Source organism: Stegostoma tigrinum, chromosome 26 (genome assembly GCF_030684315.1).
Source record: "Stegostoma tigrinum isolate sSteTig4 chromosome 26, sSteTig4.hap1, whole genome shotgun sequence".
Lineage (NCBI taxonomy): Eukaryota > Metazoa > Chordata > Chondrichthyes > Orectolobiformes > Stegostomatidae > Stegostoma > Stegostoma tigrinum.
The window spans coordinates 31,868,763-32,012,941 of NC_081379.1; the positions used below are offsets into that span (position 1 = coordinate 31,868,763).

At 40.0% G+C, this 144,179-nt stretch overlaps 1 protein-coding gene across 6 annotated transcripts; it reads right to left on the reverse strand.

Moving 5' to 3' along the window:
• Nucleotides 1–11,538: 11,538 nt before the first annotated feature.
• On the reverse strand, nucleotides 11,539–84,497 carry tbx5b (T-box transcription factor 5b). 6 transcript variants are annotated; one of them, XM_048555750.1, is made up of 9 exons: nucleotides 84,388–84,497; nucleotides 28,679–28,927; nucleotides 28,259–28,353; nucleotides 26,801–26,920; nucleotides 26,070–26,217; nucleotides 23,742–23,894; nucleotides 20,033–20,124; nucleotides 18,727–18,950; nucleotides 11,539–13,836 (listed from the first exon to the last, which is right to left on the reverse strand). In XM_048555750.1, the coding sequence occupies exons 2-9, from the start codon at nucleotides 28,826–28,828 to the stop codon at nucleotides 13,247–13,249; spliced, it is 1,572 nt and encodes a 523-aa protein (XP_048411707.1). In that variant the 5' UTR covers nucleotides 28,829–28,927; nucleotides 84,388–84,497; the 3' UTR covers nucleotides 11,539–13,246. The 6 variants fall into 6 exon arrangements, with proteins under 6 accessions (XP_048411707.1, XP_048411705.1, XP_048411706.1 ...); XM_048555748.2 differs by lacking the exon at nucleotides 84,388–84,497 and adding an exon at nucleotides 55,013–55,123; XM_048555749.1 differs by lacking the exon at nucleotides 84,388–84,497 and adding an exon at nucleotides 33,589–33,678.
• Nucleotides 84,498–144,179: the final 59,682 nt, after the last annotated feature.

Here is a 144,179-nt window from a genome sequence, read left to right on the forward strand (position 1 = left end):
TTGCACAGAACTTGAACGTGTAATGTTTCCTTTAATACCACTAGAAGCCAAAGAGGTTGACTTAAGATGTTAATCTAATTTTGATTCAAATGTCTCATGTCTGAGGTATTTTGTCAGCCCACTGGTGGAAGAAACTACTGTGATAGTTTTTATTTTTACTAGAAAATTCCACTATGAAAGTTCAATCTGCCAGACTTCTTAAAGGCTTCTGTTTGAGATCAAAGCAACACTCTTCTCGAGAAGACCCGTGAGAAGCTGTCTGCGTTTCAGGCAGGTACTCAACTTTAAGAAAGCTGATCATATACCGATAACACAAACAGAAAGCATCTGCAGAGGTTTTAACCACCATCTAAATAAAGACCTGCACTTCACCCACTAGCTTTGCTTGTTTGTCAAACAGTCTGCACCATCCATATCACTGTGAACAATGTCCACCAATCTGTCACATAAGGAGTTGACCTGCAGCCCAGTGAGAATTAAATATATGAAATAATACAGAGGTAAAACTCAAAAGTATACAACTTACCAGAGCTGTCAACTAAACTCATAGAACATTGGAGCACACAAAGCTGCCTTACTTAATACTCACTCATTGCAATACAATAGTTACTGTATCAATGTTTTGTCAGTAAACACTCACATTTGAACATGAAGGAAACATAATTAAATATGCCTCTTAGAGTCCATTCAGGATATATTGGACGATATGAGAGATTTATGATGCAACAGAGATTCAAAATAAGTACCCACTTAACAAAACACTGTTAGCAACTAAAATGCGTTAATGAGTAACATTCTAAAATATGTAGACTATGACAGAAGAATTATTTCCTTGTGTTGATAATTCAAGCAAAGGATGTGAAACAAGGGATCGCCAAGGAAACTCCTTGCACACCGTCCAGCAAAGCTAATTCTTGAGAGACTTTAGGCGTAAGTGGAATATTTCACTTCTTTGTGATTATTTCCTCAGTTGCGTTGAGCCCAGCAGCATTTAAAAATCTGCTGAATAAACAGTGCAGGAGCACACTGCTTTAGTGTACAGCCCTCTGAGCAAGCATAAAAAGAGCTCGAGCCATAAATAGAGTGCAGCTATTAATATCGCCACACTGCAATTATTTTCCACTTAATTTCATTCAATCCATTTGTTAAAATTCAAACGCAAATTCTGCCCAGTAACTAAAGCATAGTTCTGATTCTCCGGCTTTTGGACAATGGTATAAAAGGTGCACTGTCAGTTCAGCCCATAGAAATCAAACAAAATGAAACTCAGGGGAAATTATATAATGGTCAGTTGATCCAACATTATCTACTTTTTGCTTACCCAAAAAGACAAAATTACTACTGAAGTTTAAATCTTACCAGCTTAGATTATATTGGATAGATATTCACATGAAGTTTAGATTAATATTGTGCAAGAATGATATTAATATTCATGTTTAATACTACATGGATTGAACTGTATCTTTTTGAAGCAGGGAAGTTGCTACTCATTACAGATTTCTCAGGTTTGGGTAGGAGTTGCAGGAAGAACATTCAGAAGATTGGCTGGAGGCACTTATTGACAACAGCTGCATGTATAATACTCAGTGAGGCACAGTGCTAGCAGAATAACTGCTCTAAAAACATATTTTGTTTTTAAAGTATTTATGGTGCTGTAGAATGTTGACTTTCTACACTTTTCACTGTATTCCTACACTTCAGTACACATGACAATAAATCTAGTCCTAATTCTAAACATGAAACCTTGTAAATGAAAAGTACAATGCGGGCTGCTTTCTTTAATGAGTTTAACAGTAGGAGGCAAGTTCACTTGTTATATTTTTAACAAAAATAAGATATTTTAATCAGATACACTTGCTGCAAGGCAGATGTCTTCCACCTTACCAACATAATAATTTACAAAGAATTTTTAACACCTTACATAAATAGAGTGCATTTATAGAATAATGAAGAAATCTTGTTATATTCATTAATTGTCAAAGGAAGCAATTTTTTTCCTCTATTGTAGAAAGCACAATTTACAGATAAAGCACTAAATATTTCTCAAATTGGTGTTTGAACTCATGGTGATAAATGTTGAATCTGTGTTGTACAATAATGTAATGCCAGAATTGCTTTATAATTGATTATTCAATGTTATATAGTAAACTCCAAATGAATGCAAGAAACTGTTTAAACCTATGAGATCTTGTATCATAGTCAATAATCAGCTCTGGGGAAATATGGAAGCCAAAAGAATTTACACCTCTCAAAGGAAATCGGTCCCAAAGGTTCTAAAGAACCAAGTTTTGTTGGTTTGATGCATCTGTTTTATTTGAAAATAAAATGCATCAGTCTTTCCCAGTGTTTTATAAGTGTGTTGTCTTCTTGCTCCCAGATGTTCAAAAGAATCGTACTTCATGACTCAAAAAGCTGGAGATTTATTGAGCATATTTCTTACAGTCCTCCATGTGGCTGATGGAGTGATAGATTGTTACTCAGCACCTGACTGCAGCAACATATGGTGCCTCAGATGTACATTGATTTACCAATTAGTTCCTATTTCTTCAGAAATAGCGTAAAATAAAATCATCTGGTTCACTAATATCCTTGAGGGAAGGAACTCTGCCAAAGTTACCTGGTATGGCAACAATGAGGCTAATTCTTAAAGCACTTTAAAATGGCCCAGCAGACTTTAAGTTGCATCCATATCATGAGAGCATTTCAAAGGAATGAAACCAGATGGATAACTCAGCATCATCATAGGCATTGGAAATGTCAAAGGCAAATGCAACCCAATCAAGTCTGCAAAATACTTTTTGCCAATGTCTGTAGTCTAGTGTCAAAACTGGGGGAGCTATTTTGCAGACCAATCAGCCAACAGCCTGATATAATATTGTCGAATCATACCTTACAGTCACTACGTCCACATCCCTGGATACTTGCTGTCCAACTGGCAGAATGGACTTAGCAGACGTAATGGCATAACATATATAATTGGGAGAGAATTACTCTACAAGTCCTCAGCATTGAATCTGGAAATTCTCATATTATCAATTAAAACATGGGTAAATAATTATGTGAATATAAAAATATAGCTAACAGGGTGGATGTGTTATCTTTAGGCCAGTCAGATCTTCCAACTTTGGTAAAAGCTTTCAGTGACATGAACTTTGTTGGTAATTAGTGACTAGTCATGCTTATGCAAACAATGTGTATTATCCTTTAAAGTTAGATTTTCTAATTGCACGCTTAAGGGATATATTCTGTTCAATGTTTTGATTCCTTGGTAAAAAGACTTGAATATAATATATTCCATAGCAGATTGCATTCCAAACTTGTTTATAGCCAATGAATTACATTGAAATTGTAGTCACTATTGTGATGTACAAAATATTGGACATAGCAAGTTTCTCTGAATAACAATTAACCAAGCAACCAGATCTAGGCATTAACTGAAGGATGAATATTTAGAGCAAACTCCTCAAAGGGCAAACAATGTAACAGTTTAAACCACAAGGCAGATTTTCTTTATACCACTAGCATAAAGTTCACAAACGTGAAGGGGAATTGAGGTTAAGCAAGGAAAACAGAATTATTACACGTAATTAAATCTGTGGTTCACATACGGTTGAAGCTTTGTCTGGCGCTTCCTATCTCCCGAAGCCTTCTTTCTGACAAAGACACACTACATTTCAGAAAGAGTCCACTTGACTATTTGAACCCCCCTCTTCAGTGTCATCCTTCACCATTACCACCTGCTGCCGTAGGCCTCCTTAAAGTATAATATGTGCTTCCCCCTCATTTGGTTCTATAATCACATACTGTACACATACATCTCTTTCCTCATTGAAGCCTGTGGTTGATGAATAGTTTTAACTTAACATTTTCCTAAGCTGATATGCTTTCTTTATTAATGGTTTCATCACTCCTAATATGTCTGTTTGATTGGCTTCCAGAATCAGAGTTATACAGTGAACAAACAAACTATTTGTGCAACTTGTCTGCACTGACCAGATATCCTAAACTGATGATCCCATTTGACAGCATTCTGCCCATGCGCCTCAAAACCCTTTCAATTCATGTATCCATCTTGACGCCTTTTAAATGTTGTAATTGTACCTGCCCTCACCACCTCTTCTGATAGCTCATTCCATACACACACTATCATGTGCATGAAAAAGTTGCAGTTCATGTCCCTTTTAAATCTTTCCCATTTCACCTTAAACATATGCCATCTAGTTCTGGGAAAAGGGCCTCGTCTATTCATGCTATCCATGTCCCTAATGATTTTATAAATCTTTATAAGGTCAGCCCTCAGCCTCCAAAGTTCCAGGGTAAGAAGCCCCAGTCTTCAATCTCTCCCTATAGCTCAAACCCTCCAATTCTGGCAACATCCTCATGCAGTTATACATCATAACCTGTTTTTATTGAAACTTTCAATCTAGATTTCATCTCATGTGCTTCAGTGGCTACATACACAGCATTGAAAAAATTGAAGCTAGTTATTCTTTATAACGAAATTCCCATGGGAAATTGAGCTAAAAATCATCAAGCTTTCAGTGTATTTTACTTGGTATTTCAAAATTTAATATGGGACATTTGTGTTAAAAAAAAACTTAGATCAGGAAACGTCACTTGTCCACATCTAAAGGAGTAGGCCATTCAGATCCTTGAGTCTATTCAATAATTTAATGAAGTTATTGCTAATCTGTGGCCGAATTCCATATACTGCTTTTGGCAAATATCCCTTAATATTTATTTTATCTGTCTCAGATTTTAAGATCAACAACTGACCCAGACTCACTGCTGTTTGTAGAAGAGGGTTCCAAAACTCTCCCACCCTTTGTGCATAGAAGGACTCCCTAACATACCTTCTGAATGAACCGATCCTAATTATCAGATGATATCCCTGAGTTCCAGAATCCCCATCTAGTGGAAATTGTTTAGCGACCCTAACTTATCTTGTTAGTACTTTTCATGCCCTCAGGATATTTCCAACTAACGAAGAGCATAAACATGTAAGAAATAGGAGCAGAAAAAGCAAATTAGCCCTTCAAATCTACTGCAACTTCAATATAATACGAGTTGATCCTCTACCTCAGATTTAGTTGACAGCTGTGAAGATGTAAATAGCTTGTGAAGCCTTGGGTGTTTTTGAAAGTTGGAACAATAAAAGTAGCCTGAATGGGAGGGCTCAAGCTCCCACAGAAACGGGATTTTTTTGTTTTAGCTTTATGTAGTTGCTAGGGCCTTGAAGCTGATTGTAAAACTCTTATTCCTCTCTGTGTTAGCGCCAGAAGCTGGAGTTCTCTTCATGCTGTTAGAATTGCATGTGAGCCAATCCCATTTTACTGAATTTGCCTTCGCCAAGGGTGTGTTTATGGGACGTTACCATATTGGAACAGTGAGTTAGTAGTAGTTAAAATATTATTGTTTTCCTAAGCATTTCAATAAAGTTACAATTAAGCCAATTCTTTTCTTTAATTTTATTTTGTCTATTTTTTAACTGGAGTGTAAAAATAAAGTTTGTTTTACTTAAAGTCAAGTGATTTGATGAATCGAATTGCACCTGGAATGCAATGCCTTACACTTTCCTTTAAGATAACAAAACATTCAGGTCTTGGCTATCTTCTTAGTACATTCTGAGGGGGTTTCATCTGGTTCATAACACTGCACATTATCCATATCACTTGACGATATAAGAGATGAAAAACCTATTAATATCTAGCATGATTACATTCAACAATGAGGCTCACAGCCCTCCAGGCAGACAACTCCAAAGTTCCATCTCAGTCCTGAATGGGTGACATCTTACGCTGAGGTTGTCAAAATCTGTTCTATACTCCACAGCCTGGAGAAATAACAGTGTTAACCCTGTTTGGCCTTTTCAGAATCTTATGCATTTCAATCAGTTCACTTCTTGGTCTTCTAACTACCCTGTGGAGCAATTTGAAAATGCTCTACTTTCTCCTAATCTGCTTCCTTTCCAGTTTCTACAAACTGTCACAATCTGGTAATTTTACCAACCTAACAAATTATTCCACAGCTAGACAAAAGCTGTTCTCCTGGATGGAAAGCGTTATCCTTCTGCCAGGCTAAGATTGAAACTTGATTTTTCTAAACCGCCAATATCCATCTGATTATTTGTTTTTCTTCGTGCTGTAAACTCAGCATTATAAATACTTCATCAATTAAATCATAGGTTTATTATGTCTAGATAGAATTGTTGTAGGAAGATTTTTTTTTCCATTTTCTATTAAAATGAACCACAGATTTCTCCTTTAGATCACTGTCATAGTCATAGTCACAGAGTCATGCACCACCTAATGACATCAACTGGTTTTAAACATTGAGTATAGACACAGGTTCAACTTTGGCTGTAGTGTTTCGACAGTTAAATGAAAGTGGAGCAGAGTGCAGATCTGAGAGTTTAATAAGTTAGTGAGTCATTTATATTCATTTCAAGTGCTAATTCTTTTCATAGAATCCAGTGCCACTTGCTTGCAATTGATATTTAATTTAAATTTACTGTTGTAATTCTCTTCCAGTATTGGCCAGGTATAAACAAATTCTGTAGGTGAACATCATAGACTAGTTATTTAAATACCTGGCCTAAAGTTGTTCTCTAGCTGCCAAAAAGTTGGGTCATTAGAAGCTCAGCGGTACTAACAGGAGAGATTAAATACATTGGTACAGAGCACAGTGGAACAGGGAATAAATCTGTGAGTTTAGTGAATAAGGGAATTAGGTGAGGAAAGAAGGAAGATGCTTTTTTTTAACATTTCCTATTTGTACCTGCCTCCAAAATAACACAATTTGAAAAGTTGTGGGAGCTGGAGGAGATGCCAATGTCAAGGTGAACTGCTTTATCACTTTGTAGAAAGAATGCTTTAGTTTCATAAAGCAATACGTTCTGGGACAAGGAATAACAAGTTATAATCAACTTAATATTGGGTAATGAGACAGGCTTAATTAATAACCTCAAAGATACATGGATAAGCACTTGAAATGCCATAATATTCAAAACTAGGGCCAAGTGCTGGAAGGTGGGATTAATGTAGATAGGTTGACAGTCTCGATTGGCTGAAGGGCCTCTTCTATACTTTGTGACTCTATCACTCTGCGCCACTGTGTGGGCATGAAAGCTGAGCTGATCCAAGTGAACCTGGAAATTGGCTAGAAGCAGCCTCAGATATTTATTGCAATATTTCAGCATATTCTAAATAAGTATAAACCTATTGTGACGAAAAATTCCATGGAGAAGGCCCACCAACTTTAGTTAACTGAAGAACTTAAAGAAAGCATCAAAGTTAAGGACAAATCATCGCATAATTGTGCACAGCTAAATGACATGTCAGATGCTTGGTCATAATATAAAGGATGATTAAGAATGACTAAAATATCAGGCAGGAGAAAACTATTAGAGTGAAAGAGAAGGGTAGCTATAAATGTAAAAGTGAATGGTGAGATTTTCTTCAGGAATCTGCAAAGGAAACAATTAAGAAAAGTAAGTGCTGATCTCTCAGAACTGAGAACAGGGAATTAAAAGCTGATAAAGGATTCTATTGGTATATTATACTTGGTTTTCAAAAAAAAATTGACAAGGTGCCACATGAAAGACTATTGTGCAAGATAGAAGCTCATGGTTCTGGATGTGAGTTTGCTCGCTGAGCTGGAAGGTTAGTTTTCAGACATTTCGTCACCATTCTAGGTAACATCATCAGTGTGCCTCCGGTGAAGGGCTGGTGTTATGTCCTGCTTTCTATTCATAAACAGCAGCTAATGAACTTAAAAGACCCTATATAGACAACAAGCAAAACGAACGTCATTCACAAAATACCTTGCAAGAACTGTGACAAACACTGCATTGGACAAACAGGCAACAAGCTATCCGAGCCAGGATACACGAACATCAACTAGCCACAAAAAGACATGATCCACTATCACTAGTATCCTTACATACAGATGAGGAAGGACATCACTTTGATTGGGACAACACCTCCATCTTAGTACAAGCCAAACAGAGTCACGCATGAGAATTCCTAGAAGCATGGCATTCCAACCGGAACTGCATCAACAAACACATTGATTTCGAGCCCATCAACCATCCACTGAGAAAAAGAACAGGAAATGACATCACCAATGCAGGAAATGACATCTCCAACCCAAGAAAACCTAAACCGATAAATAGAAAGCAGGACATAACACCAGCGCTTCACCGGAGGCTCACTGATGATGTTACCAAGAATGGTGACGAAACGTCTGAAAACTAACCTTCCAGCTCAGTTAGCAAACTCACATCCAGAACCTCAACCTGAGCTACAAATCTTCTCAAAACTCGCTAGAAGCTCATGGTGTTGAGGTAACGTACTAGTATCAATAGAAGATGGACAGGCTGGCAGAAAATATAGTTTGCAAAAACAGATCATTTTCTGATTAATAAAGTGTGAAAGTAGGATCTTGCATGGGTCTGTGCTGTGAGCTCAACAGATTACAATTCATATCAAAGTCATGGATGATGGGAGTAATCTATGGTAGCCAAATTTATAGATGACACAAAGATGAGTAGGAAGGTCTATTATGAAAAGGGCATAATGAGGTTGCAGATCAATATAGATAGATTGCATAAAGTAGACAAAAATTTGGAAGTTGGAGTATGATGTGGAAAATGTGAAATATATCATTTTGACAAGAAGAATTAAAATTAGACTGTGACTTAAATGAAGAACTACAATGGGATTTATGTATTCTGATACATGAATCACTAAAAGTTCGTATGCAGGTACAGCAAGTAATTAAGAAAATTAAGAGAATGCTATTTTTTATTGTGAGAAAAATTGTACATTGAAGTAAAGATGTTATCCTTTGGTTATACAGAGTATAATTGAGATCTCATGTTGAATACTGTGCACAATTTTAGTCTCCTTCTTTAAGAATCTGCCCTCCCCCCAATGCATCCCAAAGCCAGCCCAGCTTGTACCCACCTCCCTAACCTGTTCTTCCTCTCGCCTATCCCTTCCTCCCACCTCAAGCCGCACCTCCATTTCCTAACTACTAAAATCATCCCACCTCCTTAACCTGTCTGTCCTCCCTGGACTGACCTATCCCCTCCCTACCTCCCCACCTATACTCTCCTCTCCACCTATCTTCTTTTCTCTCCATCTTCGGTCCGCCTCCCCTCTCTCCCTATTTATTCCAGAACCCTCTCCCCATCCCCCTCTCTGATGAAGGGTCTAGGCCCGAAACGTCAGCCTTTGTTCTCCTGAGATGCTGCTTGGCCTGCTGTGTTCATCCAGCTTCACACTTTAGAATTGGAAAGGATGTTTTCTATTGTGGGTGAGTCCAGAAATACAGGGCACTGTTTCAAAATTTCACTTTTTTAAGACATAGATGAGAAGAATCAATTTTCTGTTGTAGTTCTCTAAGCTTGGAACTCTTTGCCTTTTAAGGAAAGTAAAGGCAGGCATCCTTAAATATTTTAAGGCAGCGATATATTGATTCTCTTGCCAAACAAGTCTCTTCACTCAGTTTCAAAGGTGACCACAACAATTCCAAAGTTGCATCTTCAAAAGTCACATTCTACACCCTGTGCATTCCACTCGTGGAAGAAGAACCAGACTTCTTCAGAGAGTTTTTGAATTATTTTTGCCTTCCCCATCCCCTCAATTTTGTTTACCAGTGGCTCTTGTACAACACAATTTTGGTAAATGACTTTTGTCCTTCTGGATAACATGACCAACACAATGCAGTTGGCTTTCCAGGAAGATCACCTTGACAGTTTTGAGCACTTCAACATTTGTGATGCAGTCCTACCAGCAGATCATGGGGATTGTGCAGAGGCAGCACTGATGGAAATAGACAGCATACAAAACAGAGGCACATGATCAATGATTTCTTGCCACACAGAAGACCAATGAGGACTACAACTTCAGTACATTTTGTGTTTGAGTCTAAAATTCTGGTTGAATAGCCTGCTGCTAAATATCACATATGAATAATAGTTACTTGGTAAAGAAGTGGAGGCTGCACATGATTCTGGGAAGAGGGATTTAAACAGCATGTCTGACATCTTTGGAGTTTAAGTTAAATAATTTTTTGTCAGGAGTGTTTAATCAAGTGTCACACTTCATCCAACATTTGGTTAAAAAAAGTCCTTTAGTTTTCACATTTCTACCACTTACTTGTGAAGAATGTAGTCATTTCAAAAATGTAGATTTTCATGACAGGCTTTGCATCAATGTTTTGTTTGAAACGCTATACTCAAATATCTCATGAGCAGCAGAGAATTTTTGCTGCCACATAGCAGAGCGTACACATCTTCTTAAAGACATATATTTTACAAAGTATTGAATGAGTATCCAGTTCTTTATTAATGTTATATTATGGCAAGTTAATGTTGATGCTTACATTTTGCTATTTTAAGAGTAGGGCCATAGAGGGCAGAAGGGTACTGAGTGTACTGGCTACATCTGCTATTTTTAATGCAGATAAATGTATATTATAAAAATAGTACAATAAAGTTTTAAAAATGTTGTATTTTGCAAATAATACAATTTTAAAATCAGTTATAGCTCTCTAACTTATGTTTGGTGAATGATTAAGTCTTAAACTTTTAATCTATGGAAAATCAAAACCTAAACACAGTGATTAAAAACATCTTGTGTCTTTGTGGCAGAAGACTAAGGTTAGCTTAAGTATGAATATTAAATTGTCACTTTTGGCAGGTCTGAAATACTCTGTAAAGATTGCTTAGGCGTGTCTACAGTTCCCGTTGTGGATTTGAGTTCTGTCAGCAACTAGCAATGTAATTTGTGCCCAATATTATTTACATTATACAGGCAGTCAAAGTTAGTGGAATGGCTGACAAGTAGTGCAATAACTATTCTATACTTCAACTAATCAATTTGAAACAACAGTTAATTACAAATTTCAGTCAAGCACAGCAATACTATTTCATATTATGGTATAGTAGCCTGTGAGAATAGAATTTCGACTGTTAGCTATGCTTTTAAGATTGTAGCAAATATTTTATGTATTTATTAACTGGATGTTTGTGACTGATTATTTTAGAAGGACCACTCTTGTATTTATTTTAAACAAGGATTATTTATTATTAGTGTGTTTTTTTTCCCATTGTAGTGCTTTTCATATCAAAGTACAGTTCAAAACTGATACAGCCTAAAAAAAATTATTGATATAATTGCCCTTCACTGAGAACAGTCACATTACACATGTAGCCACAGAAGGCAATAGCACACAATAAATGTAGTGATGTAAGTAGATCATTGCTGGGTCTGTGGTGTTCAATTTTGAAGCTGGTTTAATGCATCATGATATAAGGTTTTGGTGATAACTGCGCTTATAGGATTTACTGAGAACCTTAAATACAGAGACATTTGCAAACAATGTACTTAATGACCTGTTATCTTTAAAAGTCACTACTAATTGATGTAGCATCATTCAAATTGAACCCACAAGCACGAAGGCAAATATTTATATTTGCACATTAATAACATTTAATGAAATGGAAGTGATTTCACTATATTTTCTGTACATGTTTGAAATCATGAGACTTGAATTTTACAATATTTTACAGGAATGAATGTTTGACTTAGTTAACCCATTCATGACAAATCCCTATTTTAATGGATAGATTTAGAACACGGTGTCAGAGAAAAGGTAAATCGCTCAAAAATAGTATCTGAAGTTATTTCTTGTCAGTATATACACTGTGTTTTATTTACAACGAAACTTAATTGATTCATCTCTTTTATACACCAAAGGACTTCCAACCACACTTCTATAACAACTTTTCTCTAAGAATAAATCATTCTTAATACTCCAAAAACAAGGACTTTTTAGGTTGTCCAACAATAAATACTATTCACCAGAAGAACACTGATAATTAATACAAGCAATTTCTGCACTTTGTTTATGTTGAATAAACAACTACTTATTGCTTGATACATAATTTAAAATATTATTCTTTGCGTTAGGATGTAAACACTTATATTGACCAAATGTGGAGACAGAAGCTTGATGCTACACATCACATGATCAAAATAGCTAAAATTGGGTACCTGTATAAAACATTTACTGTATGTGAAACAAAGACTGTCTATGGGCTCTCCATTATGTACATCCATTAATTTGCATGTACTGATGTTGAGTTGTTACATTGTTATATACATCCAGAAATCGGGTTATCTGTTAATGGACTGCACATTCCCCTATGCTCTCCAACCTGTTCAATGAACAAAGCAAGTACCATCACCTTAAATTTCTTCTGAAGTACAGGGTACATGCCTCCTTATTGAAACAATAATGTGTTCTCAACATCATTCAGATTTTTGGATGTAAATGATATCTTTTTGGATTCTGAAGTTTATTTCAATTCTCAACCAATGAATGAGAAAGGATAGGTGAGGTAAGTGGTGGATCTTCTACATTATTGAAATTAAATGCTCATTTCAGATCATTTGCTCCTGTTTGTGTGCTTGATATTACTTTATATAAAAATAAATTTAATCAAATATTAGTCACGTAATATTCCTACTTTTGCTTTTAGTCACCTAGTATTGATAAATATTAACTTGATGGTACAGGAGACATTGATTCACCTCCCTCCAGCGCCTTAGTTGTGTGCATAGATCTCTTCAGGATTGTTTTGTCAGGCAGCTATCTTGGAAATTTTAAAGCTCTGCATGTAGCAAAAGGTTATTTAACAAAGAGTAATGTTCTAAGCAGTAGTACCATGAACAGTTTTTGATGTATCTCACCATGGACCCCATTAGCAACATTTTGAAATAGTTATTAAATAAATGTCATGATAACTACCCAAAAAACTCCACATTCATTCCTCTTCACCTTTACAGCATGTATTTATGCTGAGAACAAAATGGAAATAGAAGATTGGCACAAAATGGGGAACTTTATGATGGACTGCATACATATTACTGATGTTTCTGATTGTCCAACAACAAACATGCAACATTCTGATGAATATAGACCATACAATGCAGAGAAACATCCACCAGATGGAACCCTTCACTTTTGTTTTACGTTAATAACCAATTTCAATTTCATTCAGATAAGTAGTATGATGGAGTGGGGATTGAAAGAATATATCAAATATAATGTCATTATATGAAGTTTTATCACTTGAAAAGTACTGTCAGGTTTGGTTGTTTTAAATATTGCTTGAAACAATGTCCTACATAACGCAAACATTCATGTATGTCAGATTAATGGAGATTTCTTTGAATTAGCTGTTCTCAGTCCATTCAGGCACTATACCCACTCCAGGTACTGAATGGTATTGATGGGGTGAGAGGGTTCTTGACATGCCATGTGGATACAAGTAGTCAGCAGGTTGAAGATTGCTTGCAGACTGGATCCCAGCTTGAGGGCCGCATGGCCGAACTATGGGCTGATGCGAAACTGAGCTCTGATGTTGAAACATGTTGTGAGTGTCCCCTATCTGTGGAGATGTATGGTTGGTGACTCCAGAGATGCGAGGCATTAACGGGCCTGATGTGAAATGTGCTGAAAAGTGTTGGTAGGGCAATCTGTCCATGGGTTGCATTGTTGTAACTGTGCAGCTGCTGTATGAGGGAACAGTGGCCCAAGTGTTACAATTAATATCATCAAGCCTGGCACTGGGATCTGTGTCTGCTGCTGAGCCAGCATACATGCATGCTTGTCGCTGTGCTGAGTCAGTCCTATAAGAGGGCGTAAGACTTTGCTGTTGGGAGTAACTTGAGGACCTGTAGAATGGGTCATCCTCTGGAGGCGAGCTTTCAATATATGACTTCTTGTATGGATGTTCTGTCGAGTTGCAATCTTCGTCTACTGCTTCCAAAAATAAATCAGAACAGAATAAGATTTCAATTAATAAGCAATCACAGTAGAAAACAGCACAAACATTACTTAGTTATGAGAAACATTAATTTTGTTAAATCAATAAATTTGTAAACAAAAAAGAATTAGGAGCGGGATTAGGCCACTTACCCCGTTGAGCCATCATAGTTGATCTGATTGCTCCACTTTCAATCCCTTGCTTATCAGAAATCAGTTTACTGCTGCTTAAAAATATTCAAAGACACTGCTTCTGTTGCCTTTTGACGAAGAGTGTTTCAAAGATTCACAACCTACTAACAAAATAATTCTCCTTATCTCAGTCTTAAAAAAAGAGCCTTTATTTTTAGCAGTGACCCCTAGTTCTAGATTGTCCCACAAGAGCAGGCATCTTTTTTACAGACAGCCTCTCAAGATCCCACAGGATCTTATGTGTTTCAATCAAGTCACCAGTTACTCTTGTAAACTCCAGCGAATGCAAGCCTAGCCTGTCCAAGCTTTACTCATAAGACACAAACCAATTCCAGACATTAGTTTAGTAAACCTTCAGTGAGCTGCTTCCAATGCATTGGCGTCTTTCTTTAACGAAAAAGACCAGACTGTACATAGAATTTTTGAACATGTTTTTAGAACATTAGAACATTACAGCACAGTACAGGCCATTTGGCCCTCGATGTTGTGCCGACCTGTCATACCGATCTCAAGCCCATCTAACCTACACTATTCCATGTACGTCCATATGCTTATCCAATGACGACTTAAATGTACCTAAAGTTGGCAAATCAACTACCATTGCAGGCAAAGCATTCCATTCCCTTACTACTCTCTGAGTAAAGAAACTACCTCTGACATCTGTCCTATATTTTTCACCCCTCAATTTAAAGCTACGCCCCCTCGTGCTCGCCGTCACCATCCTAGGAAAAAGGCTCTCTCTATCCACCCTATCTAACCCTCTGATTATTTTATATGTTTCAATTAAGTCACCTCTCAACCTTCTTCTCTCTAATGAAAACAGCCTCAAGTCCCTCAGCCTTTCCTCGTAAGACCTTCCCTCTATACCAGGCAACATCCTAGTAAATCTCCTCTGCACCCTTTCCAAAGCTTCCACATCCCTCTTATAATGCGGTGACCAGAACGGTATGCAATACTCCCAATGCGGCCGCACCAGAGTTTTGTACAGCTGCAGCATAACCCCTTGGTTCCGGAACTCGATCCCTCTATTAATAAAAGCTAAAACACTGTATGCCTTCTTAACAGCCCTGTCAACCTGGGTGGCAACTTTCAAGGATCTATGTACATGGACACCAAGATCTCTCTGCTCATCTACACTGCCAAGAATCTTACCATTAGCCCAGTACTTTGGCTTCCGGTTACTCCTACCAAAGTGCATCACCTCACACTTGTCTGCATTAAACCTCATTTGCCACCTCTCAGCCCAGCTCTACAGCTTATCTATGTCTCTCTGCAACCTACAGCATCCTTCATCACTATCCAACACTCCACTGACCTTAGTGTCAAAATTCCATTAGGCATTCCTTATTACTTGCTTTATCTGGATGCCAACCTTTTCTGATCTGTCCTAATAAACAGTTAACCAGTAATGTCATGGATGTACATCGCAAAATCACATAAGACTTAAAGACCCACTTCTGAGTTAGAAGATAATGTGTTCAAGCCCACTCCAGAGATCTGATCATAAACTTTTGTATCTTTGCAGGACAGATGAAAACAATTTGAAGCAAATGAAGGCAACAGCAAACTAAATGACTTTATTCTGCTCTATACGCATAAATATGAATAGTCAAAAAATTATTACAGTTCTTCCTCCTTTAAGAATGTGTTACATGTTTAAAACTCAATGCAATATGTATATATATCACCTATTTTCCATCTATTCCTAAATCTAATATACTACTAGTTTCCTATAACTAAGAAGTTACCATATTTCTTAACTCAAAAATTCAGAACTTGAGAAAGGTCTTTAAACTCATCTTGGCCTGAGACTGAAAAGTTTTCTTTAACCAGGATTAGTTTTCCCATGGACCTTAGATTGAAATTTCCCCTCTATCAGACTGACTGAGCTGAATTAGAATTAACTTCAGGCAAACTAGTCTAAAAGTTACAATTCAAATACAAATGCAGCCAGACCAGGACAACATCCAGGTTTGGGTTGACAAGTGGCAAAGAATATTCAAGCCATAAATGTGCCTGGCAAGGACCATCTCCAACAACAGAGGATGTAACCATTATATTTAATGATGTTACCATGCCATCACTGAATTTCCACTATCAACATCCTGTGGATTACCATTGACCAGATGGTTCACCTCTAAAACTACTGCGTATACACGAGCATGTCAGAAGCTAGGAATCTTGCAGCATTTAACTCACCTCCTGATTTATATGGCTCAAGTCAGGAATTTGATGGAATGCCCCTGCTTACCTAGAAGAGTGCAGCTCCAACAAAACCCAAGAAACTTGAAACCACCTTGGACAAAGTGACCTGCTGGATTAGCACCACATCCACAAATATTTATTCCCTTCACCACCAATACTCAAAAGCAGCAGTGTGCATCATCTACAAATTGCACCAAGTACCCTTTGACAGCACCTTCCAAATCCTCTCTGTGATCTGGTAGACAAAAGCAGTGGTTATATGGTATATCTGCCAATCCACCATCTGCCAATTCCCCTCCAAGCCAATCACCATTCTGTCTTTGAAACACATTGCTGTTCTTTAGTGTCCCTGGGTCAAAGTCCTTGAACTCCCTCCCTATTGGCATTATGTGTTTACCCTGCATCAAACCACAACAATTCAAAGGCACCCTCTCAAGGGAAACCGGGGATGGCCAATAAATGCTGACCCAGCCAGTGATCCCCATGTCTATAAATGCATTTTTAAAAATGTGAGAATTAATAGTCATGTTCCAACTATCCAATTCATCAGACTCAATTTATTCTTCCCAGCTCCCTTCATCATGATCCTCTGTTGGTGAAGCTTTGTCTACATGTTGACACCAAGCTAAGAATTTTGGTCTTTTGTTTTAGAAAGGTCTATACTAGAATAAAATATTTCACTGGTCGTTCTCATTGTGTTTCATATTGTTTTAGTTTGTCCTGTAAAGATATTACAAAGGTCCACAGTGATAGTTCCACACAGTATGGAGTGAGAGTTGCACTCACATTCTCTACAATCTCTAAAAATTAAGCTGTTAAACCAATGCCACACAATCAGGTGGATAGAATAGACACCACAGCACTTTTCAAAATAAAAGGCAGGAAAGTTCACCCCAATAAATAGTGCTATACAGACTCAACAGGCCAGGCAGTATCTGTGGAGACAGAGTTGATATTTTGAATCTAACATGACTCTTGAACATTGGAAGTTCTGAAGAAGAGTCATAACAGACTTGAAATGTTAATTGTTTCTTTCGCCACAAATGCCATTAGACCTGTTGAGTTTCCCAAGGACTTTCCGTTGTTGTTACAGAATTCCAGCATCCACAGTTTTTCTTTTCCATTTCACTTCTCTCCAGAGTCCAAAACAACATTTACCCCTTTACATTAATATTATTCAAAAATAATTTGATCATAAGAACAGGACTTGGCCATTCAACCCCTTGAGCCTCAGACCAAAGCTAATCTGTCTCTTAACTCCATGTACCTCCCTTTGTCCCAAATCGTTTAATACCTTTGCTCAACAAAAGTTTATCTGTCTCAGCCTCAAAATTACCAACTGGCCCAGCGTCCACTGTCATAACATGTCTCCTGAATGGTCTGGCCCAAATTCTCAGTCTATGCCTCTATTTCTAGAATCTCCAACCAGTGGATACAGTATATTTTTATCTACCTATACCTCTCATTATTTTATAAACTTCTAACAGGGGGCCTCTCAACCACTTATGTGCCAGTAAAAAATTTCCAGACTATCCAGCTTTTCTTGATAAATCAAACCTTCCATACCCAGCAACATCCTAGTAAATCTCTTCCTACTCCTTTCCAGCTTGATAATATCTTTCCTATAACCGTGCGATCAGAACTGGAGAGCACACAGAAGCAATCTCTTGCTTTCAGCTTCCATGCAATGAATTATGACTAAATTGCACTTCAGATGTAAAACGAAGCATTGACAAGGTCAGCCTGCGTGAGGTGAATCTAGAGCTGGGAAGATCGCAGGCCTTCCTCATGTCACAGCATTCCAGCTTGCCAGTGAAGCTCAAAGAGTTGTTTATTTGTTTGACACGCAAGAGGATCAGATAGCTCATTGCTCAGGGAAGCCACCCACAGAAGAGACAGTTTAGGTCTCTCAGTGGGAAGTCTTGAGGCAGAAGACAACCTGTCAGTTTATTCTTGAAATCTGTTGTTTCCTCTGTAATGAGATGCAGAGCTCGGTACCATCACCAGGACCGGAAAGTAGTTCATTTCTGAGATAATGGGAACTGCAGATGCTGGAGAATCCAAGATAACAAAAACTGGATGAACACAGCAGGCCAAGCAGCATCTCGGGAGCACAAAAGCTCCAGCCTGTCTCTGCCTCCCTAACCGGTTCTTCCTCTCACCCATCCCTTCCTCCCACCCCAAGCCGCACCCCCATCTACCTACTAACCTCATCCCACCTCCTTGACCTGTCCGTCTTCCCTGGACTGACCTATCCCCTCCTTACCTCCCCACCTATACTGTCCCCTCCGTCTATCTTCTTTTCTCTCCATCTTCGGTCCGCCTCCCCCTCTCTCCCTATTTATTCCAGAACCCTCTCCCCATCCCCCTCTCTGATGAAGTAGTTCATTTCTGACGCTCTTGATGAGGTAACATTTGCGGGGGACACTGAGAGGAAATTCACATTGAGAGCAACAGAAGCTCTGAGGGAAATTGCGCGCTGATTCTCACCTTTCCTTTTGCTGCAGTGGTAGAGAGGGCTCTGCTCCTGGCAGACTGAGTACGGGTTGGGAGGCAGCAGCTCTTGTGACGAACTTGAAACCCCGTTCTCACATTGGTACTGAGAGTTCAGGTTGTTTGACACAGGCAACACTCGCACTTCTCCACTGAAATGATTCGCAGTAGAACCCACACGTTGTCTGACCGTGCTCCTCGGGACCACAGGGTATTCCTTACTGTAACCATATTACAAAATACAAATATCTTGAATCCACGGGGAAAGAAATATAACACGTCCGCTGGTACTTATAGCTCAACCGTAACGTGGTCTAAATATTGCATCCGTTGTTTTGAAAGATTCTCTGAAAAATCACAACTAATCTTTTGTTTTTAAAAGAAGCAATTTAGAAGAGGTAGTTATGCCTGTTCCCGGGTTCCTTTTACCCGCCTATTTTAATTTGCAAATGTTATAGGAAAAAGCGAGGGGGTGTGAAACTAATTGGATTACACACTCGCTGGGTTAGAATTTGTATGATCGGCCGAATGGACTCTGGGCGCCAAGATTCCTGTTGTTTCAAATAAAGATCTTGTGGTTTTCAGCCAATGCAACGAATTGCATCAGAAGCCGATTTGGCTTAGGGCTCACAGACAATGACATCGAACGGCCGATCTGTATCTTTGAATGACAATAGCCAGGATTTGGGACTGCGCTTCCGAAAGTCTGGCCTCCATAATGCAGACTGAAGGCCAAGATTGGCTACAGTTGCAAAACACCTTCACGCAAGAGTCTCATATTTCACATGATTGTACCAAGGCACGATATTGGACTGGAAAGAGCATTCGACTTTTCCAAATTTCGTTTTGACTGTTAGTTTCTTACACAAGAAACGATTAAAAGGTCGGTGTGCGATTCAAAGAAAATCACATTTTAATCTTTACTTAAATCGCCACATTACAACAGTGAGCACTTTTCATTGCTTGTGAAACGATTCGGGATATTTAGAGTTCGTTCAAGATGCTACAGAAATGCAAATCTCTATTTTTCATTCTTCACCAGGCTAGCGCCTATCTAATTATATTGACAGGGTCGCAATGCGGTAATGAACGTTGTCCTGCATCTAACAACCAACAATTGGATTTGTCCATATACAAACGCCAAACGTCAGAGCATTTAAATGCAGCAAGCATGTGCAGCATTGTAATGAAAGTGATGGAATTAACGAAACTGATGCAAATTCATTGATATCGCATCCCAGGCAAAATTGTTTTAGCTCGACTTCTCAATACCACTTCACTTACGTGTATATGTGTGTCTTACCTTTGCATGCGGGACATTCTGTGCAGCTCCATGTCATCACTTCCTCGAAATCCCTTTGCAAAAGGGTTATTCTCGATTTTGAGCTGTGTAATCTAAATTAGAAATTAAATTAGTTTTGAATATTTTGTGTCACATGGAAGTAAAATGCACTTTGTACGAAAGCGGGTGTTTTCTCCCTACGTTCTTAATGTTGAACCAGATACCAATATTTAGAGGACTGTTTCAGTGCAGACTGAGTGCTCGACTTTTCAGCAGCATAGTTGTCAGCCTGGCTCAAAGATCTATCACAAAGATGGACAGAACGAACGCGCACACTTTTACAAATATATATATACACTCGTTCATATTAAAATCACAGTATTGACGAAACTCAGCACGTCTGGTAGCATCTGTTTATAGGCGGAATCACTTTTCAAATCCGTTATGCTCCTTCTGGCTTGAAGAAATCTGATTAGATTTTGATTTTATTGTATGTGTACTCAAGTACAAGAATATAGTGGAAAATGTATAATGTATAACACAAGCTGCCAACAAGGCAGAAAGAAAGAACAAAGCTAAAAGTTAAACATTGCACTAATTAACGTATGACATGCGAAATGCAGAAAGAAGTCCAGGACTAGACTCAAAACTGTAACAATTTTCCACTTTCCACTAATGCTGCCAGGGCTACTGAGTTTTTCCAGCTTTTAAAAAAAAATTTGACCTTCAACTTCCACAGTATTTTGCTTTTAGATATACATTTGTTTATCCCACATACCGTACAAGCAGAAATGGCCAAAGCTCATTTGTTTGAATTGGTTGGAGGCTGGGTTGAGTTTGCAGTATTGGCTCTATCAAGTGAGGGGGCAGACCCAAACACAGGTCTGAGCGAGCTACTGCTAATATAACTACCGCCCTGGTCAGCACTCCATTCAGTTAGTCCTTTCCGATTGAAAATCAGGCCATATAAAACCTGTTGTTTTACACTCTTTAGGAGTATCATATTGACGATAAATGAATAAAGCTGCAACTACTAAAAAAAAATTCTTGGGATAGTCATTATTTAAGTTGGGGTGAGACAATGGCCTAGTGCTATTATCGCTGCACTGTTAATCCAGAGACCCAGATAATAGTGTAGGTTAGATGAGCTTGAGATCGGTATGACAGGTCGGCACAACATCGAGGGCCGAAGGGCCTGTACTGTGCTGTAATGTTCTATGTTCTTGGTTCTATAATATTGTGGGGACCTGGGTCCGAATCCCGCCATGGCAGATGATGGGATTTGAATTCAGTAAAATATCTGGAATTAAGAGTCTAATGATGACCATGAATCCATTGTCGATTCTCAGTTTAAAAAAAAAATCTGGTTCACTAATATCCTTTTGGGAAGGAAACTGCCATCCTTACCTGGTTTGATCTGGCCTACATGAGATTCCAGACCCATAGCAATGTAGCTGACTTTGAACTGCGCTCTGGGATGGGCAATCAATGCTGCCTAGGCCGGGGACGCCTTCATCCAGTGAATGAATAAAAGAAAGTTGACAAACTGCTAGGTTAAGTGTAAGGGCACTATTTCACGCAACTGAAGTGCACATGGTGTGTGAATTGACACGTCTGTGCGCCTTATGAAGACTCATGTTTAGTTCTAGCATTAAGTCTTCCCTTATTTAAGGCATACACCATTTGCAACTTTTGTGGACGTTTCAGGAAAGTCAACTGTTTTATTCGTTTCTGACTGGATCGAATGGTGGCTAATATTTTCAACAGCTACCGATTCTCCATATTCAACTTGCATATTAGTCCTTTTTATTGACTTCCAAAACTCCGAATTTTCTGATTAAAGTGAATTTAAGTCAAACGAGTGTCCATGTACAGAAATAATTAGACACACCGCGAAGTCGGTGTCTAGACAAAAACTGAAGTTGCTGGAAATGCTCAATAAGCCTGGCAGTATCTGTGAAGACATATCAGAAATAACTTTTAGGGTCCAGTGGCACTTCCTCAGAACTTTTTTTCCAGCAACTTCTGTTTTTGCTTCTGATTTCGAGCATCCGTGGTTTTTACTAGGAGTATAAAAGCACTTTAAGTAAACTGAAGGACAATCTGTGGGGATTATATTGTGATCCAAAAAGCTAATTTACATTTTATGTAAAAAGACTTCACACTCCAAACTAATGTCTAACAGCGAGCAATCGGTTTGGATTTCAAGTCTAAAAACATAGACGCTATTTGTATTTTAGAAAAATTGTATATCGGAAAGGGCGATTTCTGGAGCAACGTGAACAGAATATTTATCACGGTTGTTTTCTTGCTAATTTCACCGAACATCTTTCATTCAGCATTTCAAAGTATCAAAGAAACGCAACTGGAGACAAAACCTAATATTTGAAATATTAGTTTGTAATTTTAAGATAGTTAACAAGTTACAAATGTAATATGCTCAATGTTGTTACATTCTGTGCGATCGTTTTCCAAATAATTGTAATTGATGCGGGATGGGTGCTACCTGCTGTTTACCTGAATGCTTGGGGACGACAGTTTCACACTAAGGCGAAGGTTTGTTGATTCACTTTGACTCATTTGCTAGGGAAACTGAGCGAGCAGAAATCCTTGAATGGTTAAAACAAATTTGGGTTACAGATGGCTTGATTTTTAGAGCTGGAATGTTTCTTCACTGAGTTAATTCCGTTCTGTGATTATTCTAACATTCTCCGGGAATGCTCAAGTTTCCACCTCGTTTCCAGATCTTTGTGAATGAGTACACTTTGGAGAAACGAATATTTGCAATAAGAGTTCACCCGAAACTAAAATACATGGTTCTATGGAACAATTCTCTAGTCCTTCGTTACAAAACCTTGGGACTTCAGGATCGCACAATTTATTTTTTTCATTAAAATTGTACATTTCAGTTCTGTTTCACCATTGTTCAGCTATGAAGGTAAACAGCTTCCGATACAGAGCCTCTGGCCGAATTTTTACCGGAAGACGCGCTTTCTGCACTTTCTAACTACCGACGAATCCGTAACTGCGATTGATTAGGGTCCTCTAACAGAAACGGTTAAGGTCTCTCAAACGACACAAACTCTAAGTGATGGTTGATCTAGAAAACTGTAACTCTCAACTAATTATGGCGTTATTTCAACAGAGGTGGGAATTAACAATTTGACCAGACACTTCACATATGACGCATAATGTGTTCCCTTAAAGTGCCCCACTTCATCTTACAGGAGGAGCGTGAAATATCTTGATAGGCCAAATAAAGCGTAAAGGCTGGACGTTGTGAAAATAAGAGCAGAAATTAGTCAACATACATAACAGGACCACTAGCATCAGAAAAGAGGCGAGACTGTTGAAGTTTTGGGACTAGTTCGTTATGAGTCTGAAACTTCTTTTTGTTCTTTGTAGGCTTTCTATTCCGGTGTCAATCTATTTTATTTTTTCCAGATGCTGCGGGCAATATTGCTTTATACTGTGCAGCAACATGCAATCGTGATCTTTTAACCATCGACTAGGTAGCTGATCCTGACTCAAATTAACAGTTCAAGTCCAGTCCTAAAGCTATACGTTAGAGTTAACGGTGAGGCCCAAAAAGACCCGCAAGTTCCTAATGAGAGACAGCTCTAATTCAGTCCCTCATAGCCTTGTTCTTAGTAAGAACAGCATCTCAAATAGCAGAGATATGACTGGGGGAGTAGGCCCAGTGCAGATCCAGCACGTTGGAGAATCTTACCTTGTGGTTCTGGTAGGACGTGACCGCAATAAAGGCGGTTTCCGAAAAAGCGTGCGTACAGAAAGCGGTGTTCTTGGAACCGAAACCGTTATTTTCGTCAGCCTTTACAATGTGCAGCCTGGGCTGGTATTTGTGCATCGAGTTTAGAATAATCTACGAAAAAAATCGGAAACAAAAGCAGTCATTTTTATTTTAATATCAGCCACTGCATCAAACTGGCTCACATTGGCTTCAGTGGCTTAGCCAAAACTATTATTATGGGAGGAAGACTATTTACGTAAACGGGACGTTCGTGTTTGGAAGCTCATTGAGAGGGAAGAGGGAAGAGGGGGTCATGAACAGGTCCTGAAAATGGACACGGGCTTTTTGCAATGGCCAAACTGAACTTCCACTTGAAAGCCAAAAAGATATTTGACAGGTACCTCCTTTTTAACCCCCTCCCCAGCTCTCTGTTGCCAGTTATAGATTTTGTTGAGGAGGATGCTTAGAGATTTTTTCAAGGCGGCGGTGACATGTTTATTTCAGTGAACGGCGCTCTCGCCATCGTAACCGGTATTTGATTGGAGAACAGGACGGGGGGGGGGGGGTGCGAGTGTATAATTTTAGTTGCAAGCCTGTGATGGCTTTCTGAAGACTTTCTTTCTCCGGTTATTCCAAGATAGTAAAGATTGTTGGTGAAGGGAGGTGGGGGGCGGGGGGACGGTTAGAGTTTGGGAGGGAACCTGGCGACACAAAGACGCTGCCTATCCCGCCATTGCGGACCCTACCAGTCATCTCCAATCGGGGTTGCTCTCATCCCCCAGGCTTAGTTAAATTGCTTTGACAGCCCCATAAGCCCAATACATCAGTGGTGAACGATCTAATGATTTTTAATTTCATTACATCCCGCTTAATTGAGAGGCGACCAGTGCTGGTTTCATCTAGCAATTTGTTGAATGAATTTCTCATTGTTGCCCCCTCCATCCGTTTGTTTAGAGATTTTGTGTGTGTGTCTGTGTGTGTGTGTGTTCGCCGCCTTTTCACAGTAGGGAAGGCTGGCCTTCACAGAGCTTCCTTCCTCCGCAATGCAGTTTCCAAGGCTACCGTTGTCAAACGTAGCGCATCGTGTCTAGCATGGCTCCCTATTCTGGTTCGAAACATTAGCGAAACCCATCAATGTCAACCTGGATCCTACTGGCGCAGTGCTTCGGGTTTAGAAGTGCACACTTAGCTCTAAATAACCCAATATCCTCCCGTTGCGTTTGCTGGCCAGCTAATGCTGCCTTCTAGACAATGTTTGCTTTTTCCTGCAACTAGGTGGATCAATGGTTAGCACTGATGCCTCCCAGCGCCAGGGAACCGGGTTCTATTCCACCCTCGGGAGACTGTGTGAAATGAACACAATCTCTTCATGTCTGTGCGGGTTTCTACGGGTGCTCCGTTTTCCTCCCACCGTCCCAAGATGTGCAGGTGAGATGCTAAATTGCCCTTTGTGTTCAGTGATTTGCAGATGAGGTGGGTGCGCCATGGGAAATGCAGGGTTACAGGGTTGGGTCTGGGGGAGGACACTTGCGGACCCGATGGGCCGAATGACATGTTTGCAAACTGTACGGATGAAGTGGAGGAATCCTGTAACACAAAGGTACGGGAATTCTGTCAGATTTCAGTCGGTTGCCAAGATTCAAAATGCAGAAGAGCAGTTGGGTGTCTGTAATGCAGCGACACTCGTATAGTGCCTTGTACCGCATTCCAAAGCCTGGCTAAATCAATCTACCTTCTACAATCATGCTCTTATTGTTTAGGTAATAACAATCCTCCACATTCCACAGTGCACAGCACCACAATGAGGCAGGATGCCGTCAATTTCAGGTGTAGAGAAGGGGTCGATTGTCAGACGTGTTTGCAAACCCTCGTTTGCCTGAAAGAGTCTCGGACACCATCCCCCACCACACTCCTTCCATCCCCCACCACCCTCGACGATTCACGGCTGCAACTGAAATCGAACCTCTGTCAAAGTTCATTCTGTATAATTGGTCCAACATCAACTTCTATTCCACTTTAGGCTACATTGTTAATGCAAAGAATAACGACCTGTTTATCTCAACTCTCCAACGAACCCTTAGAAGACCATCGCGCCAGTTACATTTATCAATGGAAAACGCAGACGCATTTGTTTGTTTTAAATAATTGGGGATGATTTTAAAATTTAGGACATGCAAGGTTTAATCATACTTTGTATTGTTTATTTTCTCCTAAGACAGCTCGATTTAAACGTTCTGAAGGCTACAGAAGGCTTTAGAAATTGGCGGCAAGAAAGTGAATTGAAAACGCAAGTAACGACACACTTACGTGCCCGAAAGGGTCGAGGTGGTTATTGGTGAGCTTGAGTTTTTGGAAGGAGACTAGTTGTCTCATCCAATGGGCCCCGGTGGCGGGTGAATCTGGGTGAACGTATAACCTGCCTGGCATCGCAGGTTCTGCTTTCCCAGTCACTGACCTTGGGAAAATAAAGCAACGGAAACGGCTCAGATTATTCAAAGTCAAACTCCAACACTTTGCCATCACTCTAGAACACAAACTGAGAGCTTCCCTCGTGAATCAGTTACGTAAATAGCAATACCATTAACAGAATAGGTCTCACTCTCTATGCACTTTCCACAGTTTGAATCCAAACTCGGAACCTATTTTACTCAATGCCCGCTACTAATTGAAATATTTCAGATACCCAACATATTAACTGCGAGGTGGGGTGGGGGGGGGGGGGGGAATCTTGGCGTTCTGTAAAACTTCAGTTTTTATATCTCTTCAAAACAAATTTTTGCGCAATATCGCATTGAAGAATACAATCGACGCGTGCCGAGTTGGACAGGCCAGTCACTTAGCAACACAAAATCTTCTTTATACATCATACATCCGAGAGGGTGGTGCTTTACCCTCCGTATTTCACCGGTAGCGATATTGAGCAATGGCTGAATGCCTGATAACGAGACAATCTGAACCAATTCAGGCCAACTGCCATTCACTGCTTCCTGTTTGTCCTGAAAGTGGTGAACCGCACGCAAATAAAGCAGAGCGCCTACCATTTGTTATCAGCGAACTTGTAACGGTGGTCGTCTGCTGGCACAATATCCATCAGAAGGATGTATTTCGTCTTCGGATTTAACCCGGTCACCTTCACTTTGTAACTAGGAAACATGCGCCTGAAGAGAGAAGGGGTAACTAATTCAGTATTGTACATGAATATCAAGCGTGCAAAGTGCTCCTTCTGAAAGGTATCAATTCACGCACTTTCAAAGACAATGGTGCCAGAGACTAGCTGACTCGCTACACTTCGTACTTACTGACAAATGGTTTGGTTTTAAACGCACACTGTAACATTGGGAAGACAAATTAAAGAAAAGAAATTGATCGATCTTAAGGAAACATCACGCGACCCGAATAAACACAGGGTTATAACAGACGCAGTCAAACACGCGGCGTTAATATATCGAGGTAACACACAAACATGGCTTCGACCATGGCCTAATTTGTAACATGCATACAAAACCTAATGTTTCGCCTCCTTGCTTCGACAATTGACTTTTGGTTCCAAACACTAGACCTGTTTATAAAATATTTCAGGAAAATCATCTGAATACAATTTAAGTCGGTAAAAAGTCACACTAGGAGTGAATTAAAGAGCTTTTAAATGGAAACACAGTATTCATTGTCTCGCTGAATTATGAAAGAACAGCTTGAATATATGTAGATCGTTATAAATATTTATCACTCGTTCAGCGTAAATGGGATGAAAATGAAAGCCCACAAGGGAACGTAGCTGCTTGCAAACCACAGGATGAAACTACAGAGAAGTCTTATAAGAAATGTCACAATATTCTGTCTTGGTGTACATTTCTATTTGGAATATTACCGTGCAAATTATCTTAAATAGCATAAACGCTAAATAATGTGACGTGTCACATCTAAATATGATATCGAATTAAATGCAAACAGATAATGGCAATGGGTAGATGGTTTCGTGTAAATAAGTTTTTTTTATTATTTCAGGAATTTGTGTCCATTAAATATATGTTTGTGCAATGTCGTAAACTATTTCCTGATAACCCTTTGCACCTTGGTTTCCACAGTCTAAAGACAGGCACTGTTGGGACAAAATCTGCGTTTTCGTTGCAATTTCTGGAAGCTGCTATTTACATTTAGTAAAGTGCCTGGCTGTTCCATCGTGGCTGACAGGCTTTGCTCTTAGCAGTCACTTTAAATATTTCATATTAAAAATTGATCACTCTGAATCTGTTTAATGTTGAGCATTCCTGTTATTATCTATTATTTTCCCCTCTTCAGAAACACTTAGAGATTTCCCTTTGGGACCAAGCGAATTTTGAATGGACGCAGGTAGTTATATCACGATGAGGTCTAGATAGAGGAATATTTACATAATCAGTTTTAACCCAAGGTTGCGTGGTAAAAGCGATCACAATCGTTGTAAACAGTACCGACTATGACTACAGCACTGTTCTATTGTTCTGATAGGTCCTTACCTTCCTGCTTTAGTAATTATCATCTCAGTCCCGACTTCGTGAAATTTTAACCATAACTCGCGTTCATGCAAATACACTTTGATTCCTTCCATGCCCTACAATAAATGGAGATATCAGTTAATACGTAACTTCTTTTTTAAATCATACATTACAGTCAAATAAATGCAATCCGATGTGCTGAAGCAAAGATTTGTAATGGTACGTGTCTGGTCAGAGGTATTGGAAATAATAGTCCATAATTCTGCAACACGTAACAAGATCAACTAATCAGACCTCTCCGTACACCAGCAGCAATAAAGGTGTCAGAGATACGTTCCTCGACATTTACATGCAACGCCTGGTTGTTATTCATGTTTAGCACTAACATGCACTTACTGTACTCTACTGAATATGGTTTTGTCAGGGGCATCGAAGACCAACCTGTTGAGTGTATGTAGCTTGTTGTGGGGAGGGGGATTTTCTGGCGGCTCCAAGTTGGCTGTCCTGCTTACTTTCAGATAAATGCTCATTGGGCTCAGACTCGCTATGTGGTGCTGCTGGCAGCCCGAAGCCTTCCTCCGTCTCCGCCATATTTCGCCACACAATTCTTGCAATAGAGGCACCGTAATCCAAGCACTGTGAGCTAAATGTTGTCAACGTATTGCGAGCATCACACAGCAGAGTTCCCTCCTGGCAAATATACAAAAACAAAACACTCATAGAGGGCTCCAAAAGAATAGAGAGGGCTGAAATGCTCCCAACGAGAACACGTTTCCCAACCAGAGCTACTAAGCGAGAATGCAGGCCTTTTATATTAAGTTATGGAAAATTGAAGGGGGATAAAAAGAGATAGTGTCAATCTTAGCTGACTCCAAAAGATAAATGAGGTATTCACGAAATTCGTCTGGACTTCTGGAAAGAGTAATAAAGATAAGATTCCAGGCAGCTTTTGAGCAACCGTTTGATTAGAGTGTAAGCAGCAATTACATTTCCTCTACTTTATAGACCCGTGTTTTGTGCGGTATACCAACTTCTTCCATTAGTTTTATTGCCTTGTTAAAGTGTCGGTAGCTTTCTCGACATTAGCCCGAGCTTGAGGCCGTGCTAGTACAATGACTATTGTTTCCTTAGCATGAGTGAGTACGTTTAAACCACTCACGGTGCATACACTCCAAGTGAGGAAACAACCGAGCATGTGATTGTCGTAATAAAACGAGCAGTTTGCAGAATCGTGTGTTTGACCTCCTGAAAATCAAAATAATCGAAACTATGCTTTTCGAAATAACATGCAGTTTTAGGATCTGAAAGGCCAAACGTGGCTGAATTTAACGACACCCTCTCCTGCGCCCCCACCCCACCATATAAGGTTGCACTGATATTTTCGGTGTACACAATAATTTAATCCTTATTCTGGTCTACAATTTAAATTCAGTTCTTACATCAGTTAAACGCTGTTAGATACTTTAATTTGGGAATTTTAGCTGAATTGCCCATTTCTCAGTACCTCTTTGCCCTAAATGCTTTGGTCAAAATATAGTATGGTCGAAAGGTTACTCACTATAATAGAGTACAACAATAATAATCGGGTTTATAGCGCAAATGAATCGTAGAACACAGACAATTTGATTTCCAGTTATTTCAGTAATTACTATAAAGGTTTTTCAATAAACTCTAAGAATAAAAACAATTTAGATATACAATAACATATAATGTTCGCTGATCAGCGCCAACTAAACTAGGCCTCTGTGATAAACATGCGAAGAATCAGTGATGAGGAGGATTACAACGTGAAGTTATATGGGTCAGATTTACACTGAATATGAGACATCTATTGTGTTCATAGTAGTGTTCATAAAATTATATGCCCGTGGCTCACAGCGCTATTTAATGAAGAATTGTTTATATAGAGGTAAAGTACCTGAAACACAGTGGCTGTAAACGCGTTTACATAACAGTACATGTTTTAAATATCCCTTAGTTGATAAATTATGAATGATGCTTAATTTTGAATGTTAAATTTATGTTTTATGTTTAAATATGAGGGACCATGATGCTAAAGAGTCTTCAAACTGAGCACGTAATTAGGAATGCACGTGAAACATTGGAAATACTGTTATAAATAATTCACAGCAATCGTGAAAAAGGCGTGTGTTTCCGTAATCGACTGCATTAACTTGCTAAAACGTAACCATACTGAAAGGAAGGTGTTATTGATTCTTGGCATGTTTGAAAAAAAAACAATGCAATAGATATTTGAGAACTTATATATTTCTTTTATAAAATGTTGGACTTTTTAAAAGCTTTTTTTAAAATTAAGCTTAGAATTTGGTCTATGTAAATAAAAATGTTTTTATATTTAAAAAATGATGAGCAACGCTGCTCTGTAGGAAGGTTGACACCGGGCTGTCACACAATTCTGCAATTTCGCTAAGTTAATAACATGGATTTATCCTTTAGAAGATATGATAAATTGTCCCAATATCTAAAGAACACTGGTCACTGGTCGATGATTTAGTTCGCGCTCCAGAAGAAGCAGTCACTGAATCCGGGAAATAACAGTTTGCAAAGTCTCTCAGTTATAGAAGGTGGAGGAAAATTATTTCTGACGATATTAATCTGACATTTAAAGAACGATAGTCATCAGGAATCTTCAGTGCTGACTAGAGGTTTACACGAAAGAGTTGGAATTTTACGTTTAACGTTCACAATTCAAGTTGCATTAGAAAACTGAAGTCAGGTATTAAACAGAGATACAATCTCAGCATTGACCTTTCTGTGTGAATCAGTATCTCTCTGTAAAGATAGGCCGCAACGCCGCGTGTGTAAATATACACTGCTCGCTGGTCAGTGTCCAGCGTTAGCGTTCTAGTTTATTTTTCTATAGACGCTGAACTTTCTTCCTGCAAATCAAGCTCTGTGCATTTTGAGAAATCTCGCCGACTGTCATATACGGCAACGCGGAATGCGCCCTTTTGTTTTCTTTTCCACGTAGGCCCCGTTATTCGCTGATCAACACCGATCAACCCGGTCTCGCACACTACACAGAACTGAACCTCACGCACGAAAGCAAAAACAAAAATGCAAAACGCAAAGGACCTAAACTTTAACCAGAATAAATAAGAACAATATACCTTCCGGTCTCTCCACAGTGGAAGGGGGGTTTATGGAGCCGTTTCTAATCGTGGTTTTCCCTGGCTACACACAGAGCACTTCACAGGCTGAACAATCCATAGGTCTCCAAAAGCAGTCCGCTTCTCCAAACACTTCCAGGTTGCCAGACGCGCAAGAGGGATCCTGAGAAAAAGATAAGGCCTTATCGCGCTGTTTGGGGGCATCTAGCCGCGGAGGAGTGGGGGGTCGGGGGATGGGGGAAGAACTTGCCGTTCAGAGTGCTGGTGAGGAAGGAGTTCCCTCACTCAGAAGGTGGATTTGGTGGGTGCTGAGTGTGTGGGGATTATAGGAAAGGCGTGCACTTCCACAGAAGCGCGCTGACTGCAGTGACGTGCTGGGGAGCCTTTCGTGCTCTCAAAGTGCTGAGCGTTTGTCCAACCAGCGCTCATCTTCAACAGAGCGCCTCATCCTAGAAACCCCCAGCAGCTCAAAAACAGCACAAAGACACTGTGAGACCCAGGAGCACCCCACCATCCATCTTGGCCCATTCTTCTAACAAGAAGGTGACCCCACCCCCACCCGCAACCACCTCTCAAACCCCTCAAAAACAAGAAAAAAAGAACAGGCGATCACGTCGAATAAAACTTCACCGACACCAGTGCAGTGCAAATCCTATTCCCCTTTCAGGTTACAGATAACTTCACAGTTCAGCATGACATTATCCAGATGGGAGAAACAGAAATCAAGAAAGTAGCAAGGCTGCCTGAAGGAGAGAGTGTTGTGATACAGTATATCGGCTGCTTCTGTGTCTTTGTATGTGTGTTTTTGTACTTGTCAGCAGAAGGGAAGAACTTTATAAATAGTTTATTTCTTGCGATTTGAATGCGAGGAGACTTCGCTCGATGGTGGCGGATTCTGGAAGAGATTATCGGAGGAGGAGGGAGAAATGGGGGTGTGCTCCGATTTAAACACTTGCCCACTTCACTTTGATTAAAGCAGTTAAACGCCACTCGAATCTGCATGATCTTTTTCACTGTTTTTTCGTTTTAAAAGATCATGTTTAGAGTGTCGTCGAACAGGTCAGAGTCTGATAAACAGCGCGCTGTCGAATTCTGCACTCTGAAGCGAACCAGATTGGCCATTGCATTTTGATAAGGCATGCTGTCCTTTCAATGAAGGCTGATCATTCCCAATGCCAATCAAATCTATTTGACTTCTAAATATATTGCGTAGTCCGAGGTGGCATCTGGAAATTAACGATGTATTTACGATTTACTTCACTCGGTCTTTGAACAAGGCGAAGAGAGATACACCTTTAATTTTTATGCCTTAATGCTCATCGGCGATCCTCATCAGTAATCGTCATAGATCAAACACACAACACTCGAGGACAGAATCGTTGTTGTATGCAATACATATTGTGTCATATTGCTGTGAAGTTGATAACAATTGACTGCCAGTAAAAATGCAGAATATCCCATCCAATAATAATAACTCCCTACTTTGAATGTAAATAGGACAGATGAAAACTATCTGATCTTTTCTCCAGACAAACTTGGCACGAGTAAAATACGCATAAAATAATGATTAACAATTGCCATTCTTCTGACTATTGTAACAATGCTATTTGTCTCCTCTTATCCCGAGTGTTTACCTCATTGATACCTTTAATACCGAGGCAATTAAGATAGTAGATGAGCCGAAGGCAGAAATTCCGCCAAACATTATAAGGTTTAGATTAGTTATGGCTCAAAAATGTCAGCAATGGATAGATACAATATCCGATTTCAGCAATTCTAACTGAATGTCAATGTTTCCTATTTTGTTCACAATGAAAACAAATAGATATTCAGAGCATATGGGTTTTAAACTGGACCCGAAAATCCTGGAGTATAACAAATGAAAACCCATGATTAAAATACGATAAAATACATCAGGAATCAAGTAATTGAGATCTGATGTACCTACCGACAAGGTGCAGGATTTCAGAACGGTATGAAATAAAGCAACAGAATTCCCTCCCGTTGGATTCCAACTTGCAGTCCTTTTTTTAAAAAAATGGTTTAATTTAACTTCTATGAATCCTTGGCCCAGTTGTACCGACGTCGCCAAGTATCTCTCCCTTTGAACCGGTTCACCGTCTTGAACGAATGCACTGTCAGAGTTGCTGACTGGTCACAAGCCAATACAGCAGATAAAGAATACCGCGAGAATATCCGCGTTATCCATCAGCTATTCACCTATAGTACTCGCCAACGTCACTGTCACGCAATTCGGCTTCTTGGGTTGACCGCAACCGAAGTGAAGGGTGAACCTGAATCCAGTTCATTCCTGCTAATATGAATGAAATGCTTACAAAACTGCCGGGGTTCAGCTGTTGTATTTCAGAGTAGATTTCGAATCCCAGAATGCTTAGAGTGCCTTCAGAATTGCAAATAATTAGAGGTTAAAGTGACAAATCTGCATTTTGTATTTAATCGCCTGTTAGGTCTCTACTCTTAGTCGAAATCTTGTCAAATGAATGTCCAGACACTTCGGTGACAAGCAATAGCTATACTTAGGAATTGATAACCTGTTGGTTCACTGGCATCAAACGGCAAAGGCGAGGGACCAATTATTACGAGTGATAACAACAATCCAATCCTCTCCAACCCGACCTAAACTTACATCGTCGTGATTCTCTCGAGTCAAATCGTTAAAAAAAATTAAGAAGTTTTCTCGTGACGTCGTGACCCGGGCCCATATACCAATAATGTATAATACAAACGCAAAACAAACGTGTTGATTACAGAGAGGGTTCCAAAGAGTACGAGAGGCCTAAAAGTTTCGCATTTAAGGGAATAACATTGTCTTCATTGGCAAATATTTAAAGTGAGTGAAGACGAAATGGTGTGTAATGCTTATGTTTCTAATAAAAAAAAGTAGTTAGTTCTGGTTAACATAAACTACATAATAGTGATTTTTGTTTTGTATGTGCTGCACCTAGTTAATGAAATTTAAAAGCCAAAGTGACTTAGAGAGTGTAAGAAAGATATGTGCACGAGAATTGTGTAAATATGAATGAGAATCGGCCTCCGTAGCTGAGGTAAAATAGTATTTCAACATTCAAATTACATTAGCGCATTTGCAGCTAAATTAATATTTGCCATATGATATATGTTTAAACACGCCCAGACGTCGGATAAACTTTACAATTCTGGAGGTGGAAACTGAATATAATTTACATTCACGAGCTTATACAATATAGCGTGATAGGGCAGCTTTTTTTCATCTCATGCAAATAATTTTTCAGAAACAGGCGGAGTTATAGTTTACTGGAGTGTTGTTTTGTCTACAAGTAGGACCATGGGATGCCGATCCGGTTATTGCTGACAACAACGGGGCAGATACCTATTTCAATACAATGCCGGTAAAGTTGCATAGCCAGCCACGTCTATGTATATGTTTACAAATAGAGATTGCCTGGGTTGAAATAGGAGTGCATAAGTAATTTTTCTTCAATAATTCTGCATGTTCCCCGAGTCCTTTAATTTAGAAGCTCTTCTTATTAAATTGTTTGATTAAAATACTTTGTTCTGACATAACATATGTTACGAAAATAACTCCGAAACCGGGACAAAATAGGACGAATTTGAATGACCATTCATTTCAAATCAAACGCAGTTTCAATAACCACTTCATGAAGTGCAATAAAATCACAGTACCGTTACATTATAGTATAGTCGTGGTTTTATTCTTTAAGAGCATCGCATAATGAATAATGCAGAACTATCAATTGTACTTTTGCATCAATGCCTTTCGGAACACTTGTTACTGTAATGTGGGTTATAGCAGGTCAATGTGAGGTGGAGAGAAAATCTAAAAACCATCATTCACAGGATTTTAGTAGCGGGGGGAAATGGGAAGCTATCTGGTGTTCAAAAGTTCCATAAATTCTACAGTAATCCGGGCATCCTAATTCACAACAAAACAAGAAAAGTCCCGAGATCATTCGGTGCATTATTCAATTCAGTTGAATGTTATTTTGCATGTAGGATTTGTCGATTATTTAGAAATGCATAAATTTACACAAGGACTGTTTGAAAGTGCGACCTTAAATGAAACAATTTCTATTTTACCACTCCGTGCTACAAATTAACTGTTCTTTTAAAAAATCACCATTTTATTATCAGTCTGGCTATCGCCATGATTAAAATTGCAACATACAAGTATCCAAATTAATTCATCTTCTAAGGAGCTCATTATTTGGAGGAATACGCGTCTAGATGCATGTGAAACTGCTTATGTTAAGTTGAGCACGTTTTTGTAAGAATGGTCGATTGCCTGTCGTCAGACCACGTCTATAATGGATATTGCATGATGTATCCAATATGGTGACGTAAATGTGAAATGAATTTTGACTGTTCAAGTATGGTACTGCGACTTTCGGAAGGGAATTTGGTGTATGCATCAAGACGTTACTTACTTATTATACTGAGCTTACGGTAAACATCATTCCAGTCTATTACTTGAGGTTTTATTAAATGGCTAAATGCAGACTGATACAGTACAGTAGAAGTTAACGCGTCAACTGTCGACATCTGTAGTAAAGTGTAATCGGTTACTCTGTCTTTAGATGGCAATGCGCTTTCCAAAGCAAAAAGAAAGACACTGTATGTAGCATTAATTCATTCATCCGTTCCAAAGATGCTTGTGATAAATTTAAATGAATCTGGTTAGGTATGAACATTTCAGAGATTTTGTTTGTATATTGGTTGCAACACTGCAAATAAGGGGCAATCAATGATATACGGCGAATAACAGGATAGAGCATACAAATGTAACTGTTACAGCAAATTGGACCAAGAATCTGGAAAGCGGTGTACTTACGCTCAAAGTTTAAGTGAATGGCTGCACCATTTCTCAGCACAGTGCCAAGAAAAGGCATTTGAAAAACATGCTAGCATTGAATGCCATTTATTTGAATGCAGTTGTTCAATTATAACACTCCTACGTACAGAGTTACGTAGACATCAACCCGCTTCCAGCATATTGGGTTGGCATACTGGGGTATTTTCAATAAAACTATTAATATGCAATCAACACAACCACTTCACAGAGAAACAAATAAGCATTTATAGTTAGAGAGTGGGACCAGTTATAAATCGTTTGCGTGGAGAGCACCGTGGAACCAACGAAGTAGAAAACCCTTGTTTAATATTGTTGACCGCAGAATAAATAGAGGTTTAATTACTTCGAACTTCTCAAATCAGAAATGGCCTCCAGTTATTAGTCCCGTAACAATCGGTACCTTTACGTTTCTGTAAATGTATTTTTTTTCTCTTGTTTGAAATGTATTCGTGATTCTTGTACAGAAAATAATTGATACATCCAAACAAATCTCCTGCTAAAACTTTACTTTTATAGATCACGTGAACAGCAAATATATATGTGTAGTATACATGTGTAACCTCAGGCAGGTTAATCAGTTCCCTATCAATCAAAAGTTTACGAGTTTACAGGAAACGCTGCAAAGATGAAAAGCACTGCAAAACTGTTGGAGACATCAGGCGAAGGAACATTTCGCTTAGCCTTTGCGATCTCTGTTCTCTCTCAGTACAGGATTAAAGGCATGTATCTTTAACACGGCCTGTTGTTGGCGCCAAGTGGTGTGTTATTAATCATGACTTTTAGCTCCATTTTACGGAAAGGCTATGCCGCTACAATTCTTCAGCCACAGCTTAAGACAGTGAGGCAAACACATGTTTTGCCTGTTCTATTCAGTTCTGCATCTTAACGCTGGCCGCTCGCTAAAGTCAAAGGTCGTTCTAATAACCGTGCAGCTGGAAGTCTGTGATTTAGAATGACGAAGCGATTATATCGGTGAAAAAGATGCAAGTACTCTCTGGGAAAGTTAATCTGTTCCTATTGAACACAAATATATTACACACTTGAAAATCCGCACTCAAAAGCGGTCTCGAATGTTATAACATATTCTGTGGGGAATCTGCGATGGGATTTTTTAATGAATTAATATAACCTTTAGACCTCGTATTATTTTGCTTTCGTGCTAAATTGATCAAAAGCAACATACAACTGTCATATGTAACTACAACTGGTGATTTTGCCAAACTATGAGAGGTATGTTTTCGGTGCTACCTGGTTGGTGCTTTTGGCATCGCGGAGAAAATGTAAGTTTAATGGCTAAACTCAATAACATTACAATGATTCCTAATAATATTAAAACATTGTAGATTTAGTGGTTTAAATATTTTGTTAGCAGTGTACACATGCACCGAAAATGCGAATAATCCGAAGCATTCGCAGAATATAGAAATTTTGCAAAAAAGGGAAGAACATGTTTGCTAAGGGTCTCAAACTGAACTGAACACACTGTGCTCATTGGCCTTCAGTGTGTTCTTCGTCCCCATGCATATTGTTACAAACACACATACCAGCGTATCACAGAGGTAGAGACCGAAGTGGCAAGGTCTGGACTGGCTAACGTACAAGCAAAAAGTTACTGTGAAACTAGCCTTTTTCTCTTTTAAATTTATCTAGTTTAATTACATTCTTTCATCTTGGTGAAAAAATAAAATCTGCTGCGATCTGTTTTCAATCAAGAGCTGGTTTTCGCCGAAATATGTCTCTTTTTTTGTCAAACTGTGTGAAATCTATGACTACTTCGTGACAACTCAGGAAATTTTGAAGTTGATGGTATTCATTGGCCATTAAGTAAATAAGAAAATTCACTCACATTTCTCCATTCAAAATAGCAAGACTTGATGGTGCTTATTCAATCACATTATGTTCTGCAATGCTTTGAAAGTCTATATGTCAAGAATGAGTATCTCAACTATAATCAAAGAATGGAAAGCAAGAGACCTGCTAGTTCTCGACAGATTGGAAATGTCAATTCTTATTGACAAGTATGTGTGTGTTTGGACTTGAGAGAGATGACTGTATCATTCGATTGACTCTTATTGTTCTCACAATGTTATTAGTACAGCTGGTTCATGTTGCTAATAAGCAACGGATTTATAAACGAAAGTGAATTAAAATAAATAGTCTTGCCTGCGTCGGGGTCGATGGTTTTGGCCGTTGTTTGAGTGATGCATCTCAATATTAGTTCGTGCAAGTGTACAACAAAACTTTTCTTATATATACTGAGAAGTTATTTTTGCGTTTCTGGAGTTTAGTTCTCTTTAAACTTTGAAAGAATGCGTTTTTAAACTTTTTTCATTGTGAATGGAAACGCAACCGGTTTCATTGACATTGAAGCAATATAAAATCAAACATAAATGTAATAATACTTTGAGCTGCATCCATTAAACTCCTCCCCTTTCCAAATGGGACCTTTCCTTCTACAAATGGGAATTCAATAAGACAACTACAAGTCGAAAGATATGCAGTTCAGTTTCTCCAAACAATTCGGTAAATCTATATCCCTGTGAGGATCTATATCCAGTGCATGCATTGCTGCTTTTTGATGGGACACTGTAGTGCAGTAATTACATTTCATTGACTGCAGGAGTGTGCTGGGACGTCCCAACATCGTGATGGGAACTATTTCACTGATCCTTTACGTATCGCAGGACTGAGATTTTAATGAGGTAAGGTCATCATAAGGTGAACGTTAATATTGTGGATATTACATTTGCTCTGGATGTACTTTCACCCTGATTGGACCACATTGCTCCCCAACTTGCATATTTACTGGAGATTAATTTTACTGTACATCCCGACTTGCTTTCTGCTCTACGAATCCGCAAGTATTATCAAAAAAAACATATTGAAACATATGGGAAATTTGAGTCAACGTAGTTTTGGGTAATTGGGCATTTGAAAACATGCTAAACTGCACAGCAAACCAAAACTTTATAGATATTTTAGTACATAATTTGACATTTTCTCTTGTGTTGTTCTAGACGAGTTATTCATATCGGCTGATTCCTGGGCTTACATTTTGAGGTCGTCCACATATTTACTTGTGAAAGCGTACATAACCAACCCAGTTATCACTATAACGATTCTATAACGCACACAACGCAAAATTAGTCGAACGATGTATTCAGACACGTTGCCCAACTAAGAAACACGGCAAGTTCAGAGCAATCTATTTTCCCCTTCGTAAAAACGAGAGTTTGCAGTAATAAAATGACTTCTTAAGATTGTATTTCGTACCAGTTTTATGAATTGCCCATTTGTTTCGAATTATATTGAGCATATTTGCTTTAGAAATGACAAATGGTGTACTTTTGGCAGTCAGTGTATGAGATTATAACAGGGGGCAACATTTCCCAAAGAATATTAAGCAGTATCTCTTGGTGGAGGGGTCAGCGCCAGTGGTTTGTATATTGTTGTGCTGCTAATCTCACGTCGAAATCTTGTAATCGCGGGTACCGATTAATGTTTCACTCTACGGAAAGGAATACACTTTTGTCTTCATAAGCACGAAGTTGTGTCAAGGCTTCGTACGGCATTAAAACAACTTTTTTTTGCTGGTTCTCTGCAGATTACCAAGGTTCCACTGCTGTGCTGACCTGGTATGTGAGGGACGGGTGGTTATCTCACGTGGGTATCTATCAATGAGACTATACGCCCATCTTTCTGCTGCCTAAACACTTGAAGCCAGAATCAGATCACTGCAACAAAGGCGGAAACAACTGCGGATGCTGTAAACCAGGAACGAAAAGAACAGAAGTTGCTGGAAAAGAGAAAGGATCACCCGACTCGAAACATGAACTCTGATTTTTTTTCTTCACATATGCTGCTAGACCTGCTGAGCTTTTCCAGCAACTTCTGTTTTTGTCACGACAACAAGGGCACAGGTTCAACAAACATTTCTCATTAGATAATCTAAACATAGCCGAGCATCTCCATTCAAACTTATGGACAAAACCAGTCGATTACGTACCAGATGAAGGATTTGAAATTACAATCAAATTACAGTTTCAAAGGTTGCAAAATTTCTACAAGGCAAACCATACACAATTGTTTGGGAAGCCTTGATTTTGACATTGTAACCTGGAAAAATTCATTGAAAAACAAAACACAATGGGAAAGAGGCTGAAAACAACAAAGAAAAAAATAACAAGGTGTAGAGCTGGATGAACACAGGAGGCCAAGCAGCATCTTAGGAGCAGGAAAGCCGACGTTTCCGGCCTAGAACCTTCATCAGACCCTTTTCTGAAGAAGGGTCTAGGCCCGAAAAGTCAGCTTTCCGGCTCCTAAGATGCTGCTTGGCCAGCTGTGTTCATCCAGCTCCACACCTTGTTATCTCGGATTCTCCAGCATCTGCAGTTCCTATTACCTCAAGAGAGAAAAAGTGCTGAAAATCACAGTGGATCAGCCAGCGTGTTGGGAGAGAAAGCAAGCTAAGGTTTCGAGTCGAAATCACTGTTTTCAGTGCGGATTCCAGCATGTGCAGTAACTTGCTCCAAAATAGGAAGGGGGCTGTTTGCCAACTCAACAGCAAGAACGACTTGAGTTGAATTCTTTGTTTTGTTTTTGCTGTCCGTGATTTCACAAACAGCAAAACAAAGCGATAAGTGCACACTTTGTGTCCCATCAAAATCTATTTTTTTTAAAAAAGGTTCAAGTGCGACAAAATCGAACTAGTAGATCAAAATATGCTTTTGGCAAATTTTAAAAATATTGCATCTTTAATACCTCCCCATTAGCCGAGCCTCTTTCCGGAAATTCAAAGTAAATATACCCAAAAGAAAAAAAAGAACGCAACATTAGTCAAGGAATGGACAGGAGTGCAATTGGTTTTCTCCGGAGAAAGAAGAAGCTATACATAATTGGAGCTGACCGCAAACATACTGTTGCAATTTGAAAAAAAAGTCGTTTTATCGCTACTTCTTATTTGCCAAGGCTCAGGCGTCAACTTTGCCTCTTTCATCTGTCTCCACCCTTCCACCAGCCCCCGCCTCGCCTCGCTACCATATACCCAAACACCCCACATATATCCCCGCCCCCCCAGCTTTTAACTCGCCAAAGTTATTCAATCGGCAAGGTACAAAAATCCTACATTCATTGATATCTGGATAAACAGTAACTAGTCATCGTACTCTAGTAGAGAGACACACTACATGGCCTGAGGGACATCACCCCACAACAGCAAGGCAAGAGGAAGCGACTGGCTCCCAAGAACTACCGCAGGAATGGCAGAACCTGAGCCATCCGCATTATCCTGCTCCCTACTCCCGCTATCTCACCCTCACCCCCATGATTATAGATTCAACTAAATCGGTTCCCGTGCAGTATTGTGTGAAAGAAAAGTTAGCTCTAAGTTCAAAGTTTCATGTAAATGGTATAGATGGGGCAGCATAATATTAATGTTACGATAATAACCTTACATTTCATTATATTTACAGCACAGAAATTGGTTATGCAATCCACCTACTAATACCCTTCACGATGCCCTTGAAGCTGCTTTCTGCTTAACTTCACCTCGATTCAGCAAACATATCCATACTTCACTTAATAAATTAATTTTATCACATTTTGCAAATCATAGTGCATTCGTTACTGTATGACACAATGGGTTACATGTTTAGCCTATTCCCACAGAGACCTAAGTTTGAATCAAGTCCATATTTATCCAGTAATAGACTTTCCCCATCAACTGGAATGGTTGGTAATAAAGTGAAGCAGAGGAGCCACAAGCCAATTTTTAATGATTGTCAGTTCAAAACATGAACCATCGCATTGTTCCACCCAACCTGTGTTAATTTACCATTCTCATTGGGAGAAACTTAGTGAACTAAAAATCACCCCAGAGTTTGGATGTCTGACTGGACCGTACACTTCTTCAGGCATTGATATTTTAACTGTCTTACTTACCTTTCTAACAATGCCTTGATAAACTAATCCAATGTGTCTTATTTGTATTCCCATTCAATTAAGCCTTTAAAAATGGGCAATTTGATTTAGAAACATATTGATTATTATAATCTCTCCCAAGAACCTGCACATCATATAAACTTTGATGTACAAGTAGCTTCAGGCAAAACTGTGATTCAGTACAACCAGTCTGTTTCTTTATGAATAACTAGCTTTAATTTGTAATTCCGAACAAATGCTGGTACAGTTTCAACTTTATCTAACTGTGCAATCTAATCAGGAATGTTGAAATTGATTTTGCTATGCCTGTGAATCCTTTAAATGAATTCATATGTTCAATGTGCAGCCCAACATATTCACACTCAATTTGTAGAAAGAAATTGTGCATTGTGCCTTTTTTTCTGGTATTGGTTTATGCATATTTTCTCACTGTCTTGTTCAGATCAGCCACCATAACACAGGAGTAAATTACTGGAAACCAGTCAGAGTGCTTATTAACAGCAAGCAAATCCAAACTGGGAATGCAAATTTGCCAACCAATCAAAATTTCCTGATTTGAATGATCTCCTGGCAATTCTCAAACTATCATTATAATCATCATTCATCCTATGGAGCTGCCCCAGGGAGGATGCAGCATGTCTAATAACACACATGAATGGGGCAAGTAAATTGCTCGTGCAGTTTAAAATATGGATAAATATAAACATGGTCCGATGGAAGAAATTGTATGCAATATTTCAAGCATTTGTCAGAAACAGCTAAAACTGAAGTGAGAAAAATTCTAGGAGGTCCAAGTAAACAAGGTACGTGATTGTCATTTAGAGGGAAGCAGGAATTAAAAATGGAATGCCAAGCAACATACCTAAGTCAACAAGGCATAAGTGAGAAGGTTTCATCCTGAAAACATAGATTTTCATGGTCATGCCTTGATTACTGAGGCATTGGATAAACTTTGAAGGTGTTGCAGGAAAACAAAAACGTGAAACTGATTCTTCATGTCTGAACTGGGAGGACAGACTGGAAAAATACTTTCTTTCCATCTTTAGAATAAGATGTAATAATAGTGTGTGGTACAGCAAAGATAAATCTGGGAGATTATTTCAAACTAAATTGTAACAGTAGACTAAATAAAAGAAAATGGTTCAAACAGGAGAAATATGTATTTTGCATTGACATGAAGTTCTTCACACAAATAGTGATCAATGCAACAAGGCACTAGAAGCAAATTAGTTGTAAAATGATATAAAACCGAGAACAGCAGATTCTAGAAATCTGAAATATATACAGAATTTGCTGAAGAAACTCAGCAGGTCTGGAAGCATCTGTAGAGGGAAAACAGAGTTAACATTTTGAATCCAGCGACACTTCTTTAGAACTGATAGCATCAAGGAGACAGTCATATCAATGCTGATGATAGTGGGTGAGATGGGAAAAGAGCAAATGGACGGGAGGAGAGAAAGTCCAGAGACAGCGAGAGGAAAGAAGTTCGACAAAGTTGGTCGGCTAGCTTTTTACCTTTGTCTCTGGAATAATGTTAAAGCTTCAAGATGTGCTTGTGCTTGAAAAAGTTACGAAATTGAAAGAGGGCAGCATAAGTGAGATAGATGCGTGGTTTGAAGTTCATCCCAGTGTAAAAGACAACAACAAGATTATGAATAGATTGACTCAGCTTCAGACAGTTCCCAGGGATGAAAACAGTGGCCAGGAGTGGAGTTTGTAGCATGAACTGAAGGCATTTTCTTCAATCTTCTCAGTTATTAAACATTTCTCCTCATCTTGTAGTATAGGTGAGGACATGCAAAGTGTCACATCAGATACAATAGACAAATTGAATGAGGCCATTTTAAGTGCGGAGTATTGTTAGTGTGGAACCTTGTGCATTTTTGGCTGATATCATTGAAGGACAGCTTACAAATGAGAAAGTGAACAAATCCAAGGATAAATCTTTTGGCGGTGCAATGCTGTGGGAATAGTTAAATATGCCATTGTAAGTGTTACCCCTCCCCACCCCCAGCTTTGATTAAACAACTAAATTGGAAATCAGGCATGGAGTATTTCTATTCACTTGGATGATGAAGGAGAGGTGTTGAAGAAGAATAGTGAGGTCAGGTGAGTTAAAGTCTGTATATAGACTGCGAAGGACAAGGAGAAATAGTTTATTGAGGTCAGTAACACTAAATGTCATTTTGACATTTTCAAAAGAGTCTTTTCTGTATTGTAGTACATGTACAAACCTAATGGAGAACTTTTTAAATGTGGAAGTTCAAGAAAGTGGGCTCCAATTTAGAAGGCTACAGTGTATTTAAGGGATGTGAAGTATGTAAGGAGGTTGGAGATGGGACAACAGTTTACAAGAGCAGAGGGATCAGCTATCTTTCACTTGAGGAGAAGGGTAACCATAGAAAAATTGAAGACGAGAGGGTAAAAGTCTAATGAGAATGCATCATTTAAGATATAACTGGCATGAACCAATGAAGGTAAACTGGTGGCCAATAGCTTGGACAACATAGCTTTGACAAAGTAGGAAGCAGATCTTGTAGTGAAGTGGTAGCACCTTTATCTCTAAGTTAGAAGTTTCAAGCTTGAGTTCCATTCCAGAATTTGATAGGCATGGAAGTTGCATTCAATGCATAGCCATATAAGTAATCAACCAGCAATGCCTTCCAATGTCTCTGCAGCAACTGTTAGCAACAGGAGAGTCTCCCACTTAACCAGAAGCATGTGCAACAGCCTCCTCATGTAAAAATACTCCATGTGCAAATTTTTGCCATAGGATGCATTCCATGCTTTATAGACAATGTTAACTCAGAAATAACAAGATAGGGGATGAAATTGAATCTGGAACAAAGTAATGTGATGTATTAAAAACATTTGGCTATATGGATATGGTAATCGGAACACAGAGCAGGCAAAGGCTGTTCAGTTGATGTCATTTGTAACTTTGAAAAGGGTCATTTCAGTATGGTGACAGAGGTGCATACCTAAATGGAAGGTTTTAACTATGGAATTACATGAAAAATGATATCACACATTAAAGTGGATCATGGCAGACCATGTACTTCAACAGCACTATCTAATGCTATTGATATCATTAGTATCCAGAAACATATCAATTTCCAACTTGAACATACCGAGTGATTGAGCTTCCACAGTTCTTTCAGGTTGACAATTCCAAAGCTTCTCCGCCCTCTGCATGAAGAAATTCCTTCTCATGTCAATCTTAAATGGCTTACCTTTTATTCTGTGACTATACTCTAGATTCAACAATTAGGAAAAAGAAATCCTATCTACATCCATCATGTCACACTCATTACAATTTTCTTCAGATCACTTCAGATTGTTCAAAGCTCTAGAGAACACAGGCCTAGTTTTCTCAGTGTCTCCTCATAAGATAAGCTGGCCATCCCTGGGTCTAAACTGGTGACCCTCTGTTGTACTCCTTGTACGACAAATATAACTTTCTTAGATAAGGAGGCCAAAATTATAAACAATACTCAGGCTGCCATCTCACCAAGGTTCTACACAATTGCAACATGCAACTTTACTCATGTATCCAAATACCCCTCACAATGAAGACCAACATACCATTTGACTTCCTAATTTCCTGCTGCTGTTGCATACTAGCTATACAGACTTGTGAATCAGGAAACTCAGGTCACTTTGGTTGTCAACTCATCTCATCCTTGCACCATTTAAGAAATATATTTGTGTTTCTTTCTTTTCTACAAAAGTGGATAATTTCGCACTCATTCACATTATATTCCAAGACCATTATCTTGCCCATGCATTGAATCTATCCAAGTCCTCTAAAAGCTTCCTTGCCTCCCCTTCAGAATTTATATTCCTAGCACATTTAGTATCAACAAATTTTGAAAAATTACATTTGATCTATGTTCCAAATCATATGTGAACTGCCATGGCCCCAACATTGATCCTTGCAGCACAACACTAGCAACAGCCTGCCATTCAGAGGACCCTTATGACACAAAAGTACATGACATCTTTGTACTTATTGTTGGGAATAAGGGTTAGGAGGAGATTCAGGACAGTTGTTTACTCAGTTGATTCATGATGAAAAGAAGCTAGGGGCTCCCCTTGTGTTCCAGGATGATCCTTTGTAGTAAGCAGTCGTCACAATGGAAAACAGCAGGTGATAGTACCTCAGATAGTCAGAACTAGACTGGAGTCAGAGATAACACATGTGGAGCTGCAGGAAAACAGCAGACCAGGCAGCATCAGAGGAGCAGGAATGTTGATGTTTTGGTTTTCTGACGGTGATACTACCTGACTGCTCAGGCCTGATCTGGTGATAAACAATTAAACCAATTTTATGCCATTGCTATTCAATTCTGTATCCCTTGGAAATAATTAGAAAACAAAGACAGAAAATAATTACTGAGGTCAAGGGCACTAAAGGGGGATAAGAGGGTGTGATTTAGTGCAATTTGATAACATCAGAAATGTTAAATTGATTTGTGAGCCAAAGGCCATTTGGTTGGGAACTTTATGGAGCAGTGACAAGTGACTTGAAATTGAATCATTTTCATTGGTGGACACAGAAAGAAATAAAGTTGGGAATGGAAAGAAATGTAGGAATTAAAGAACAGCAAGACACATAATTATCATTTTTTTTCTGTGCATTTCTATAATCTTACAGAACAATTGATTACCATTTCTAACTTATGGTACCTTGTTGATGATGAAGTACTCAAATATCAGTATTTATTCTTGTAACACACCCTATTGTACTATAATATTAAATATCATGTAATGTCTAAATTGGGAAACAACTTTATATATCTACACAATTTAGATATCATAAACAGTAACAATATTATATCATCATCTGTAACAGATGACTTTCATTAAGACACCAGTCTTAATTTGCAAATCTTGCAACCAGACCTTTTCTCGTTGACAAGTCTCCTCGATTAGTAGGCAGTGTGTGCATACTGTCCCTCATTAGTTATTCAGAATTGTATCAGGGTGCTACATAGTATAGGACACACAGTTGCATCATGCAAATAGGCTCCTGTCTGAAAGAGGTTCCACACTGGCCATGTGAAAGCCACAACTGCAGTGGTGATCACTGGTAATGGATATTGAACAGAGCAGCATATATATAAAGTTGTTAGTATTTTGTCATCCATTTCCATCACTGAAATGAATAAAAGTTGTGGCAAGTGAGTTTTGAAATATGATTTAGGACAAAACACAATGCAGACACTTTGTTACATGTTACATTGACATCTCAAGTAGCTCCATGGGACCTCATACAAATCTGGAGACAACAAAAACATCCAGAGGAAGACCAATGCTAAATAGAGAAAACAATGTCTCAGGGCTGGCAACTATCCAAATTTGTATCCAAATGACATTATCATATGGTGGCATAGTCATAATGCCACTGGACCAGAAATGCAGAGAATCAAACCAACGCTCTAGGGGCTTCACTTTAAATTCTATCATGACAGATGGTGAAATTTGAACTTTAAAAATTTGGAATCAAAAGCTAAATAGGAGCAACTATGCAATCATTTTTGATTGTTCTCAGGATCCACATAGGAAAGGAAAGGAGATCTGTTGTCTTTACCTGATCTGGCTGACATGTTGAGTCCAGATTCATAGCAATGTGGTTAACTCTTAACTGTCCCTTTGAAATGTGCCTAGCAAGCCTCTCACTTCAAGGGCAATTCGGGATGAAGAGTAAATGCTGTCCTAGTCAGCAATGCCCATAGGCTATTAATAAAACAAATCCTAGAATGCAGAACTAATCTGAACAACACCAGTCCTCAATACTTATGATGTGAAAATTAATAACAATTCCTAACATTCACCTGTCAGGGCATTTTATTTCACCTTTCAAATAATTGTGAATACAAACACTGGAAAGTAGATAAAACTGTTACTGAAATGATATCACTGGCAATAATTTTCAATCTCATCTTTACATAACTATGAGAATTCTCACATGAAAAGAGCTGCTTTTTCTGTCAGTTAAGTCTTCTCTACTCACGCACTCATTGAAGTCCCTTTGCTGAGGAATAGTTTACTGGCCCGGGTCATCAAACAGAACGTGATACAATGTCCATTTTCATGCATATTCCGAATGGGAAGGTAATAGTCACGACAGGAACAATGACTGCATTGCTATAGTTCATATCCAGGCTGGATCTATCCTCACCTGATATTCAGGCTTATAAACCTCCAGAATGCATTTCGGATGGCAAACAGAGGTAAAATGTTGGTTTGTTTCACTGCATCTACCCCACAGATACTAAAAGCACTCTGCGTCCCTAGACAAGTTGTTCTGGTAACGCTACAACAGTGAGCATCTACTTTGCAATACAGAAACGTGCACAGGTATGTCATGTACACAAAAAAAAATACAAATCCAATCCAGCAATTACTGTTCCATCAGTTTACTTTTAAATATAGTAAAGTTTTGGAAGATGTCATCAACTCAGCTATCAAGCAGCACTGGCTTAGCAAGAGCCCACTCACAGAATGCTGCTTGGGTTCTGCCAGGGCCAATCATTTCCTAAATCTTGGGTGAAATGAACTAAATTCCATGGACGCGATGACCAAGAACAGCATCAAGATGCCTTAGTAAGACTTGAGCCTTTGGAAATCATGGGAAACCTTTCTACTGATTGGAGTCATACGGGGCCCAATGTCAAATGGTTGTGATTATTGAATGTCAGTCATCTCAGCTCCAGAATTCAATGCAGGAATTCCCCAAGAAAGTGTGCTAGGCCCAACCAGATCCAGCTGCTTGATCAATGACCTCCCTTTCATAATTAGGTCAGAATATTTGATAATGATTCCACAATGTACAATAACCTTCACAACTCTCAGATGCTGAAGGAATCCATTTTTAAATTCAGCAAGATCTGGACAATATCTAACTTTATGCTGACAAGTGGCAAGTAACATTTACACCACACAGATGTCAGACGATGACAATCTCCAACAAGAGAGGATTTAACCATTGCCTCTTGAAGTCAATGGCATTAGGAATGCTCAATGAGCATTGCTCCACCATTTATATACTGGTGTTACTATTGACCAGAAACTGAATTGGACCAGCCATATACCGTGGATAGGTGTGCAGATCAGGGGCCAGGAATCCTGCAGTGAGCAGCTCACCTCCTGGCTCCCCAGAGCTTGTTCACCATGCACAAGGCAAAAGTCAGGATGCAATACTGCCCATTTGCCTGTCTGAGTGCAGCTTCAAGAACAATTAAGAAGTTGAAACCATCGAGGGCAAAGCAGCCCGTTTCATTAACACCACATCCACAAATGTTCACCCCATTCACCATTGATTCTCAGTTGGAACAGTGTGCACTTTTAAAAGATATTCTGCAAAAATTCACAAAGGCTCCTGAAGTGACACTTTCCAGACCCACCACCATCTAGGAGGACAAGGGCAGCAGATATATGCAACACCAACACCTGCAAGTTCCACTCCTAGGCACATACTATTCTGAATAGAAAATATACAACTGTTCTTTCACTGTCATTGGATAAAAGTCCTGAAACTTGCTCCCTAACTGTATTGTGGGGGAATACACAGCAAATGGACTGTAGTGGTTCAAGAATTTAGCTTACTCCCATCTTCTCAAGGGTAATTAGGGAGGGGAAATGAAAGCTGGCAAAACCAGCAATGAACATATGCCCTGAATGAATAAAAATTGCCCTTTATTCGTTCATTTAGAGGATTTAGCCAGCTCTGGCTAGGGCACTGCTTATTGTGCTTTCCCAGTTGCCCTTGAGAATGTGGTCGTGAGTTGTCTTCTTGAACCATTGCTTAGGAAATGCATGGGAGAGGTGGATAGGGTAGAAACACAAAGCTGTTACAGAGGGAATTCCAGAATTTTGACTCAGCAACACTGAAGAAATAGCAACATATTTCCAAAATATTAATGCACTAGTTTTAATTAAATCATTCATCAAAGACCAGACAATAAATCTAGGAGATTCTGATTTATCTAATGAACTATTCTCTGGGCAAGATAAATCAATAATAAAGCAAATCATAAAGCACAATTTCAATAAGAGCACATTTGAAATTTCTTATTTCAATTTACAGATTTTTTTATCTGTTTCAATTGACCTAAATTTCTGTGAAAACTTAGCAAACTCCATCCAGGATAAACATACAATAGTACATCCCATTGATCTGTTATAAGGCAGTTCCTTTACAGGTATAACATGGGACAAAGACAAGCATGATTCATTGCTGATCATCAAGTGCAGTGAGTACAGTAGACAATTGGAAAACCTTGCGTATTTATATTTCAATTTATGAGTTAAAATTGTTGCAATTTCCTTTGAGATTGATAATGTTTAAACATAGATATTATTTCCCAACTCAAATGATCACATGTTAAAGTTGAATGCTATAGGATTTTTACTATATCAAACACACTACAATCAACACTGACTAAACATTATTTCATAGCCAACTAAAACGCTGATGAGACATTCTCTCATAATTAGGATTGACTTATACACCATATTACAGTCTCAACAGAAATGTGGTCTTGTTTTAAAGTTCAAGTTCCTTTTCCCCCACTTCACCTGAGTTTTGATAAAGTCTTCTCTCTCTGCTCCATAGAAGTGAATTTTTGTGTCCTTTTATAAGTAGTTCCTTCACTCATAATTGAATTGAATGGACTTTGATCACCAAGGTATCCTTTGGTGATGCTGGGTCATTAAATCTTCAGAAGCTTCATTTTGTTAAACTGGAAATTCATCTTCACTAGCACACTGCTCAGTGATTAATCTGAAAAATGTACTTTTCCCTGTTTAGCATAACAGGTTTGTTTGTGGGTTTTGTCTCCAAAAATCTTTTGACCTGACTGACTCTTTAAATCTAAGAAGTAGCAAGGCCAGTTATTTCCTGTTCGTATCGAAGTATTGCTTTGAAATAATGAAGTGTGGAACTGGAGGAACACATTAGGCCAGGTAGCATCAGAGGAACAGGAAAGCTGACGTTTTTAGTCGGGAACCCTGAAACGTCAATTTTCCTGCTCCTCTGATGCTGCCTGGCCGAGTGTGTTCTTCCAGCTCCACACTGTGTTATCACCGACTCCAGCATCTGCAGTTCTTGCTACCTTGCTTTGAACGAGGGTTCACATAAGTTCCTGCCCGTAACAGACAGGTCACATGGATTTGTCCCTAGGAAAGGTTTGCTTCAAGTCACATGGGCTTGTCTCTGTGCAGATTTTGTCAGAGGCCGCGCCTCCCTCATGATAATAAGACAGAAAGAACACAGAAGCTCAAGATAAAGGCAGAAAAGACCAAAAAAAGGCTTAGAATTTGCAATATTAGAAAATTGGATATAAGGAAACAGTAAGTTGAATTCATGATATCAGGAAACTAAATAACATAGTAAGAGAGTCATTTCTTCCATTTTAATTCATCCAAACAGATAAATAAATTTCAGCAGTTCCTCCATCGAAACGAATCTCCAATGGCTCAGCAGAATGTTCCTGCTCCTCTGCTGGCAGTTTTTTTATTCATTACATTGAGCAAAATTAAAATTCCTGTCCTCTGTCTTAATTCACCTTTCACCAGATTACTGTTGTTGACACTTGCCAAAAATTATTTTAAGTATCTCAAAAAATTAAAGCTGATTAAACCAAATTTCCTTAGTTTTTCCTCAAAGCTGACTTATCTATGTTTCAGGGACAGCCCTCTTGGCTTTCTCTGCATTATAGCTGCACAATCTAACACTAATCGGTTGCTACATATGAAACAACTAAGCGAAAGCTCAACTCTCATCGCTAAATTGCATGTTTATACACAGTTCCCCTTAAATGAATAGGGCAAATATTAGCGTTTTGAACAAGTTGTCTAAACCAGCAGATAGACCGCAAAATTCTGCTATCCTCTCCAAAGCAATCTAGGACTCTTGTTTAAACCGATGGCCGTGCGCGCAACGAGGGAGAACGGGGTCAGCATTAGCCAGGAGTCCCGAATTAGAGCAAAGGTTACCCCATGTGCTTCCTGTACATTATCACGTGAGTTAAAGAATGGATTTGTATCGCCTCGAATCTAGTTTTCTGTGGAAATGGAGGGCAACTTACATTACCTTTGGCCAACTCTTGAATATCTTGATTTTACATTACAGCCACAAGAAAACATTTACACCCTGGTATGTTAACTGGGTTGCAGTCAACTTTTGACTCTTAACAGCATCTATCCTGAAGTACATTCACTGCTCTCGTTTATGAATCATTCAATGCGCGTCAACTCGCGCGGGAAACTACAAGATTCACTGTTCTGTGATGTGAAATCCCAAATATTCTAAGGTGGCGTCCTCTCATTCTCTTCTCGACTGGATCTTTCCATTTGTAAACTGGAATATTATCCTGTTAATTCCATGAACCGGACGGCATGCGTTGTGGTAATTTTTAGGCTTGACTAAGGAATTTCATCTAAACTCCACATCAGCGCCAGTAGTTAAGTTTCCGCAAAAGGATTCTGTCCGTTGTCCGTCAGAAAACTCCGGGAGAATCACAGAACAGAAAATAAAGTGATACAGCAGCAAATTCACCGAACCAAGCTGCGCACAGCAAAGTGGTTATCTAAAGGGGGATTTGGAAAACCTCTGTCCACGATCTTCAAAAAAAGTGACTCAGTGATAGCAAGGACCAAGGCACCAGTCAGTCTAAAGATTACTCTGCATCACTGGCACACAAGCATGCTGAAGCTGCTTTAGAATAAAATATGTAATCGAAACATCGCCAACAAACAAGAACTGAACTCAAAATAACCTCGGTTCCAAAAAAGAATCGTACTGGACTCGAACTTTTAACTCTGTTTCTCTCTCTACAGATTCTGCCAGGCTGAGTGAGTTTATCCAGCTCTTTATGCTTTTGCAGTACAGATCAGAACTGATCTTAACCAAAAGTGGGCACAAAACACACGCCACCCTAAGTGGAGAAAACACATTCTGGAATGTTGTCATCTGTGATTCCTTATCTGCGACAAAAACTGAAGTATTAAGTTCTCAATGTGTCAGATATGCCCCATACTACAGACAGAGCACATTTAACACCGCAAAGCCCCACTGCAGGTCCATTGCGATTTCCGGTTTCACTCTTAAGTCCACTTCTAGTTAAATGTGGGCATCCGTTGATAGCCAATAGGTTTTACCTCAGATCTCAGAGGCTATTTTGTGAGAGACAGTTTGTGGCATTAAATACTGCTGCGACTCCGGAGTCAGGCTACCACTGGCTGTACATCCAACATCTTTTTTTTGTAATTTAAGAAGAGTTTATTTTGAAAGGGGTCTCGGAATGCAATGGAATGTGTCTTCCTATCTTCAATGGACATTCTCAACTCGGCCTGATGGTCAAATATGATCGGTTTGTTTCTGGTACTAAAATAGGATGCGACTGAGCTGAATCCAGATTTCTGAAGATTTGGCAATAACCTCCATCTACGTTTTGGGAATGTGCTCTAAGGGGAGTTTAAGATTAATCTATTTAAAGGTGCAGATACAGCAGCAAGTCACTGTGATTCGGCATGTGTCTCGTAGCAGCCGGAATGTTTGCAGATAAGAGCCAGTCAATTGTTTCTCTCAGCCCCCAGTTAGAAGTCGACGGCGGTTGCATTTGTCCACTCTCTGGGTATTATAGGATTAGCTTCGTTGCAACACTGTGACCCTGACTGGCATCTGAGCTATTTGGGGAAGGAAAAACAACTAAAGTTGTGACAATGCGATTGTCGTTTTCCCGCGAAGTTGAAAGCAATGTGCAAGGGTCGCGCCGATATATATTGGTTTTCTTTTAAAACCAATACATGGCAGAGCATAAGTCTAGAATCGCCCAGATGAGGGATGAGTAAACAGATTCGCAGAAACACTAGGGGTGCATGCAGACAGGTGAACAACACTGCAACAGGAAAATGTTACGAATTTCCCAATTACGTTGCTTTATTTCTAAATGACCATTGGCTTATATCCCAAAGAGCTACGGATTCATTGAAGAAGGCGCGGAACAGCTAGTGAGAGCAGATTGCATTCTTCGTAGAACCGCAGAAATAGGACCATAGTCAAATCAATCTGCTCAACGGTGAGATAAACAGACTCGTTTTAGACACAACCTTCGGCAATGCACACTTACATCAACGCACTTGTAGGGAAATGATCTTCAAAAAAAAAGTCAAGGGAGAAATTGTGGAGAAGGCTCTGAAGAAAACAATGTGTTTGGCCACGTTAGGAAAGGGTGAGGAAGCGGAACACTGAGAGCACTCAGGCAGCTCGGAGCCCCTGTGCTGCTCGGAATCTGGCAGCAATATTCAAGCCATTGCACCGCAGCAAATTCCAAAGTCAATGAAAGCAAATTCCCGAAACCTCGGTGAAATGGCACTGTTCGCTTATTAGGTTTTCAAGGGGTTTTTTTTGCTGTCTTCACTTTATGTCCAGATGTGGGACCACCATGTCCCGGACGACTTGCGCGCTGGCCGGCAGCCCTCAAGGTGAGGGCGACAATGATCTTATCGGCACAGATTTTCTAATACTCGTCGCCGCAGTCATTTGCAAAACAACAATGACCGCTGGAATAAAGTTTCAATAGAAGAATGAGACCAGGGAATAGACTAGGGAGCAAGTGAAATTTTAAACGTTAGTGTTTTTGGTACTGCAAGTACGTGCTGCTTTGACAGTATGTCAATGATGAACGTTTTCACTTTAAATATAAGTCAGTGTCAAATCTACCTATTATTCCATACGACCCTTTGTCTTCGCTGCACAAGAGGATAACTAAACGCGTTCATAGTGTTTTAACATCTCACTCGCGGGCTGGAGTGACCAGAAGGTACCTTATTTTAGCCGAAGTTTGACAGAAGTAGGTCCCAGGAGCTGGTCTAGCGCTCTAGAGCAGCCCCGCCAGGGCCGGTTCACACATTGAACACGATAGCAACTTCGCTCTCCGAACGAGACCAGACCGTTTGCTCTCACATCGGACCTCCCTCAACATCAGACAGCACTCGCAGTCAGCTAAGGTGAGAAGAGACCAGTGCCCGGAGACGCAATGACAACTATTTCCCCTGAGCAAGTTGGGCGTTTGTGAGAGGCGGCTGAATAGGGTTCGCCTCAGCAACACTCTGTCCAGTAATCTGCGTTCGTTGCAGTCACACTTCAGTAGGTTCGGACGGGTATGAAAGTGTAGTGGAATCTTGTACGGTTAAAAACAACTGTTTCTAAGTCAGATGTCAGTCTTACAGCAAGAAATAGGCGTGTCAGAACGTTAGACTACATTGCTCAAGTATTTTGCCACAAAACTCTGCGGTCAAACAAAGATGTAGCAAAATCATCCTCTGTGACCCCACCATCCTGCCTTTAAACATGCCCCCAATGCGGAAGGAAGCATAACAACGTTTACCTTTAGCTCTTTCCGCGTTCAGTCAGGGACAGCGGAAGGTTAAGGGTGAGAGAAAATCTTTCAGTCCCTCGGCCCTGTTCAAACATTCAATTAGATTGTGAACGATGAAGGTGGTATCACCAGCAAGTGTCGGTGGGCGCTTTAAATTTGAATGCACGTTTCTCAGATTTCGTTTTACCGGGACTGCTTTTGGAATTTTTTTAAAGGCGTTCTGCGGTTATAATTGGAAGTGTTGTTGACAGAAGTGCAATTGCAAAAGAAAGCTCTCGAAAGCACAAGTCCATTCTGCTGCAGGCTCGGGGAAATGCGCTGTATCAGAAAAAAAAGCTACACGCTTTCCTTTAAAGATTTGCTTTTTTAAAAATTTGTACTTCATATACTGTATAGGAACATGAGAAAAGGGAATGCTTCGAACTGGAAAGTAGCGGCCTTTTGTTCTATTTAGACGCAAACATGGTAAAATGCAAATCAAGTAAACATCAGGCTCCCGGGCCCCCAAAGGGGTTTTACCTCTGCCTGCACATAATAAAATTGCACCCACCCAACTATTGCTTCTTGGTTAGGACAGGCTTGGAATTCATTGATCGCCACTTCCCCCTCTCAATTTCCGCCATCTGGCTTACAGGATCTCTGCAGTAACTATTAGGCATTCGTAAAATTTATTACAGCTCACCCCCTCCACCTCTGAATTTAAAAGGGCCAGAGCGATTTATGCTAACCTGCCAGTGGCCTGGCACGACTGTGAAGCACATATTCCGAGCAGTTAAAAAGACTTCTTACACCACAAGAATATTGTATAGCATCGACTCCAGTCAAAGCCCCAATTACAATTGTCGGTAAACTATTAGAATTTAAGCGCAAATAAAAACAAAATACTGCGGTTGCGGGATATCTGAAACAAACAGAATGCTTGAAAACCCAACAGGTCCGGCAGCGTCTGTGGAGAGAAAAAAAAAGTCAGCTATCGAGTAATGGGCTCGACCATTGTTGGCTCTGAAAAGTCAAAGCCGACTCTAATTGTTAACTTTGTCTTTCCGGCAATAGTGCGAGATTTGTGCAGTTTCTCAGAATTCCCTGTGTTTGTTTTCGAATTAATTTTCAGTTCTGACCTCATCATTTTCTATTTTCTATCTACCACTCCTTGTTCGACGTCGTGCCACTACCTTTAATGGTTTATAGGCCTATAGTATGATTAGCAACTCGTCAACGGCTAATTTAGAGCGTATTTTCGTCACTTGAATAAATTATGCTATGAAAAATATTAATATGGTTAGAATTTACTGATTAAACGGTAAAGTTAATTAGAGAATTGACAATACTGCGAATTATGCTTTTCCTTGTGGGAGTTATACACGTAAATTACTCCTCGGCGATTTTGTGCTCTCACTTGGCATGATCACAGATTTCAAGCCGTCCTCTAACAATTCAAAAAGATTTGTTTTTTCGCTGTAGTTTATGAACATGGCTTTCTTAAAGCTTCACCTAATTGCGGTAAATAAACTGAATATTCAACAATATACGAGCTTGGAGTTTCTGTGTGTCTCGATATCTGTAATGATTTGTTTTGTATTTCCCACTTGGGGTCGGGGGTGCGGGGATGTGGGTGGAATGGGACGGGAGCGAGCAGTAGGAGGAGGAGGAAAATCCCCCTACTCTGCATCAACGCGACCAACTTTCAGACAACCAGTACCTTCTGTAAATTCGTGTCCAGAGGATTGGCCGTCCATTTTTATAGAAAGAGAGCCACCCGGATATCCAATCTTAAATCAAGCAAAATCAACAGTTTAATCTCCAAACCGTCTATATGTCAAATTCATACAATTAATCAATAGATGCCAGAAAACGATGGCTGATTGCTTAGCAGCTAGTCAACTATCGAAGATATTCGCGACGAATCCAAATACAGCGCCGTAGATTTATGAAATAGCATCGGATTCTCCTTTTTTTTAAAAAAGTATGTGCGTATGGAGGAGGGAATCAGGGGTGATCTTACATTTCTACAAGCTCCATTTGCAGCTTGATTGTTAATTTCATAGATATCATGGGCCTCGGTATATTTGAATGTGTGGTTAGCTTTCGATTAAAAAATGTTAAACTGTTATTTTGTTCATGGAACGTACTCAATAACTGGAAGCCAAAGTTCACATTATTTTTGTGAGAGATTTATGTGAGAAGGCAAAACTGATATTGTGAGCCAATTGAAGCTTGAAATTGCCGCTGAGCAGACATTAAATTTCACGGCCAACCATTTATGGAATGATCAGTTTTACTGCACTCAGAGTAATTGCCAGAGTTTCTGAGCGTCTGTTCGGTTGGTAATCCGAAGCGCCAGTTCCTAGGCGGGTTAAGCTATCAAAGGCGAGGTACTGTGGATGCTGGAAATCTGAAATAAACAGAAAATACTGGAGAGGCTCAACGTCTGTTTCTCCAAAATTTTATGTTTAATTCAGGTTGATCGATAGCCCCCCAGAGCCTGCGCGAGTAGGCAGTAATGCGGAATTTGCGTAAATTAGGGGGAGATTTTAAATCTCACAAGAATTCACAAGTCGGACCATAAAGGAATGCTGTGGGATACTATCCTAGTTCAATCGGAATGCTCACTGAACAACGTGGCATCTTACAAAAGCATGATATGAAATGCTAACACGTTAGGTACAATGTAAATCCAGGACATTAAAACTACTGAGAGCAAACTTTGAAAACTTTATGTTTTATTCTGAATTTCAGCGCAGATGAATTTCATAAGGTAATAATTGCGAAGATACCAATGTGTATAATAACAGAGACACTGTTACAAATGCCAGCTCACAGATTCATGATTAACGGTTGATTTATTTTTAAGGACTGGAGGAAGGTTTATCGCTAAGTTCCCTCTGAGCAGGCGTTAGGACGCTGTTTCTCCATAATATATATCTGTAGTGTATGAAGCCCATTTTCAGAATGTGCGAGTAATACAAAATTTGGAAGTATTGTGAAGGGTAGCGTAGAGCTTCAAAAGGCCACGGACAGGATGATGGAATGAGAGGACAGTTGGCAGATGAAATGTAACGCAGAGTTGTTTGAAGTGATTCTTTTTGGTAGAAAGAAGAAAGGGAGACAATATAAAGTATACAATTCTAACGAGTGCATGGAGGTGGAAGACGTAAGCGTACGTGAGCGAAAACCGTTGAAAGTGATAGGACAGATTGGGAGTTTGATTAATGAGGCACTCAATATCCACTACCTTACACTAGCGGCATGCAGTGAAAATCACAAGGCGGTTATGTTAAACCTGTACAAACCATCAAGACTCCAGTCTTAACTGGGGTACTTAGTCTCATTCTGGAAACACTTTTGAAAAAAGGTGTGAAGACATTAAAGAGGGTGCAAACAGTTCGAGGGATGGAGAATTTCAGTTGTGGTTAGTAGATTGGAGAAATTGGGAATGTGCTTTTTGGAGAAGGGCAGGTTGGCTGGAGAAGGTGTTCTAAACCTTGAAGGATCTAGACAGAGTAGATCGGGAGAAAATGTTGTTGTTGATGCCAAGACCAAAATTCTGAGGGCACAGTTTTAAGATATTTGGCAAAAAAAAGCAATCCTGACATGAAGAAAATATATGGGAAAATTGCTTCCAGTTAGATGACAGTGGAGTCGGGCTTCTGAGCCTGGAGCTCATCTGCTCCGTCCGCTTTTCTTTTTGTTTCTTTTTATTTCTCTCTCGATTCTTGTTTTCTATTTGTTTTGTTTACATACCTCTTGCTGGAGAGCTCAGTTTCAGCAATGGCTTGGTTGGCGGCCAGTGGAACCAGCAGCGGGGACTCGTGGCGGCGGCGCCGGAGGCGAGTTTGGGTTCCCTATGGCATCTACGTCCAGCGGCGAGGTGGATCCGAAGTGGACTCTTGGGGACAGTAGACTCAAGTTTGGGCTGGTGTAGCGCCGGGCGCCATCGGTTACGTCTGCATTGGCAGAGGATTCATAGCGGCGACAGCGTCGGTGGAGGAAGGAGGGCGGTAAAAAGTGGCGACTTTTGTCCTAGTGGCACGGCACGGCGAAGGGGAGTCGTGCCTGATCACCAGGCCCATTGCCCATTATCGAGCACCTAACAAAAAAGACTATGAAGTCGAACACATTTTTTTCTCTAATTCTTAATTTTTGTGCTTTTATATCCTTTGTTTTTGGTTTTTTTTCTGTGTTTTAAGATGGAGCTGAGTGGCGATACTCGACAGCTCTTATCGTACTTTGTGACAAAATACATGTGACAATAAATCAAATCAAATCAAACTTTTTTAAAATGGCAAGTGGTTAGGATCTGAAGTATGTTGCCTGAAAGTGTGATGGAGCAAGCTCAATCAAGGCATTCAAGAGGAAATGAGATTGTTATCTGAAAGGTAGCCGTAAAGATAATGGATACGTTGCTCATGATTTTCTAAAACTGCCATCTAAAATCCTTTTTTCAAATCAATTTTCTATGAAAACCTGTGAACAATTTAAAAATTCCAAATGGCTTCCCAGATATTATTACTCGATTGGAAAATTGCAGAAATCCCAGAGAAATAGTGCAAACAATACAGTTTTTAAAAGAATTCCATGAATACCTGTAAATGTCACAAAAGGCTGTGGGATTAGAACCAGCGTTCATGTGGAAAAATAAACAGCAACATTAACTGAGATAATAAAATGTGAGGCTGGATGAACACAGCAGGCCCAGCAGCATCTCAGGAGCACAAAAGCTGACGTTTCGGGCCTAGACCCTCTCTGATGAAGGGTCTGGGCCCGAACCGTCAGCTTTTGTGCTCCTGAGATGCTGCTGGGCCTGCTGTGTTCATCCAGCCTCACGTTTTATTATCTTGGATTCTCCAGCATCTGCAGTTCCCATTATCACAGCAACATTAACTGGTTGGATTGTATGGGCTGTGTGTTGTGTTTTAATAAATTTCTATTTATTACAGTTAAGTTAATATTGACATATTACTTTGTCATTGCTCCTGGTTAGCTGTTGAAAAAAAGTGCTGATTTATATATAAAATTGTGATCAGCTTGGAAGAGAGATAAGGGTCCTCATTTTTAACTCATGGGAGATAAGTATTGTCCTTGTTGTGATTGTCAAAGCTGACATCCAGACATTAATCCAGGGTATTCTATCTATGACTATACTTTGTATTCGCTCACCTGGTATCCATTATGGACAGACCGTAGTATGCCTTTGAAATGGACATTAAGAATAAACCCCAAACAATTAATTAAACCTGTCAGTCACATATACTCCATACTCAAAAAATTCTCATTCATAAAAAGCCATTCAAAAACATTCTTATCTCGTCAAGTGATCAATCAGTTTTGAAAAAAAATTGCTCATTTACTACATTAAAGGTAGAAAATCCTTTAATATTCTCTTAAAGCTATTAACCAATGTGCAGACACAATCCCTCGCTGAGATGTTTGGTTCACAGTTTTTGAAACTTAGTCATGCATTTACCATCAGCTCAGCTGTAACAGCAAACCCTGAGAAATGGAACTAAAAAGCAAATAAACTTTACTTTTTTTCTCAGCCATGCCAAATAGCCTGACAATGAAAGTACTTCATTGACAGGAATGTTCTGTTTCTTTCTTTCTAATGTGAATGTTGCTGAAGGTGCTCATTTTAATTTTAGTAGGTTCTGAGCATTTAAATCACTTCAAATTATTACATTTGAGATCCCAAACAGTATTTCCTCTGGTTTTGAATACATCTAAACACTTAAGCAATGTTGGTCAAATGTCATGATTGACTTCCATTTTCAGCAAAGAACGACAAAATGAATCATTCCAGCTGAACCATGTTTGCATTACAAACAAAACATAATAGTGAATTGAAAGTTGTCTGAATATTTAAAATCTATTTGTCATAATGTTCCCAACTCATCAGCAGGATTGCTCCAGTTTATATGAACTCTCCAAAATTGCAGTTTATTTAGTTGCTTCCAAAACCTGCAATAACACATAGAAATAGTACAGAGCAGGAAGTGTGAAGGTTCACATTCAAATTTTCTGTAGGGATCAAAAAAGATGAATCCTTTTTCATAATGCAAAGCCTTCACGGCTGATGAAAAGTCCACATGAAAATAGCACAAGGTTAGGAAGATGCTGCCAATATGAAATCTCTGCAAAAAAGTCAGTCCTGATTCCACTTCCACTTACATTATCAGGCAAAAATCTGGCAGAATTTTGTACCTCAGAGCTAGTTGGTGATCAGAAGCTACAACTGCATTGTAGCAATACACATGGTAAAATTGAATGGAAGATGTTGATAGAATTTACAGGGTAAAATGTGACATAAAATGAATCATCAAACATTATTCTAGCAGGTAATAATGCTTATGCACTCAACCTGCACACCATATGGAAATTTTTTAATATTGTGTTGACATTTTTGCAGAATGAAACTTCTAGCACTACTTGAACTATGAGATAGTGTTGACAAATATGTGAACGATTTTGCTGTAGCATAAAACAAATTTTCTATGATAAAGAAACTAAATTAGATTCATTTCAGTTCAGCAACTGGTTGAGAAATTAGAGTCTCTTACCATATCTGCATTGCTTGGGTCTAGATAAGCCTACTGGAATGATGTATTTAAATATTTCAATCCAAGGCCATGTGACCATATTCTGGTGGTTCAGGTGACTGCTTAACTAACTTATTATCGTGTAACTGAGAACAGAAAGGAGTTCAACAGATGTGACCCAAAACATTTTGCTTTACACCATTACAGCAAAGTAAGTAGGATACTAAAATGTACACTTGTCAGAAAAAAGACTAAATAAGTTACTGTTCTTCAAAAATCAAGTAAGAATCTTGAATATGTTGAATTCAATCATAATTAGCAACACTGCTTTATAATCACAATACATTTTAACTTCTTGGCACTACTGATGCAGTTATGGCCTGACTTATTCCAACTTGAAATGCATTTCATTGTGCAAGAGAAATTCACGTGCTCAATTATCACAAATTAAAACAGCAATTCTTACCTCAATGTTTGCAGTAGTTATGTTATCTATGCAGTAGCATTTTCACTGTGTTTATGGTGTTGAAATGAAGGAAAATGCTGCCTGTCTTTGCCCCTTGAAGGCAATATTATGTCCTAAATTGTGCTTGCATTGTTTTAATATGTTTTAAAAATGGAATATAGTAAGCTTAATGGACATAACATTCAATTAAGTGCTATGATTACCCCATTGAAGTGCTCACAAAAGTTCCTGTGAGTGCTATTTCAACAATTTTGTTAATTAGCTCAAAATTAAGTATTGCATTAAAATAGCACTCTGTGGAATTAAAAACCCTGTGGTTTGTTATGAGTTTCATTATGAGGTAATAACTATGGATATTTTCATTCAAGGACACATTACAATAATTATAGTTTTCCAAAGCAATTTGTCATGATGATTAGCATAAAATATCACAGATATGTGCCAGTATTTTGGCACCTATGTTGTGTGGTCCAAACACTTCGTATGTTGGCTGTGAAAGATACAGTTAGTTTATTTGTGTTCTTCAGGGAAGGGGCCTTGGCAGCTGTATTCATTCTGACTAATAAATGACTTCAGTCCTACCCAATGCAGTCATTTTATAATCTCTTCTGAAGTAGCTGAGCACACTATTCAGTTGTATATACCTGCCTCAAGATTAAAGCCTACAATCTCAGTGATGAGCAATAAATGACAGCCTGCTACTATTGCTCACATCCAAAGAATTAATAATGGAAGTGGAATAGGAAACATTTATATTCGTACTGATAAGGTTTGGACTGGAAATAAAGGAAAGAAAATTATGAAAAGCATCAAAACTCAAAATACTTTCACTACGGTAATGTGGCATTAATTTCTGCCTAGTCTATGGGGATTGAGGAAGTGCATATATATCTATATCCATAGAAGTTTTATCAGAATATGTTTGTTGATGTCAGAATTCATAAAGGAAATAAACATTTGCTACTCCCAATTTGATTTATATGCCAAAGTATCTAAACTCTCAGTTCTAAGAACAGTACAGTAGAATTTCTCTGAGAAATTGGGGAATGTGCACAACATCTTTTGCTGAGTGAGAAATACCGTTACTCTTCTATCTGCAGGTGTTCTGAACAGCAATATCTGTCGCTACAGACCACAATTCAGAAGTCATCCAAAAGCCATTTTATTAAGCTTCTGGAGCAGCAATATTTTAAGCATAAGAACGTTTAAATTGTTCAAGGGAATTGCAGGTTCAGAGACCTGTGTTTGCCTTTCTCAAGAATTTTAATTTCAGCTTTCAAGTTGACTAAATTAGACCTCATATTCACATATGGCAGCAATAATTTGACAAATGTAGCAAGCACCCAAACTAGGGATCTGTAACCACTGTTACCAAAAGTTTCCTGTCTCCAAATATGCTGAAACCTTTTGGGATTTCAGCATCAATTGAAGCAGGGTCCTTACATTCACTGAAAAATTGCTAAATTTACATGTAGGTGTTTAAGTGCACCTTGCTTTACCTAACATCCTCCAGTGATCCAACCTTCCCTGTCCCTATCTCATTTTACTGAAAAGTTGTTGATTCACGCACCTTCTTCCATCCTTGGTGGCTGTGCCTTCAAATAGCCAATTCCTGTATCTTGGAATTTCCTCACTAAATTTTGGCACTTCTACATTCACTTCCCTTCCTTCAAGATCGTGCTTAAACCTTCAATCTTTGAACTAATATTAGCACACTCCTAGCTCCTCAGTAATGAAAAGCAGTAAGTTAATGTCACCATGATGCAGAAACCTGATTCCTCACTAAAATGCACATGACAATTTCAAATATAATGGAATTTAAGCACTTTTGCAAAACATAGGCAGGTCCAAATTGAACAGCAAAAAAACCAGTTGATTTGAAGCAAACATGATTGCTACTGTTCAGTGAAGGTTCAGCCAAATTTAGGTGCGCCACTGAAAAGAAGCAGATAGAATAACCTAGCAAAATTAGCGTTTGAATTGATCTTTTCCGTCTGGACAGAATTCTGTAATTTCTGAAGGGATTTTGTTCAATTCTTTAACTTCTAAACGGAAGAACCTCCGTGGTCAGGAGATATGCACAGCTAGCATGCGTTCATTCACAATCAGCACTTTTTCTTCCTAGTCACAATATCACTTAACAAGTAACAGCTTGACTGAGGGAAGTTCCAATAAATCCTTTGAAGAGGCAGTATTGGTGGCAGAGGGAGCAGCAGATGATATGGTCACAGGCAGAGAAGGGAAATCTTGCCAAGAGGCATGTGGCCACTGCGCTGTACGTTCCGGATCTGAAATCGTCTTCATCTATCCGTATCCATAAACTCCGGATTGTCTAATCAAATGCATTCTCCTATCGTGGGCGCAGGCCCTGCACGGTAATCCCTCCAGCTTTCTTATTCAGGTTCCGAGGAACACGACCCACATCATCCATCTCTCCTTACCCCTCATCCGGGAGAAACTGTATAAAAAATAGCTGCGATCTTGTGCGTTTCCAAATCCACGCACCTCGATAAGGGAAGAACGATTGATCAGGGAAAAGGGTATGACTCCCGCACTAGCAACTGCCTTGGGCACCAGCTCAAAGAGCAGCATCACAAGTAACAACTCGAAATCGAGCAGTGACATGGACCAGATATGAGACAGCTGCAAACATGTCAGGCTCAAGGGGTACAGTATATGCTTCATTGCCAGGGTCCACGATCACACACTAGTTTTGCAGCAAAAGAATCAGACGGGGATCCTGAAAAGTCAACATTCAGAAGAAGTGGACACCACTTCACCAACACCTTCCACCCCAACCTTCAGTTCACCTGGGCCATCTCCAGCACATCCCTCACGTTCCTGGATCTCTCAGTCTCCATCTCAGGCAACCAGCTTGTAACTGATGTCCATTTCAAGCCCACCGACTCCCACAGCTACCTAGAATACACCTCCTCCCACCCACCCTCCTGCAAAAATTCCATCCCCTATTCCCAATTCCTCTGCCTCCGCCGCATCTGCTCCCACGATGAGTCATTCCATTCCCGCACATCCCAGATGTCCAAGTTCTTCAAGGACCGCAACTTTCCCCCCACAGTGGTTGAGAACGCCCTTGACCGCGTCTCCCGCATTTCCCGCAACACGTCCCTCACACCCTGCCCCCGCCACAACCGCCCAAAGAGGATCCCCCTCGTTCTCACACGCCACCCCACCAACCTCCGGATACAATGCATCATCCTCCGACACTTCCGCCATCTACAACCCGACCCCACCACCCAAGACATTTTTCCATCCCCACCCCTGCCTGCTTTCCGGAGAGACCGCTCTATCCGTGACTCCCTTGTTCGCTCCACACTGCCCTCCAACCCCACCACACCCGGCACCTTCCACTGCAACCGCAGGAAATGCTACACTTGCCCCCACACCTCCTCCCTCACCCCTATCCCAGGCCCCAAGATGACTTTCCACATTGAGCAGAGGTTCACCTGCACATCTGCCTATGTGGTATACTGCATCCACTGTACCCAGTTTGGCTTCCTCTACATTGGGGAAACCAAGCGGAGGCTTGGGGACCACTTTGCAGAACACCTCCGCTCGGTTCGCAATAAACACCCGGTCGCGGGCCATTTCCACTCTCCCTCCCATTCTTTGGATGGCGTGTCCATCATGGGCCTCCTGCAGTGCCACAGTGATGCCACCTGAAGGTTGCAGGAACAGCAACTCATATTTCGCTTGGGAACCCTGCAGCCCAATGGTATCAATGTGGACTTCACCAGCTTCAAAATCTCCCTTTCCCCCACCGCATCCCAAAACCAGCCCAGTTTGTCCCCCCCCCCCACTGCACCACACAACCAGCCCAGCTCTTCCCCTCCACCCACTGCATCCCAAAACCAGTCCAACCTGTCTCTGCCTCCCTAACCTGTTCTTCCTCTCACCCATCCCTTCCTCACACACCAAGCCGCACCCCCATCTCCTACATACTAACCTCATCCCACCTCCTTGACCTGTCCGTCTTCCCTGGACTGACCTATCCCCTCCTCCCCACCTATACTCTCCTCTCCACCTATCTTCTTTTCTCTCCATCTTCGGTCCACCTCCCCCTCTCCCTCTATTTATTCCAGAACCCTCACCCCAACCCCCTCTCTGATGAAGGGTCTAGGCCCGAAACGTCAGCTTTTGTGCTCCTGAGATGCTGCTGGGCCTGCTGTGTTCGTCCAGCCTCACATTTCGTTATTCAGAAGAAGGCTGGCAGCTTTGATAAACCAAATCCTTGTTTCAATGACCAATCTGCCAAAAAAACCCTATTAGTTGTGGCTAGATGGTTGGAGATGTTCACCTCCAGCATGGTCTATGGCTTGATGCTAAGCCTGGTTAACATGGAGAAGGTGGTTAATCTCCTCCTGCAAACCTATTAGCAGGTACATAATAATAAAACAAAGATAAATTGATGCTGGAATTCTGAAACACAAATAGAAATTGCTGGTGAAACTCAGCAGGTCTGGCATCATCTGTGTGAAGAAAGCAAAGTTAACATTTTGAGTCCAGTGACTCATCAGAGATCTGATGAAGAGTCACCAAATTTGAAATGTGATGTTGTTTTCTTTGCACAGATTTTGCCAGACCTGATGAGTTTTGCCAGCAATTTCTGTTTTGCTGTCAACATGTACATTTTGCTGATTGAAGTTGTAACTCTCATTCCCATCACAGCAGCTCCCATATTATGGCTGAATGTACCTTCATGTACAACTAAAGAACAAGGAACTTCCACATCATTGTGAGCACCATTCTCTGGAAAGGCAAAAACACTCTGTGGTTGAAAGGGACTCACAGAGTATATCTGTTTTCTCCAGCAGTTCACTAAGCAAAAAGAACAGTTGCCTTGAGGAAGTGAGGTAAAATTATGGACAGATCTGGCCTTTGTCTAGAGGCCCGCATTTCTTCCCATTCCTACACCATTCCACCCCTGACCTTGCATTCCGTTTGACAGTTTAGTGGTCAGACCACTTCAATCCACATTGAGATAGTATAACCTGAGGTAGGGACATCATGTCCTGTAGCCTGTTGGAAGAACGTCCCACCTCAGATTCTTAACAACAATCAACTTTACCTAGTTCTGCCACTCAGGTGACACTGAAGGGGGCAAAAACACTTATAGAGCAGCCATTAAGGCCACACAGCAGGGCAAACAGTTTAATATCTGTGTGTGCTGTTTTGTCATATTGCCATGGTTTTTGGTTTGGATAAAGTGTGGTTCTAGTAATTGGCCATTGATGGGATGAATGGTTCTTTGTGTTCTTCGTGGTAAATACATTGGAAGACTTGAGTGCTGATTTCAAATCCTCAGTCACAGGAAGTAAAACATGTGAAAACAGTGCGGCAACTTTTGAAGGAGAACGTCTCTCAAAACCGTTCTTGAATAAGATGACGCAGGGATCTCTCTCCAGTGTGGGTCCTTTATCTATTTCTCTGGTCTCCTCTGGTCCACCTTACCCACCTTTCTCTTATGTAGTTCCTGAAGTAGATCCTTTGGTACAACCAACGGTGGTGACAACTAATCTCTTATGCTTGCCCAGATAGTGGAAAATGCAGCGGTCACCATGCATTTGACATCCTCCTCACCCAATGTCCCTCTATCCTCCATTTTTAGCAACTAAAGTTGCTCTCACTGGTTTCAGCTATTCAACCCATTCTTTCTCCAGACCTGGGAGAACCACCAGATAGTTTTGCTTTCTTCTGCTGGATCTGCTAAGGCGGACCAGCACAACATTCACTCCACAGAGAATTCCCACAAAAAATGTTGATGAAGTGTTGGCAAAGTAATGATGTTGTGTCCTAGGAAATCTAGTTTGTGTATTAAAAATTCACTTCAAATGCAATGCAGTCCATTGTTCTCCAGAAGCATCAGAACAATAAAACATAAATGTGGCTTTAAACAATACTCACAATCTTCATTGATGCATTTTTCTTTGCACTTTTTTAGCTGGTTGTTCAGAAAAGGTAATTAATTGTAGTACCAGCCAGTTAATGGCATTCAGCCTCTTTAATGAGCCTTGGAACCACTTTAATTGGTCATCTGAGCCTTCAATCACTTTTGGTCGACTGTGCCTAGTTTGTAGTTAAATGCCTTTTATCAAGGTGGCAGCCTGCACTAAAGGCAGGCTAACCAGGCATTACAGATCCAGATCCACCTGGACCACATGGGGATTGGTCAGCACCTAAATATTTTCAGAGAAAGTGACTCCCTCTGAGTTGTTCATTGCTTACATGTATTGACAGTATTTAGAATACTGAAGTTCCTTCATAAGTCAATAGATAATCATACAGTGTGGTCTGGTGTGAGAATGAACATCTTGGTCTAGTACAGTTCTAAGCATGATCCTTGACCTAATCTTGGTTGGCTAACTTCAGTTGGATGACATGATGATCTATTGACTTTAACATACTTTGGTTAAGGAGGTTTGAACATATCAGCTGCCGTTCTTATTCCTACCAAGTGAGCCGCGATGGGCATTATGTAAATGAATACAACATGAAGTTCTGCTACGGTGGATGCAACAGATCAGAATCTTCTCAACATCATGTCTTAGTGTTTTACATGTGCAGCTATTTAAATATGGATTATGGTGGTCTGTGAAGATGAAGCTATGTTGCACCATGATCGCCAGTTCAGCTTATGAAGAACAAGAAATCATAAATTATTAAACTATCTGCAGTTAGAAAAGAGCAGAATGCATAAAAAATACTTTCTTCAAGGCTAAATTTACACATTGCACATTAAAAATAGCATTGTACATTTTGCAATTGATAAAATCCACAGTTGGATGTTAAACTGTTCTCCCGTCAGCTGTTTGCACAGAATCCATATCTTACTCAAAAGTCAGGTTTTACTTAGGAGACAGCAAGATAAATCATGCCTTATCATTGATAATTTAACTATATTGAAGCTAACCAATGTGTTATTTATAGAATGTTAAATCAGAATTTTGTTCTTTCGAAGATTCCTTCCAGTGGCGGTGATGGACAGCAGTGCTGAATAATACAGGTGCCCTAATATAGGCAATCTACTATTTAACTTGATCAGATAGATGTATACTATGATGTGTGCTCCAATAGTTATCATATGGCAGTGAATTTACACTACACTTTCTCAATTCGAGTACTACATTTTAAAATGCAGATAAAACACTTGGAGTACAGAAATCTGCTTTTTAGGCCAATGAAGTTTAAGTTGCTCTATATTTTCCTTTGCACTTCAATTTCAATTTATTCCTAACAAAAGCATTACTACTGAACCATGTTGTATTCTAATGATTCTTCTCCATGTGAAATAAATTAGACTCAGCACTATTAGTAATGTCAGCAAAAGAAGAGTTAGGGTGCCTAGTTCTGTAATATCTAATTTGCAATACATTACTGAATATCAACTAGTGTGGTTTTACAGCAATCCATTCCACTATCTCTACTTTATTGGAATTTGCAGACTTTATCCATCAATCACTGATAAAGACCTTCTCATTTTGATTGCGTTTCCAGATAACAGAGGTTTGATGAGTGAATCCTTTTGTGCACTGCAGCTGGCTGGGTTGCTGTTACTTCGACAATGTGATTCTCTTTGTGACTAATGTGATGGACTCAGATCCTCACATTCAAGGGCAATAAGCCCAATGCGAAAGACACTAAGATTACAGTATCAATTCTTTGTCCACTTCTGTTTGATAAAAATAGCAATCAACTCTCTTTGTATACAGTAGTAACAGGAATGTTTTGGTCTATTGCACCTACCCTTCTAAACAATTTAGTGCTTTCCTTAGCGTCATTTTGAAATTAATAGTGATTAATGTCCTTATCTAATTAAAGTTTAACTTTTTTATAATCTTTCACAGTTTTCTCATCTATCATTCCTGCTTTTAATCTGTTTCATGATTCTATCACTGTCTTCCTAAAATAAAGTTCCCTAAAATTCCTGCTTTTTGACATCCTGAACTTTAAATTGAGCCCAATAACACTATTGTCAATGCAGCATATAATTCTAAACTGCCCGCACACTTCTTTTTACAACCAACACCACCTAAAGCAGATTAATATTCTTAGCTCAACTTATTCTTATTACTGTTTATGGAGCCGTGAAATTTGGAAAAAAAAAGCTACAGCTTTGAATACATAATAAGATTGACTGCTTTGAAATATCTTGAGAGATGGATGAGATATGATAGAATTGTGCATCTTGGTCGTCTTGATTTATATCTCTGGGTGAAAAACAGGTGACAAGAAATTAGCTTCTTGTTTTACAACTTAAATAATTTGTCTTTTCAATTACTTTTGTGAAATATAAAGTCAGTTATGGTGTAACATGGACATCCAGTGCACTGTCACCTGTTTATTACCTGGAGATAGAGAATAAAAATATTGGATGATGGACCTTAAGGTGCCCTGCTCGTGTTCCAACCTCTAGACCAAGAGGCCTGGGTCCTAGTTCCACTTGCTTAAGTGGTAGGTAATAACATCTTTGAACAAGTTGATTAGAAACTTTATTTTAAAAATCTTGTCTTCACACCCTCCCTGAATCTTTGATCTGAAACCTTGAATATTTTCCTTGCACCACCAGCTAATGGCATTAACATTGTTTTGACTACTTCACATAAACTATTATAATGGTGTACACCTCAAAAAAAAACAAGAATACTCTATGAGGGCCCTTCTGGTGCATTGTTACAATTGCTACCTCTAGGCTAGGAAGTCCAAGTTGAAGGTCTCACCTCTCCAGAGCCGATAATAACATCTCAGAATAGGTTGAGTAGAAAATATCTCTAAAAATGCTTGATGTACTGCTTTCTCTGAACTGTTTTGCTTTATTTCCATTGTCTTGATAAAATTGTAGCAGCTAAATGTGGAATTACATTGTTTTACATCAAAAATGGTGATTCATACCTGACTATCTCCATATCTACATCAATAGCAGAATATGATGTGGAGGAGTTGGTGTTGGACTAGGCTGGGCAAAGTCAAAAGTCATATAACACCAGGTTATAGTCCAACAGATTTATTTGAAATCACAAGCTTATGTAGAGTAGCCCCTCATCGGGTGATGTTAGATAAAAGCACACAGGACACAAAGTTTATGGGCAGAGAGATCAAGGGCAGAGATCAAAAGGTCATACAAATGGTATGAGCGAAGTGTTGAATAATAAGCCACTACAGATGATCAAAAGTGTTAGATAGTGTGAGTAAAGTGTTAACAGCTGAATTACAAACAAAGGGATGGCATATTATCTGATTAAATGAGGCAGAGAGACAATTACAAAATTTTAAAAATAAGGTGGCGCTGGAGACAAACCAAATGACTGGAATCACATGATAGGTATGAGCATCACATGCTGACAGTCTAACCAAAGCAGTACAAACTGGTTTAGGTAGAGAGCTCACAACAATTTATTAAGGTGATGGTGTCAAAACAGGACAATAAGGAAGACTGTACAGCTCCAGAACAGTATAGTGGGGTCACGTGTAGCACGACATGAACCCAAGACCATGGTTGAGGCCAGCTTCATGGGTGCGGAACTTGACTATCAGTTTCCGTTCAGTGGTTCTGCATTGTTGTGCATCTTAAAGCTCACCTTGGAGGATGCTTATCCAAAAATTGGAGGCTCAATGTATTTGACCGCTGAAGTGTTCCCCAACTGGGAGGTAACGTTCCTGTCTGGTGATTGTTGTGTGGTATCCATTCAGCTATTTTTGTGGCATCTGCATGGTCTCACCAGTACACGATGCCTCAGGACATCCTTTCCTGCAGCATATGAGATAAACAACATTGGCTGATGGTAGTATCCATGTCGATGAGCTGATATGCCTTGCAGAGGTTGCCATGGCAAGGTTGTGTGGTTTGTGGTTGATGTTGCTCTAAAGGCTGGGTAGTTTGCTGCGAACAATAGTCTGTTTAATGTTTGACAGTTGTTTGAAGATGAGACGTGGAGGCATAGAGATGATCTTGGCGAGACATTCATCGTCACCATTGCTGACATGTTGAGGGCTGCAAAGAACATGGCACAGTCTCTCCCCTCCAGGAACGTACTAGGCAATGAGAGATACTCTATTGGTTGTATCCTGTGTCTGTCTTCTGAGGAGATCATTGTGATTTTATGCTGTGGCACGTTGGAGCTGGTGATTATGAATTAAGCATCATATTTTGCTCTTACAATATGTCCTTCAAAATCTTTGGATACTGTCATGTTTCTCCACATCTGAACAGATCCTATGAATGCACAGGGCTTGTCCAGAGTGGATGGCTTCTTTAAGATATTTTGGCTGGATGCTAGAGAAGTGCAGAATTGTGCGGTCATCCATGGGCTTACAGTAGAATGAGGAACTGACATGTCCATCCTTGATGGAGATGTGTGTGCCCAAGAATGAGACTGAGTCACAAGAGTAGTCCATGGTAAGTCTGATGGTGGAATGAAACTTGTTGATATCGCTAAGTAGACACTTCAGTGATACCTCACTATGAATTCAAAGGAAGAAAATATCATCAATGCATCTGATGTATAGCTTTGGTTGGATTATTTGTGGAGCAAAGACGTCCTAGTCAAACTTATGCATGAAAATATTGGCATATTGGGGTCCAAACATGGTCCCCATGGCTGCTCCATGAGTCTGGATAAACAACTTGTTGTCACAGATGAAAATGTTGTAGTTGAGGATGAAGCGGCTAAATTGCAGGATGACATCTGGAAATTGGCAGTTGTTGGTATTGTGTCCTGAGGCCGTTGCAGTGATGCTGTCATTGTTGGGGATGTTGAGGTAGAGTGTCAATACGTCCATTGTGACAAGGAATGGTCTCAGTTCGAAGGGTCCGTGCGTGCTAAGTTTCTCGAAGGAAACGTTTGTGTTGTGACAGAAGCTGGGGGTTCTTATACAATGGGTTTCAAGCTGCCCTTGACATAGCCAGAAGGGCTTTCATACAGGGTTACATTGACTGATATGATGGGGCTTCCAGGTGTGTTGGCTTTGTGATCTTCCTAAAGCAGTAGAAATCTCCTATGTGAGAAGTACACGGGATGAGAGTGCATTAGGCAGACGCCTCAATTTCTCATTCTACTGCAAGTCCACAGATAACCTGATGATGCTGCAGTTCTCTAGTTTCCACCCAAAACAAAGTAAAGAAGCCATTCCCTATGAGCAAGCCCTATGCATACACAGGATATGCTCAGATGCAGAGGAATATGACAGGCACCTAAAGGTTTTGAAGGACCCCCTCATAAGAATGGGCTATGATGTTTAATTCATCAATCACCAGTTTCAACGTGCCACAGTGAAAAACTGCAATGACCTCAGAATACAGACGCAGGATATGACCAATAGATACCCTTTGTTATCCAGTATTTCCCCGGAGCAGAGAGACTGCACCATGTTCTTCACAGCCTTCAACATGTCAGCAATGATGACAAGTATCTCGCCAAGATCATCCCTATGCCTCCACTTCTCACCTTCAAAGAACTGCCAAACCTTAAACAGACCATTGTTTGCAGCAGACTACTCAGCCTTCAGGGCAACATCAACCACAACACCACACAACCGTGCCATGCCAACCTCTGCAAGACATGTCAGATCATTGACATGGATACTACCATCACACATGGGAACCATGAACATGAACATAGCAAATACTCATGTGATTCTGTCAAAGTTGTAAATCTCATATGCTGCAGGCAAGGATGCCATGAGGCATGGTATATTGGCAAGACCATGCAGATGCCATGACAATGGATGAATGGACACCATGTAACTATCACCAGACAGGAATGTTCTCTCCCCATTGGAGAACACGTCAGCTTTCAGAGACATTCGGCTTCTGAGATGTTTGAGTAAGCGTCCCCCAAGGCAGCCTTTGAGATACATAACAACACAGAATTGCTGAGGAGAAACTGATAGCTAAGTTCCGTACCCAAGAAGCCGGCCTCAACCATAAGCTTGAGTTCATGTCATGCTACATGTGACCCCACCACATTATTCTGTAAATGTAAAATCCTTCTTATTGTCCTGTTTTGACACCAACTGTGCAAAGATTTATAGAGCAGCAGTTATATTAGGATTGTCAGAAATGTATCAACTGTTAACTCTTTCTAGAGATAGTAGGAACGGCTGACGCTGGAGTCTGAGATAACAAGGTGTAGAGCTGGATAAACGCAGCAGGCAAGCAGCATCAGAGGAGCAGGAAAGCAGATGTTTCAGGTCTGGACCATTCTTCAGAAATGGGGGAGGGGAAGGGGGCTCTGAAATAAATAGAAAGAGGGGGAGGTGATGATGGAAGCTGGATAGAGGAGCAGATATTTGGAGAGAAGATGGCCACATCAAGGAGGCAGGGATGAAGCCAGTAAGTGAGTGTAGATAGGGAGTTGAGATGGAGGTTGGTCAGTGAGGAGGGAAGCCTAGGGTTCCCGAGGGGAATATGAGGCACTATTCCTCCAGCCTTTGGGTGGCATTTTTGTGGCACTGGAGGAGGCCCAGGATGGTCATGTCGTCCAAGGATTGGGAGGGGTTGTTGAAGTGGATCTCGACTGGGAGGTGTTGTCATTCGTCACAAACTGAGTGAGGTGTTCTACAAAGTGGTCTCCAAGCCTCCGCTTGGTTTCCCCGATGTAGAGGAGGACACATTGGGAACAGCAGATGCCATATATCACATTAGCAGAGGTACAGGTGAACATCTGTTTAATGTGGAAGGTTTTCTTGGGGCCTGGGATGAATGTGATGGGGGAGAATTAGAGCAGGTATAGCACTTCCTCTGGTTGCAAGGAAAAGTGCCAGGGGTGGTGCGGCTAGTGGGAGTGTGGAGTGGATGAGGGAGTCACGGAGTGAGTGGTCCCTCCCGACTCTTATTCGCCTTCCAGAGGGATGGGTCTCTCCGTGACTCCCTTTTCCTCCCCACTAGCCCCACCACCCCAGGCACTTTTCCCTGCAACTGCAGGAAGTGCTAAACCTGCCCCTACACTTCCCATCACCTCCATCCCAGGTCCCAAAAAAACCTTCCACATTAAATAGATGTTCACCTGCACCTCTGCTAATGTGGTGTATTGTATCTGCTTTCCCGATGTGGCCTTCTTTACATCAGGGAAACCAAGTGGAGGCTTGGAGACCGCTTTGGGGAGCACCTACGCTCAGTTTGTGACAAATGACAACACCTCCCAGTCACGAACCACTTCAACTCCCCCTCCCACTCTTTGGACAACATGTCCATCCTGGGCCTCTTCCAGTGCCACAATAATGCCACTCAAAGGCTGGAGGAACAGCACCTCATATTCTGCTTGGGAACCCTGCAGCCCAATAGTCTCATTGTGGACTTCACAAGCTTCAAAATCTCCCCACCCCTGACCTCACTCCAAGACCAGCCCATCTCGTCCCCGCCTCCTTGACCTGTCCATCTTTTCTCCACCTATCCGTTCCTCCCAGCTCACTGACAAAACCCCACACCCACTTTCTATCGACTAGCTTCATGCCCGCCTGCTTGACCTGTCTGTCTTCCATCCCACCTACCCGCCCCTCCCTCCTCACTGACCAACCCCTACCTACACTCACCTTTACTGGCCTCATCCCTGCCTCCTTGATGTGGCCATCTTCTCTCCACCTATCTGCTCCTCTATCCACTTTCCATCGTCACCTCCCCTTCTATTTATTTCAGAGCCCCCTTCCCCTCCCCCATTTCTGAAGAAAGGTCCAGACCTGAAACATCAGCTTTCCTGCCCCTCTGATACTGCCTGGCCTGCTGTGTTTATCCAGTTCTACACTCTGTTATCTTAACTCTTTATATATAAGTTATAGTATCAACACAATGTCAGGAAGGAACAGTGCACAATGTGGAAATGTGGCCTCAGCCTAAATTGGTTAAACTTATGATAACAAATGGATTTGGGGGGCACATGGCTTAGATGGTATGAATTTCAAGATAACCTCAACAGCACAGGTTCAATTCCCATTCTGGTTCAGGAAAAATCTTCTCATCTTAGTTAGAATTTTGGAACACAATGGCAATGCCAAGAATGCAACTCAGGATGCAGCAGACAATGCAAACCGCATGCCTTCGGACAGAGCACACATGGCTTGATAAAGAAAAGCATGCCTGAATATGTCTTACAAACATACTTGAATGCATGCAGTATGAACTAACACATCCATATGCTGCCAACTCGCATTTAACTTTGGAATTACATTTTGCAAACAGTTGTCCTTCTCTCATCAGTTTGCATTTTATGATGCACAGTGCTCATGGTGCATGGTCATTTCTTTTACATCAATTCTTCGTGGGTATCCTTTTTGACATTGTTAAGAAATTAGCTGTTGGATACTGTATGACGGGCATCAGTGCATCATACCTAAAACTGGTATGAAGCCATCTACACTAACTTAGTAAAACACCAGTATTCATTGCTCTTTATCATAGAATCCCTACAGTGTGGAAACAGACCCTTTGGCTCAACAAGTCCACACCGACCCTCAGACACCCCACTCCAACCCGTCCCCCTATAAAACATCTAATCTACATAACCCTGAACACTATGGGCAATTTAGCATGGCCAATACACCTAGCCTGCACATCTTTGGACTGTGGGAGGAACCTGGAGCACCTGGAGAAACCCACACAGGCTTGGGGAGAATGTACAAACTCTACAAAGATAGTCACCCAAGGGTGGCAAGAAACCTGGGCTTGTACAGGATTCTTGAAAATTTAGATTCTTAAAAACAGAAAAATCATTTACTTTAACTACCCTGACACCTTGAAACTTTATAAATAGTTAATTTAACATTATATCCATACATTATGTGATTCTATCACAGATTATAGCAATTTTAATAAATTATCTTTTTTAACAATGGGGGCCTATGATATCTCTTTGATCATGACTCTTTCCTTCAATTGCATATTATTTTGTCCTCTGACACCATTTTATAACTTATTTTATGCTCATGTCTTTTTGTCTTTTGTTGTGCTGAAAATATTCTGTTTAGCTGTATGTTTGAACTGATTAGAAATCTATTAGAATTCTTTATTAATGAAAATAACGTACATCAGAACCGCTAAAAATGAATGTATTCCAAATCTTGAAAATACATCAAATGCCTACCAGAGTGTACCTCTTTGCAGCAATTAACCTACCTGTACTTGTTCACTTCCTTTTACTTCTCATTAGTTCTAAAGAGAGGTTCCGTTACCAACTCTTCCTTCTCTATCTCCAATGGTGCAGGATAAGATTCCTAACCAAACTGTTAACCAATCATATTACTTTTCAAATGTTGACGTGTAGTGTATTACAAATGCTTGGTATTTTAATTACACAATATAATATAACTGATTCTTCAAGGCATGGGCTAATGAAAAAAAAACAATGCTAGTTGGCATCTACAAAGGCAAAGATTAAGAAACAGACAAAATATTAAACAAGTGAGAAAAGCATATTATATATGCAGATCATAAGATTATAAGGTATAGGAGCAGAATTAAGACAGTTCACCCAATAAGTCTGCTCTAAACTTTGAACATGTTTGATATACTTCTCAAATCCATTCTCCTCCCTTCTTGGTCCCCTTACTAATCAAGATCTGACCTATCTCTGTCTTAAATACATTTAGTGACTTGGCCTCCACAGCCTTCTGCAACAACGAGTCCCACAGATTCATTACCCTCTGGCTGAAGAAATTCCGCCTCATCTCAGTTCTAAAATGACATGCCTTCACACTGAGGCTATGCCCTGGGTCCTGAGCTCTCCTAGCAGTTGAAACATCTTCTCCACATCCACTCTATCCAGGCCTCTCACTACTTTGTAACTTTCAATGACATCCCCACATCATCTTTCCAAACTCCAACAAGTCAATTGCTCCTCAACAATAAGCCTTTCATCCCTGGGATCATTCTTGTGAATGTCCTCTGGAACTATCCAAAGACAACACATCCTTCCTTAGATACAGGGCACAAAACTGCTCACAATATTCCAAATATGGTCTAACCAGAGCTTTATACAGCTTCAGCGGTGTGTCCCAGCTCTTGTATTCCAGCCCTCTCAAAGTGAATGCTAACATTGCATATTCCTTCCTAAGTGTCAATTGAATCTGCATGTTAACCTTCACCAGGGCTATTAAGTTCCTTTGTGTTTCAGATATCTGAAGCCTTTCCCTGTTTACAAAATAGGCTATGCCTCTATTGCTCCTACAAAAGCACATAATCTTACACTTTCTCGTATTTTATTCCATCTGTGACTTCTTTGCCCAAATCTCCTAGCATGTCTAAGTTGTTCTGCAGCCCTCCTGTCTCCTCAGTACTACCTGTTCCTCTATCTGTCTTTGTGTCATCTGCAAATGTAGCAACAATGCCCTCAGTTTCTTTATGCAGCTCATTAATATAACATGAACAGTTGTGACCCCAACACTGATGCCTGTGGAACTTCACTAGTCACCAGCTCCCAGCCTGAAAAAGACCATTTTATCCCTACCGTATGCTGTCTGCCAGTCAGCTCAATCTTTTTATGGCAGAACCTTGTCCCGAACACCGAGGGCTTTCACATGATTGAGCAGCTGTCTGTATGGCATGTTTTCAAAGGCCTTCTGGAAATCCAAACAGATTATGTCCACTGGCTCTCCATTGTCAAAACTTGCTTATTACCTCCTCATGGAATTCTGACATTTGTCAGGAATGACTTACATTGAAAAAGCCATTCTCGCTCAGCCCGTTTTTTTACCATGCACTTCCAAGTACTGTGCAATCTTATCCTTAATAATGGACTCTAAAATTTGACCAATGACCGAGATCAGGCTAACTGACCTATATTTTCCTGTCTTCTCCCTCCCTTCTTAAACAGGGATGTTACATTAGACAATGTAAATAAAAGATGGAAAAAAAAGTCTGAGAGGATTTTTCTCACGAAAGCAAGGGAATTAACTATGAAACATGTTAAAGGGGATAATGAAAACATCTCTTTAAGTTTGTGAGAAAAAGAGAAACCTAATAAAGGAGTTCAGTAAATCCATTCTCTCAGAAAGATAAGCATTCTGAATTCGAGGAAGTCAAGCTACTAGGGTGTTTGAGTAAATTGCTTTATGAATTGCAAACACCCCTGTATGCTATTGTAGATGTAAGGAACAATAATTGAATTTGTTTAAGATTGCCTTTGCCCTGGGAATCATTCATCATTATGCATGGCATTATTATTGTACTGTATCCTTCCAATTAGCTCACTGCTGTCAATCAGAATTTGCATAAAGAAATTGAGGATAATCTATATGTCAATAGTTTTCTCTTCCTAAAAGGATAAATTATTTCAAAACAAATTGCTGCCAATGACAAAACTATCTCCAAAATGCACTAATATAATCAGTCTACTGTGATAGTAATCATAAAGTGAGGAAGAAAAACTTGTGGTTTATGAATTTGTTTCAATTACATGTTCATCTGAATTTCAGACATTTGTTGTTCTCATGTAATCTTATGGTTATGTTAAATAATACTTCTCAATATTTCATTTTTTGACTGATTTCTGGGCACTACACAGTGTATATTAGAGATTGCATGTGACACTTGATAAAGTGATAGAGATGAGAGAAAGGAAAATGCATGGCATGATGGCATTGTCATTACATGATTACCAGATTGTGTCAATAGTAGGTTACTGGGAATAATGTAGTTAGAACATAGAACATTACAGCACAGTACAGGCCGTTTGGCCCTCGATGTTGTGCTGACCTGTCATACCGATCTCAAGCCCATCTAACCGACACTATTCCATGTACGTCCATATGCTTATCCAATGACGACTTAAATGTACCTAATGTTTGCGAATCTACTACCGTTGCAGGCAAAGCATTCCATTCCCTTACTACTCTCTGAGTAAAGAAACTACCTCTGACATCTGTCCTATATCTTTCGCCCCTCAATTTAAAGCTGTGCTCCCTCGTGCTCACTGTCACCAAGCTAGGAAAAAGGCTCTCCCTATCCACCCTATCTAACCCTCTGATTATTTTATATGTTTTAATTAAGTCACCTCTCAACCTTCTTCTCTCTAATGAAAACAGCCTCAAGTCCCTCAGCCTTTCCTCGTAAGACCTTCCATCCATACCAGGCAACATCCTAGTAAATCTCCTCTGCACCCTTTCCAAAGCTTCCACATCCTTCTTATAATGCAATGACCAGAACTGTACGCAATACTCCAAGTGCGGCCACACCAGAGTTTTGTACAGCTTCACCATAACCTCTTGGTTCCAGAACTCGATCCCTCTATTAATAAAAGCTAAAACACTGTATGCCTTCTTAACAGCCCTGTCAACCTGGGTTGCAACTTTCAAGGATCTGTGTACATGGACACCGAGATCTCTCTGCTCATCTACACTGCTAAGAATCTTACCATTAGCCCTGTACTTTGCCTTCCGGTTACTCCTACCAAAGTGCATCACCTCACACTTGTTTGCATTAAACTCCATTTGCCACCTCTCAGCCCATCTCTGCACCTTATCTATGTCTCTCTGCAACGTACAGCATCCTTCGTCACTATCCACAACTCCACCGACCTTAGTGTTGTCTGCAAATGTACTAACCCATCCTTCTATGCCCTCATCCAGGTCATTTATAAAAATGACAAACAGCAGTGGACCCAACACCGACCCTTGCGGTACACCACTAGTAACTGGTCTCCAGGATGAACATTTCCCATCAACTACCACCCTCTGTCTTCTTTCAGCAAGTCAATTTCTGATCCAAACTGCTATATCTCCCACAATTTCATTCCTCCGCATTTTGTACAATAGCCTATTGTGGGGAACCTTATCGAATGCCTTGGTGAAATCCATATCCAGTTGATATTGAATAAACTAATATGTCCTATTAACATCAAATTAGCTTGGTATTCTAGTCAGAATTAAAATGTAAATTGTCTACTTCCATCTCTTTCAGCATACCATTTTTCCCCAATATATTAAAACAATTTTATAGTAAATTCCTAAAGTTAGACCAATGTTTGAAATTAAATTGTAAAACTAACATTGTGAATCATTTCTGAATTGTACAAATAAACCGTTGCAGAGAAAGACTTTTTTTAAGCTGTTTATGTTATTGGCAACAAATATTGACCACTTTTGTGCTTATTGGTGGAATGTAACATGTCAGGTATTTGTGAACCTGCTGCATACTCTTCATGGCTGATCAAGCTAATATCTTTTGGAAATGCTTGAATTGTTTTGTTTATACTTATAATACATTTTTAAAAACTATATACACACAGTACCATGCACAGTGAGCAGGCCAATGTTCATCTGCTTTTTGTGGCTATCACAAATAACATTGTCAGCCACACAGGAGTTTGGGCTTGTATACTTTGAGGGTTGCACAATACTCCCGATCCCAATAGTTTTTAATGTAAGATAATGTGGCTGCGAGAATCAGCCTTCTCACAGCATTGGCCATATTGAAACACTTCTTGATCCTATGACCCTGGCCACCCGGGGCAACAAATATATGGGAACTCATTACCTCGAAGTTCTCCTTTCAAGTTCTGTACGCTCTTGACTGGAACATACATCACTTTTTTTCCCTCACCAAGCCAGGGTACGCAGTCTGAAACTTTCTACCTAACTGTATCGTGGTGATACTTTCCTTAGATAGACAGCAACAGTTAAAAAAAAACACACCCACAACCATCTTGAGTAACAGTTCGGGATGTGTAACAAATGCCAGCGTTAGCACTGTCAACCTCAGCTTGGGAATGAATAAAAATAGCAAGTACGTACAATTTCCAGAATGCCCGACCCATCGCCTTGCACGTATATTTAGGCAGCAAAAGAGCTCAAATCTTGCAGGTCTTTGCTTTTTCATTTTTAATATGCAATAATCGGGACTTGATTCCTTCAACATCCTGTTGCTGAAAGCGATGCCCGACCTGAAACTCATGTGAAAATTCAGCGATGGTGCAATCCTTGATGTGTGCATCCAGTTTCGCTTGAAATAACTATCAACATTTGCAAATGATTTCTTTCTTCTGATAGAGCATTTTGCAATAACACATTTAGCAATGCTTTCTGTCTTCTCGCGAGTCTGAACCAGCAATTCCAACTTAAGCCCCTTTGAAAAACAAACGCAATCTCACAATCATTTAGCGCCTGCAACATAGTGAAACTGTTCACGGCGCAAGACAATCGTTAAATGATGTAACTTTTGACACCTGAGTTAATTCGTATATTAGAAAAGTAAATACAGTTCAAAGGTTAAAAGCATAAAACATTAGATTCACGTTTGAACAGCATGGATGCAAAAATGTGACTACCTAGGACCTAGATTGGTGATATTTGCCATTAAAAAATCAATTTTAAGTTTCCACAAAGAGCCGAACTACCTCGCGGTTTGTCATTGTTGAAATGTAATAAACAGTGCAGTCAGAGATAACATGGTGTAGAGCTGGATGAACACAGCAGGCCAAGCAGCATCATAGCAGCAGGAAGGTGACGTTTCGGGCCTAGACCCTTCAGAAAGTTTTTTAAAACCACCATTATCACCGGCTTTGTCGTTGGTTTGCAGCAGAAAACAACCCTACCATTTCGTAGCCCTTTTCAGCTCCGAAGAGGTCTCTAAATTCTGTTCCTTTCTCCCACAGATGCTACCAGACCTACTGAGTTTCTCCTGCAGTTTTCATTTTGAATTAAAACTCTTCAGTAACGCCGCAATGGTGTTTAGAAACCAGATAAAGTTACCTCACTCATTCCCTCCTATAAATGTAATTCCCTGAACTTCAAAAGTTGTCCTGACTTTAATTGATTTAACACTTGGTTAATTTAAGTTAATGTACACTTTTTAAAGAAGTACAAGACTTCCGTTTTGGACAGAATACGGGCCATGTTCGTCCCTCAGGCTCTTCCGGGAGCAGAATAGGGTTTGTTTATTTTTTTAAAATGCATGGCATAATTTGTGACCACATTCGGGCACAAATATTTCGGTTCGCTGTTGACCTCTCCTACCCACACACCGAAACGGGACCAAAAGCACGATGTTTAACCCCAGAGGGGGCCAAAATTGTCCTCCCACCTTCGTGTCTCACACAGACGCGAAAGCTGCGTCCCACCAGCGAGATTTCCAGAGAAATGAGCCACCTCAGAATTCTGCAGTCGTGTCAAACTCCAGAGCGAACACAATAACCAAACACTGTTACAAGATGGCTTCAGACATCTCCAGCCGAATTGAACTCGTACAAACGTATGCTGAGAGAAACTCCAGAGGGTTAGCCGCTAGATAGCACTGAACAGCGGTCAGACGGTGTCGAAGTTTCAATTACTTACCAGTAGAATTAGCCTTCCAAAAATAGTTGGGGTGGGGGAAAAGAGAAAACAAAATTAGGGGCAGAAATATTTTATATTGCAACTGGAAGAGCCTGGTGCAAACAGTATAGGGGGCGAACGAAGCGGAGTAAATAAATGACGGGTTCCAATGAAGTGCTTACGGTTTACGAAGGTCAGGTGGATAACACACATTTCAGACCAAGGTGAAACATGTAGACACGATTAAACCTCGACCTATTCCCATACATTCTGTTACATTCATCCCGCATTACCTTGTGTGAATACTCGTTGTACCAGTTTTTTCCCCCAATAACTCGCTGGTACTAAGGGTGGTTTTGAAAATCCCCACTTACAGACCAAGAGACCCTGGGCGGCAATATCCGGAAGAATCAATCAAGAACTTTTATAATAAAGGAAACATCCTCCTCAAATCAGTACTATTTTTCATTCGAAGTTTAATTTGGAATTAACGTTTGTCTTCAGCAGATCGGTTAGTAAATGTTAGCAATGACCCCGCCACTGTTAGTAACCGGACAGCAGACCCTGTACCTGCGTTGGCGTTTTGGCACTGTATCGTTTTCCTTTCTTCTGTGATGCGCTTCTTGGTGATCCTCTGAAGGCTTGCGCACCATCTTACAGCGAGAAGGATACATTGGACAGGTACAATTTTGCTTTAACGATTAACGTTGTGCATTATTGGTGAACGAAAGAATACTTCGAATTTCTGATAAAATGGCATTTAAAATATCCTTGTTCTCGTCACCTCCATTGGCCTCCGAGGGGTGGGGGCAGGGAGGGATTGAAGAGCTCATTTGAGCAGATTTCAAGCTTTTAATAAATGCAGACAAGCCCGTGGTGCAACCTTTGTGCGAATTCGATCTTGAATTTTAGTGGGATTTGGTGTGATGTGGGCAGCCAAGCCGGTGAGTATTTACTATGTGGGTCCCCCCATTTAGTTTCATTGTGAAGGAGGCTGCCTCACGTCTCATTAGTCAGAAAGTAAATGGACTGACTTCTGAACCTTGGGCTTTCCAGATTTCAAAGTATCAATTTATTTTAAACAGATTTAATATTCAGCGCCACCATTTGTTTCGTATTTCGCTGTGTGATGGCTCGTCAGGCAACACGAACGTGCTTAGCTTTATAGAGATATCTCGACGTTACATTTAGGTCCATTTATAAATGCAGAGTGCGAAGGGATCAGAATATAAATGGCAAGCAGGAAATTTAGAAAGTCGTTTTATTCTGGCCAGCCACTGTTCACGTCATCTTTTACCTCAATCTAGCATCAATCACTAATTATAGAGTCGTACAGTAGAGACCTTTCGGCCCGACAAACCACTCCAAATCTACACTAGTCCCACTTTCCCGCACCAGGCCCGTCGCCTTGAATGTTGTGGCATTTCAAGTGCTCATCCAGGAACTTTTTAAAGGTTCTGGGTTTTATGGCCTCTTCTGTCCTCCTAGGCTATACATTCCACATTTGCCACTCTGCGTGAAAATATAGTTTTCTTCAAATCCCCTCTAAAACTCGTCCTTTTCACTTTAAAATCACGTCCTCTTGTTATTGACCCTTCAACTAAGGGGAACAGATGCTTTCTATCCACCCTGTCCATGCCCCTCATAATCTTATGCACCTCTATCAGAAACCGCCTGAGCTTTGTGTTCTCCAAAGACAACAACCCAAGCTTTGCTCCTCCTGAGATGCTGCTTGGCCTGCTGTGTTCATCCAGCTCCACACTTTGTTGTCTTGGATTCTCCAGCATCTGCAGTTCCCGTTATCTCTGAACCCAAACTTATCAAGCTTCTCTACATGGCTATGTTTCTCCATGCCAGGCAACAGCCTGGTGAGTCGACTCTGAACTCCCCTCCAGTGCAACAACATCCTTCTCATCGTGCAGTGGCCAGAACCACAGATAGTACTCCAGTTATAGCCTAACCACAGTTATCTTCAGATCCAACATAATCCCCCTGCTTTTACAATCTAAGCACTGCAAGCACTTTCTTAACTACCCTATTGACCAGTCCCATTGCCTTCAGAAATCTGTGGGTAAGCACTCGAAAGGTCTGTCCTGCCATTCATTGTCTTGATACTTCAAACTTTTCAAGGTTAAATGAGATCTGCCACTGATCAACCCATCCATATCTTCCTGTACCCTAAGATATTCTTCATCACTGTTAACAACTTGGTAAATCTTTGTGGCATCCACAAACATCCCTTCCACATTAACATCTCTTATTTGTATCACAAAAATCATGATATGACTATTTACTCCTTGCGAGCGACAAGTAGTAACAGTATATGACTGTTGCGATAGTAAAATATGATATTTCTGATGAATGTACTGTCTATATATTCTCCGGAGATAAGAGCGCCGCTAGTAAAGACTATCGCTTGTTATCCATCCCTAAACTGAATTGTTTACCCCTTGAGAGAGACGTTAATGGTGGATCTCGTTGGTGTGGCTCTGAAGTTAGTTCCGGAGAGGGAAATGAAAATGAAAAAATGAAAATGTTTCTCTCTCCACAGACAGTGCCAGACCGGCTGAGTTTCTCCAATGCTTTCTATCTTTAATTCATACATGGGCCGGTCCTTGGTAGGAGTGGCAGGTTACATTACCTGCAGGTTGTGAGAACCTATGCTTATTTTGTTTTGTTTTAAAAAAGAACCGAGTTCTAATTCTTAGGCTGTTATGCTGGAATCAGAAGTCGTGTTCGCTGGAGTCAGTGAGCACTGCCACTCTGTAAAAAGCTGAATGTTGGCTAAACGATACTGAAGATGGACAGATTCTGTGTGTTCAATGTGTCGACTGATGGAATAAATGTGCAACGTTTGTAATTGCTCTTGTGAAATTAAAACGTGAAAACATGCAATCGAAAATACAGGTGTATTGTTTAAAATAGGATTGCAGCTACGTATCAACACGTTTGTTATTTAGAGATGAGCTGTCATTCGCTGAATGGAAATATTCCTATGTAATCAATCCCTTGTCAGGGCAAATTGACTGATTAACCCATTGCGAGGAGTTAAAGCATTACATTTGGTTAAGTTGGCGTGCAACAGTGTGAACTATGCGGTTACTGTACTCTTATGGCTGAAACTTGCCACGGGACAAGTTAGTGGCTCAGGGACACTTCCTATCCCATGCCACAAGTTAATTAGCGTTTTCCATCTTCCTGCTTCAACACTATTCGCAGTGATAAAGGGTTTTCTTCTGAAAAAAACTGTTGTAATGTCACTCAATCCGTCAAAGCGAGTTTGTCATCCAATCTGCTTTTATTTAAAAAGATGGGCGTGGTCAGTAATATGTCTTGTTGTACAAAGGGCCCGGGATTAATAAACGGTGGCTACAAGACCCATCACTCTTTCTGGTATCTGTGAATCAGTATCTATTCCTGACGCAGCTGACACACCATTTCCTTCAGTTGAGCAAGAGCGACTCCTCTTTAAATTAAATTTGTCTCCAACCCTGAAAACTCGAAATGTCCAGAGACAGACAGGAGTTTAGATTCCGCTCGGAGAATGTGCAGACATATTTTGTGCTGTGATATATTATCAAATCGTCTTACATTAACGCAAGCTGAAACAAAGCAACCACTGGAAGAGTATTAACTAATGACATGGGAAGTTCTTCTTTATCTAATCACCTCTAATGTTCCGATAGAAGCGCAACCAAAAGATAAGTAGCTTGGCTGGTCGAAGCATTAACCACTTTCCCCAGCCCTTTTATTCTGAACACTTGTAAGCTCCATTATCTCTCAAAGCGAACAACTAAAGAAACAAAATAATATTCCAGAAATCAGTGCTATCTATTTCCAGAAAGCTCAGGAGCTGTTTGCGGAAACTATTGTTTTGCTTCACACTTACTTTAGCTCAGATGATCACAGTTAGGTTCGATCAAAGGCTATTTTAACTATTTTTAAACAAAAATATTACTTTAGGACTCAAACGGAGACTACACCTCCTTCGGTTCCGATTGAGCCTCACACTGGCCTCGGAACTTCAACTCGGTTTCTCTCCCTGCAAAGCTGGCAGAGTTGCTCAAGCATTTTCCGTTTTTTATCTAAAGTCCTCTCCTTTGCTGCGCAAAACACTCTGCAGAAACGATGTCTCGATGTTGACAGCTGTGACACTGCGTTGTTTTGGATTGCAACCAGTAACAAGTTATGGCAAACAGAAGATTCTGCCTGATGTGGTGCTTAATTTCACAATTTGTAGGCTGCTTCATTTCATGCACACACACGAAAAAAAAGAAATCGGGCGACTTGGATGCAGGCAAAACTTAAAGGAAAAAATCTTGTGGTTTGCAGAATTCCCTTCTGTTTAACCAGAATCAGATCCGCAGCCCAGAGCAGCCAAGCTTCCTGGTGTGAGACCGCCCCCAGGTGGCAAGCGTCAAATTGAGCACCTGGGAACTTCTTGACGTGGAAATGGAACGGGACATTGTCAATAAACCAGAGATAATGGGAACTGCAGATGCTGGAGAATCCAAGATAACAAAGTGTGGAGCTGGATGAACACAGCAGGCCAAGCAGCATCATAGCAGCAGGAAGGTGACGTTTCGGGCCTAGACCCTTCAGAACGTTTTTTAAAACCACCATTATCACCGGCTTTGTCGGGGATAGGTCAGTCCAGGGAAAACGGACAGGTCAAGGAGGTGGGATGAGGTTAGTAGGTAGGAAATGGAGGTGTGGCTTGAGATGGGAGGAAGGGATGGGTGAGAGGAAGAACAGGTTAGGGAGGCAGAGACAGGCTGGGCTGGTTTTGGGATGCAGTGGGGGGAGGGGACCAGTCCAGTTCATCCCCTCCCCCCACTGCATCCCAAAACCAGCCCAGCCTGTCTCTGCCTCCCTAACCTGTTCTTCCTCTCACCATCCCTTCCTCCCATCTCAAGCCACACCTCCATTTCCTACCTACTAACCTCATCCCACCTCCTTGACCTGTCCGTCTTCCCTGGACTGACCTATCCCCTTCCTACCTCCCCACCTATACTTTCCTCTCCACCTATCTTCTTTTCTCTCCATCTTCGGTCTGCCTCCCCCTCTCTCCCTATTTATTCCAGAACCCTCACCCCATCCCCCTCTCTGATGAAGGGTCTAGGCCCGAAACGTCAGCTTTTGTGCTCCTGAGATGCTGCTTGGCCTGCTGTGTTCATCCAGCTCCACACTTTATTGTCAATAAACCTTCGTTTGTAGATTTCCACAAGATTATGCCAGAGTTTATGTCATTCAGTGCTTATGTTGTGCCCATGTTTGTATTACTTTATGACTGCATGACTAACACATACTTGGACCCGTGATTCCCTCCAGGTTTTGCAAAGGTTCACATGGCCATTCCCAGGGGATAATCTAATTGAGTGACAAACCTGAGCTGAACTAGGATGCCACCATTATCTGGACCATGCGTATGTTTTTCCAAGTGCCCAGTCTTTCAGATAGTGTGGTTTCTGATGAGATCATCTATTATTGTGAAGTTGGGGAGAATACTTTTAAATTGGAAGGCAGGATGGTAGAATTTGTTTGTAAAAATGATGGGTTGGGGGAATGTGTGGTCCCTTTAAGAGGTGATGTGCTTTTCTAAGCTTGGAGAGATAAAAGAAGGCCTGTAAGCAGCTGCAGATGCATAGACAGTTTTGAATTGGAGCATAAATATCAACTGGCTTTGTGGTTGGCAACCTCGGCATGTTCTGATGTTAAAGCAACCAGCTTGAACATCAGCCAATTAATTTAAACCAAACACTTAGAGAATTAAAACCAATTGAACTTAGATCTGGTGGCGTTGACAACCTAGGACCAATCCTATCGTAGGAAAATTGACAGGTCATCAAGAGTGTATAAGAAAAAGGTTTTTGACAATCAGTGTGAGCAAACTGCCATTGGAAACATAAAACGCTGGCTCTCAGAAATCTTTAAGCTGTCTGATTAAGTAGCATCTAAAAGGTACCACAGCACTCTTAGCTAATACTCCTGATACAAGGATTCAATGAAGAAAGAATTCCTGACTGAAGAATAGTAGAGAAGGTACAGAACATCTCAGAAGATGCATCCTGACTGTAGTTTGGAGAATCTAAGTTTTAATCTACTTTTCCTCATTACTTTTGTTCATATAAGTGAGACTTGTGTTTATTGGAACAGCACTAACATTAGAATTTTGTTTTACTTGGGAATAATTAATAGTTGGGGAATTGTTTGATTTGTTAGTAGTTCTGTTAATTTAATCACTGTTAGAGTTAAATAAATTAATTGTGACTTTTTGATTGCAGAGTGACTTCCAGGAGGTCATTTTATTTCACTTCTCCTTCAAAGCAAATTGTAAGGTGAGAGGCAGGTTGTACTACTTTTCACATTTCCTTTTTACAGATTATGAGGCGAGGAGAGTTTCTTTGGATGTTTTGGTTTGAATTATCAGAGGATTTTGACCTTCTCTCCATAATGGGTCTGGGGCTCAATTCCAGGAACTGGCTGGTCAGTGTATGGGATCTGGCCAGTTTGTGAATAGGATCTGAACAGATTTGAACATATTTGGGGAATGAAACGTTCTCGCAGATTTAAATAGACTTGGGAATTAGTGTCCTATATCTTTAAATAACACATAGGTGAGATGTCAAAAAAAAAGCTTTAATTCCAATTACTTGTCATTGGTTTAATAAAAAGTGTGGTAATGGCTCTTTCAATCACTAGGAGTTTCTGTTGGTGGGAGAAGTGACTTTGGAGGTTTTATGAAAGGTGAACAAGCAAAAGCTGTTGGAATTGGCAAACAAGCCTGAGATGCTGCTGGGCCTGCTGTGTTCATCCAGCCTCACATTTCATTAAGCTGGAATTGGATTTGACTTTGTGCGTGAGAAAAGACGAGATAATTACAGCAATAGCTTGACATTTAAATTTGCTGAAGAGGCCATCAGAATGTTTGGAAATAGCTAGAATTCAATTGCATTGAAGCAGCTGGGCCAGGAAAGGGAATTGTTTGTATTACAGTTACAAGCAGAGGAAAATCAAAAAGAAAAAGAGAGAAGAAAGGGAAAAGAGAGAACTTGAACTTTAGAAGTTGCAAATTAAACAGGATAGCCAACTTAAAATGATGGAAATGAAGGTAGTGAGATGGAGAGTGATGGCTTAGTGATGATGAGTGGACCCATTATAGCCAAAGACATCATAGGGATATATATAAATATGTCAAAACATTATCAAAATATGATGAAAAAGATGTCGAAGCCTTTTCTATTACCTTTGAGAAATTGACTAAACAGATGAAGTAGCCAGAGGTTATGTGAGTGATGTTAATTCAGACCAAGTTAGGAGGCAGAGCTAGTGAGGTGTTTGAAGTGCTGTCAGATGAGGAGTCAAGAGAATATGAAGAAGGAAAACAGGCTCTTTCAAGTGCCTATTAATTGGTACCAGAAGCAGATAGGTAATGGTTCAGAAATATTAAACATAACAACTTCAATAGATGGGTGAGAGCAGTAAAAATAGAAAAGGCATATGAGAATTTTGGAGAGAGTATTCTGCTGGAGGAGTTCAAAAACTCATTTCCAGAGATGATAAGAACTCATGTTAAGCAACAGAAAATTACCAAAGTAGGAAGAGCTGCAGAGACAGCGGATGAATATGCATTAGTGCATAAATCCAAATCTAGCTTCCAACAGCAATTTCATTCTGTGAGGGAGAGAAATTAGGAGAAAGGGAGATCCATCAATGTAAAACAAAATGTAGATCACACTGGGAACAGTTTATCACATGTGAAAAAAAGATACCAAGGTGGGTGGAAACGAGGCGAAAGGACTCAAGTGTTTCCACTGAAAAAGAGTGGGACACATAAAGCCACACTGCCAGTGGTTTAAGAGAGGCACTGGGGAAAATAATATGATAAAAGAGATTAGATGCAATGATGAAGGAAATCCCAAGAGAAGTCCAGGAGCTGCAGGAGAGTGCACAGCTTAGTCATGGGTTGGATAGTAAGGGAGTGCCTCAAAGAGGGGACTTCCCCTCTTTGGCTGAATGTTATTCAGGAAGAACAGGTGGAGAAGGTAAAGAAGTTACAATATTGAGAGATATGGGAGCTGATCAGTATCCAATAGTAAGAGTTGAAAGTATTTGCACTCCTCCTGAAATGTTACCTGAGAAAGTGGTAATCTGTGGAATAAATGGAGAGAGATATAGCATTCCCCTGTGTAAGCTAAGGCTAGAAAGTCCAATCAAGACAAGGGAAGTAACAGTGGGAGTGATTGAGTGAGTGCCTATTCCGGGAATACAGTATGCTCTTGGAAATGACCTAGCAGGATTAAAGGTGAGAGTGATGCCCCTTGTAGTGGAGAAGCCAGAGGAAAACAAGGGAACTGAGGGATTAAAAGAAAAATACCCTGGAATTTTTCTGGACTGTGTGGTGACAAGATCCCACGGTCATAGTTTAAAGCAAGAGGGGAAAACCAAACAGAAAGACGAAGGAGTTGAAATCCAGCTAGCTGACACCCTGTTTGACGAAATGGTAAGGGAAAAACCTAAACAGGTAGAGGATCGGGCAGAGGTGTTTAGTTCTGAAAGACTAATGAGTTATAACAAAAAGTTGAGACAGTAAAAGATGTATATCATAAGGCTTACCTAGAAAAGGTGTCAGAATGTGTTCCTGAATGTTATTACCTACAGGACAGAATCCTGAGGTGGAAATGGAAACATTGGCAGGTTATTGTAGAGGAGAAATTGGCAGAAGATCACCAGATTGTGTTGCTGGTAGCATATAGACAGGAAGCATTGTGGGTAGCAAACCTATTATCTGTATGAGGTCAACTAGGATGAGGATGCCTCAGGATAAGATACAGAAGCATTTCTATTGCCCTGGATTACATAAAGATATAGTTGAATTTTGTCAATTATGTCAAAAAGAAGAAAAGCCACAGGCAGTAATAAAACAGGACCTTTGATGTCAATCCACGCATTTGAAGAATCTTTCATGTGGATTATGATCGATTGTGTCGGTCCCCTCCATAAAACTAAAATTGGGAACCAGTGTTTGCTAACCATAATGGATGTGTCTACCAGATTTCTGAAGGCAATTCTATTATGGAACATCAAGGCAAGAAAGGTTGTGGAAGAGTTGTTTGCCTTCTTTGAGCATTATGGGCTACTCAGGGAGATTCAAATAGATCAAGGATCCAATTTTACTGCCAAATTATTTAAGGAGGTCATGGATAGTTTAGGCACTCAACCATTTAAATCAAATGTGTACCATCCTGAATCCAAGGGAGCATTGTAAAGGTGGCATCAGACCCTAAAGATCATGCTGAGGGTCTATTGCCAGGATTATCCAAATTGTTGGGATAAAAGTATCCCATTTATGTTGTTCTCTAAAGTAATTGACTCAGTTTGCTCAATTTGAGCTGATATTCTGACACAAAGTAAGAGCGCCTTTAAAATTAATTAAGAAAAAGTTGATAGGTCCGAAGACAGAGATCTCACAGTTGGATTATGTATCTGAGGTGAGAGAAAGATTAAACTGAGTAGACAAATTAACTAGACAACATCTGAAGGTGGTACAGCATGCAATGAAGCAAGGAGCAGGTGAGAAAGCTAAAATATGTAAGTTTGCCTGTGGGGATAAAGTATTGGTGCCATTACTAGTTGTAGGAGATCTCTTTAAAGCAAGGTTTTGTTGTCCCTATCAAATCGAGAATAAGTTAAATCAGGTGAATCATCTGGTAAAGATACCAGATAGGAAAATACATTATCTGGTACATCATGTGAATATGTATGTGCCTATGACAGGGAAAGGGAACTGGAGAAAGAGTTAATAATTACTGTCACACAAAGTGAGGAATCAAATTCAGATGATGTGGATTTTGATGCCCCTCATGATAAATTGAATAATAAGGAAGTCCTTAAAGAGTAGGATATGGTAGTAAGTTATCTATCTCAGGAACAGAGAACTGAATTGAAAAGCTTCCACAGCACAATGAGGTAATATGTAAAATAAGAATGGGGAGAACTAATACCATAGCACATGAGGTTGAAGTAGGGAATGCTGTTCCGATAAAACAATACCCTTACAGGCTTACAGCCTTAATTCTCTCAATGTAGCACAAGTATTGAAAGAAGCGGAAGTGATGCTCCAAGATGACATCATTGAGCTGAGTCAAAGTGAGTGGAGTTCATGTTGGCTCCAAAACCTGATGGTACTCAATGATTTTGTGTGGATTATTGGACTGTCAACACCGTGATTAAATCATACTTATACCCAGTTCCAAAGCTGGAGGACTGTGTGGAAAAACTTGGACAAGCCATTCACAAAGTTGGACTCACTTCATGGTTAATGATCAATAACTTTGTTGAAGAGAGTGAAGTAAGTTTCTGCATTTGTCATCCCAAATGGGCTGTATCAATTTAAAATAATGCCCTTTGCAATGAAGAACGCACCAGCCACTTTTCAAAGACTTATGAACAGAGTTGTGGCAGGATTGACTAACTGTGCCATCTATACAGATGGCTTAGTGATGTTTAGCCATTCATGAAAAGACAACATGGTGCATTTGGCAGAGCTCTTTGAAAGACTAGGGAAGGCAAAACTGGTCATAAATTTAGCAAAAATGGAATTTGCAAAGGTAGACATGATGTACTTAGGACACAACAGTGGATGTGGAAGGATGATACCATGGAACATGGCGACAAAGGTCATTAAGAAATTCCACAGACCACCCTTGAAGGACAAAGTGCCACATTTTTTGGGACTGAATGGATTCTACAGGAAATTTGTACCAAACCTGGTGTGGTGGCACTGCTAACAGATTTGTTTTAAAGGAGAACACAAAATTTCACTGGACAGAACAATGCCAGGAGGCATTTAAAAATTTAGAAGCTAGATAAATAAATTGTGGCTTTTTGATTGTAGAGTGACTGTCAGGAGTTCATTTTATTTCACTTTTCCTTTATAGCAGATTGTGAAGTGAAAGACAGGTTATACCACTTCTCCCATTTTCTTTAGAAGACGATGAGGAATGATGAGCTTCTCTGGATATTTTGGTTTTAATTATTAGATTAGATTTATTAGATTCCCTACAGTGTGGAAACAGACTCTTTGGCCCAATAAGTCCACATTGCCCCTTGGACCATCCCACCCAGACCCATCCCCCTATAACTCACACACCCCTGAACACTACAGACAATTTAGCATGGCCAATCCACCTAGCCTGCACATCTTTGGACTGTGGGAGGAAACCCATGCAGAAACGGGGAGAATGTGCAAACTCCACACAGACAGTTGCCCGAGGCTGGAATCGAACCTGGGTCCTTGGCACTGTGAGGCTGCAGTGCTAACCACTGAGCCACCGTGCTGCCCCAGAGGGGTTCAACCTCCTCTCTGTAACAGGCTGGTGTTATGGATTTGGCCATATTGCCTGTCCAAGGCCGCGGAGAAAGGATGGCAATGACAACACAATTCAAAATTGACCCACAAATGTATTTATTTTTTTAAAAAAAACCTTTTTAAGTGCATTTTAAAATTGCTAGTTTATTTTCAAGCCAATTCAACTTTTCTCAAAGTGTTATTTCACTGTAGCCTTGTCTTTAGTTTATCTTGAAGTGATGTGTATTCTCTGCAGCTGTCCCCAAAGAGTTGTGATTTTCCTTTTGTTATGACTGATTTTATATTGGATGACAATTTCCTTTGTGTTAAGACCATGAGACTTGGAATAGAAGTAAGCCTGTCAGCCCACCAAGTCTGCCGTTAAATGAGATCATTGCTATTTTGATAATCCTCAGCTCCAATTTTCTGCTAGATTGCCATAAGCCTCAAGTCCCTCACTGATTGAAAATCTAACAGTGTCAGCTTCAAAAAGCAACCCACAATCAATAGCCCTTTTCAGGAAAGAACTCCACAGATTCACTCTGTTGTAAGAGAGAAATAAAATCATGTTTGTTTTAAATGGGCAGCCTATCATTCTGAAACAATACCTCTGGTCCTGGATTCTTCAATAAGGGAATGCAATTTCTCAGAATTTATCCTGTCAAGAATCTTATACGGTTAACTCTTGTTCTTCTAAGCTCTATTGAGTATAAGCTAAGCATGCTTAACTTTTGTTTATGATTCTGACCATATGATTTGCTAAGTTTTTTCAAAAAGTGGTCAAAAAATCTTGCAGAAACCTGTAGTCTGGAATTAATAGGGGGGCTCTGTTCAAATTGAGTGATGGGTTAGTAATAGCTGCTTATTTGACTATTACGGTTTATTTGGAGAATGAAGGTAAATAGGAGAAATCTGTTCAGATTACGAACTAAAAGACCAATAAGATATTATATAAATAAACAAATTAACAACAATGTGAATAAAATAGAGATGAGGGCCAGGTGGTTTTATACCTGCATAAAGTGGGAGCTGGTGGATCTCATTTTAGTTCAAGGCCACAACTGCAGCAAATTTTGACTACTTGAGGAATTCTGACCCAGAGTTCATGAGCTAGAGTCTGAACTTCAAAAATTGTTACACATCAGGGAAGAGGCAAGTTACCTGGATGCTGTGTTTCAGGAAGCAGTCACACCCCTTAGATTAACTACCTTAAATTTGATCCGTGGTCAGGTATAGGAGGGTACAACTATGAACGAGGCAAGTGGAGGGATCCAGGAGGAAGTGCTGAACGAATCTCAGTCCTTGAGCTTGTCTCACAGGTTTCAGATTCTTGTTCCCTATGTGGACAAGAGCAGGGACTGAAAGGAGGATGAGCAAACTGGCCATCGCACCATGATACAGGAAGCCATTCAAGAGCATGGAGAAAAGAGAAATGTAGTTGTAATCAGGGATGGCATATTGAGGGCAATAAACGCTGTCTCCTGTAGACAGGGTTGAGAGTCCCAAAGGCTGTGTTGCCTGCCTGGTGCCTGTGTTAGGATTTCTGATCTGGCCTGTAGAGAAACCTGGAGTGGGAGGAGTAAAGTTCAGCTGTCATTGTCTTTGTAGGTACCAATGATAAAGGTAGGAAGAGGGAAGAGGTTCTGCCAAGAGAAAATGAGTAGCTAGGGCTAAATTAAAAAGCAGAACCAAAAAGGTTATTATCTCTGGATTACTACTTGAGACACTGGCTAATTGGCACAGGGTGAACAAAGTTTAAGAGTTAGATTTATGGGTTAAAGATTGGAGTGGGACACCCAGGCTTGAATTCATGGTGCATTGGGAGCAGTACTGGGTAAGTAGGAAGCTGGTCTGATGGGATGGGCTCCACCTTAATCTTGCTAGGAACATGAATCGTGTCACGAGGCCTGTGGATATGGCTTCAACCTAAATAGTGCATCAGGGTGAGGATGTTCACTTGCATGGAAAATTATAAAATCAAAGGTAAAGGAACAGGTAGGATTGCTGGTTAGTGTTGAGTTTGATCATTACCAGAAAAGGAAGAGACAGAATATGTGAATGTCATATTCTGCCAAGGAACCACACAAATGTAGAGGTACTCAATAATAGGACATACTTAATGGCTTTGTATCTTAATGTGCAGAGCATTCAGAATAAGTCAGATGAGCTGATGGTGCAAATCAAGATCACAAGGACTTTAAAGAAGTTAAAGAGGTGGAACGCTCAGGAGAGGTTATTAAAGTTTCCAGAAAACGTGATTGGACAGAAATTATGGAAATTGTCAGGAATCTAACTTCAGCAATAGCAGATAAGGGGACAAGAATAAGAAGCAGGACAGAGAAGTCAAGGATAGCAAAAAGCAAAAGAAAATGTATAAAATGTGGTGAAGATTAGTGGGAAGCCACAGGACTGGGAAGAGTTTAAAGACCAGCAGAGGACAACTAAAAAAGCAATAAGTGGGGAGAAGATGAAATATGAAGGAAAGCTAGTTAGTGATATAAAAGATGATTGCAAGAAATTTTTTAGATATATCAAAGGTAAGACAGAGGCAAGAGTAGACATTGGACTGCTGGAAAATGAGGCTGAAAAGATAGTAATGGGTAACAAAGAAATAATGAAGGAACTGAATAGGTACTTTGCATCAGCCTGCATAGTGGAAGACACCAGTAGCATACCAAAACAACAAGACACTCAGGGGCAGAGGTAAATTTAGTGACCACACAAAGGAGAAGCTGCCGGGGAAGCTGAAAGGTCTGAATATAAATCCATCACTTGGACCATCTGGACTACATCCCGGCGTTCTGGGAGAGCTTATCCCAAGGAGACAGCTGATGGGATTGTGGAGACATTGGTTGTGATCTTTCTGATAGTCATGGCATCCTCTGCTCATTTTGATGGTGGTGGAAGTCCCACGTTATCACCATCCCATCCAGCAGGCCTCCAGCACACTGTCCGCAAAGTGGGCATCGATTTCCCCATATCTGTCATGTCTGAGGACAGTGTGAGGAACTGTACAGAGCAGCTCTTTTTTCAAAAAAAAAATTCATTTGTGAAATGTGGGGCCACTGGCTGGCCAGCATTTCTTGCCCATCCCTAGTTGCCCTTGAGAAGGTGGTGGTGAGCTGCCTTCTTGGACTGCTGCAGCCTTTCTCCTGTGGGTTGACCCATAATGCTGTCTGGGAGGGAATTTCAGCATTTTGAACCAGTGACAGTGAAGGAACGGCAATATATTTCCAAGTTAGGATGGTGAGTGACTTGCAGGTGGTGATGGTGTTCCCATATATTATTCAAACCTTGTTGCATTTGAACGTGGACTATTTCAGTCTCTGAACAACTCTGGTCTAAAGGGCTTATCTGGGTGCACAATGGGCTTTTAAAGATGGCACAGGAACAAAGAATGCTAGCAAATTCTGGGATATCCGCTGAGTAGCGAATTGTCCCAGGAAAGGCACATGGAGCAGATATCAGTGAGAGCTACAATCAGGCAAGTGGGAAGTATTCCATCACACTCCTGACTTGTGTCTTGTAGATGGTGAACAGGGACTGGGGAGTCAGGAGGTGATTTAGTTGTCACGATATTCCTAGCCTCTGACCTACTCTTGTGTGTTTATATAGTGAGTCTAGCTGAGCTTCTGGTCAATGATCAGCCCCATGGATTTAGATAGTGTGGGATTCAGTAAAGTTAGCATAATTGATTGTCCAGCAGAAGTGGTTAGATTGCCTCTTAATGGTGATGGTCATTTATGTGGCGTTATGTTATTTGCCACTTGTCAGCCCAAGCCTGGATATTGTCCAGATCTCGTTGCATATGAACATGGACAGTTTCAGTCTCTGAGGAGCTCTGGTCTAAAGGGCATATCTGGGTACACAATGTGCTTTTAAAGATGGTACAGGAACAAGGAATGCTAGCAAATTCTAGGATTTCCGTTGAGTGGCGAGTTGTCCCAGGAAAGGCACATGGAGCAGGTATCAGATATGAGAGATACAACTGGGACATGGTAGATAATTAATATGGCAAGTATAGTAAAATGAGGTGAGAATGCCTACTAGTCCCTGCAGTGAAAACCCCTCCAAAATACTCAGTGCAGCTTTGAACTTAGCCAAACAAAAATGAGATTCAACATTTGGCATTTTCCCCATCCAGATATTTGATGAGTGGAACTTTGCCATTAGCAGCAAAAAATATCCTAGCTGCTGACCTCAAAGAAATCCATCTACAGACATGTTGTGGTTTAATGATCTCTCGTGTGATTTCCTCTTTTCCACTGACAGTTTGAAACCAAGAAAAGGGGATCTGCAAGCATCCAGAGGGAATGATGTCAACAAATGAGTTAAGCAGCCAATCACGTTATAGCATTCTAACTAACAGCAAAGTAGGACTTGATAATTAAATTAATTATGATCAAACTACAAACTGAAATAACATGCAAACTTTTGAAAATATTATTTTATAAATATGAAGTTCTTTTTATCATAATTAACAAATTTGGCATTCTAAAAATGTCAAATTATCTTTTCAGAGAAGACGTTTGATAGAATTTGCCAGCCAAAAATATTGTGATACTAAAACAAACTAGCTATTTACAGAAGTATGAAAGGACATTTCAGAATCTATACTGTAATGAATCATCAGTAAGGCGACTCTATAATAGCTTCTCAGAGAGCTTCCCTCAAAGGCATAGTGCACCAGGGGTATGCTATGTTCACAAAATATTCAACCTGTACTCTAAAGCCTAGTCCTAACAGGTTGTAATATTAGGAGAGAGAGGGTTGATGATTGTTGGCATGTTGAATACATTGTAAAGCCAGAAGATACATTGCAGGAAGTTGGAAATAAAGTGAAAGAAAACGGTGAGGGACATAGATTAAAAATGAATATGAAGAAGGACAAGGCAACATTCATAAACAGATATTTAACTTTGTGCAATGGAGATTAAGGAAAATGGACAAGTGCTGGAATAAGTGAAAAGATTCACAAAGTTTGGACAAATTATCACATATAATAAGTAATGTGATATGAAATCCAAAAGAGAATTGAGATACCTAAGATAGCACTGTTGGAATAGAAAAAATGCCAACATCAAACAAAAAGAATCTAAATCTTAAGAAAGGAATATATTTTGTCAATTGTTATATCCCTCAGAAAAATGAACAACAAACAAAGTGACTATTCACAGTCTGACTATTCATATATTTGAGATGTGGATTCATAGGAGGGTGTTCTACATATGCTACACAGACACAATAAAGAGGAAGCACTACAAATGTTTGCAGAAAAGAGGAAATTAGCCCATTACACGAAAGAGAGAAAGATGCAATACTTTGTTCACATTGTTAGAACAGATGGTGGGCAGAGACAGTTAAGGGAGGAAAGGTTGACTGACAATATTAGAGATGGAAACAGAGGAGAAAATGAATGATAGATATAATTGACTGGTTGCAGTTGACAAATGTGACATATATAAGGGCAGCAGAGGATAGACGGAGGTGGAGACACAAGAGAATCAATCTTCTGGAAAGAAGATAGCATCAATGATTGGGTACTGTGCAAAAAATCAGTTCAATTATTTCACAAAGCTTTTTCAAGAGAGACTAACAACAAAACAAAATGGGTGTTTTCATGAAGTCATTGGTTGCCATTACACTGTGGGTCGCTAATGGAAAAGGTCACATTACTGTCAACAACTATGTTTTTTTTATTTTCATGCTTGTGTGGCCAGAATTGCTATGAGTTTCAGAGAAGCAATGATGGCATGTGCTGACAGTTGCAAAGTACAAGTCGTTGAAACAGTTCAATTGCAAATCTCATTATTTTTCAGATGCTAACATTATATTTGCCTCTAGTAATGCTATAGTTCTCCATTAGGAAAGTTCTCAGCCTATGAAACCTAAAGTGAGTTATTTATCGTCAACTTTCACCAGCCAACGTACAGCTGACCTTTAATAGACTTAATTTATTTCATTTATTCTCTCTTTGAAGGAAATATTTATAAGCAAAGATTCAATAAGTCAATTGACAGAGAATATCTCTTAGTACAGATCTTATATTAGTCCAGTGAATTTAAGATATAATTCAATGACAAGATTATGTCATTTATCTGATAAATTTCTTATCATTGATCATTTTCTCATCAATAAATGAATGAATAATGTGAGAAGTAGAGTAGATAGTTAGTTGGTTTTAAAAAGAAACTAGATTTTAGGCATAAAGACTCTTTCAGAGGGACAGATAGAAAAGTGGGGTTACACAAGAATCAGAGCTGGAATCATAAGCTTTATTAACAATTTTAGACTTTGATATTAAAACACAATTACAGGTCATTCTCCTAAAACGTGATAGTTGTGTTCTTATGTGACCTTGCACTATAGAAAATTGCACTAGACAATATAGGGAAATAGCTATGGAAAATCATCATACATGTACAGCAGAAAGTTTGTGTTATCCAAACAGCATCCACTATTCATCAATCGTGTTACAGCCAATTTGTGTTAACAAAACATGCATTATAGCAGAACTACCTGTACTGAATTTGTGGACAACCCCAACTTGGAGGATTTATAATCAATGCTGAACAGTGTACAACAAGTTGCAAGACAAAATTAATAAACTTAAGACAATCATATAATTTCAAATTAATTTCAAAATTGGTAATTGCAAGATATTTTATATTTTTAAACAAAAAGGAACTCACATAGTGAAGCAGAGACCTGGGATTACAAATGCAAAAATCATCATACACAGCTGTGAATGTTATTAAGGCCATAAAATGGCTAAACCACACTAGGGGGTTAGAACTGGAAAGTAGAACAGTACGTTAAATTTGTGTTGAGTCTTTGTTTAATCACACTTGGTGTATTGTATACCATCCTGATCAATGAATAATAGGAAGGATAAAAAGACACAAAAGATTTTCACAAATGATAATTAAACTTCCAGGAAATCAGCAAAAGACAAGCAACCTTTGTGTCTTTTAATTTGCAAAAAGTGACTGAAATCGCCTAACAGGCGCCTTTGAAATGATGAAAGGATGTGGAAAGTAGACAAAGAGAGAGTGTTTCAACTTGTTTAGAAGGTGAAAATGAGAGGCCATCAGTATAAAGTAATGATCAAGAAATCAAATAAGGCAGTTAGAAGACACATCCTTTCCCAGAGCATGGTAAGAGTATGGATCTCATTATTACTGAGACTGGTTCAGTGGAATGGCAGGATCTTGGACTTGCTTTCCAATTAATTCTGATTGATTTCCATGCTAATCAATTGGTATTAAGATCCACTGTAACCTCTGAGATCTTCTCTTTCAACTCTAGAGCTCATCCAGCCACTGAAGAGACATTACAAGTCAAGCCCTTCGGCCCAACAAGTCCACACTGCCCCTTGCAGCATCCCACCCAGACCCATCCCCCTATAACTCACACACCCCTGAACACTACAGGCAATTTGGCATGGCCAATCCACCTAGCCTGCACATCTTTGGACTGTGGGAGGAAACCAGAACACCTGGAGGAAACCCACGCAGACACGGGGAGAATGTGCAAACTCTGCACAGACAGTTGCCCGAGGCTGGAATCGAACCCAGGTCCCTGGCGCAGTGAGGCTGCAGTGCTAACCACTGAGCCATTGTGCTGCCCAATTTTTTCCAAATGTTGGTTTTTTCTAGAGCTGGAGGAGTTGAACGAATCGTAGATTTGTTATTTCTACTTTTCAAAATTTTGCACACGAAATAACTACAGTCTCAAAATTATTTTTGTTAATGAATTCATATTTTTATGGTTGCCTTCACAGTGTAACAGTTCAGATATTGGAATCATTACTTTTCTCAGAGCTGTACCCCTTGAAACTTTGGACAGCCAAACCTTCCTGTGATGTTCCAAATTAAATAATTTGGAATTAGTAACTAAATGCTCTTGAAATGCAACTCAACTCATGCTTAGTCTTATGGTCAAACGTTTCACACTCTCTGGATACTTTAAACAAATGCCAAACAAAATTCTTTCAGTTACCATATTTCCTGACATTTTCTTTAACTTTCATTTGTTACATTATATTTAGTGGTTCTTTTACAAATGGTTATATTATTATTCTTTTTATATCAAAATTATTTTATTTGCTCCTGAATTCACTAACCTCAATTATTGAGAATATTCATTCCTCTCATATTCTATATTACTTTACGAATTATTTGATCACATAAATTTGCATCATCAGCAAGATTTGTAACATTCAAAAAAAAAGTCCCCTCCATTATATCATTCATATAATTCCTTGGCTATTCATCAATAGCGATAGGAGTTGAAAAAGATTACTTACAAACTAGATAACTCAGTGGAGACAGCCCTCTTTTGGTTGTTTCTTACTGTCATTAGCTGGTTCCAAGCCAACTTTCTAATGCCATATTTCTTAACTTACAGGGATGTAAAATGCTCATTAGCTAAAGATAATTTTGACAGTGTTGCAGAACTCTCAATATAACCACAGCTGAAACAGTCAGCTTGTGTCTAAAATAAGACCAGCAAATAGGAGTAGACACACACTGCTTTCCTTTATATCAACTGCAGTATAACTGCACCACAGAGAAGCAAACCGTTTAAACTTTAAAATAAAATTTCAGAAGTGTCCAGGTATTTAGCTGGGTTCCTTGAAAGATCTGATATTGGTAAGCAACCACTAAGAGATTTTGTTCCTTTTTAATTCAAAACAAGTTGCCAGTACTCAGAGGCTATCAAAAATATCTCAGTACATGTTTGTCAGAATCTCTGTATTAAGTTCTGTACAAAGAACAGTAAAAGTTGACTGTGCAATTTAGAAGTGCTAACTTGTTCTTCGCTCAATCATAAGAATATTATCGTATTTTTAGATGTAATGGAACAACATTGAAACCTCTCATGAAACTTCAACACTTCTGGATATTTACTTAATCATTATGTGCTACTTTAATTACTTCATCAAAAATTAAAATTGGGTTGCAATATCATTAATCAATTAATAAAAATCTGACTCCCTCATAACTTTTGAGCAAAAAAAATTCAGCTTAATTGATCACAATTTTTCAATCTCTTAATGTAGCAATTGTAAGATGTGAATTATTGCATTGCAGATGAAATTTAATTTACTCAGTTTGAAAAGAGCCTAGTAAAATTTTTATCAGTAGAACATTTGTACAAGTGTTACAATGCTAATGCTTGATCAGGCAATGTGTTTTAATGTGTTCACGATGTAACGTGCATAATTGCATTCAAAAAAGAAATTGTGAACACTTTGCTCACAATATTGCACCATTAAAGATGTTTCTGTAACAATTGAAGTGACCTTCAGTGAATCTAGAATTTCAATCCATTTCAATTAAGATTGCAAAGTACTGCTTGCTCATCAACATTTAAAATATACCATCAAATTACACAAGAAATAAATGATCATAAGTTAATCATAAATAAGTGAACAAAAGTTATCATACTTTTACCTGAGGTTAATATAACACAAAACAAAATTTTGTTTTTGTATGATATGCTTTATTTGGGTGATATGGTGATCACAAACCAGCTTTCATGAATAATTAAAATATATAAGTCAAAAATAAAACAGCATATCTGAGAAGGTGAACATATCCAACATTCTAAAATTGCTAAAATATGCTGGATGTTATAACCGGCCACAAAATTATAAGCATTAATTTAGCAAATATTGGAAATGATTGATTGAACCGAAAACACCAGCACCTTCAACTGATATTTATGCTACAAGAAACACTTGATTGACTGATATTATTTAAATCTGCACTTAAGGTATGTGCCATTTATTTTACAACAAGAATGTCATTACTCACAGTAGTTTACAGGTGGGGAAATATTAGGGAAAAACTCTACAAGACTTTCTTTGCCACAAGCCCATTGCTGTTGTGTTTCTATAGACTCAGATTTCTATATTTGTTTTTTTTTCTAATATTTTCTCCACCTTGGCTATTCATGTTGCATTGTAAAATGCTAACAGCAAAAGATTACCCAAAGGTTTTCACAACTGTACAATAAGCCGTTCAGAGATTTGCAATCACACCAAGGCTCTCTAGAGATAAAATGAGTTAAATATTGTGCAGCATAACGGCAGAAACAGGGACAGTGAGGTAAGAATGCAATGTAAGTAATTGTGTGGTTTTTCTTCCTTTAAGGTATCATCAATCAGAGGGGCTGACACAGGAGCTGCCCCAGTGCCTAGGAAAGGTTGACTGGAGCCTGTATTGTAAGTTATAGCTGGGCCTGTATTTCGCTGTAAATTAAGAGCAGACACTTCATAGTTACACAATTATGCAAGTCCATTTTGGGACGTGACTGTTCAGACCCTTATCAATTACCTGCATTTCTTATCAAGGACAAGCACTGTATTCAACTCAGTCATGTAGACTCTGTCCAGTAACAGAGTACTATCCTGGCATCTGCACAACACAGCATCGATCAATCTATCAGGCAGACTAGTGCAGCAATCCATTGCATATTTGTACCCTGAGCTTGACATGAAGGCTTCTTACTTAATTTAGATATCTTTGATCAGCAGGATCAAAGTAGTCCTGTTTGCTTTACAGTAGGTCCTTTTTTTATATTGTTTTAGTAAAACAGACTAGTTCATAACATTGGGATTCGGCAACCATTTTTGAAAACCAGCTACATTTGAAATTAACCAGTTACAGTAAATCACTCCATTGAGACAAAATAAAATTAGAACTCAATTACTGTACCATTTTTGCACATTAGAGATTACTACGATACATATATTTTACATGAGGTCAGTCATATTCTTTTCAAAAAGTTAGTTCTGAGAAGTAACACGTTGAAAAATTATCTTTTCTAACAATAACAGACAAATTTCCTATGTTCAGTGGTTTGTTAAAGCATGATCATAGCAATGTCTACAATGACATAAAATGCATTATAAATATTTGCCCTTTTAAAAGTTACTTTTCACTTTTATTTTTTCTTGTACTCTGACTCCAGAATTGCCAATAATTTAAGAAATAGGAGGAACTGCAGATGCTGGAGAATCTGAGATAACAAGGTGTAGAGCTGGATGAACACAGCAGGTCAAGCAGCATCAGAGGAGCAGAAAAGCTAATGTTTTGGGCCTAGATCCTTCTTCAGAAATGGGGGAGGAGAAGGGGTTTCTGAAATAAATGAGGGGAGGGGGCAGGTGGATAGAAGGCGAATTGAGGACAATATAGGTGGAGAGGAGATAGCCTGGTCTGATGGATTACAGTAGTAAGTATTAAAATGGGTTCCTCTATCTCCCACTTCAAAACACCGTAAAAGCTATCAATTATTGTAATAAGCTATCCTTCCAAAAATGTCAATGCCCTTCAAGGTGAATTAGAGAACCAATGCTGTTGTAAGGGATGGCAAACTTCTGTGATATACTTACTCTTTTTCCTGCCTACATCATTCCAAGAGTGAGGCTGAGGGGTGAGCTGATAGAGGTTCAAAAAATTATGAGAGTCATAGATAGGGTGGATAGTCAAAGGCTTTTTCCCAGGATGGAAAGGTCAACTCAAAGAAGGCACAGTTTCAAGGTGAGAGGAGGAAAGTTGAGGGGAGAAGTTTGGGGAAACTTTTTCACTCAGAGGTTGGTCCCTGGAATGCACTGCCAGTGGAGCTGGTAAAAACATGCACATTAGCTACTTTTTAAGTTGTGTCTTGATAGGCACATAAATGGGAGGTGAACAAAATAATAGAAACCGTATATAGGCAATAAGTAGCAGGTCTAAACAAAGACTAGGGATCGGAGCAGGTTTGTGTGCCAAAGGGCCTGTTGCTGTGCTGCATTGTTTTGTATACGGTATTAAGATAATTAAGATTGAAGGAAATCATTAGATATGGTACTGATAAAATATATCTCCTTTGTATGTGGGGGTTTAGTGAAGACTTTTGCTGCTATTTTGACTCAGCTGTGCTCCAAGAGCACATCAGGCCATAGGCTTCCCAGTGGGAATATCTCAAATTCAACACTAAGAGAAACAGAAGAACCACTGAAGTTTTGAAGTTTAGAATTAGCCATCCCAAAATAAATTACATACCCATTCACCTGGTTCTACATAATAACAAGGTCTAAATTAGACTTTGCATTATCAGTGTCTCAAAAGGCTATGTATCCCTCCTCCTAAAAGGTTAGTTGTGAAATATATCAGCTACTGCTATTTTTGTCAGAGGAACAACATTAACTGTGGAACCAAAGTTGTGATAGCATTGAATATCTTTGCAATTAGATACACTCAGGGAACAGTAGGTGAGTTTCACCACATTAGCTCTGCAGCCACTAAGCACTGCAGCAAAATGATCACTAACTGTTTGGGTGAGCTGTGCACTTATATCCTGCCCAAATGAATCAGACCAAAAGAGAGAGGGAGACAGTTTGTTTGCCTGTTCTACTAACTCTCACTGTCACAAGTAATAAATGATTGTACGACAATGTCAAAAACCCAATTTTTACAAATCATACCAAGAGACTTTCCCATATCTAAAAGAGAGAGGATGTTTGAAAGTAATATAGTCCCTTTAAAGATTTATAAGAATGTTTGAGATGAAAATAAGAAAATAGCAGATGTCTCAGTGTTTACAACACACTGGACATTCCAAAGAGACTAATTTTGAATTTGAAGTGGGCACTTACTGTAATTAGGGAAAACAAATGATTAGCAATGAAGAAATTAATAGTACTAAAGAGTGACAAACACTCATACCAATTGGTTGTTAGCTCAATGTTTTAAAAGCAGCAGCTAAAAACATTGTGAATTCTCCGACAATGATCTTCCAAAGTTCTCTTGACCTAGGAACATTTCCTTTCAATTGTAGAAATGCAGGTGCCATTCTTCTGTTTAAAAAAATGTGACAGGGAAACCACTGAAAGCAGTTAGCAAAAGCTATAGCATCATTTGCATTTGGTGTGCTTCCTGGAATAAAATAAAAAGCAATTTATTGATACCTTTAGATTACATGCTAACTGAAAATTTTGAGAATTTTATGTTTTCTTAGTTTTATGGCACTTTTACCAACATGACTCAAAATTATCGTTAGAAAAATGATATTGATATTATAAAAAATTATTTTCAAAGATCAACTAATATTTGGTTTTATTTCAATCGTGTCATTTCTTAAATGTTGCTTTGTAATATGCATGGAAACATATTTAGATTCTTTGCGGTGCTAGGTCAGACTTAGATTGGAAAAATAATTCAAACTGTTAAATTTAAGGGGTGAAAAATTTATGTTTCATGCTGCGTTCTTCTTGTGATACTGGATTTCATTCATTAGCGCCACCATTGGTATCAATTGCAGTTGCACAACACATGACAATTTCTTCTATTGATACTGTTTATAGAATTTTAACTTTAAAAATTCAGTTATTTATTTCTGGCGCAGTTACACTAATGTTGGATAAACAGATTAAAGCTGAGATAACAAGGTGTAGAGCTGGATGAACACAGCAGGCCAAGCAGCATCATCGGAGCAGGAAAGCTGATGTTCCACGCCTAGGCCTTTCTTCAGAAAATTGAGATTGCTTACTTTTGAGACTACATTTTTGTCGGCAAGGTTGCTGAAAGTTATGGAATGAAAACAAGTGAATGAAAGTTAGGTTGCAGATCAAGTATTGTTCTTGTGATACAATGGGAGTGTCCCTACCTCTGGGCAGAATGACCTGTGCTCAAATTCCACCTGCTCTCAATATGTTTTATAACTAAACACGTTGATTAAAAATATCTCCATGATCTCAGTGAATGATACAAAGGCACAAAGGGCGAACAGGCCTACTCCTGTTCCTACCTTCCTGGATTTGTTTTTCTTTATCAACATGCAGCTCTACATTTTAAATCTGAGTTCTCTTGCACATTTTGCGTTCTCCTGCATAAACATTCTCATGTTTAATTTGGCAGTAAGCCCAGAGAAATGGTGGTAATGGTTATTTATATTATTTTATTGATATTTTCATTGAAGTTATGAACAAGTCTGGAAAAACCCTTCAGAGCTTCTAACGATCTCACAGGATGGTCACATTAAAAATCATGATTATGCCCGTAAGTCACATCCATCATAGATTCAACATTTTTCTAATTACTGATTATATTTATTGCTTGTTCAACATTAGTCCCTACATTTTTTCAATGAGTTCAATGTATATAGTTTTTTTTCTTTATTCATTCATGGGATGACGGCGTCACTGGGCCGGGAGTATTTATTGCCCATCCCTGATTACCTAGATGGCAGTTAAGAATCAACCACATTGTTGCCTGGCCAGACCAGGTAAGGATGGCAGTTTCCTTCCCTAAAGGACTTTAGTGATCCAGATGGGTTTTTCCTGACAACCGACAATGGTCATCATTAGACTCCTAATTCCAGATATTTTCATAAAAAGAAATGCTAAGCTACCTAATAATTTTACAAACTGAATCTTGCTTCACAGCCACTTGTTTCTTGAAAATGAGGAATAAACTTCTTATATACATTAATAAATCAGTTGCATCATTGTGAGATCAAATACCCACAGTTAGGTTGCTTCTGTATGAGAATTCAAATTTTTCCGTAAATGAGAATTAAAAATTCTAAACTCCACTAGCTAAGGAAATTGCATACATGTTGTTTCATACATTAAAGCTACCGCAAAGAAAAACATTAGGAAACCTTACAAACTCGTCATATTGTAAAGTATTAGACAAGAGGATATGAAGTTGCTGTGCACAGGGATAACAAATGTTCACAGAAAATTACTACAAACTATTCAAAAGACAAAGACACAAGACTTAAGATTACTTAGATGGATGTTGCAGACAGACACCTAGCATGTTTATAGATCATTCCTCTATCCTTACATACCAGAAGGTTAGCACCTCATTAACACAGCAAAACAATATCACCTGTTACTATTAAAACTATACATTTTATGTATAGCTATTTTGAATTTTTTAAATATGCAGCAATTTTTAAAGTAACTATTTGCCCGTGATGTTTCCTATTTAATATTCTACAACCACCAAGGAGTTCTAACTCTGATGTCTTTCAAGTAGTGTCTAATATCAATAAATATTTCATTTATTGTAATGAGATGCCAAAGATTTTAATTAAAAGATAAAAATGAAAAACACCTTGCGCATAATGTAGGGAATCTGTTTGAGCTGGAGTTAAACCATTGACTAAAGAGCTCCTGACTAATTCACGCATGATTTAATTTTTATACAAATACAATTGAAAATTTTGTACTTATTGTCATACTGACCTGGTGTTTGTCATAGTCAGACAGCTATTATAGCAGTGCAGATGGAGTTGCACATGGTGATCCAATAGAATATTCACAGGGGATCCTGCAGAATTCTGACAGCCTCTGAAGGAATTGCCTGGAAATTGAAAATCCTGTTGGGAAATTTCCTGAGGCTTGGATCCTTCTGAAAGTTTCCATTTAAATCAGAGAATTCAGAAGGTTCCAATGAAATTAAGTAAAATATTTACTCAGGAACACTTGGACAATTAAATATATATTTAACTTCTGAGTACCTGTTCGTTCACACCATACTTAACTTACAAACACTAGACGCCTCCTTGCCCAAATCACCTACAGCCCATACCTGACCTGACACTGTCCTCTTTCCCTTCGGATTTAACAACCCCTTCCCCTGCTGTCAATCCACTGCGGTCCTTTGGACAATCAGGACTTGGCATCTACCCATGCCCTCAACATCCTGCACTCTGGAACCAAAACTCCTCTTCCCCTGTCCAGACCTGTCACTGCCCATTTCCCCACTCTGGATCCACCACCCCCTTCTCCATTACTGGACCCAAGGCCTTCCCAACACATTGATCCCTATCCTCCCCGGTCCCTTGTCGAACACAGTAACTCACACCCACTCAGACCTACCCCAAATCCTACATTACTTATGTGACACCATTGCCATCTTTCACTATCACTCTGCCACCTATCAGTTAGCATCCTACATACCTAGCACCCTACAGCCTGGTACCCTACTTCAGCAGTTGTCAATATGACTGACTACGCTTCTGGATTTTTAAATCTCAGAATATGACAGCTGATTATTTGAAAAAGGGTGTGCCTTTCACCTTTCCCTGACAGTTCTGCACCAAAAGAGAACTGTCAGAATGGAGGAAATGCTTTACTTTTCTGCAGGAGCCCTAATTGGAATCTTCTTTCAGAAACAGAGTCTCTCATTTTGTAAGGAGATGGAGCACCAATCTGCACAAAATTCCCCACCTGAAAAAATCTCGTACAATATATCCTTAATCGATATGAACTTCACTCATAAGTGCATGGCTAAAATTAAAGTTTATAGAGGGACATGGTGAACATATTCTCCTGAAGAGAGGAATCAAAGTAAGAATTGAATAACAAAATTGAACAAAGAATTTGTCAATTGTTGTAACTGATTTGAAATTGCAGCCATGACTTCCATGGAGTTTAATTGATGTTGAAACAGGTTGCTTGATGATGAATCTTGTGGTTGCAGAATAGTTTGGCAAAGAGGATAGCATGGTAGTTCAGTGGTTAACACCACTATCTCACAGCGCCAGGGACCTGGGTTTGATGCCTGCCTCAACGGACTGTCTGTGCGGAATTTGCACATTCTCCCTATGCCTGCGTGTATTTCCTCCGGGTACAAAAAGAGTCTTAGGTACAAAGTAGTAAGGGAAACATGAACTAAAAAGTTAAGCATTACTTCATTGGGTAGTAGAAAACTAAAGAAGTAGGTGACAGTTTACTTTAAAGTTTTAAACAAGTATGGAGGCAGACAAAGAGGAGAGTGGCAGAAAGGGCAAAATAGTGGGCCTGTGCTACTGTGGAAGGAAAGAGGGACTGAATGAAAAAAAGGATAAAGGGATGGTGAAGGGACCAGCAACAAAATAAAAGGTGGATCTAGAGGAGTTGTGTATGGCAACAGTAGACTACTAGCACTCACTGTCCAAATCAAAATTGGCACTCAGAGATTTGTAAATTGCCTAAGTCTTATTCCCCAAGCTTCTGTTGAGCTTATTGAAGTAATACAGAAGATTAATGTCAGAGAGATCATGGTGGAAGTGAGATGGAGAACTAAAACAAGTGGCCAGAAGCCCAGGATCATGCTTCTAGAATTGCTGATCACTTTGCTGAACATCACTGCTCAACTCACAACAAGACACGAGTGAGGTTGTTTTGAAAGTCAAATGTTATGATTTTCAAACTTTAGACCATGCTTGAAGAAAAATATTCATCAAATGAAATTTGTGACTTAAGGATGAAACATTAATTCTTGCATTGCCATCTTATACTGCCCTCAAGTGGTTTGCCCAAGTAAGTAGCACTGTTCACTGAAAATCGGATTTAATAAATTCTGCACAACTTCTTTTAAAATTAAATTTATTGTGTTTAAAATGAGAAAAAAGGAGATTAGTACAACATATTTTATTATTTCAGTTTAAATAAAGTACTTTGGGAAATTTCTGATAAGAGGCTATTATGTAGGCAAGCTCTTCTTTTCTTGCAACATTTAATTCATTCATGGATAAGGCTGTTCCAGCCTGGGCTTGCTCTTGTTGCCTACTCCTCTTTGCTGTTGAGAAGGTGATGATGAGCTGTCTACGTGAACCTCAGCAGTCCATTTGGTGTAAGTACGCCCACAAAACCATCATAACTATGCCTAAATGATACTTATTTATTGAGTACAGTTCATGCTGATATAGCGAGTGCATTGTAATTTAGATCACAAAATTACCTCAGGATGTGCAAGAAGGCATTTTCACCTTGAGCACAGTGGTCACTGAGGTCAAAGTTATACTGCTATTTTACTGTAATGCCAAAATGTTAATCCTTTGTAAAATGGAATAGTTAAGGACAAATCTGAGAACATACTTGAATGTTTGAATCTTTAAACCATGTTGTAGTTCAAATCAAAAATTGTTTTGGCATCTTTGACAAGCTGGCTATATGTGCAATATTATTCATTCATAAATGATCACATTTAAGATATTAGATAAACTGCTGAAGGAGGAATGTATGAAACAGATACAGCGACAAATAAAGGAAATGGGAGTCCTAATTGCTAGACATACCAAAGATAATTTTTAAGAGTTTATTGTACAATTGGGATAAGTTTTAACTAGCTATCAAGGCATAAAACCACTGCTATGGAAAAGTTACCAATTATGAAAGCCACCTGAGCAGTTGTGTGACTGTTTGAAATGTGAATTGAATATGCAGACACCCACTCACCTCAATAAATTTAATACCTCGCCCCTCAGTAAAGTAGGCACAAAGTGCAATTGTAAAAGCTCGGAATGATATCACCAGAACATTTGCAGACACATGGGATGATCAAAAGTTTCTTTCGGCATGAGACCAAATGTTTATTGACATGACATGGCTAGAGGGCTGTGTTTTGTCAGTATAATAAGGAGGGCGAGGGCCAAGTTACACTGGCAACTTCACTCAGGAGTGGTGCTTATACTGGAATCATATCAACATGAACTTTTCAGTTTCAATAGCAAAAGATTCAGACATGGATCATTGAAGTTCTTCCAAATCACAAGTGAAGACATGGCAAATTGCCTGTGCTTCGTTATTTCAAGACGTATTAAATGCAATTTTTTGAGTTCTCATGGGATTTTACAATGTCAAGGCATCTAATGTTTACCAATTGTATTTTTAAAGTCAAAAGTTTGAAGTGGTGATACTGGGAAGAATCTTGTTGTAGCGCTGGTGGTCTTGCCTGCCTTGACAGATTGGGAGAGATCCATGCTGCTTATTTTTCTGAGCCACAAAGCAGCAGATCCACCCCTTGAATCAAGGCACCAGAGGCAGAAACCCCATCTGTGTTCAGCAACATGACTGAGGGGGTTGTGGCTCTGAGTGCAAGGACACCCTCTCTTCTTTCCCCCTGGAGAGGAGGTTTCTCAAGAGTCGAGCTCATGAGGAGAATGGGCCTGGGGTGGTGGGAGTAGGCAAATAGCAGTAATCAATACTCCCTTTCCTGAGTTCAGTTACTCAGTTAAGCATGGCTTGGATTTGTTCAGAAGACCACCTCCGAGGTGTCAAACGACCCATTCAGTTTGACCTGGCATGAATGTCACACAGCAACAAATTGGCTTGCAGCTGAAATAATCCCATACAGGTTGGGCCTTCTGCATAATCCTTAATTGGGCATTTAAGAACCTCAATTGGTGGTCTGGTGGGAAAATCATCCGTGGGCCTTCCCTCTCAGAGCAGAATTCTGGTGGCAATAGGAAGGCAGTATGGTTCAGGCATGTCACCATCCACCTAATGAAATGCTCTTCCCATCTCCAAACTCATGAGAGCAGAAGATTCTGCTCACTTTTAGGTCATTTGAAATTCAGTTCTTTAGTGCAAAAACAGATTTCAAGCCAAGTAGAGTTTTAATAACTGAGGCTTTTTATGATGTAGAATGGACATGTTAATTCTCATAAACTACTTATCTTCAACCGACTAGTCCTCAGCAATTAAGTTTAATTTAAGCACATATGACTCACGGAATTTTCTGTGCACTCATAAATTTAATTCACCTAATAGTGAAACCCTTCAGGTCTAAATTACTTCAAAAATTGTGATCATTATTAATTCCAGTGATAGTTTTGTCATTCTACGTTTTATCCTAATGCACTAACATCTTTTCCCAAGAGTGTAGTCTGACCATTACATGCTTCACAGGGAAAGAACCAATAACATTTGTAAACATACTGCTGATTTAGGATTGGACGCCCCATTATCTAATTTACTGGGATGCTTTGATGAGTATAGTCTTATTATGTTGTGATAGAATAACTTATGTGAAATCTGATAATGCAACCTAAGATTGTCGTATGTAACTGGTCTCATTTTGAATTCAGTACTAATTATGAGCTGCTGAGTAATTGATAGCATTTCTGGTCTTCTGGCTGTTGGGAGTGACCTACACATATTTATGACTAACGGCTAGCTCTTTAAGCGATGACTGCAGGAGATTATGTAAAATGGAACGTCAAGCATATCTAAAACTGAAATGCTGAGCTTTTGCAATTACAACGCAGACAACTTGAATGCTAAATAGCATGATATTGACAGAATTAAGCAGGCTAATAGATCAGATTAAAGTACAGCATCTTTTCAGAACCGGTGATGAATGATGGTGAATGATTAAACAACTAATAAGCAAAGGTTCCAAAAACATCTCCATTGTTAATGATTGGGATGCCCAGCATCTGTGCAAAAGATAAGGCTGAAGCATTTGCAACAATCTTCAGCCAGAAGCACCAAAGAAGCGAACTTTTCTGTCTCCTCCTGAGGTCCCTAGCAGCATTGATGTCAATCATTGGCCAGTTATATTCACTTTACATGATATCAATAAATAAAAGATACTGCATATGGTAAAGGCTTTGGTTCCTGACAACATCTCAACTTTATCACTGAAGACATTTGGAGTCAGTGTACTGAAACTATTCACACCCCTAAGTCAATGTGTTCTGTACAGCTCAGACACAGGTATCTACAAAACATTGTGGACAATAGTATGTTCTGTTCACATCCAAGTTGGCCAACTACTGCCCCATCTGTCGATACTCAATCATCAACAATGCGATGGAGGTGTTGCTGACACTATTACTATGCGTTGTATCTGGAGGTTGGTAGGGTGGTGTGTGAGAACAAGTGGGATCCTCTTTGGGCGGTTATTGCGGGGGCGGGGTGTGAGGGATGTGTTGCGGGAAATGCGGGAGACGCAGTCAAGGGCGTTCTCGACCACTGTGGGGGGGAAAGTTGCGGTCCTTACAACGCATCATCCTCCGACACTTCCGCCATCTACAATCCGACCCCACCATCCAAGACATTTTTCCATCCCCACCCTTGTCTGCCTTCCGGAGAGACCACTCTCTCCGTGACTCCCTTGTCCGCTCCACACTCCCCTCCAACACCACCACACCCGGCACCTTCCCCTGCAACCGTAGGAAGTGCTACACTTGCCCCCACACCTCCTCCCTCACCCCCATCCCAGGCCCCAAGATGACTTTCCATATTAAGCAGATGCTCACCTGCACATCTGCCAATGTGGTATACTGTATCCAGTGTACCGGGTGTGGCTTCCTCTACATTGGGGAAACCAAGCGGAGGCTCGGGGACCGCTTTGCAGAACACCTCCGCTCGTTCGCAATAAACAACTGCACCTCCCAGTCGCGAACCATTCCTCAGACGACATGCCCATCCTGGGCCTCCTGCAGTGCCACAATGATGCCACCCGAAGGTTGCAGAAACAGCAACTCATATGCCGCCTGGGAACCCTGCAGCCCAATGGTATCAATGTGGACCTCATAAGCTTCAAAATCTCCCCCTCCCCCACTGCATCCCAAAACCAGCCCAGCTCGTCCCCACCTCCCTAACTTGTTCTTCTTCTCCTACCTATCCCCTCCTCCCACCTCAAGCCGCACCTCCATTTCCCAACCTCATCCCGCCTCCTTGACTGGTCCGTCGTCCCCGGACTGATCTATCTTCTCCCCAGCTCCTCACCTATACTCTCCTCTCCACCTATCTTCTCCTCTATCCATCTTCGGTCCGCCTCCCCCTCTCTCCCTATTTATTCCAGTTCCCTCTCCCCATCCCCCTCTCTGATGAAGGGTCTGGGCCCGAAACGTCAGCTTTTGTGCTCCTGAGATGCTGCATCCAGCTTCACACTTTGTTATCTTACATTTTTGATATTGCTTCTGTTTTATCAGAATGCTAATTTTTGAGATTAAAATCACAATAACTTCTGTTTCAACTTCAGCTTAAAACTTGACCTGATATTATATTCAGTAGAAATGTTTTAAAAGGCTGTTACTTTTTATGAGCCTTCTAAACTGAATGTGCAATTCTTTGATTTTAGGGACATGGTGCCAGGATGGAAGCGGTGTCTTCTTCGTATGTCCAATAAGAGCTCCCTCATGTGGCTATCTTCAGATATTTCATTTGTCGTGAGCAACTGTTAATTTCACACTTCTCACTTGCCAGAGGGTAAAACCTTTTGTTGCTGTCTTATCTGTTTATCCTGTGGTTTTGAGAATTATAATCTGTGATTGTTGCTTTATAAATGCACTGGCATAAACATTCGCCCTGGCAGCCAGCATTTTCTCTCAGTCAAAAGCATCTATATCAACTACATCCATTCTTGTTTTACACCATATCAATGTCAATAAGTCTGAACCAGGGATGCGATGGTAACCACGCTCAGAATTGATTTCAAAATTATGGACAAGTTTCATTTTAGAACATTAGTGTAAAATCTAGGCTGACTCTTCAGTGCAAAAACCTGAATTGTCAAAGTTGCTGACTTTTGAATGACACAGTAAGCCAAAGGCCCCACTTGTCTACACAGGTGAATATAAAAGAACCTATTGCACTATTCAAGGAGAGGAAGGGAGGTTCTCCTGTCATCCTCATCCAAATTCTCAATCAGCGCTTGCCAAAACAGATTATCAGGCCAATTATTTCACTGCTGTGGGCCTTTGCTCTTTGCAAGTTTTCTACTCTGTTTATTTGCATTGAAATGATGAGTTAAGTTGAAAGGTAGCCCACTGAACATTAAGCATTTCAGAACAGCCTCAGACATGATTGGCTCTCTATAAGTCAAGGTTCATCCTTCCTTGCTTCTTCCAGTGTAACAATTCATAAACTGCCCCTTATGTTGCTTCAAACTTTCTTGCCTCTGTTTTCAGGGCAAGGCTGTGACAAACTTATGATGTTGGTACACACAGTGGATCCCAGCCATGATTTTCAGACTCATTTTCCCAACGACTTTTGGAGTGGAATTTAATGTTGGAGATGGGCTTTCCGTCCACCAGCAGAAACACTGGAGGGGATATCCTACATTGATCATTTTCAGGGGTCCAAAGGAATTTTATAACAACACTCACCTGAGCATTGTCAAGCCTCCCATTCAATTAAACCTGGAGGAATGAAGAATTCCCATCTCAGAGAGCCATATCACATGTATTACCAGCATCACCAAGAATGGGTGACCATTGTTGGTATTACAGTGGAGCCTTCGTCAGGGATCAGTGATGGATACCCAAAGAGAAGTAAGTGTAGGCAAGATGAAGGTAACTGTGGTAAGGATAGTGGAGAGGCAAGGATAGGGAGTGGCTTCTAACAGGCCCTTCTTCCCAATGCTGATCCTTCGATTGGGCAGTGATGGAATCTGTACGTAGGACCAAAATATTTAAATGATTATTGCTATTTGTTCATGAAATGTGGCCATTGCTTATTGCCCATTCCCAAAGGCCCTGGAGAAGGCAATGGTGAGTGACAATCTTGAAACTGCTGCAACCTAGAGGTTAGTGGCACCCACATAGGAGAGAAATTGGAGGAGACCAAGGATTGATTTCTCTATTATCTCTATTCTCTAGTCAGGTGAAACAACCTATCTGTCTATTCTGTCAATCTACCTCTGATTATTATATGCTTCAATACAGTTACTTAACATACTTCTAAATTTCATTTTGTCTTGTCTTTATCATACAGGAATCCTCTCCCCACAGGAAACAATCTAGTGAACCTTCACTGTACTACCTATACAATAATTGTGTCATTAGGTATAGAAAGCAAAATTAGGCACAGTACCGCAAATGTGGTCTCACCTAATCCCTGTACAAACTTCTCTATTCTCATGACCCAGGTGGAGTAACTTGTTTTAATTAAAAATCCCATTTGGCCTCCTAATTGCTTAGTGTCTTGCACGCTAACTTTGTGTTCTTTGTAAGAGTGTACTTAACTTTCTCTCACTCAACATCAATGTTTTATAGTTTCATAACTTCTAAAAAATATTGTACATTTTCCCTTATTGTCAACGTGAATATCCTTATGCATCTTCATATTAAATAGCCATGGTGAAATATCAGGTACTAGTGTACTATCTGACAATTATTAGTACTAGTAAAGTATCAATTACCAATATGACATCTACTATGAATATAACATCAAGTACTCATGTAATGTCAAACAATGGTATAATACCAGACATTGTTGTTATATTAACTCACAGTGAAATATCAGACTCTTGTCTATTTTCTAATAGTCGTGTAATAATAGCCACTGAAGCAATTTAAGAATCTGACATCAAACAATTTGTTATAATTGTTGTTAAATGATGGAACAAGAAAGACAGCTATCAGGAAGCATTCAGATGTCAGTGCTTGAATCAAATTCTTTCTCATGTATTTTGATACTGAACCCAATATAAATTTGTCAAAATGGCAGTAATCACTGAAATTGGATCAGTTGTAAAAGCAGTAAAGCATGTCGCCAGAAATTTGGATAAAATTTAGATCAATCATGCCACTGGGCAAATCAAATTTAACACTGCAAATGACTGCATACTTCCATAACAAATTTTTAAAAGGTGAATAAGATTGAAAAGTATAACAGGGAGATTTAGAAAGTGAACAAGTTAGTGCACGATCTTGACAATATGATAAAGGAATTATAGTACTTGGATATACAGTCAGCCACAGTTGTAAAGGCTTTGAAATTCACTGATGAGACTACTCTTGGACCTGTAATGAATTCTAGTCACGGTGCCACCAAAAATGTGTTGGAGAAGGCACAAGAAAAAATGCTAAGTTCGATTGCAAGTGCACAAAGCATGAACTCTAAGAGATGTTCACAGCAACTCAAAATGCACATTTGAGAGAAAGGGATTGAGAGGTACCTTATTAAGCTGCAAAGTGAAGTATTAATGATGATCAATAAAGTTAATCAATAGTAATACTTCATAACAATTAGAAAAGCAAAGTTGAAGGACATATTAACTTCTGAAATTTACCTTGCTTCCAAATTTGACTTCATCTATGCTTCAATAGGATAGAAATTGAAGAATCATGCTTGAGTGGAGTCCAGGTTTTGCTGATTGCTAGGTGTTCATCTGTCCTGGTCTTAACTGGATGTCCATGTGCAGTTATTGGATAAAAAGCAATATAGAGTGAAATACACAAAAACAAATTCCCTTTGACCATAAGACCTTCAAACTAGAAATGTTACTTGGCAAATCATGGTCCTTACAGTAGCAATACTATATTGCTGACAACACTAGATTTGTGAAAGAACTTGCAGATAACTTTATTTCAGATTATTATTTAATTATTTTAAATTATTTTAATTATTTTGCTATAAATCATAATGTGAATATAAGGTCCACCAAACATAGCACGCTTATTAAGAACAGTATCTTTACTGATTACATTACTGGTTCAGAGATAATAGGAACTGCAGATGCTGGAGAATCCGAGATAACAAGGTGTAGAGCTGGATGAACACAGCAGGCCAAGCAGCAGCTTAGGCTCATCTCGCTTTGCTGTAGATTAATTGATATTTTCCATCATTAGTGGACAACAGTTGCATTATTATGGTTTGCTCCCCCCTGCCCCCGCGATTAAATGCAGGAGTGTAGTAGGGATTCAAACATAATGTCACTCTTCAACATTGACCGAGAAAGACGATGTAGTAAACCTCCAATGCAAGAAAGATATGCCCAAAGGAGAATCAACAAAGCTTAACTATTCTGTGAAATGCTTAAAAATACATTTCTCATTTGCTCTCAAATCCATTAGGTTCCACATCCTTTGATGTAACTTCCCCAGCACGATGCCCATATACTTAAAGGTGTAGTATCAGAGATAATGGGAACTGCAGATGCTGGAGAATTCCAAGATAATAAAATGTGAGGCTGGATGAACACAGCAGGCCAAGCAGCATCTCAGGAGCACAAAAGCTTTTGTGCTCCTGAGATGCTGCTTGGCCTGCTGTGTTCATTTACTTAAAGGTGTAGTTCTTCTTTTAAAAAAAACTGCTGTTTGAGTAGACTTTGAAGCTGGCAACCACTTTTCATGTTCTAGCAAACAAAGTAAATGAACCGGATCCTAAATTTGGTGCATTCCATGTGAGGTTTGTTTGAGTAGGGAGTGTCTTGGAAATCCATTACACTTAGGTATTAAACAAAAGTACATGGATAGTTGAGAAAGGAGAAAAGAAGCAATTTAAATGCTACAGGGAAAAGGTAAGCAAATGAAATTGGCTCAAAGGTACTGTTATACATCTGTCTGGGGCTTCAGTATATACATAGATGAAGATACAGCGGAGACACTTGGAGCTCTAGAAAACTCGATTGATTTAATAAGTATTTAAACAATTAATACATGCTTATAAATACTAGAGATATCTTAATCACTGTCTTTCACTACCCTGGGTTCTATAACTAACCCCAAATGTTATTATCCAGGAGATTTGGCAGCTGGCAAAGCTGGAACTCTTCTCAATGTCTTCATCATGCCTCCTGATATAGGACACCTCTTGCAATGTTATTCTCCAGAATACTGCTAACATCAGGAATTTCTGGGCTGCTTTTTACACAGTTCATACCTGCCAAGTTGATGTTCTGATTTCCTTATATGGAGTTGCTGTTGAAACTTCCAATTCCAAATGGTTTAACCATACATAACTAGTAATCGTCGAACTGCTTTGGTTTCCAGAAATCCTTCTCCCTTTTATGGTCTCAACCATAACTTAGCCCCCTGACTGGTCTTCACGGCAGCTGGAATGCCCTTCTGTTCATTCTTCCTAACTGCAGCTTCAACTTGGGCTTGGAAACCTATTTGCCTTAGAGAACTGCTTTCCATAATGTCTCCTGTCTAGCTTGCAGTTAACTCATTTTAGTCCACTATAAAATCTCATATCAATTCCCATCTATTTGGCCTCATATAATGGTGCTTTCAGCAGGCTAGCAGAGGCAGATGTATCCATTGTCCACCAATGGAGCAGTAAAACTTTACAATTTAAATTTCATTTCAATTGCTCATTGGTGAACTAACAGTTCAGGTAGGTAAATGAAAGCAAAGCTTTGTGTGTAGAAATCCAACTGGTCAAGAGAGCACAGGCAATGGAATTCAAAAAGAAATGGTCTATTTAGCAACAATTCCTACATGTATTCCGTGAAATAAGTACATGTCCTCATACAATCTCATTGATCTAGACCTCATTAGGAAACCAGATTTCAGATGGACACAATGCAATAAGTTTTGATGTGAATTTGCTGTATTCTTGATGTAATGGTATTAGCTGGCTGCCTTTTGTAAAAGAAAATCACTCACTGGACATGGGCATAGTATCGGCCAGGATATATTGCCCACGTCCAAGTTCACTCTGATAACATGTGTAAACATTACAAACAGAAGTAGGCCTTTCAGCCCCTTGGGACTACTTTACCATTCATTTAGATCATATCTGATATTGAATTAGCTCAAGCGTTCCACGAAAGTATTCAAAGTCCTTATGTGAGCCCACATGTTTGAGCTGATTTCCCAGTGAGGCCCTCCCACTGAGGAGGGGTGTGAGTCAGGAAATCACAGGCCCAAGGCCCTTGTAATTTATTGATGATCAGCACCTTGCAAATGTAACTCCACAGCAGCAGCATCTGGCTGAGGGCTTAGTATGAACAATGGAGGGAGGTCACTGCTTGTCCTTGCTTGATAGCCACACCTTATGTTGTAGAAGAGTTTGTAGGACAGTCCCATGGTAAAGTTTAGCATTTGTAGTGCTGCCCCAGTGGATACCATCTAACTGTTGAACTTCTGTTCTACATGGTTTAGTACCATATTTTCTGAATACATAAAGTTTCAGTGAACAACTCAAGGCTAAAAGTCCTTTTGATTCATTTTTATTCTGCCAGCAAAGTATCTATTGCTTCTGTAAGACTCAACTACTTTTCCTTCTTCATGACATTGTCTAGAATGCTTGAGCTAATTCAATATCAGATATGATCTAAATGAATGGTAAAGTAGTCCCAAGGGGCTGAAAGGCCTACTTCTGTTTGTAATGTTTACACATGTTATCAGAGTGAGCTTGGACATGGGCAATATATCTTGGCCAATACTATGCCCATGTCCAATGAATGATTTTCTTTTACAAAAGGCAGCCAGCTAATACCATTACATATTGCCACAGACAACCGAGGACAAAGATTTAAGGATATCTGTTTCTTTATATACGTTTGAGTTTGAAGCAAGCTGAGCATACATACATACGTATTAACACCAGCAAGTGATCCGTTCTTTCTGTGCAATCGGTGAAATCGCCTGATTAACTGCAGCAGCTGGACAGTCCTTGGGACTACTACCTCTATACCTGAAAATATAGCAGGCTGCCCGTCCCTCCCCCAACCATTCTTGTGTATCTCAGATAAAACTGACAATTATCAAATTATTGATATCTCTTTTCCTCATCTGTGGCCAATGGATCGTGAAGCCATTGATACTAAATCTGTATGCATTACAGAGGTTCCAGGATATTCTGAGTCTATTTTCTAATAGGAGGTGTAGATGTCTCAATGATAGATTCTGGTTTTCTAAATATAACATCTTTGTCTAACTCTTATCAGCTTAACTTCACAGTTTACCACAAACACTGGTAGTTGCTTACTGAAGCAGCTATGTTTCCATACATAAGTATGACTTGAAATCAAAGACACGATGCTTTACAGAAATTGACAAGGATTCCAACCCTTTAAGGCATGCAGGTGCAATAAATGTAGTCAAGTCACTGCATACATTAACTCTGATTCTTTGTTCATGGATGCTGCCAGACCTGCTCAACTTTTCCAGCAACTTCTGCTTTGATTCTTGATTTATAGCATCCGCAGTTCTTTCGCTAATAAACACCGGCCCATTCCCCCTGCAAATTCCCAATGATACTAATTAGATCCAAAGGCTTGACTTTCAGGAAAGGAGAGAAGAAATGCTACCACAGTACACGATATAGCTGTCTGACTCTGCTACACAAATTGTAAATGCGAACAGCATTAGGTTCTCATTCAATGTGTCTGTACAATTATATTTAAAGAGGTATCATTTGCTGCTGAAATCATAGGATTCAAAGGATAATTCTTTTTTTTTATTTTTCAACATTTGCTTTTGGAATTAGCATTCATGAAAATGGTAATAAATGTTTTGGTTAAACAGCAGAGTCTCTGGCTGTCAAAGTTTGAATATAGTAATTATGTATTAGCATCTGCTTTAACAATAGGATCATGTTAATTTTACTGGCGGTCTCTCATTAGCCTACAAGCTCCAAACAATGCATGTGGGCAATTGAGGCATATTCAGAAGACCATATATACTGAAAGAATTCTGATGTGAAACATCTATCACAACAAAATATCAGAGTTTTTCTATAGGTGGAAATGGATGAATGTATATCTACATTAACAGTCCTTGAGATGTTGTGTTCATTTTTCTATTTTGAATTATGTATAATCTATAGGTAATATAGGCTGTAATCTTATAGAGTCCTGAATGATGTCAGCTATGGCGTGATTTCTGGAAGAAGTACACAAGCAGCCCAGCAAGACCTATCTTGACATTGGGATCAAATTGTACCATAATTTATGCATCTGTTGAGCAATGAGGTGAGATCCTTTTTAAGCAGAGTTGAGTTGGAATCAAGAGCATGCCTTGTCAAAGCCTTGCAAAAGTCACAACTTAATTCATTACTATTCAGCTTCCTATCCCACCAAATAAACTGAACAAGCTCGATGTCAAGAATTCTCAACATAAAAATCAAAACAGGTACCTAGTGACTTCAGCTCACTGCATGGTCCAAGTGACCTCCACATTGGAAACTGTGCACCAACATCTCAGGGCACGTTCCACGGACACAGCGGAATGGCTGTACAGTAGTTAGCACTGCTGCTTCACAGAGCCAGGTTCAGTTCCAGCCTTAGGTGACTGTTTGTGTAGAGTTTGAACATTTCTCCCTGTGTCTGCATGGGTTTCTGCCAGGTGCTTTGATTTCCTCTCACAGCCCAAAGATGTGCAATTTATGTGGCTTGACCATGCTAAGTTGACCCATACTGTCCAGAGATGTGCTGGATAGGTCAATTAGACATGGGGAATGCAGAGTTATGGGGATTGGCTGGAGTTGGATGAGATTGGGTGGGATGCTCTTTGGAGAGTTGATGCATACTTGATGGGCTGAATGGCCTCTATCTGCACTATAGTGATTCTGCAATTCTGCGACACCAGCTACCCACACCCCACATCCATAGACTTTGGCATCCAATATGTGCCAACCTCTAAGCACCTTCACGATACAGCTCTGATTCACTTACAGAATGCTTCTGCACTGTTCGTCAGGCTGCTCCAGCAATGATCATTGTGACGCTGCTGCGAGGACACTGTGTACTCAGGGACATGCATCAGCTTTTGAGATAGACAAGGCTGCATCTCCACCTTGTTCATTTTCTGTCATTAGCATTCACTCACTCTGAGACTTCCTGAATGCTAACAACATAATTGCCTTGCCTCACCTTTTTACACTTTTCCCCCTCAGCAGAGATAGAAGACTCACGATACTGTTGTATTACCATGTCATCTAGTGCAGGTACAAAGCCAAGAAGCTAGTCCTCAGTCAAGTCAAGGACAAGCCTTTACTGAAGAAGCCCTTGCACAGTAAGTCTAGGGGAGCGGCCAATATCATTCTGGAGCAGTCAGAGTCAGGATGCTCTCCACATAAGAGATGAAAAGCTGAAGGCCTGGTAGCCACAGCCACAACCCATCATGTCCTGTTTTCCTCCTGGAATGAGAGACAAGTTGCTGCTAAGTGAAATAAAAGTGGGTGGCACAACTGAAAATTTTGGTGCAGTTTGGGAGGTGTACTGAGCAAATGATTAGACACCACAGATAGCATGTACTGTTAGCGTTGGTGGGGAACTGAGATGTGTGACAGCAACTAAGTGAAGATAATACAAGCAGTTGTGAGAATGGTACAGTATGAGCCTTGGTGGTTAGAGAGTATTGGAGAGAAGATGGCAGATTTCAATTTCAATGGTAGTTTGGAGAAGGTCATTGTGCATTCCTTCAGATGACTGCACTGACCCAAGTGGCAACCTAGAACCGGGCTGGCATAGGCATGTGTAGTGCTCTCCACTCCTGAGGACTCAGGGGTTTCTTTGCACCACACTATCCAACAGGACCTCCAGTGCACTGCCCACAAATCAGAGCTCCAAATTTCCCTTGTCTGTCATGCTCAGGGCAAACATCAAGGATGATACAAGGTCAGTCCAGACTGACTGCTTGTCTTGGAGCACACTGGACTTCTAGAGATGGCGCTGGCACCAGGGAGTACAGGGAAATTTCTGGATATTCCTAGGTGTGCAAGTTGTTTCAGGAATGGATTGTGATGAAATGGGGATAAAATTGGACGAGAGGGATACAAAAGGGGCAGGGAAGGTAACTAATGAGGCAAGTTTGCTCAGATACAGGGAGTAAAACTCATTAGGCCTCAGGGTAGAATTTCTGACAATACACTCAACACAACTGGTCTTAGCAAAAAGGCACAAAAGTCAGCTTCAGACTGCAAAGAACTATAATCAGAAAAATAAAATATTATTTCACACACAAACCATCATTGCAGATTTTGGAAGTTTTGGAAAAAAAACATTGAAAGACATAGGTTCTAGTTCACTGTGATTATTTATGTTCAAAAGAATTGACATCATGGAGGAAAAGAATAAATAATCATTACATATTTAGAAAATGCTTTATATGTAATATGATGATGCAGAGATTTGGCAGTATGATAGTAGTTTACAGTAGGCACCAAGCTTAAAGACTTCCAAGGAAAAGAATATGGATGAATTAAATAGAGGAAAGCCATAACAATTCTGGCTGTGTGTCAGGAAATAATATTGCTGGAAGCTGAACATCAACATAACAAAGGCTGAGATGATTCAGTTCTGAAGAGCTATTTTCCAAAACCATGTAAAGGCTGCCAGAACACAATTGTAGTTCATCACCGAAGCACTAACAAGCACACAGAGACTGATCTGCAGCTCGTATTCTCTGAAATATCACAATGACAGTTGGTTGATGTAATTGAAGAATACACTGCAGTCATCCTCTTAGCACAGAGTGGAAATTTTTATCAAAATGATCAAATTTCATTTTGGGGACTAGTACTGAGAAAGGAAATGAAAGTCTGTTGATGCTGGGTCTGATTATTTCGCACTCTGTGGTAATAGCAGTCACATTATTCCAGACCTAACTTCAGGGTTTTCTTTTGCTTATTCATGCGGGTGTTGCTGACTAGGCCAGCATGAGTTGCTTGTCCCTGGCTTCCCTGGACAAAATGATAGTGAACTGCCTTCTCGAGCCACTGCAGTCCATTTGTTCTGTTAGGGAGTGGGTTCCAGGATTTTGACCTAGCGATAATGAAGGAATAGGCGTATATTTCCAAGTCAGGATGTCTGGTTTGGAGGAGAATTTGCTGGTAGTGATATTCCCATGTATTTGTCACCCTTATCCTTCTGGATGGCAGCTACTGTTGGTTTGGAAGCTACTGCCCAAGGAGATATGATGAATTTCTGCAGTGCATTTTGTAGGTAGTACACGTAGCTACTGTGTGTGATGGTGGAGCAAGTGGATCTTGTGGATGTGGTGACAATCAAGCAGCTGCTTAGTCCTGAATGATGTAAAGCTTTTTGAGTTGTTGGAGCTGCACTCAACCAGACAAGTGGGGAAGATTCCATTACACTCCTAACTTGTGGATTGTAGGTGGTGGTCAGGCTTTGTGAAGACAGGAGATGAGTTACTCACTGCAGGATTCATAACTTCTGGCCCATTCTTGTATCCACTGCAATTACATGGCTAGTCCAGCTCAGTTTCTAGTTAATGACATCTCCCAGGATGATGTTAGTAGGGATTTCAGTGATGGTAATGCTTCTGAATGATAAGGGGTAATGTTTAGATTATCTTTTGAGCTTTTCAATTATTTTAGTTGCTTTGTCCTTCAGAAATAATAACAAACAGAAACAAAGCCAAAGAACAATGGTGGTTGGGGGCAGCATCTGAGAAGGGACAGGATGATTTGGCAATGTTGAGATTTGTCAAGAATTCCAATGAGGCTTATCTCAACATCAAATGCATCTTGTTCTTCCTTTCATACATTTGACAAACAGTGCAGCATGTTTCTTGTTCGCAGCAGCAAGTTGCCAGTTGAGGGGGATTGTTACTTGCGAAATGTCTAGTTGATGGTCCATCTCACCTCCCTAATATTCAGCTTTCTAGCTTACTAATTTTCCAAACAAGTCAATCTTTGTGAAAGTGAGACATGGAAATCAATGGGTCAACCAGCATCCATGGAGAGAAAGCAAGCTGAATTGAAGAATCTTCATCTCTGATGAAGAGTTATCTAGACTCAAAACATTAGCTTGCTTTCTCTCCATGGATGCTGCTTGAGTACTGTGATCTCCAGCATTTTTTGTTTTCAGTACAGATTCCAGCAGTAATTTGCGAGTACATGGAAATCAGAATGGATTTAACTTGGCACTTATTCCAAGCAAAGTTAACACTGTGTACAACCAAGGAACAGTTCAGCATACAATCCATTGGCAGCAGCCACTCACATCCCTCATCTACAGACATTGGTATCAGACATTTGCTGTCTCCTTATGATCATCATGTCTTTTCCAGCAGGATGCTCTGGAAACACAAATTTTCATTGCAGGGTGCACGAGCAACTAGCACTAAGTACTGTAGCAAGACTGCATTCACGGACAAGGGTCCAGCAATAGATTGGACAAGGCTGCATAGCAGAGCTGCTTGTTTGCTCTCTTGGCACTCACTAACATCGTACCTATCTGCATGCTCACATCATCCCTGCCCAGCCCTGGTTTGCCTTGCGGTGTCAATTAGTGCAGGGAAACTAACAGGCAGCTTGCCTTGCTGGGCAGCAGACCTCAGTCAAGGGGCTGTACATCTAGCTGTATAGCAGTGTGCCACATCAATCTTATATCTGTAGCACGTGCCAGAGCTTACCTGGCAAACTCACTGTATTTGCAGCAAACATGTCTCAGGAGAGTAGTCTTTAGCCAAGTCCGTGGAGGCACCCATCAGTCAAGGAGTCCTAGGACAGTAAGCATATATTTCAAACCAGTCCAGGGATTGGACATGGTCATGTTTCCAGTCGGAGTATTTTTGGGCGGGGTATCTGTGGCTCAGAAGTCCAGGAGTGGCTCACAACCAAACCTGTGGCTCCTTAATGGTCAGTCCCAGGGGAAAGGCTGAACCAGAGCAAAGCTAAGCACAGCCATCTGTCAGGGGGTCCAGGTAATTCTTACCTAGGGCCGTCCGGTTGTGTCGCTTAAAGATGGCATAGGCCCACGGGGAGGCAGTCTTTCAGGTATCCACTGAATGATGAGTTGTTTGGTGATCAGCATTTGACAAGATGGGGCCAGAATTGGTCAAAAGTGATGCCATATGGGTGTGCTAGGCAGTTAATGAGGCAGGTTTGGTAAGAAATGGAGAGAGACTTGCTAGGACCCATGGCAGAAATTCATCCACAAACGCTACACAATTCACATTTAGCTAAATAAATCTGAGATTTTGCCCTACATTAATAGATTCATTAGTAAGAAAATTGTGGAAAGTAACTGAGCTTACCAAGGCTGGAAAATGGAGCAGCCCCAATGGTGTTGTAGTTAAAATTGGAGATACTCAGGGGGCCAGAATTGGAAGAGAATTGTTACTTCAGAGGGCAGCAGAAGATTGCAGAGATATAAGGGATGAATTTGAGGAGGGATTTGAAAACATGGGTATAAATTTTAAAATCAAATTGCTACCTAATTGGGAACCAATTTCTGACGAAGGTTCCCAAACCAAAACATCAACTTCTCCGTTCCTTTCATGCTGCCTGGCTTGCTGTGTTCCTCCAGCTCCACACTGTATTGTGTCTGGGAACCAATGTAGATTATGAGCACAGGTACCCAGAAACCTGGAAATGAAAGGAGGCATGATGACAAAAAAACTGGTTTTGGACGGATAAAAAGCAATGAAGTGGAAAAATGTGAGAAGTGCAATATTTGAGTTCAGGCCAGCAGCCAACAGGTGCCTGAAACTGGATACGGGAAAACCTCAGTTATGTAGGTTATGCAGCAGTAATTGAGATGAGTGTTACTTGTTATAAATGAAAAGAGAACTGGATTTATTTTTAAATAAATGAAAATTATCCATTAATGCAAAAATGGAAAGTTCATGTCATTATTTTGGATTGCTGGCTCCACGAATAGTTTATGTAATTTTTCTAAATTCTTTTGAATGTTATGTCCAAAGTCTGATGGTTTCCATCAAAGAAAAATTTTAATTATATGTGTTTCAAGGTAAAAAGCTCAACTCATCGATATAGTCTTGTTTATTGATTTCTTTTTTATTCAGCTTCTGCTGCCAGTGAACTAGTGTATCATCTGAGTTAAAATGCTATTTTTTTTCAATTTGCATATTTACAAGCGTTTTAACTTTCATTTTAGAACACCGAAGTGCTAACTCGACCATCTGTGTCTACCATCAATGCTGTTCTATAGCTTTTAGACCATAAGTGCTTCTGCTGTTGATGGTGTTTCGCAAAACCACCATCACTGCAGGATTTCCTCAGGACACTAAGCCCATCCATCTTCAGTTACATTATTAGTGGACCTTCCCTCCGTCATTCATTCTGATTTGAACATTCTAACTGGCGACTGTTGGTTGTTAAGTTCCATTCAGAATGTTGTGGACAATGCCTGCTTGCAGCTAGAACTAGAAAACATCCAAAGTTGAGCAATGATCATTTCCAGCAAAACACAGTCTATCCAACTTTGTTCAACATTTACATTATTGAATCATAATCATCAACATTTTTGGAGGCATCATTAACCAGCAACTTAACTGGACCAACACCTAAGCACTATGCTTACATGAAAATGTCAGATGGTATTCTGTGTCAAGCCACTCATCTTATGATACCCCAAAGCCTTTCAACTAAGATATAAGTACTCATAGAATCCCTACAGTGTGGAACCAGGCCGTTAAGCCCATCAAGTCCACACTGCCCCTCCGAAGAGCATCCCATCCAGACCCACACTCCCTATCTCTGTAAGCCTGCATTTCCCATTGCCAAATTGTCCTGTAGTGTCCAGGAACCTAGCCTGTGTATCCCTGGACATGACAGGGCAAATTAGCATGGACAATCCAACTAACCTATGTATCTTTCGACTGTGGGAGGAAACCAGAGCACCCAGATGAAACCTACAGAGAATGTGCAAATTCCACACAAACAGTTGCTTGAGGCTGGAATTGAACCTGAGTCCCGGCCACTGTGATGCAGCACTGCTAACCACTGACTACTGTGCCACCCTTGAGAATATGAGCAATACTCTCCATTTGTGTGGATGAGTGTAGAGCCAACAGCTCTTGGAGTTTGGCACCATTCATGATGAAGCAGCCTTTTTGATTAGCACTCTTTTCACTGCTTTAAACAATGACTCCTTCCAACACAATCGCTGTGCAGCTGCACATCTGCAAGATACACAGCAGCAACTTGACCAGGCTTCTTTGACAGTATCTCTCAAGCCTGTGACTTTTGTTACCTAGGACGGGGCCTCCCTAAATTAGATTAAGACTCAAAGTGGGCTTGTGGGCTTAAATTTTGGAGTTGTGTGTTCCAAGGCAGCAATGGCTACTGTGGACTTCTGATCCCGCTTTCATCCATTACTCTCATATGTTTTCTCTACACTACTCCCACCTCTCCCAAACCTGCTCTTCTGACGAAGGTGTTGTAACAATTTTGAAGCCTTGAAATGGAATCATGGTAGGAAAACATATTGGGAAGGACTGATTTGAAGAACAAGGGCAATTGGCACAAGGATATTCCATTACCCCCAATATGTGCTTTAAATCACACATCACTCTAGCTCAGATATATATTGACGTTCATTCATCATCATTGGTCACAATCCTAGAATGCCTTACCTAACAGCACTGTGTCAATACTTTCATTCTGCAGTCTGCGGTGCTTCTGGAAGGGGGCTCACCACTGCTTTGTCAAGGACAAATAAGCTTGGACAATAAATGCTGGCCTTGCAGAAACATGTACATCATGTGAATTAATTACAAATAAAAGTTTTCTGTTGTTGCTCAGCCGGTGATCCTTTCACTTTTGAGACAGGAGATTGTGGATTCAAAGTCTATTCAAGAGATTTGAAGACATAAATGAAGAACATAAAAACTAGGAACGTAAGAAGCAGGAGCAGGAGTAGGCCATCTGGCCCCTCGAGCCAGCGCCACCAGTACAGGGCTGATACGCCGGTGCAGTTCTAAATCACTGATCTTTTAGCCAATCTCTAATGTTTTACTCAGTCATGTCCTCTACTTATCATCTTACTGCCACTGGAAGTAGTTTTTAAATATTTCCTGTATCAAAAGTAATTTTGATTTTGACACATCTACTATATCCTTTCAACCTTCTCTGATCAAAGGAAACCACTTGCAACTTCTCCAGTCTCTCCAGATAACGGAAACCCCTTGTGGCTAATACCACTTTTGTACATTTCTTCTCTGCCTTGTTGCCCTCAGGTGTGTGCTGCTTAAAACTAAACATTATTCTCCAGGGGACCCCTAATCAATCTTGTGTAAGTTTATCATTATTTCTTTATTTTGGCATTCTCTTTTTCTATTAACAAATTAAATATTCCATATATGTTTATATGTGCGTGTGTGTGTGTGTGTGTGTGTGTGTGTGTGTGTGTGTGTGTGTGTGTGTGTGTGTGTGTGTCCCTATATATATAAAAACAATCTTTTTATCTTGTTACCTTGTCTTGCCATGTTCAAAATCCTGTGTGTGGTCACACCAGATCTCTTTGTCCCTGCAACCCCTTCAGTTGGGTTGTTCTGATTTAGAGTCACAGGTCTTGAAGCTTTAGCAATTTTATTTCTCTCTACAGACGCTGCCAGACCTGTTGAGTTCTCTAGCTCATTCTGTTTTTGTTCCAAATCTCCAGCACCCACAGTCCTTCATTATTACTTTACCATTTTGTTCATTCTTCAGTTCATGTTCGGTTCATTCTTCCTCTCAAATTGCATCACTTCACATTTCTTGGCATTGAATTTCACTGTCAGTGTCTACCTATTTTACCAGGTTAAGGGGTCCTCTTGAATATCTTCCTTATTAGTCACTACATTTCCTCATTTTGTATCATCTGTAAACTTTGAAACTTCAGCTAATATGTTCTAGGCTGGTTCATTATTATGTATTAAAACAGACAATGGTCATAAAGCTTTCCTTTGAGAAGCAACACCTCCCCTCAGTTTGAAATGCATCTGCTCAGTGTTTTCAGCTTTCTGGCCCTCAGGAATTTTGTTACCCGGCTGCCAATGTGATTTTAATTCCTTGAATTATCTTGTTATTATGTCTGTTTTATAGTATATTTACTACTGCCTTGTTCCACACCTTTATTAAAGAACTTGATCATTAAGCAAATGTAATTTGCTTCTCACGAATCCATTCTGAGTTTCATTGATTAGGCAGAAAATTATGAGTTGTGCAAGAACAGAAAATACTGGAAAAGCTAGCAGATCTGGCAACACCCGTGGAGAGAGAAATAGAGTTTCCATTTCAACTCATCTGAGTTTCTCCAGCATGTGTGTTTGTTTCAGATTTTTACTATCGGCAATATTTTGCTTTTATTTAAGGAGATGAATTAAAGCCTCACTCCAAGATTTGAATAAAAAATCTATGCTGGACTACAGGACTGCAGCTATGTCACTGGGTGCTTTCTTTGGATGTGAGGCACCCTGTGTCCTCTCAGGTACAATGAAAGTTCATGCAAAGGAGTTGTCCCCAGCGTACTGGACAATATTTCTCCATCAACCAACATCACAAAACCAGATGATCTGACGTTGTGTTCACGGGAGCTGGCTGTGTGCAATTTGACTGCACACTTCCCAGATTGCAACAGGGTTATCACTTCGAAAATACTTTATTGCTTGTAAAATGCTTTGAGATGTTGTGAATGTGCTATGAGCCTGATCCAAGCATTTTTCTCCACTTCGCCTCTACAAGAAGGTTTCTTTCTGGCCTTTTATTAGTCAAACCCTTCCTTTGACAACTGTTTTATGATTTATATGCTTATAAGTCACTTTTGGGTTCATTTTTATGTCTAACCTATTTTCATGCATTCCCTTCGGACCTTTTGATCTCTTTCAAACATATAATTTAACTATGTTTTCTCAACTGTATCATGAACCTCACAAAACTTTTTATTTCAAAATATACTTTACTCATTAGATATCTTTATATACATATATTGTCGCTAAAGCCTTGTAAAATGTTTTCCATGATCCACTGAAAAATTGCACAGGCCGACGATGCCCCAAATGGCAGTCTCATATATTGATCCAAATCCTTATGGATATTAGTTATAACATACTTCTGGGAATCTTCATCTAACCACAATTGCAAGTAAGGCTGACTCATGTCGAGCTTTGTGAAGGACAGACCTCTTGCAAGCTTTGTGTATAAATCCTCTTTGTGAGAGATTGGGTATTTATCAAGCCGCAAATTGTTTAAAATCCTCACAAAGGCAAACTGATCCATCAGGCATCACAATCGGTTTGACTGGCGCAGCACATTCCACAAACTGAATTGGTTTTATGATTGCTTTGCTTTCCAGCCCTCTGATTTCTGCCTCCACTTTTTCCTGTAAGGTAAATGGCAGTGGGCAGTCCTTGCAGTACGTGGAATTGATTCCTGGTCAACATGCAAGTTGGCCTTGGCTCCTTTAATAGTCCCTCGATCTTCCTGAAAAATTTTTAGGTATCTGATTAGGACTTAATTGTAAATGATTTTGATGTAGGAGTAGAAGAGTGGATTAATAAGTTTGCAGACAATACGAAGGTGGGTTGAGTTGTGGATAGTGCGGAGGGCTGTTCTAGGTTACAAAGGGACATTGATAGGATGCAGAGCTGGGCTGAGAAGTGGCAGATGGTGTTTAACTCTGAAAAGTGTGAAGTGATTCATTTTGGAAGGACAAAGTTGAAAGCAGAATACAAGTTTAATGGAAAGATTCTTGGCAGTATGGAGGAGCAGAGGGATCTTGGGATTCCTGTCCACAATTCCCTGAAAGCTGCCACCCAGGTGGATAGATTTGATAAGAAGGCGTATGGTGTGTTAGCTTTCATGAGTAGAGGGATTGAGTTCAAGAGCTGTGAAGTTATGCTCCAGCTATACAAAGCCCTGATTTGGCCAGTTCTGGTCGCCTCATTACAGGAAAGATGTGGAAGAGTTGGAAAAGGTGCAAAGGAGATTTACCAGGATATTGCTTGGAATGGAGGGGAGGCCTTATGAAGAAAGGTTGAGAGCGCCAGGGATTTTCTCTTTCAAACGATGAAGGATGAGAGGTGACTTGACAGAGGTGTACAAAATGATCAGAGGGATAGATGGAGTTGGCAGCCAGAGACTTTTTCCTAGGATGGAGGTAGCTATGACGAGGGAGCATAGTTTAAAGTGAGTGGAGATGGATATAGGGAAGATGTCAGAGACAGGTTCTTTACACAGAGAGTGGTCAGGGCATGGAATGCATTGCCGGAGAGGGTAGTGGAGTCGGCCTCATTAGGGGCATTTAAGCAGCTATTAGATCGGCATATGGATGATAGTATAAGGTAGGGTGGAGGTTAGATAGACTTTAGGTTTAGGGTAAAAGTTCGGCACAACATCATGGGCCGAAGGGTCTATACTGTGCTGTACTGTTCTATGCCCTATGTTAAGTCAGACAACTATCTTCTAATCAAAAAATTTGAGCCAATCTAGGTGAATCTTTCTCAAACAATTTCATCCCATCACAATTGGGCTCAAGCCATTTACTGCAATCAGTGGTAACTGAACCAACTGCAACTTATAAGACACCAGAACCGAATTTGTACACTAAATCTTTACAGGTTCCACGGTATAGGTTTTCATACTCGCCAAGGTCTTGTGCAAACTTATAGGTTGGTCTCCAGAGTAAATTTTGTTAAACACTGTTTCTGAGATCACTGAAATGTCCACGCCAGTTTTGACCTCCATTAGAACTGGGTGACAATTTAACCAGACATTTATTGTTATTGGTTCTGGTTTGGATGTTGTTGAGCAATTAAACTGTTCCAAGCCAGATGTTCCAGGGTTTGCACTCTCCTGGATACCAACCTATGAGTTCTTTTACTCAGTTTAGATCCAGTGGGGCTCTTTTGCTGCCTCGAGTCTGCATACTGGCAGCAAATAGAATGGCTTGTCAGCCCACATTCTGAAGAAATTTTGTATTGTTTGGCTGAGGCTTGGTTTCAATTTGAGATTTTGCTATTGGCTGACCTGGGTCCCTCTCTTCAGGAATATGTCCTGATTGAAGCTACACAATTGTCTTCACTCAAGTGGTGTTCCCCAAGCTCTGTCAGACTAGTGAGGGTGTCCACTTCCGCTAAGATATTCTGCAATTCATTTTCCAATGATAATGCCAGTTGCAGTGCCTTTGAAGTCCAGTTGGGCTTCAGTTAGTATGTACTTTTTTATTGTTACATTATTATTCCCACACACCAAACGCTATCTCAGCATCTAAGTAAAGGTCACAGGCCCCTGCAAGTCCTCTTAATCTAATCAAAAATCCTGATCCTAATTCCCCTGGATCTCCAACTGCTGAGTAAAACTAAAAGCATCTCAGGATTAAAGGAGGCTGGAATTGTATTATTACTTCACTAAATCATCAACTTTTGAGAGGTTTTAATATCTGGCATCTGAGGGAATGCTAGGCTCCTAATAACCTAATGGGCGGCACAGTGGCTCAGTGGTTAGCACTGCTGCCTCACAGCGTCAGGGATCAGGGTTCAATTTCACCCTTGAGTGACTGCCTGTGTAGAGTGTACGCATTCTCCCCTATCCGGCGTGGGTTTCCTCTGGATGCTGTAGTTTCCTCACACAGTCCAAAGATGCAGGGGCTAGATGGATTGGCCATGCTAAATTTCCCATAGTGTTCAGGAATGTGTAGATCAGGTGGGTTATACAGGGATGGGTTTGCATGAGATGTTCTGAGGGTCAGTTTGGGCCAAAGGACCTGTTTCCACAATCTAGGGATTCTATGAATCAAAAAAGCTGCAGTCTACAAGCTATCAGGACAATTATTCATTGCTTTTCATTTGCTCAGAATAAATAACACATTCTTTACACATACTGGGCCCAGTCTTCAACTGTAGAATTGAATGAGTCAAGCTTCCCAAATCATGGCACGATGAGGAAACATTTATCCCAACTCAAATTCAACTGCTGCAAGCAAATCTCTTCAAATCATGCTTTTCTCTCATTGCCAGTGAAGTACCTCCACAGAGGTCAGTATCCCATCACCAAGTCATTCTTTATTTATATGTGAAGAGTCCTTGACACTGATATAGTTCCCTCAGATCCAGGTCTCAGAATGGACTGACAGGATGTTTATATCTGTCAGCCAGGGCTCCCTGTTTGGATCAGATTAACAGCCCCAAACAGGAAACTCATATTCTATGAGGTCCACCTGGCTGGCCTTGTTACAATCACTACCCCTACACAGTGACATTGAGTGGAGGTCTGGTCATGTGTGTCACCTACAGGAAATATAGGGAAATTACAGTTTTATGTAATTGGTGCTTTAGCATGTAGCAACGGTTTATAGCTGTAACTACAAAAGACTGCATTTTGACCTTTATAAAAATGATAAATTAAGAAGTGAAATATGTGCTTTATATGTGAATAGTCATTTTTTTTGATAGTTTGTGATTTGCATAACATATAATTGCTTTAGGATGCAAACAATCCATATATCACGTGCATTTTTTTTGTAGCTAATATTTGAATACTTTTTAGGTCTTTGCTCTGGTCTTCTCTGATGTCCTCCATTTTCCTAACTGTCCTTTTGAGTCACCATTGTAGAAGAATCTTCAGGTGTCTTGGTCCTACTCTCTGGAATTATCTTCCCGATCTTGGATTATCTGCTCTTCTTTTCATCTTTAAAACATTCTTAAAGCCCCTCTGTCATGTTTACTAACTTGGCAAATATTTTTTATTAAGCATTTCTCTTTGGTGAAATATGTCAGGACGCTTTTCTGCATTAAAGGCACTACACAAATGGAAGTCCAGGACTTCCAATTCCCTGGCCCCCAACACCTCATCTTCACCATGGACGTCCAGTCCCTATACTCCTGCATTCCGCATGCAGATGGCCTCAAGGCCCTCTGCTTCTTCTTGTCCCGCAGGCCCGACCAGTCCCCCTCCACCAACACCCTCATCCGCCTAGCCGAACTCGTCCTCACCCTCAACAACTTCTCTTTTGACGCTCCCACTTCCTACAGACTAAGGGGGTGGCCATGGGCACCCGCATGGGCCCCAGCTATGCCTGCCTCTTTGTAAGTTACGTGGAACAGTCCCTCTTCCGCACCTACACAGGCCCCAAACCCCACCTCTTCCTCCGGTACATTGATGACTGTATCAGCGCCGCCTCTTGCTCCCCAGAGGAGCTCGAACAGTTCATCCACTTCACCAACACCTTCCACCCCAACCTTCAGTTCACCTGGGCCATCTCCAGCACATCCCTCACCTTCCTGGACCTCTCAGTCTCCATCTCAGGCAACCAGCTTGTAACTGATGTCCATTTCAAGCCCACCGACTCCCACAGCTACCTAGAATACACCTCCTCCCACCCACCCTCTTGCAAAAATTCCATCCCCTATTCCCAATTCCTCCGCCTCCGCCGCATCTGCTCCCACGACAAGACATTCCACTCCCGCACATCCCAGATGTCCAAATTCTTCAAGGACCGCAACTTTCCCCCCACAGTGATCGAGAACGCCCTCGACCGCGTCTCCCGTATTTCCCGCAAAACGTCTCTCACACCCCGCCCCCGCCACAACCGCCCAAAGAGAATCCCCCTCGTTCTCACACACCACCCCACCAACCTCCGGATACAATGCATCATCCTCCGACACTTCTGCCATCTACAATCCGACCCCACCACCCAAGACATTTTTCCATCCCCGCCCCTGTCTGCTTTCCGGAGAGACCACTCTCTCCGTGACTCCCTTGTTCGCTCCACACTGCCCTCCAACCCCACCACACCCGGCACCTTCCCCTACAACCGCAGGAAATGCTACACTTGCCCCCACACCTCCCCCCTCACCCCTATCCCAGGCCCCAAGATGACATTCCACATTAAGCAGAGGTTCACCTGCACATCTGCCAATGTGGTATACTGCATCCACTGTACCCGGTTTGGCTTCCTCTACATTGGGGAAACCAAGCGGAGGCTTGGAGACCGCTTTGCAGAACACCTCCGCTCAGTCCGCAACAAACTACTGCACCTCCCAGTCGCAAACCACTTCCACTCCCCCTCCCATTCTTTAGATGACATGTCCATCATGGGCCTAAAGCAGTGCCACAATGATGCCACCCGAAGGTTGCAGGAACAGCAACTCATATTCCGCCTGGGAGACCTGCAGCCTAATGGTATCAATGTGGACTTCACCAGTTTCAAAATCTCCCCTTCCCCAACTGCATCCCTAAACCAGCCCAGTTTGTCCCCTCCCCCCACTGCACCACACAACCAGCCCAGCTCCTCCACTCCACCCACTGCATCCCAAAACCAGTCCAACCTGTCTCCGCCTCCCTAACCTGTTCTTCCTCTCACCCATCCCTTCCTCCCACCCCAAGCCGCACCCCCATCTACCTACTAACCTCATCCCACCTCCTTGAACTGTCCGTCTTCCCTGGACTGACCTATCCCCTCCCTACCTCCCCACCTATACTCTCTCCACCTATCTTCTTTTCTCTCCATCTTCGGTCCGCCTCTCCCTCTCCCTCTATTTATTCCAGAACCCTCACCCCATCCCCCTCTCTGATGAAGGGTCTAGGCCCGAAACGTCAGCTTTTGTGCTCCTGAGATGCTGCTTGGCCTGCTGTGTTCATCCAGCCTCACATTTTGTTGTCTTGGATTCTCCAGCATCTGCAGTTCCCATTATCTCTGACACAAATGGAAGTTGTTGTAATGTTGGATCTGTGACAATTTCAAATACATTTTATGTTATTAAACCACTTTGAAAGCACATGCAAGATAATTTGCTCTATAACTTGCTTCCACTGGGATTTGTTCTGTTACTTTGCATCTTTGCAGAGGGAGTTGTTTGCGATGAAATGCATGTTTGGAAATAACCATTCCAATGCCGTTGTAATTTATTTATTAGCCTTCTGATAAGGCTGTCAATGTTACAAAATATGATTTTAATGATTAATGGTAAATCCTCAGAGAGATTAAAAAAATCCTCTAGCAGGAATCATGCAGGAACGATTTGTTTGATTTTGAATGTCAACAGCTTTTTGAATAAAATGACAGCAAATACTTTAACTTATAATAGCCTCTCTGGTTGAAATTTGAAAATTAGTAACACATTCTTGTTTTCTTTGCTGTGTGAGCAATCATGCGATTCTTTCTGAGGCAGCGTGGTAGAAAACACGACTCATATGATCACTCAAGGCTTCAGCTTTCTAATTTCATTCCACTGTCTTGCCTCACTGAGGTTTCATTACATCATTTCATTTGTAGACCCTTGTCAGAAATGTTGATGTGCATTCTACATAACTAGAGTACTGTACATATCATGCCATAAATGAAAGAGATGCACCCAAGGATTGTGAGCATTGAGGAAAGGACAGACGTTTTATATGAGAGATACATTGGAGTTATCTGCTTATATTCAACTGAACTTCAAAATACTGAAACAGGCAATAATTAAAGTAACACAATTACTTTTGTTTTGTTTCAGAGCTGTCATAGAATCTCAACAATGTGGAAGCAGGCTATTCCGTCCATCAAGTCCATACCGACCGTCTGAACAGCATCCCACTCAGACCGCTCTCCCCTGTATTAGTGCACTTCGCATTGGCTAATCCACATAACCTGCACATCTCTACACACTGCGGGCAATTTAGCACGGCCAATCCACCCTAACTTGCATATCTTTGGACTGTGGGAGGGTTAGCACTCCACATAGGCTGTCGCCTGATTGTGGAATTGAACCTAGGACCCTGATGCTGTGAGGTAGCAGTGCTAACCACTAAACTACCCATCTTCAATTTTTGTAGAAAACAAATTGCATATCCAGTGCTTGCATCCCTCAAAAATGTCTAAATTAGCCACAGAGTAAACCTGAAAAAGTGGTGCAACAATTATTAATCTGTAGACTTGACATTAACTCCGTGTTGTACAAAATTTATGGATAGACTTGACTCTGATTTTTTTTGTGTGGCTGACCAGCTTATGCGCATTTTCTTCGTAGGTATATCTGTAACTAACACATGTTTTCAATATGCAAAGCGTAGGCGTTAAAAGTGAAAATGGGAGGTATGGAAGGAAAAGTGATAGACAGTTTAGAATACTGCAGCTGCATAATGCAGTGTATTTGGGCCTGTAGAGGCTAAATAGTCCCCTGCAGCAAATAATGAAGCCAAAAAATCTCCATGGACTCTTCCCACAAGCACGATATAATCAAGCATGTAATTGCTTTGTGTATGAGCAACAGTATGCCATAAACTGAATGTACCAACTGTGGATCTACATATTTAATTATTGAAACATAAATGCTTGAAATCAGATGTTGTTCTTATTTCTTCTACAGGAATGCATAGACTAAATGCACAAGATTTTTCAAAGTGTGTATGGAATAGAGAAAGGTTAATAATGCTATATTTTGTTAATTTTAATAGCTGCCAACAAATAAAGAGTTTAATTGGAATTTTCTGCGCCCAGATTTCTCAAGTGCAACCTATTTGCGGGCACAACAGAAAACTAGCTCATGATGCATTAGTAATACTCCTTCCACACCTCTGAAAGAACCAATGAGATATTTACATTACAGAACTAATAAAAAGTTCATTCTTCCAGTTGCACAGTACACAATCCTCACAGAAATAGCTCCAGAAAAATAAAGGAAGTCCTGATCTATCCTGAAGACTCTGTTTATAGTACAAATTCTAATCAGTTGGCAATAATTCTGTTTTGGATCTTCAAATATTCATTAAGTGAACCATTAATTTAGAAGTTTATACTACTAACTTTCTCTCTGCACCATTTTTCAAACAAGAAAAGAAATTAGCTAGTTTTACTCTGAGTTCAATTAATAATAAAATATTTTTGGGAGTTTTCTAAATGAAATTATGCAGCAAGTCAAATTAATATCAGGAAGCTTACTGCATTCAGTTAATAAATGTTGCAGACATACAGCCAAAGTTGCTGATCCATGTTCACTACTCCACACTCAGATCCTAACTCCAGCAAATAATTGTGTTAGGCCTCTGGCAGCTGCCTCCAGCAACATTGGAGATGGGCACTGTAGTGATTGTAATGAGGCCAGCCAAGTGGCACTCTTACAATTAGCATTCCCTGATGGGGCTGTTAATTTGGTCCAGTCAGGGAGCCCTGGCTGACCGATAAGAACAGGATTGTCAGACATCCTGTTCACTCTGAGAGGTGGCTCTGAGGGAGCTGGATCAGTTTCAAGGACTTTCCACGTATAAATGAACAGTGACTTGGTGATGGGATATCGGCCTCTATGGAGCTGTTTCAGGCAATGTAGATATCATAACTCCAGAACAAAAATAAAAACACAAAAAATTGATGCAAAAGTAGGCCATTTCGCCCCTCAGGGCTGCCCCATTATTCTATAAGATTGTGACTAATCAGTCGAAGATCTCATCTCCTCTTTCGTGTCAACTCATCATAACCTCAATTCCTCAATATTTAAACATTATATTTAATCTCTTCTTTAAATAATTTCAGTGTTATATCCTTAACCGGCCTGGTTGGGGGGGCGGGGAATTCCAGATATTCTTCATCTTCTAGGTGAAGAAATTCCCTCACATTACAGTTGTAAATGTGAGCTCACTTATTTCATAACTATTGCCCCATGTTAAGATTTCCCTACTTCGCTCCACCAATCCCTGCAGGTCCTCCTACCTGCACTCAAAATATCTAACATTTACCAGTATTTGCATTACACTCACTGATAACTGAGAGTTAGCTTCACAACCAGGCACCATAAATTAAGTACCTTGTGAATCAATTTTGTAACTATTGGTCTTAGATTTATACCTATATAGTGTTGACAAAGCCTAAGATTATACTCATTCTCACTGGTATTAAGCCAACATAAGTATAATTATACTGTAAGCATTTACTTCACTGAAATTTCAGGTAAAGCAAAGATTATTAATCCAAGCGAAATAATGCCGATCAAGTATGTGCAATGCACTGTAATTACACTTTGAAATCATTTTAGTTATGATACAAAAATTCTAGAGGAGTAGATTTTGAACTTACTGTACAGACACAAAACTAGAACAAGGGCCTGGGACAGAATACAACAATTTTTGTGGCATTATGGCTTAAGTCTGACTGTGGAACATAGTGTAGAACATTGTATGTTACTGTAGAATGAGATGAAACATCACATGAAATTGTACTGTCTTGCAGCCTCATGACAAGATGAAAACCATGAAGTTGTCCTGAAATAAAGTTTATTTTTTTTCCCCCTAATTCAGTAGACTATAATTTAGTAGCCCAACAAGACCAAGTATAAGATATAATAGTAGCAAGTGACAGAATAAAGAGGGAAAAGTTTCTGCCAATGCTGAAAGCTTCAAACAGGTCACCAGTCCTAATCAAGCAGAAGCAAAACTGAATTGGCATTGAGCATTTGCCGGCTATTAGATTGCATCAGGTATCACTTCAAAGCCCAGCAGTGAGCAAGTCCATACGCTATTGTATTCAACAGATGACTGTATAGACAATGTCCTAGAAAAGAAAGGAAACAAAAAAAATGCTACACATGAGAAATTAATAAAAGCACACAATGCCTGCTTCAGTTGACAAAAAAACTGCCATTGTTGAGTGGGCTAAATTTCATAAGCAAGGAGAAGTTATTGATTTTTATCAATGCAAATTTGCAGGCAGCTGTGAGTATGTAAGCTTGAAAGATGAACTAATCAGGAACAGAATTGTTGTTAGAATCTTAGATGGAGCATTGTCTGACTACTTGCAGTCAAGTGATGGCTTAGCATTAACCAAGTCATTCAACTAAGCACACAGGTCGAGGCCAGAAAGCAAAGTAGAATGACAATTTGGATGCGAGAGGTAAACGTAAA

What these genes read in the sequence shown, in the direction of transcription:
- tbx5b (XM_048555750.1), bottom strand. Translation starts at nt 28,828, where the DNA reads ATGGCGGAGACGGAGGAAGGCTTCGGGCTGCCAGCAGCACCACATAGC. An exon ending in ACCTCGACCCTTTCGGGCAC is followed by an intron (nt 23,895 to 26,069) that starts GTAAGTGTGTCG and finishes TTTTTTTCGTAG; the next exon opens with ATTATTCTAAACTCGATGCA. An exon ending in AGAATGTCCCGCATGCAAAG is followed by an intron (nt 18,951 to 20,032) that starts GTAAGACACACA and finishes ATATGGTTACAG; the next exon opens with TAAGGAATACCCTGTGGTCC.